Source organism: Rousettus aegyptiacus, unplaced genomic scaffold (assembly GCF_014176215.1).
Source record: "Rousettus aegyptiacus isolate mRouAeg1 unplaced genomic scaffold, mRouAeg1.p scaffold_m13_p_3, whole genome shotgun sequence".
Classification (NCBI taxonomy): Eukaryota; Metazoa; Chordata; class Mammalia; order Chiroptera; family Pteropodidae; genus Rousettus; species Rousettus aegyptiacus.
The window spans coordinates 40,938,224-41,064,550 of NW_023416306.1; the positions used below are offsets into that span (position 1 = coordinate 40,938,224).

The 126,327-nt window shown below is 36.5% G+C and overlaps 2 protein-coding genes across 3 annotated transcripts; one reads left to right on the top strand and one right to left on the bottom strand.

The window, feature by feature from the left end:
- Positions 1-54,132: 54,132 nt before the first annotated feature.
- Positions 54,133-98,411, bottom strand: OSTF1 (osteoclast stimulating factor 1). Its single transcript, XM_016146207.2, has 10 exons — positions 98,133-98,411; positions 78,465-78,511; positions 71,764-71,814; positions 69,390-69,453; positions 67,684-67,737; positions 66,156-66,263; positions 64,959-65,008; positions 61,570-61,648; positions 58,615-58,713; positions 54,133-54,636 (listed from the first exon to the last, which is right to left on the bottom strand). The coding sequence occupies exons 1-10, from the start codon at positions 98,164-98,166 to the stop codon at positions 54,578-54,580; spliced, it is 645 nt and encodes a 214-aa protein (XP_016001693.1). The 5' UTR covers positions 98,167-98,411; the 3' UTR covers positions 54,133-54,577.
- Positions 98,412-98,572: 161 nt separating this feature from the next.
- On the top strand, positions 98,573-115,876 carry NMRK1 (nicotinamide riboside kinase 1). 2 transcript variants are annotated; one of them, XM_036238921.1, is made up of 8 exons: positions 98,573-98,850; positions 102,407-102,470; positions 103,442-103,532; positions 103,813-103,861; positions 108,743-108,890; positions 108,971-109,042; positions 109,670-109,776; positions 115,574-115,876. In XM_036238921.1, the coding sequence occupies exons 2-8, from the start codon at positions 102,442-102,444 to the stop codon at positions 115,591-115,593; spliced, it is 516 nt and encodes a 171-aa protein (XP_036094814.1). In that variant the 5' UTR covers positions 98,573-98,850; positions 102,407-102,441; the 3' UTR covers positions 115,594-115,876. The 2 variants fall into 2 exon arrangements, with proteins under 2 accessions (XP_036094814.1, XP_016001692.2); XM_016146206.2 differs by lacking the exon at positions 115,574-115,876 and adding an exon at positions 111,876-112,388 and having other exon boundaries at positions 98,577-98,850.
- Positions 115,877-126,327: the final 10,451 nt, after the last annotated feature.

Genomic DNA, 126,327 nt, shown 5'->3' on the forward strand with positions numbered 1-126,327 from the left:
TTTTAAATGCCATATCCCACTAAAAGGAATTATGGCTCCTTGGAGAAATGGTTTGTTTCATATCTGGGACACAGAAAGTACTAGATAATATAGGACATGTGTCGAAAAGTAAAAAAGTGCCCAAAGATCAATTGGATCATGAGAAAAGGACACAGAGAACTAGTTTGAATCACACATGCTACTGGTTAAATTCAGGACAATCTGACCTTTGAAAAGAAAAACAATTATAATTGATTATAACATCTTAAATAAAAATTCCTTGAGTACACGTGAAACCCATAATGAGAAAGGAAATTTTTTAAAAGTTCTTCTTTGTAAAAGAATGTCTACCAATAAATGTACAAGGAATTACAGAAGTAGAAAAATCATCATTTTGCAACTTTGAATAATTGACCTAGGTAAACACAATTAATAAATGCTAACATCAGATGAAAGACCTTTGGAAAACTTAATCACTCAGAGATAACTTACCGACTGCAAAGGGGGAAAATGTATCATTTCAATAGGGAGATCTGAAGGCTATGGCCTTAATAAAATCAGACTTAGTTAACACTATGGTAACCTGATATAATGTGTCTTCTTATATGACACAATATGAAGTATACAACTTAACCTAGAAATTTTGAATGGCAAAATACTTAACCTGAATATAATCAATTCTCTGGATCCAACTTAGAATAATACAGAGGATTGGGAAGCATGTAAAATGATACCATGAGGTTATAGTCAGACAAATCCAGAATATGGAACACTCCATAAGAAAAAAAAAAGTAACAGTGTGGGAGTGGAAAGGTCAGTGTACTGTTTGTAGGTTAAAAAAAGTTAATCATTAACAGCTAAATGCAATACATGAATCTAGATTTTTTTTAATGTGTAAAAGATTATTTAGACAATTGAGAAAATCGAACCCCATATGGGCTGAATATTATATGGTATTATTGAATAATTGTTAATTTTCTTAGCTGTGATAATGGTATTGTGATATTAGAAACAAATGCTTACTTTTATGAGATGCATCCTAAAATATTTAGGGGTAAATGATTCTTAATCTTCAGCTTACTTTCAAATGGTCCACAGCAAAGATATACATGTATATATAAAGAGATGGGGAAATGTGGAAAAAGTTAATATTTGTTGAAATTTGGCAGAGGTTACTTGAATATTAAATTATTCTTTCAACTAAGATGTTTAAAAATTTTAACAATAAAATGTTAAGGTGGGAAAATGTGTTATTATGGAAAAAAAATTGCAAATATTTAGAAATATTAAAGTGCAAGCAGAATCCAGAAAATTAGAGGGAGGGAAAGACAGTAAATATAAAGACCAAGAGACCAAGAGTGATAGTTTTAACATCTAACTAACACATACAGCAGAAATAGAGAAATGAAAATTATTGAGTAAGAAATTATCAAAAAAAAATAGGAAAATGTTCACAAGCTTGAAAAATATACCTTCAAATTGAATGTTTCCAATGATTGCTAAATGGAAGAAATGAAAAGAGATTAACATTAGATTTATCCTGGTGACATTTCAGATCTCCAAAGACCAACAGAAAAGCCTAAAAGCTCTGTATAAAGAAACAACAATCAGCTCAGCATCAGTCTTACCATGAGCAACAATGAATGGAATGTCTTCTAAGTCTAAAAAGAAAATAATATTAAATATAAAATTCTACAGCCATCCAAGCTATCAGTTCAAGTAATAAGCAAAGTAAAATCATTTCCAAATATGCAACCCAAACATTTACTGTCCATATACTCTTTCTTAAGAATTACTTGAAGATGTTCATCAGTAAAATAAAAATAATATCAAAACTACAGGAAGACGCAGGATATAAGAAATAGTAAAAAAGTAAATCTCAGGTTGATTGCTATGAATCAAACCTAGAAAGTAATCGAGAAATTAAAACAGGAAGTCACAGATCCCCAAGATGTATTGTGTTTAGACAAGTAGAATGATTTTAAGCAATAAATGAATTAGTAAAAGATGGGAAGAGACACACAAAGTAAAAGAGAAAGGAATATGATAAGGACAGCATATAACTTTTCTCCCATACAAAAGAACAATTAAAAATGAAACTTAGAATTCAATTTCTTTCACAATAGCAACAAAAAGAATAAAATATATAGAAATACTTTTAAAATATAATACCTATACAACAAAAACTATAAAACATTACTAAGAAAAATTTTAAAATATCAATATATAAATGGAAAGATATCTCATGTTCATGGATTATAACACTTAATATTGTTAAGATGGCAATTCTCCCCAGACTGATCTACAGATTCAAGGCAATTCTTATCAAAATCTCAGCAGGCTTCTTTGTAGAAACTGACAGGCTGATCCTAAAATGTATATAGTAATAAAAGGCCTGAAACAGTTTTGAGAAAGAACAATGTTGGAAGAATCATAATACTTAATTTCAAAACTTACTATAAAGCAATAGAAAACAAAACAGTGTGCTACTGGCATAAGGATAGACATATGGATCAATTGAACTGAATAGAGACTTAAGAAATAAATCCTTATATGTGTGGTCAATTGATATCTACAAAGATACCAATGTAATTCAATTGAGAAAAGATAGTCTATTTTTAACAATCTGTGCTGGTACAACTGGTATCTGGGCAGTAAAGTATTAACTCAGCAGGCTCAGTTTCCCAAACCCTAAACATTCCAAAGGCCCTAGACTGCTGGGAAATAAACTTTTAGGAAGGTCTTGGAATACCTTGCCTGAAAAGAGTGTCTTTGTATACCTGAAACCTTAAGCCATACTAGAAATTAAGGCTAATAGCATGATTTGTAGTAAACATCTGTTTTTGTATGCCTAAGGTTTTGGTTTATGCTCTATCACTTGACCTCTAGGGGACTGGAGACTGAGAACTAAGTATAATCAGTCACATTGATTTCCAATAAAAATTCTGCACCTGGGTAAGCTTCCCTGGTTGGCAACACTTCACATGTGTTGTCACACATTGTTGCAGGGAGAACTAAGCACTAACCATGCAAAACTAAGAGAGGACAACTAGAAGCTGGTACTTGGTGTTTCCTAAAATCTCTTCTAAGCATTCTTTTTCCTTTGCTGATTTTAATTTATAATAAACATTTCTGTAATAAACTGTAACCACAAATACAACAGCTTTTCTGAATCCTATCAGTCCTTGAGCAAATCATCAAACCTGAGAGTGAGGACCCTAGAAAGTTTAAAAAAAAAAAAATTAAACTTTCCCTTATACTCACAAAAAAAATTAACTCAAAATTGACCATAAACTTAAATGTAAAAGGTAAAAGTATAAAACTTCTAGATGAACATTGGAGAAAATCTTAGTGACCTTGGTTTAGGCAAAAATTTCTTAAATATAACACTAAAATAATGATCAAAAGGAGAAAAAATTGATAAGTTGAACTTCATCAAATTTAAATACTTTAGGTCTTCAAAAGCTACCACTAAGAAAATAGAAAACAATCTACAGACTGTTTTATATGAAGATATGAAAATATAAAGAAGATATGAAAATGTCTTCAAATCATGTATCTAATTTAAAAATTTGTATCTAGAATAAATAAAACTCTTAGGCTTAACAAAAAAAAAAATAAAACAAACAATCCAATTTTAAAATAAGCAAAAGATCTGAATAGACATTTCACCAAAGAAGGTATACAAATGGCTTAAGATGAAAAGATGCTCAACATCAGTAGGAATATTCAAATTAAAGCCATAACAGGATACTACTGTATAACCACTATAATGGCTTTAATCAAAAAGGATGATAATACCAAGTCTTGGTAAGGATAATGGGAAAATGCAACTCTCATGCATTGCTAGTGGGAATGTAAAATGATACTGCGACTTAGGAAAACAGTTTGGCTATTTCTTTCAAAAGTTAAATATATACTTACCATATGACCCAGTGATTCTACATTTTGTTTCTAACCTAAAGAATGTAAATATATATCCACACAAAGATTTGCATGCAAATATTATAGCGGTGTTACTCATAATAGTCAAAAATTGGAAATAATTTAAATGCCCCTTAACTTGTGGTAAATGGGTAAACAAAATACAGTATATCAACTCAGGCATTAAAAAAAAATGAAATATTACCATTTGCAATGACATGGATGGACCTAGAGGGTATTATGCTAAGTGAAATAAGTCAGATTAAGACAAATACCTTATGATTTCACTTATATGTGGAATCTAAAGAACAAAATAATGAATAAACAAAATGAAAAGAGACTCATAGATATAGAGAACTGGTGATTGCTAGATGGGAGGGGGTTGAGGGCTGAATGAAAAAGGTGAAGGGATTAAGAAGTCCAAATTGGTAGTCACGAAATAGTCATGGGGATGTGAAACACAGCACAGGGAATATAGTCGATAATATTTTAATAACCATTTATATTGCCAAGTGGGTACTAGACTAAGCAGGGAAATCACTTTGCAAATTATATAAATGATTAACCATTATGTTGTACACCTGAAACTGATATAAAATAATACTAAATGTCAACTCTAATTGAAAACAAAAATTTAAGAAAATATGTCATATATCTATACAATGGAATACTACTTAGCAATAAAAAAGTTAAAACAATATGGATGAACCTCAAAAACATACCAGAAACAAAAGACTACACATTATGTGATTCTATTTTTATGAAGTATACAGAAAAGGCAAATTTATAGAAACAGAAAACAGATTAGTCCTTGCCTGGAGCTGGGGGGGTGGGTGACAGCAGTAATTGACTGGGAAGAAACACAAGGGAACTTCTGGAGGCAATGGAAATATTCTAACCGTAAATAAGGTGATGAGCTCACAACTCTATAAAGTTGCTGAAAAATCATAGAATGTATACTTACAATGGATGAATTTTGTGATTGATGTTATATCCCAATACAGCTGTTAAAAAACAAAAACAAAAAAACAAAAAAAACTCCAGACTCCGCGACCGACAACCACTGAGCAGATCCAACTCACTCCTCACTGCCTCGCTCAGCTTCTTCTGCAACCATGTCTGACAAACTCGATATGGCTGAGATTGAGAAATTCGATAAGTCAAAATTGAAGAAGACAGAAACACGGGAAAAACCCACTGCCATAAAAAAAAAATGATTGAACAGGAAAAGCAAGCAGGCAAGTCGTACATTCCACAAGCATTGCCTTCTTATTTCACTTCTTTTAGCTGTTTAACTTTATAAGATGCAAAGAGGTTGGATCAAGTTTAAATGACTGTGCTGCCCCCTTTTCATATCCAAGAACTACTGACAACGAAGGCCGCACCTGCCTTTCCCACCTGCCTGTGGCTGGCAGAGAAGGAAAAGAACTTGCATGTTGGTGAAGGCAGAAAAGACGGATAGGACGAAAGTGAAATCTAGAGTGAAAACCAAGCTGGTCCAAGGTATCATGCAGGCTGTAAAATGAAGCTTAATCAGAGTGCTATTTATATATTATATATATATTATTTTTTGTGGTTGCTATCCAAATGGTTTAATTATTAGAATGCACAATTTTTAAATATGCAAATAAACTTTTAAAATCTGAAAGAAAAAAACAACTCCAGAAAAAAATAAAATTCTATATGAAGATGTCATGGACCATAGGTGAAGTAAGTAAAATGAGGCATGATTTTGATTCATTGGTGGAGTGTACAAAGGAGACTCTTCACCTGAGTGGGATTTATAATACTGAAATATAGAAAAGAAATTATAATCAGAGCACTTTTGTTTAGCAACTAACAAATTTTACATATCGTAAAAACACACATTTTTGTATACACAGCATGGAAGATTTTAATCATGGTTACAAATATATATTCAAGTTATCTCCCCTATGATGTTAAACTATGGAAGACCTCACCAGAGTTAAGAGAAGTTAAAGGAAAGGAAAGGATGTTAATGGGCTCATCTTTAATTAAAAGGATATTGGGAGTCTGGATATATAGTTGAAAGTTGATAGAGCCAAAGATAAAGGTTTAATACTAATACTGGAAATTACAGGGGTAAAATACAGAAACTAAAACAGTGACTTTACCATCAAAAATTAAGAGAAAATAGTACACGTAAACTCTACCTTCATATATCATTATGAAATACCAGAGAGTAACCAGTTCCTGGACTTGTGTCAATTCCTGCCTTTGTGAGCTAAAGTAGTTGGGGTTCTACTGGATTTCTGTGGACTCTCCTCTCTGTTGCTGTTCAGCTTACATTAATTTTTAAATTTTGTATTTCATTAAATCAAAGGAACACATAGTAAAGCACATATTTTAAGTGATCTAGTTAATTAAGCTGTCTGATAATAAGTCTCAGTATTAGGAAGTCCTCCTGAATGCAGCCATAAAATATCCTCCAACCTTAGAAATGTATCAGTAATTGATAAGATATTTTCACCACCATTTACTTTAAACCTTTGTTGCTAATTCTCAATTGATTCAAAACTGGTGGGGAGGAGTGCTGTTTATTTGGTTCTCATAAAGATCACATACTACCTACACTATGTTTGCACTTTTGAAAAATATGTGCATGTGAGAACATAAAAAAAAAAGATGGAACAGATATGCTAACATGCATTCAATAATTATCGCTGAGTGATAGCATAATGGGCAAGATTTATTTTCTTCTTTTACTCTTGTGGGTTTCTTGAATTATTTTCCAAAAAAAAAATCTGCATTAATGAGAAATGAGAAAAAATATGTTTATTTCCATTTTGTAAATTCAAAAAGCTTGGGCTTCATATCAGGGAAAGGCATGATGGCCAAAGGAAGGAAAAAAGGAGGTGCATTTGCTCATCAGCAGCCAACTTAATTACAACTGTAAAGCATTCTTGCAAGTATTAGGTAAGACCTCGTACAGGGCTGGCCAAAATCAGTTTATATGCTCAAAATCCTCATAGCCAACAACCCCTCTGCCTGGATTAGTTTCACATACTTCTCTAGCCACGGTTAGAAACTTTCTGATAACATTTTAGTACTAAAATCTTTAAAAACTTTAAGAGAGCATCGTTACACTTAGATTCATTATTTGGAGATCAATAAAGAGAACTAGGAATAGCATATAATGTAATCCTAATATAGTCTACCCTGCTGCTAAGTAAAGTTGCTTTCTTTTTTCTCTGACCAACGATACAGCTTGCACCCAAACAGTTACTACTTGGAGCTAGAGTTAGAAAATATTCTCTTCCTAATGATGTTCCATTGACTTTTTATAGTGGCAGGTATTGATCTTGCTTTGAGCCATCAGATCAGATATTATAACCCAATTTAGGGCCAAGGTCATGACTATAGGTGATCAACCTTTAATGTACAGAAGAAATGAGGTAGAAAAATAACTAATTTTGCTTTTGTATGGTCTTTTTTTACAGACACAGATGCTAGGGGATTTTTCCGGCCAGAATCAGCCATAGAGTGGGGCAGGTGAGCTGCCCTACTCTCCTGGAGTGCCACAGCCATAAAACAAACTGAACATTCCAGGAATGACTCATTGTATTAAAGGAGCCAAAAACAGCACTGAAAGCAAAAGAAGAAAAGAGCAAGAATCATTTTTCAATAGAGTTACTAATGAATTCTAAGCATGGAAAAAAAATGATGGAGGAATGACTATCTGATTACTATATTAAATTAGATAAATTCAAAAATTATTAATATCTTTGTTCCAGAGCTGATAGCAAAAGTAGCTTGACTTGGCTTGGCTTTTGGCAGTGTTTTTCTATTATATATATTCCTTTATTGTTTTCTCTGTTTTCTCTGAGTATTTTCTAAAGAGACTGACTTCATTGTTAGAGCAGAACCATATATGTCAAATCCCACACAATGCATTCCAAGACACTGATATTATTCTGTTGGGCTGGAATGCTGTTGCATCAGATATACTGGCTATAGGAAGTACATGGACCCCCTGAGCCCTGGAGATCTTATAGTTATAGATAAGTTCTTATTGTACTAAGATGTCTAGAAGAACTCTCCCTGTCTTGTTATACACATGTGGAAGTTAATAAAATGTGACATTTTAGAAATTGTGTATCTTTGAAGAACAAGAGTAGTAAGGGAAAAAATGATATCAATGTGCATCCAAAGCTGATAACCATGGCTCTAGGTCCATTCCTTCCCAAGTGTTCTGAATACAACAGAACAATGCTCACCAATGTGTCAACATTTAAATAGAAATATTTTGTTTTCCTACAGAGAAAATAAATTCTTGGAGAGCGAGTACTGTTTTATCTTTCCTTTGAATAATTTACTAACACCTGGATAAGTAAATAATAGGTCCTCCAGAAACATCTGTTGAAATAAATCACTAGTCTTCACCTGAGAATGGGGTCACTCTATGGCTTAAAATGCAAACGAAATTTTCTCAAATCACCAGTCCACATGCTATAGAAGGTCCACTGCCTTTAGAAATATTTGTATAAATGTCCAGGAGATTCACATTCCCAAAGTCACCTCTGCTGTTAATTTCATGCCCCTGCTGAATTTTTATTTCCCATCCCCAAAGCATCAAAGTACACAAGACCTTTAGCATGGACTCCATTCTACCTGTTCTAAAAGTCCTTTTTGTCATCCTGGCACCAGAGATTTCTCACTTGTTTTGCCACCCCAGGCAACCAGTCTTAGCATCTTGATGGCTGATAGCTGCCCACTCCTTTCAAGTTATCTCCTCAGCCTCCACCTACCCTCAACCCCTAGGTCTTTCCATTTATAGGACAGATCTGCTCTCCCAACAACTGCTAAACGGCTTCAAGCTCAACTTTGCACTTACGCATTTACGTCTCCTTGTAATATGATGGGTATCTGAAACCTTTTAGCAGCACAAAGTGACTGGGAGAGACTCTGAGATTATCATTTTTAACAGTTCTCAACTGGGGGTATGCTGTCCCCTTGCAGGAGGAGGCAGAAGGTTAGAGATGTACAATGGAACGTTGGTTCCCCTAATATTACTCTTTTGGATGTTAAATACTATATCTAAAAAAACACCCAGGATCCAAAATTTGGTTGGAAATTTCAGTATTATTCCACATTTAATACTGGACTTTACGTGGATTGCTAAGGTGCTTCTAAAACTTTGAGGCTAGCCCATAACATAAACAGGAAACATTGGTCATGTGCTAACATTGGCTATGTGGTAATTTACTTCAAAACAAACTATGTGACATCTATTTTAAAACAGACTGTGTGATGACTAAATAGACATCTGTTTAGTATTTGAAATACACTTATCAGGAATACCACCCTCCAGAGGATTTCAGTAAGAACTTCAAATAGGGTTATTAGAATCAACACCAGAAAGTTTATTTATTAGCATAAGGATTGTTAGAAATTATTTTTCTCTGACCAAAAAAAAAAAAAGAATGAAAATAAGTGTGACTCAATATATATCATAGGCTAGAAAGATTGTTAGGGCCTCATCAACCTTTCTTGAACCAAAGAATAAAATCAACAACCCCAGTATCCTAATTCTTGGGGCAATCTAGAGCTCTATTTGGTCCTCTGTCCTTCCCACTTCACAGAAGCCTTGCCAACTGACCTAAATAGAAAGTTAGCATCTAGTCACAACAATAGTGTTGCATCAGCCTCACAGAGAATCTCTCACTTAAGAGTCTTACAAAAATGCCAAAAATCAGAGAAATAAGGACTTCACTGTTTACAAGAATAGGTAGTGTAACTATTTTGGTATCCCCTTGCTAATAAAAATGGGAAGGTTTGGCAAAATTTGATCTAAGTCTGTTTTCAATATAAAATACCACCTAGTATAAACATTGGGGGTGTAGAGAAGAACATACAAGGAATTTTGTGGAATTTTAACAAATGGACCTGAATATTGCTGAATGGTCAAATTAGCTAAGATCAGTTCACATTACAGAGCTGTCCTGTCTCTAAACAGAAAAATTTGAGATGCATTTTATAGGACCAAAGTGGCTCTCAATTTAAGAATCGCTAACTGTGCCAACCCTCCAGTCTTACGTGAGTCCATATACTAGGCCACGCCCATACAATAAATTAGGGACTGAGCTATGCTGAAAGCCTGTGACATTCTAAACCTCAGATTCCCAAAATTTCTAAGATCTTAGGCATCTCTTTCTCACCACACCTCAGGGGTTTTGTTTTGTGTTTTGTTGGTTGAGTTGGGTTGGGTTGGGTTGGGTTGGGTTGGGTTGGGTTGGGTTGGGTCTGGTGTTATATTTCAGAGAAGTACTGAGTATTATAGCAGCATTTTTAAGCTGTGATCTTCAGGCATAACAATCAGTTCAAGAGCTTTATAAAACTGCAGGTTCCATTCACAAACTTTACGCTCTGTATTTCACTGTATTTAAGGTAGAATCCAGAAATCTACATTTTTTTTACTCAACTTTTCAGGTGACTTAGATATAAATGACCTGGAACTATGGTTGAATAAATAAATACCCTCCAGAATGTTCACTTGTGCTTCATTAGGGGAAAGAGTGTCATTCCAGTAGAGATGTCTAATGAGTAAGTGTCTAATGAGAATTCTTTCAAGCACCTTCCCCTAAAAGATTAGGTATTAATTTTCAGAAAATGAAGTGACCATTCAATGCATGAAGTCCTTAGAAGCATTTATTAAATCTAAGATATATTATTTGCTGAATAATATACATATCTTCTTTCCTCCCAGTATCTTATCTATTTATTCTTATATAATAGTTGTGCTTAGGATGTTGCTTTTCTAAATTCAAACACTAAAATCCATATATTCCTTCCTTACAAGCATTTGGCTAGGAGATTTAATAAAGGGGTAAATCTGAGTGTGTTGTTCCTTTCAAGAAGTGATTCTAAAGTTAGCCTACATAGAAGTCATCTAGGAAAAAAAGGGACGCTTCCAGAAGTGATACCTCCTCTATGACGGCTATAAAAAGAACTGGTCTAAGAGAACTGTTGAGTGCAATCCATGCCCCAGGACAGAGAAAAGGAGCCAACTTAGCCCTGTGGGGATCATAGGGTACTGGGCCCTGGCCACAAAGCACCGTAGAGCACCCAAAAAGCCATTAGAGTGACACCCTACAGCAGGAATGTTCTCTTGCATCAGAATTCCTTTGTATTGCTGACAGATACCTGAGACACACCCCCCAGACCTACTGAATGAAAATCTCAGGCATCTAGGGACCAAATTAGTATTTCAACAAGCAAAACATATTTGGTGATTTTTATTGGCACTAAAAGTTGACTACAATCTCTGAAGGAGATTCATGCCATTCACAAAAATCTCTCAACTGAGTGCCTACGATAGTATCTACATGCCTTTTTAAAAAGAGTTTTGGTTACAGAGCAGTGACACTTAAGCAGAAAGAAATGAAACGAGAGTAAACAGATATGATATTAGGGAGAAATACAAATATACGACAGAAGGTTCTGAGTCAGAAAGGTTTAAATATGAACAAGTGATGTATCAAAGACAAGGTACTGTGGAGAAAGCACTACATTCTAACCAACTATTTTAAAGGATAATATGATGTTAAAAAGTGCCAAATGTCATGATATTTATCATAATGTATATTTTTGAAATATAAATGATGCCATAAAAACATAGATCCATGACAAGCAAAAGCAGTCAATAAGGTGTCTGATGTGCAGAATCTAACCATGGGCTGTTTAACAGAAATGCAATTGCTATTCACCAAGTATAAAAAGCAGAAAGATAAATGTTCTGTTCTGCTGAGGGTCATAAACAAGAACGCAGAAACCATTGTTGAATCAGGCAAGATTTTCTATGAAAGAGTTTGCAAAGCACAGTTTGGGCTGGCATGACTGGAAAAAGAGTCTACTGATAAAAATAGGGAGGGCAGGTGCAAGAAACTCAGGTTGGTCTTTACAGTTGAGTTCACCCACATGTATTACATATAGATAGTAGCATATTCAAAAACACCATAGATCATGAATGCTTGTGGAATGCTCCAGTTGAAAGGACTTTAGTTCATTGAGCCAAACCTCCTTGTTTTATAGATAAGGAACCGAAGCCAATAATTTAGCCTCTCTGAGGTTTGATGCCATATCAACTCATCTGTGCCAAGTCAAGACTGCAGCCCAAATGATAAGACTTCTCATTCGGTGCCCTTTCCTCTATTCAATTTTCCAAAATGTGACTGCTCTGCTAATGGTAAACAATACAATTTTATACACTGTGTGTCTCAAAATCTTAAAATCAAAATATTATATAAATTATTTTTATTTTAAGCCTCAATTATTTATTGAATAACTCTTATGTGTGAAATACTTGTTAGGTGGTGGAATTAATTATTTCCTCTAAAAAACTTAGATGTTTAATGAAAGCATGCTTATTATGTTGTTTGTATCTTCTATGTCATATCTCTATGTTGTATCTTCTATTTTGTATCTTCTATTTTGTATCTTCTAACTACTATTGTGTATTAGGGTGACAACAGATTCTTATATCATTACAGTTACACTTTGTACTTTCTGTCTACTGTGATTGTCACAAAAGCAGAAAACATTTCTTGAGGATCTCCCTTAGCAATAACACTAAAGATTAAACAAATGAAATGTTTTAAAATTGGGCTGATCTATCAGCTATTACCACTGCTATTGAACAGAATAAAGAAGGTTCAAGGACAGAATAGGTGACTGAAAGTTTATCTAGATGTCTTTTTAGGGAAGAAACAAAGTCCATTTCCACTTCCAAGAATTTTTTTTTATAAACTCTTCTCAACAAGACAACAGTTTTCAAACTATTTAGAGCCTAAGGATTCCAGAAAGGTACTTCTGAATGGATGATGTGTGGGGGCAAAGACCTATGAAGTGGGAATATGGAAAAAGCAAACTCTTGATCAACTGAAACAGTTCTTTTACGTATCTTATATATTGGGATCCCATATAGCCTTTTATTCCTCCCCTCCCCCAAAAAATGTTGCTGCTGCTGAAACTTAAAAAAAAATCAAACTAAGTCATCATGTACACCAAAAATTCTAATTTCTTAGAATGGCATATGTAACACTTTGCAACAACCAAAAGCCTTGGTTTACATCTATATTTATTTCATAGGTATTTGCCTTCCTTCTCTATATATGAATGTATCTTAGATTAAGAGTACTTATAGAACTCTTTCAAGAAGCTCAAAACAAAAAGAACACTGTTTAAATAATTGGTTTCTGTGGGGCATACATGTAAACATGAAAGTCCTAGATACCTATCAGTCATCTTTTACTTCTCTCCTAAAAAATCTCAATAATTTCCTGGATGCTGGTCCCTTGAAACCTATTTTAATTATATACTCACTAGTAAGTTTCCTACACAATGGTAATCACAGATGTCTATAATACTAGCCTAATGAAAATGTCAAAAGAAACTGTGTGATGTCTATTAGCACCACATAATTAAAGGTCCTGATATATTCTGGGAGGGTCTCTGTGGGGATTTTAACCAGGGGCTCATTGGACATGCAGCTAGCTGAATAGATTGGCCCTTACTAAAACTGAATACAACTCCGTCACTGTTGAATGGATTAGTGGAACAATAATCAGCAATAAAATGCTATGGGGATCTGAGAAGTTAAATACATGGTAATAGTCATCCCAATAAAACTGTTCTGGCAATGACTAATGAATCACCTCAACTTAATAGGGTCTCCGTCAAGCTAGGGAAAACAACAGAAATGTAGCCAAGCTGCACATTAGAAGTTACTTGAAGCTTTTGTGAACTGGTGCCTTCTCAGATTATATTAGACAAGTTATCCAACAAATATTTACTGCATGTCTGCCAAGTGCTAGGCATTGAGGTAGGTGAGGCCCTCTCTCTGACTCTGCTCATGAAATGGTTAGGGGTTTTATTTCTTTCCCTTGCTTCATTCAGTTCCCCCTCCTTAGAGCCCATATTTGAGATCTTTCAAGGGTCACTGAGGTCAGGCAAGGAATAGAATTTCGCTCCAAAGTTCTTCTCTCAACTTCCCAGCTCTGCTGACCACTTAAGACTTAAAAATCTTTGAAGAAAGCATCAGGTTAAACCTCTTCCCCTGCTACAACCGCCATCCACAAAGATATTCTCATTAACTTTAAGAACCCAGAAATAAAATGCTTTCAGCATCCAAATCCAAAAAGGTAAGAGAAGGATCTTTTCAATCATCTACTTATATGTATATAAAATCTGTGGGCATCAACTCCGTGGAGGTGCCATGTAAGGTACAAAATCAAAGAAATGAGTGAACAGGGCTCTTACTTGAGAGAACTTGGTCTAATGGGAAAGAGCGAAGTGCTATAAATATGACATTGCCTAAAAGAGAACTTGGGAAAGAAAAGGAGGGAAAAAGGTTTAACTCAGAAAAGGAAAAAGCAGGGATTTACAAATGAGGAGTAGACTGCATAGAGGAAATGAGGTACTGAAAGGATAACTGGAAAAGTAGACCAAGGCTTGCCAGCTCTCAATCTCTCTCTCTCTCTCTCTCTCTCTCTCTCTCTCTCTCTCTCTCTCTTTTTTTGTATACTAAGCAGATAGAAAGCCAAAGGAAATTCCATGGAATTCCCCCACATCCCCCTGCCTTCATATTTTCTGCAATATCTTCCAAATGGGAATCTTAAGCACCACAGAACCATTTTTTCCAGATCCAGAGAGACTGGGACTCACCTGAACATTTGGTCATTTTCAGTCACCTTAATAAAAAGCAGAAAAGCCTCTTTAAGAAAGCCGAGCTCTGGAGGCCAAAAGAATGATGTCAGATTCCCACCAAATAATCAAAATCAAAACATAGAGCTTCTTATCTCCTAAAACCATTCCTGATCTACTGCCTCTTATTCCCTCCAGCTTCCCTCTACTAAGAGGGTTTTGGTTTATTACTTGACTGCAACATGATCATTTTTTATTGAAACCCAAAGTGTGTGATGGTAAAAGGCCCAAGAAGCTAGTGTGGACAGATGTTGATCTCCTATAGTCATCCTCACAAATCCTGTCCAAACACCAACAGGCTTCTCAGCACAAGACTTTCTGTCATCCCTGACCCTGAATTCCTGCAATGGAGGGCAAGGAGCACAGAGACACTTTATTTCCAAACTGAACTGAAGGAGCCCAACAACAATGAGGAGAATGACAATATGGCCACCTGCTGATGGAACACTGAATAACTTCTCTCTGACCACAGGCTGGAGCACAGCAAAGTCACCTTTCCGTGCTGGGTGAGTAGACCAGGATGTAATCGCTCAAACTCTGAGTGTACAGGTGAGGTGCCTAGCACCCAGTAGCCCTCAATGCTTTAACAACTCCTGAATGCACCTGGGGGCTTTTTTTTTAAAAAATACCTAAGCCCAAGGCGCCAAGGTGTCAATGTTGAAAATCTTCCCAGGTTATTCTAATTGAACCATCATATAAGTGGTGATCCAATGGGAATAGACACATCAGCATCAGAGAGGGTACTCAGGCTTGCTATGCTCTGCTCCCTTTCTGATTAGTTTCTAAGAACCCCACACAAGTAACAGCATCATGGAAATGAAAGCTAGAAAGAGATTGTTTGCAACTGAATTCAAGAAGTCTCACCCCTTTTTTGAGAGCCTACAATACCTAACCATAACAGTGGTAATGTAGCAGAGCAGGCATAATTTTGGAAGTCAAGACTTATAATCAAAAGAGAGAATAAAAGTAGATGGATCCCATCAAAAGATACTCCCTCTTCTATTCTCTTTTAATTTTCCTTCCAGAGATTCTGATTTGACTGTGTTGGGGTGGGTCTTCATGAATATATACTTTTTCAAAATTCCCACGGTGATTTTAATGTTTGCCAGGTTTGAGAACCACCAGTCCAAGGTTCTCAAATTTTGCTGTATATTATAATCACTTGGGGAGCTTTTAAATATCCAAATGCTCAGCCTACACTCCACACAACTCAGAACCTCTGGGGTGGGACCCAGGCATTAGCATTTTTAAGCTCCTAGAGTGTTTCCAATGTGCAAGTCCAGGTTGAAACCAAAAGTTCCAAGAAAAGGAAAGAACACCAAAGAAGAAAAAAAAAATTGTAGGCTCTACTTTGCTACTAAGTTGCATGTGACCTTAGGAATGTCACTTTGCTTTTTGGGGCCTCAGTCTTCTCATTTGTAAAATAATATCCAAGATTTACTCCAGCCTTAATGCACAATCCTCTATGCATGTTAAAATGCTTTACTAAAAAAATTCCCTCTACCATATGTGTTGCCCAACTATAGCTCTGACTATATCTACAGCTTTCTCGTTAGAAAGAGGTGGTCATCTACCTAAATGATTAACAATCCTGAGCATTGTCTCCAGAGCTGGAGGACTTGAGTCTTCCCAATTCTTCCCTACCTCTTTGATTAGACTGAGGATGTAATGCACCATAGTTCTGCGTAGAATAACTGTCACTAATAAGATTGACCAAGAGTCATAGTCAAAATGCATTCTGGATGGTTTGGTTGTCACACATGTAGATAGAACTGTACCTGATTGATTTGTAGTTTTAGTTCTTTCCCTGGAGACCAAAGCATCAGACACATACTCCCTGTAAATCTAGACATACATCATTAGCTGTGAATCACTGGAAATAACATGCATAAGATCAGAGTCCTCTGGACCTGAAACACTCTCCCATGTTGCTTAGTTCTAAAACCAGTACACAGGCAAAATCACCAAAATGAAAGCCAGATAGATCATTAGGAACCAATAAACCTAGCTCCCTCTTGATAACTCACAACGTGCAGCGTCACGGCGCAGACATTACTGAGATTGTCAAAAGAGCAGGGTAAAAGCTCTAGCTCTCCCATATGCTAGCTATGTGACTCTGGGTAACTAAATGCCTGCTAATGAGACCCTCAGTCTCATCTCTAGAATAGATATCAGACCTGCTACTTCTCAGAAGAGCAAGGACTGGATGATACAACATAAGGGAAAGCATTTTGTAAAACATTTTTCTAATATTTTTCCCTTGGGCTCTCTTCTCTCACAGAACATAAAAATTCAGATTTAAATTATTCCCTGATGTGGTATAATTCCCCCACAGATGGGTCCCATTTGATAGCCCAGATACTAAGTTGCTGTTATCTAATACATAAGAAGGAAGTGGGCTGCATGAAATGCTACCAATTGACACAGGACTTAGAAGACAATAATGCAACTAATAAGGAAACAACCATGATTCTCATTTCTAATCCTATGTTAGTGTTAGACTTTATCACAAGGGAAACTGGAATCATGCAACTAAGAGAGGGAAGTAGGTTACTGGGGAAAAAAGTGAAACTATTCTGTGAAGCAAAGGCATGATAGAACAATGTTGTCTGGTGAGAAATAAAAATGTATCAATGTAACAAGGAGAGGCATGGTTCTTCCTTCTTTATTCTAGTTTAAGATCAGGGAGAAAAAATGCATTCAGCTGTTGAAAAAATTCAACTGCTGATCTATAAACCAAATTTCAGGGAAGGAATCTTCTCCATATTACAATAGAAGTCTACTTCTAGGTAGGTAATTGAAAAATGATGCAGAAGATAAGAATGATAAAAATAGTGATAGGGAGGAAGACTTCTCTCAAATTGCAAATGAAAGAACTGAGATATAGAGGTTAATCCTACACAAATCCAGAATTTCTCACTGCAGACTCAGCTCTCCTCTCCAAACCACAAAAATGCTACGGATGAGGTATCTGCAAACAAATAACACTTGCAAGATTTATCCGAAAGTCAGACAACTATCAACCTCAACATAGTCCAAACACAGAATAATACTAAAAATGATTAATTTACTCCAATTTTTAGGTACTAATATAATTGTTCATTTAAGTTATGTTTCTATATTAAGAACTGTTTCAGGAATAGATTTTCTGTGTTCATATAACCATAGCTACTTTGGCCAGACTTGGTTTTGGCATCCCATATTTCTCATTGACAACTGAAAAAATATATCTCACAATTAAAGTACCAACTAACATCCCCAGTAAAGATAAATAACTAGCAAATGTATGAATTAAGTTTCTCTTCATGTTTTATTGTAAAGCATAATGATTTGGGAGGTGAAGATATACATTAAGAATGGCAAACATTTCCATTCTGTGCTCTAAAATTAACCCCCAAAATATCAACATGAATAAGAATCAGAAGTACAATCTCCATTCTATAAAACCATAAGGCAAATATAAACCCAGAGCCACAATATATTAAGATAAAAAAATCATGGAAAAATGGGAACAATTATTCAGCCAAGAAGCAAGCCACCCTAATACCAAAAAAGAACACACATGCGCATGCACACGCACACACACATCCCTCAAGAGTTGGACACGCTGGTAAAAACAGAAGACACCAGTGAGGCAGCTGACTAAAAAGAGATTTGGAAGTCTGTATGAAAAGCAATTTGACCCCAAGTCCCTATCCCAGACTAACAGGTGAACATCCTGCCAATCCCTAAAGGAAATGAACAGGACGTGCTGGGGGAAAATGAACAAGACTGACTACAGAAGTGAGGACACCAGACACAAAAGAGACATTGAACTAAAACCAGGAACTAATATGAAAGTTTATATGCTGAACAGAGAGACCTCCCCCAATTCCTCTTTCTTGGAACAGTTCCTGAATTCTAGCAGTCCAGTCATTACTCCCCAAATAGTAACCTGGGTAATATTTTCCTAGTAAAATTGAACCACCCCAGCATAAAGATATACAGAGACTGACCTGTGACTATTTCCAAAGAAAAAGGTAGATAATCATCTGATTGTCCCAGGAGGCCTATCAGTCAACAATACCACTGCACAGTGACTTTTAATCAAATTTTAGTCATCAATATAATTGAACAACCATGGGTCATTTAATGCAAATGAACAATGCCTCCAATATGAAAGGCAGAGAGAAAACAAATAGACTTAAAATGAGAATTTGTAGAAAACAATTTTCTCCAAAATTTCAATGTAGGAAACAAGAAAATTAAAATAAAAATAGCTATGTTATTATTGGAGGAAAAGTTAAAGTTTGCATTCATGAAAAAAGAACAAGATGTGAGCTATTTTTATAAATGATCAATCAAGGAAAGAAAATAAATTTTACTAATTAAAAATATGATAACCAAAATAGAAAATTCAATGAAATGGTAGGAAGGTAAAGTCAAGGAACTCTTCTAGAAAGTAAAAACAATAAGAGGTAGAAAAAAGAATGAAAATTAGAACCTCGATACACAACATTCCTCAAATACATAATAAAATTTGCAAAAACAAAAGAATACTGAAATAAAATTTCCCACTGAAATTTGATGTAAAGTGTCCAATAAGTGCCAAGACCAATAAAAGGGAAAGATCCACACCAGGGCATATATTCTGAAATTACATAATACTAAGAATGGGAGTGGGGGACTAAAAATTTCCTAATGGAGGGGGGGGAAGTTCACAAAGGATCAGGAATCTTCATTGCATTGCCTATCCTAGCAACAGGTTTGGAAGCTAGAAAACTATGAAGCAATTCTGCAGAGGATATTAGTTTCTACCTAAAATTCTATACCCAGGCAAGCTATCAATTAAGTGTGAGAATGGGAATTAAAAAATTATCAGGTACTCAAAATTTCAAGACTATTCTTTCCCTTTAACCTTTCTAAGGAAACTATAGAAGGATATGTTCCAAGAAAATAAGGGCATTACCAAGAAAAAAGAAAAGCAAGTGACTCAGAAAAATGAGCCAGACAACACAATAAAACAAAAAGAGCTTCTTGGAAAATGGTAAAGTAAAACGCTAAAATAATAGTTGTGAATTAGACCAAGCAAGCAATCAGTCCAAAAAGACAGAATAGAGCAGAAGTACAAGGGATTCAAAGAAAGATATTTACATAATAATATAAAACTGAAATTTTACCTGACAAGTTTGTGTGGAAATTGAATTAAAAGGCATTTCACAAAAGTATAGGAAGGTAAAAGAAGCTAATCCATGGTTTCAAAAATATATAAATAAATGGAGAGAGAGAGAGAGAGAGAGAGAGAATGAATCATTATCTACAGGAAAAACAAAATGTTATAGTAAAAAGAAAATGTAATCACTTGGATCATTTGCTTATAGACAACCAAATGGTGGATAAAAAGAGGAAATTGATAAAGAGCTAAAACTCTCATTTTCCATAATATGAAGTAAATAAATGTCTAAGACTGAAGACTATAGAGACAGATGTAAATAATATTATTTGGAAATATGAAGATAAATACAGAAAATATAGCTTAAAAAATTAAAGATGGATTGACTATGGAAGTAGATCAGCAATGCTCAGAAAAGACAGATGGGAGTGGAAAGATCTAAAAATAAAATTAAATAAAATAAAAGTCTTTTTGGATTTCATAAGCTTTATAGCATTATTTGATATTTGAAGTATATACATGCATTCCTTTCAAGAAAATACAAATTAAATGTTCAAAGATAGCTAATTCCAGGCCTTTAGCCTAGGCCCTTCATAAGAAATGTAATAATGTGAATAAAATCCAACTAATAGTACTTACAAAACTTAAAAATGTTTTCCTTTAATTATGAGGACTACTGACTTGCTTTTACTTGAAAGAAAACAAATGATTCCTCTTGAATGAAGTCATAAAATTGCAGCTTCTTTATTGCTACAGTAAACATCTTCTAGCTTGATGATCAGCAAAGTACTTCCTTAATGTTTTTATTATTTTAAAAATAGAACTATCCTTTAGGTACCTTTTGAATATTCTGAAACATTTTGAACACTTTGAAAGAGCTATCTTATGTTTAGAAAAACTACCAGGATATATCTTTTAGTTACATCAATGTAAGATAAATATTCAGTCATTGCTTATGGAGAAAAAGGGGAGGCCACCTTTTATCTAAATGTAAAAAGTACTCATTGAGATGTTAACTGTTGAGTTTAATCAAATAAACTAAGGGTTTGTTTAACTGGACTACGCCCTTGAGCTGGGAAAAGAAAAAAATGTCCCAGAGGAGACATTAGACATACAATTGCACTCAGTTATTTAAGGTTGAATGATCCACACATTGAAAATTGTGCTGCAGACTATTGCAATGCTCAGGCTGGACCAGAGTGTCTACACTAGACCATAATCTGAGGCAGTTAAGGAAGACAACTGTGTTTGCATATGGAACAGATTGGAAGAAAAGGGATAATCTTGGACACACAAAAGTTGATACTAGAACAGTTCTTGATCTAGAATCCTGAGTCATGGCTGCAGGACCAGAGTTATGGCGGATGGGACATCAACCACCATGATGATTCCTGCCACTGACAGTCTTCCTCAGTACCCTGGATTATCTTATCTCAGAGGTTATGGTGTATCCTAGCAGAATCAGAAATAGCAACAAAGAAACTGAACTCTTGAGCAACCTGAACATTTTATTGATGGTATCCTAAAACTGACCTATCATCTACAATAATTGAATTATTTTCCATTGAATGTATCATAACTTTCTAATTATTTCCATATTAATGAATAATTTGAACATCTTTAATTTTAAAATATAACAAATAGCACTGTATAGAACATCAATTATGTCTATTCCTTCTACCACTATCCTCATTATCTCTTCTAGAAGTGCTGCGATGGCTTCATAAACAGTATCATTTTGTCTGATCTTGACTCTTTCAAAATGATTCTCTACTAAACAGCAGCCTCTCTAAACAACTTTCTCTACAAAATAATGTCCGAGTTACAAACAAAGGATAGAATTCCTCATGACGTAGGCTCTGCTGACATTATTTATAATTTGATTTAAAGTGCAGTATTCTTTTTACAACCTAATATGAAGATCACTCTCTGTTTGGAGAGAACTATCTTTTCCACTATTTGAGAAACTGTAGTCTTCAGTAATAGAAAGTATCCATTAGTTATACAAGCCCACATTATTGTTCGCTAGGGCCACCTCTATAGTGCAAAGGGTGCTGGATAATAACTGATTTTGAAATGTATTGCAAAATGCATGAGTCAATGTGAGGTGTAGTGATTACCAATTACAAATAATGGGTAGAGAGAGATACTCACAATTAACTTATTGTCCAATCAGTGCATGTGAAAATTTTTCAGAGTGTCCAGGCACCATTTCTTCCTGTTCAGGTCCATCATTTCTTCTTTTTCTGTCAAATGTGTCATGATGGAAAAATGTCCTATCTCCCATCAAGAAAAAATAGCCACACTTGTTCACAATGCCCTAGCTCTTCAGAAGCTCTTTGTTTTGAAACACATATATCTCCTTGCCTTTGCATTCCCTAACACTATTTATTTAGTGCTAGTTATTTCATTACTCATAACACTGTATCAATCTATCACACTGCTTGTGAAGTGGCTTCCGAATGACTCTCTCAAAGGTTGTTATTGTGCTTCATTACAAAGACCATAAACACAAGATTTACACAGAATTATTTTTAAAATGTGGACACTAATTTGCCTTCTAGCCATGCTAAATTTGTCTTTCAAAATTTGATAGCATAAACACGGAACAACATATCTTCCAACTATGTCTTCCCTATAAACAATGCATTCTTAGAACGTGAACTCTTGACATGTTAACCACACCTGCCTTCCACGAATTGCTACTACCTATAAGGAGGACAGGCATGGGTTCTGTAAGAGGAGCAGATTTATTCACGAAAGGAATATACATCCCCTGTGACCAACCTGAGAGCGCACAGTGTCACCATATTGTTTGGAGGCAAAAAAGAACATGGATTGGAAAGTCCAGTAGTGTCACAAAACAAAGGTCTACTAATCTCATGTAGGACATAAACACATGCCTGAAAGTCTGATAAGTGGTGTAGAACCTGCACAAATATGGGTAACCACCCAGGTGCTAATGGAGGGAGACACCTAGATTAAAGGACACTTGGCCCACCGCTGCCAAGACTAGACTAGAAGCGGCACATGGGTGAGCAAGAAAAGACACACAAGCTCACATACATGGCTCAAGCCCAAAATGGACCACTGGAAGCCCAGACCTCAGAACTCATTCTGAATCTGATGTGATAAGTCACCCAACGTCAGCACGTCAGCATCATTCTGGTGGCCTAATCTCATGTGATCTCATATACACACAAAAAATACTGTAGCTGAAGCGACCTGTTCCCCTCCTTAAACCAGCCCAGTCATAGGGCCCCAGTACGACCCCACAGACATGAGTTCCCTGGGGCATCTGATCAATCCCAGATGTACTACAATGCTGACCAATCCCAGGCCCGTTAGGGGAGGCGACAGGTAGCTTACAAATTTTTGATGAAGGCATTCTAAAACATGGGGCCCTCTGAGGCCTGAGGCCCAGATAGGTACCCTACTTGCCCTGGTCTAAAGTGAGTACTGTTGTTCACATTCTATCACATATTTCATTCATTCACTGTCTTTACTAAAAGTGAACTATTCTTTTTACAACCTAATATGAATATAAGTTTGCCTACTAAGTCATCAGATGAATCAAGTATAACTAGTTTTCTAACATTATTGATATAAATATTTTCCCAAAATTTGGAATAAAAAATTCTATTCTTCAAAATCAAACATAGAATTACCCGCAATTCACTCCAAGGAATATACCCAAAATAAATGAAAAGAGCTACTCAAACAAGTACATTTACATGCATATTCATAACAGCATTATTCATATTCACAATAGCCACAGGGTGGAAACATTCTAAATATGCATCAGTAGATGAATGGATAAACAAATTGTGGTATATACATACAAAGAAATATTATTAAGCCATAAAAAGGAATGAAGTACTAATTCATGCTACAATCATGCTAAATGAATGAAGCAAGATGCAAATGGATAAATATTATAATTCCATTTATATGAAATACCCAGAATAGGTAAACCAATAGAGACACAACTCAGATTGGCGGTGGCCAGAAGCAGGGAGGAGAAGGAAATGAAATGTAATTGTATATTTTCAGCATCCTAAAAGGATGCTGAAAATATTTTGAAAATAGATAGAAGTGGTGGTTGCACAACATCGCAAATGGACTAAATACCATTTAATTGCTTGCTTTAAAATGGCTAATTTTATGTTATGTGAATTTTACCTCAATTCTACCTTGAAATATTTATATACAACATATTTGATATTAAATAGATCTACTCAAAGATAAAATAAAGCCAATTGTGATAATCTATGGTCACGTTTATGAGTATTATTTCTCATAGATCGAAATATCACTGAGAATACATCCAAACTATATATCCAGTTGGGATAGTTTTCGGAGAAAGTAAAGAATGTTGAACGGGAGAGTTGCTGAAAAGAAAAAAATCAACAAAGAAAAATATCCGAAAAGAAAGGAATTATATTTGTTTCTTATGAAAGTAATCTTTTTATCAAGAGTTTTTAACACACCAAGGAAAAGAAACACAGTCCAGGGGTTGGCTTTGGAAACTATAGGACAATCAAAGATCCATTTTATAACCAAAATCTCAGAATATTACCTTAGCATGGTGGTCCTTAATAAAGACAATTGATATCTGTTTAAACCAACAAATATATTACAACCAAATATATAAAAGTAAACACAACCTACAAATTTTCTGTGTTCTTTTGTACGTTGTTCAAGAGAATTTTGCTGGAAAGATGAAGCAGCAAGGTGATTAATTCACAAATGAGTTTAATCTTATTACAGCCATTACCTTCTAAGTGGAGATATAATGCAAACAAGGCTGTATTTCTTTTCAGACTTCTCTTATCAATTCTAGATATTAAAATAATTATTTTAAGCTGTTATAGCCCACAGCAAAATGGAATGGCATAAGAACTATTAAGCTTTATAAAACAAAACATATAAGTAGTCAAACTGGGCTTATCATACTCCTACCAGATAAAAGAGGCTGATCATCAGTCAAGAAATAAGCACATTAATCCTGAAGGAACATTTGCATTTCTATAATGCAAAATTACTCCTGCACTAAAAGATTGTGTTGTTGAAGAAATTTAATGTATTTCTCCCCAAAACAATTCTTTAAAGTACTTCAATCCTGGGGTTTCTTTTGCACCAAAATGAAACAAAAATCATCTACTTTCTGACATAATAAAATTTTAGGAGTAATTGTTCTTCAACAGAGATAAAAGCTCAACTATTAATGTGCATGATTTTTTAGATATTATTAAAAGCAGTGCAATTACAGTTATGGTAATTGATATGGTTCTTACCTGATAATGATCAAGGGTCAAGAGTTTAAAACATAAAGCAGAACGTGCTTTGTACTTTTTAAAGTCAAGTAAGCAATTTGAAGGTTGGCTTTGCTATTGCAGACCCTGGACTCTCTCTGCTATAATGGAAGGAGGAAGGAGAGAAAGTATTGCTAAGAAATTCCATGACCTTCTTCTTTCATTAACACTCTTATCTCCTCCAAACCAGAACTGTTCTTTCCTTAGGAAAAGAGTGTTATCTGGGCAAATAAGAGTCATACTTATCAAGGATAAATTAATTTCACAGTTAATCTCAAACCCGGTTTCATCACCATTTTATTAGTGTCCTAGACTGACTAAACAGAATCCATAAATTAAGATAAATAAACAAATAATTTTTAATACATTCAGAGTGATGGAACAATGTAAAATTGTGGAGCCCTCTCAAAAAAATAGTGTAGCTTTGGTCTTTCATTTTGTCCATGCTGCTAATGGACCCCCTGATTTGGAGGCCCATGCTACACTTTCTGACAGGGGGAGCTGAATAAAATACAATTTAATTAAACTATTTGGGTTTTCATTTGCTTGGGTATTTATGAACTAAATTCGGTGGAGCCAGAGAATTTACCCAGGTATAAAAAAATGAGGGAAAAGATCATTATTTTTGATATGACAGATAACAGGAAACTAAGGGGAAAAAAGCTCCAGGGAAAGTCAATTTTTCAATAACCTAGAGGTCATATTTTAATGTGCTTAAAACAATATATCAGATTGCTTTTAATAATAATGTACTTCTATGAACCAGAAACAAAAATCTGTGGCATTACCATACTAAAAACACTGGCATATTTAAAAATTAGTGAGTGTATAGAAAAAATGTTAATAGTGTTGTTAATGAAAGTTATCTTGGGATGCTGAGGTTATGGTATTTTCTGTACTTATCTGTACTTTTAATTTTTCCCCAAATAAACATATATTGCTTTCATAATAAAAGAAAACTCAATAATAATTTGTTACTTAATTTTAAAATTTCGCATGTACTCCCACTGGTTTTCAAACTGTCATTGCCAGGAGAAAGATAGAATATGCAGATATCCAGGCTCTTTGCCCAAACTTCAGTTTTGTTTTGTTTAATAAAGTTTCCCTTGAGATTTTTAATGGTTCCAATTATTTTTAAAAATAATCTATTTCAGAGAGTTTTTCAGAATTTACTATATACAAAGATCTGTTTTGAGAGAACTGAGTCACATAGAGGTTATTTTCCTATTACCCTTCACCCCCTATAAACCCCTATACACTCACTTACCTTTAATCATTATTCTTTTTTCTTCCATGAACCTCAGTCCTTTCTGGTTTTTCCATTGCTTACTCACCTTGATTCAGCATCACAGAGACAAAGAAGCTGAGCAGGCAAAGGCAGAACTTTCATTAGAGGATAGGAGAGGAGGGAATACTACATATACATATTAATTTATTTATTAATATGCACTAATTAACTAGTCTCCATTGTGTCCTTGGACATTTGGAGATGGAGGGAAAGAATACTTGAAGTCAACTGAAAGGATTCTGGTTATTAAAAAATTGGTTGGGAAAATAGACAAGGTCTAAGAAGTGTGCCTGTGGGTTATATAAAAGGATTCTTCTTGATATTTTTGAGAAACTTTAAGATTTAAGTGTATAGATAATACTTTTTGTTAGTCTGTTATTTATTTGAACTTATACTTAGTAAAAACTAGTGCTTAGTAAAGACATGGTGCTGCTGTTATATACAGATTCCAACCATACGGGTGGTGAGAGCAAGACACAGAGCACATTAACTACATACGGACTCCAAAAGTGAAAGAAAACCTTGATGGATCTAGACATAAAACTATCTTGGTCCTCAGCATGAATCTTAACAACAATAACAAATGGTTAGGTCTCCATCTAAAAAGTCTGTGCGCCTCTAAATCTATGACAGTTATACCAATACATAATACTCAGTACAGGACTTTTCTGTTATAAACTTGAGGTGTGCTACTCAGATTCGGTTAACTGCCTTTTAGGACACATACACATACACACACACACACACACAAACAAACATTTTCTCCCATGTGGACTAGGAAATGTTTATCTCTGTGTCTAACTAGCTTTAAGGGGACAAACATTTGAACCAATCATTCATGAAACAAAGCACAGATAGCTGAAAAGTCTGAATCCAACACACTCAGCAGGTTCAGGCAAAAAATAAAGGTCTGTGTTTGACCTTGTCGCAGGTAAACAAAAAAGTCATCTATGAGTCTTACAGAAAGAGTGAAGAGGAGACAGCAAGTCTTATCTAAGTCTTATGGAGAAGTGTGGTTCTCTGTTGCAAGCTGTTTTCCAGAAGACAAAAGAGTGAGGGGAAATCTTAACTGTGATGTTTTCGGGGCTCATGTGAAGTTCAACATTGTCAGGCTCAATAAACTTCTGAGGGAAAAAAAATTTTGAGTGCCTGAGACTCACATGAAAAACATAACTTCACTTATCACTGGTTACAGAGGCTGGCGTGACTAGTTAATCTCTAAAAGTAAAACTCATCCAAGTTACACTTAAGCATTTAACCACTTATGGAAGTTGAAAAAAAAACTTGGATAAATTCCTTTTCACTGCTCAGAGACAGAATGAATGTGATGAAATCTGAGGGTATCTAACAGGCAAAAAGGCATGTTGGTAAGCAAACTGCATTATAAATGTTATATAGTAAAAAAAAAAAAAAAAAAAAAAAAAAGAGAGAAAGAGAAAGAAAGAAAAAGAAAGAGTCCCATGATTAGAGATCATGTATGTGAAGCCCCAGGTAAAGTCTGCCTGGAATGTGGTAGATGCCCAGTGATGCAATCCCACTCCCTGGCCAAGGCTGAGGGAGTCCCACGCTAAATCAATGAATGCCTTCACTCATTTTGGAGAAAGCTGTGTGTATAATGTTTCATAACTAGCTGAGTCTATGCATGCTAAATCAAACTCTCTCCAGTGAATAAAATTAAAGATGTAAATCTTGGGAATTATCAATGGTCATATCTCCTGCAATGTCGAAAAAGTCTGTGTTAAGAAAAAAATGAAGCTGACACCCAGAGAGTAGAATGAAGAGACTAAGAGAATCTTCACATTGTTCAAGCCCCTGGCTCTGCTCATCCCTCTGTCCAGCTTCACCCTTCCTATAGGTTGGCTATAATGAAGGCTAGGTTTCCGTCACTTATATCCCACAGAATTTTAATTAATACAGGTAGTTTCTGGTATTCTAATAGGCAAGATGTCATAAGTAAAAGGGGAGAGCTGAGAATAAACATCCTCTTCCCAATTTCATCTCCTACTTATTAATTTTTATTCCATTGCTAATTCTCTGCTTTAGGTTGTCTAACAAAAATCCAAGAATATTAAACATAGTAGACAAATTTTTCCAAAAGATGATTTTTCCCACATATTTGCCTTTACCTTGTTGGAATTCTTCAAGAGTAAATTTCATCTTGACTCTAGTTCTCATCTTCCCAGTGGAGCTTTTATAGTAAGCTAATGGTTTTAATGTACATCCAACTCAAGCTACATAATATAGTATTATATAGGCTGCTCCATCTGGAAAACACTTAAGAGATAAAGGAAATAATCTGATTACTTGCTTCATACAAATTGCTGCTCTGAAAATTAGTTTAATGTAGAAAATAAGATCATATTTAAAACTTCTTATCTGGCTTAGCCTTTTTAGATTTCAAGACACTCTAACTGAATATTGACATGTAGCAAAACACTGCAGTACATGTAATAGAGAAATTTCAGACTATGCACACAAGAGTATAACTGCCATCCTACATCCAGACTTATTGTTAAGAGTTGTTTTCGGGAACTTAAGAACCGAAAGCATCATAAGAATGAGGTACCTTAACACTCACTGAGAAACATTCAATTCATTCGGATTTTATATACTCTGGGTAGCACTAAACAGGTAAGGGCCAGATACCTCTTCAATAGTAATGCATTTCATGGAGAAAATGTACTGTGAGATAAACCACCATAAAAAAAGAAAAAAGAAAGAAAAAACTGTAATCTACATACAGGATACCAAAAAGGATAACAAGAACAAAATCACAGATATATGCCATTATATACCCCTGTCATACATAAGATGTTCCTGAAATAAGACTCCTGCTATCAATAACTGTACTTCATTTTAAGAACTTAAAGGTCTCTGAGTTTGTACTTTTGATTACCATTAGAATATATTTAAGCAAAATATTTTACAACATTCAGAAAACTTATTAGAATGTCCATCTGTTCCATAATTAAAATATTTAAAGCCAACAACATTTTGACCCTAGCCAGAAGAAATCAAGCATATCTATATATACATCATCTCAAAGCCCTGTCAGTATCCCCATTACCTACCCAGAGGTCACTTGCAGACACTTCCCATTTACTACCATGGCTTCCTGCAGCATCTCCTTATTTGAGGGCATCCTCTGACCACACAAGGGAAGAAAAACACAGACTGGAAGTACAAAAAAGTGAGTGCTCCTGGAGATCCTTAACTACAAAGGTAGGCTGATGGATAACTTCGTCATGATTCAGAATGACATTCAGAGTCCGGTTCCTCCTCATCTCAAAGGGTAGGACAGATCTTTCCTCCCTTCTCTGCCTCATTTCCTCACTCTCTCACAGTGCATCCTGAGGGCATCTCCCAAAGAAGCTACTTGTAGTCAAATCTTTATCTCAGCATGTGTTGAGGGAATAAATCATGCATAAAGTGCTCCCGAAATGAGAACCCTAAACAAACCATCTCCAAGCAGGCTATTTTTACTCCACATAACTCCCTTTCCTTCTTACTACCTCCTTCTTAGTTTCAACCCCCAATTCATATAAGGAAGAGTTCATATAACTCATTAAAAAATAGTTGATCTCTATTACACTGAAAAGAGAAAACCAGGAATAATGAACCATCCCTTTTGCTATCCAAAGATTTCACTTTTAGCAATGCACCCACACGAATATACTCACACAAACCTGGAAGTCACATTATAAGAGAAAGTAGAGACTTCTCATAAATATATGAAGACTACCCAATTATATCTTAAAACTGAATTAATGATAAAGGCATTCCTAGACAGAGATGCTCAATCAATATTTATTCATGGATGAACAAATAAGAGAATGAATGAAAGACTTCCTTCCTGTTGCGTAACTGAGCACATGGGTCATGGAAGCAAGATAAAAATTGGAAAGGCCATTAAATAGAATGTAAGGGTTCAAGTAGAAGAGTCTAGCTCCAGCTCCCTCACTTACAAGGCAACATACACATGTCACATTACCTCTATGCTTCAACTTGAATCAAGAGTGTCAGGCACACCAGCATTAAGAGTGTTGGCCTACAAGTCAGGACAGCTGGACTGGAAATTAAGCTCGCCAGTAACTGACACAATCTCTACTGAAATAATTGCTGAAGTGATACTTGTGCCCTACAGATTATTATTAGAATGGCATGGAAACCTGACCTTGAAAATGCAGTCAATTAGATTCTGTACTCAATATAATTACCTGAGGGCCTTCAGCTATATGTGCTTTCCTTAAAGAAATAAAATAATACAAACTCATTACCTGGGAACTTTTATTAACAGGGGAAAGTTTTATTCCAAATGAACTTCTAAGTTGAAACCCAATTTATATATCTTCATTTATTCAATCAACAAATATTGTGTATCAAGCACTGTTCAAAGTACTAGGGATGTAGCAGTGAACACAACAGACATTAAACCTCAGATATCACAGAACTTACAATTTAGAAGAAATGCTGTGGCTCATGGGTATATATGAGCTGCAAGAGGCAAGGGGAATGGTCCTTGGGACTCTTTACTATGTATAAGAATCATCTGAAACACTTAATATAACTGCAGGTTCCCCCATCCCTCCATTCCTTCAGCATCTGATTCAGTAAGTCTCAAGAAAGAAAATCAGAAATTTCTTTTTCTTCTTTTTTAAACACCTACAGTACCTGGTATTCCTAGGTGGTCTCCCATCCAGAATTTTCAACAAGTAGTCCAAAGTATTTAATGCAGGTGATACAGAGCACACTGTGAGAAACAACACTCTAGAGTTTCCTAGGCACAGTTTATAATCTATGTACCTAGATGATTTCTCTAGGAGCCAGACTTTCTGTCTTGATTCTCAGATGGTCACCAATAAACATATTTGATGAATGTCCCTGTTGGACTAGAACCTGAGGAATTTATGGAGTTTAGAGCTATTCTTTGTGCCCAAGTCATAGTTATATAAAACAAAGTACTAAAATTCATACCATAGGCTCTAAAAATATTCATGACAATAAACTGAAGAAATGAATACTCATAAGTTGCTCCCCAACTGAGTTCCGAGAATGCTTGGCACACATACCCTAGGTATCATTAAGTATCTTTTTCTACCAGTGTCTTCTCTCGAGTAGTTCATCAAAGATGAGAACTGTAATTTATATTAGTCTTTGTGTCCATAGTGTCACTACAGTACTTGTCATATGGCAGACACTAAATTTTTGTGAAATTCTTGAATAAATGAGACAATAAATTAATAAACAAGTGAACTAACAAGTAAAAAAAAAAAAACAGACTTTCTTGCATTAGCTTTCTCATCTGGCAAATGATCTTTCTACGTGATGTCCAACTTCTCTTCCAAATCTCTAATCCTAACATTGAAAGAAGAAAAAGAGAAATAAAGAGAAAACCAGCCAAATAGTAACCACTGCTTCCAAAAACCTGCCCTCGAAATTACAGAATGCTCGTTATCACATGGCTTTTAAGTCCTAAATTTGGCTATATTTCAAATCAAATCTGCAAAAATATATCTGTCAAAAAGAAAGCTTAATGTAATGCAGTTTATAAAAGTTTACTTGTCCTCCAACACCAGAGTTACACAGTTTCCACAGCACATCTTCTTTTCACTGAAGAAACTTTTAACCTTTAAAGCTATTCCAAGAATTTGTAATGACTACGATGGAAAGATGAGACAGCAAAAGCCTCCCACTGTTTACTTAGGCATCACTGCCCTCTGCTGGATAGAATTAGAAGTTTCCTCATGAATGTACACAATTTTCCGGACTTCTTAAAATATTCTTATCTAATCAAACCCAAGGCTAAGACTAAGTATGAGTATTTGATTTTTTTCTTTTGCCTAAGGCTCTACAATGGCTTACCACAGCTCTGTTACTAATCCTATCTTCATTCGAAATTGTATTTTATTCACCGTGGATTATTATGTATTGATTTCCATTTTTTAAATAATGCATTAAAACATTGCTTATCTTTATTATTAAGTCCTTTTGTGTCCCCTTAAACTTTGCACCTGAGAAAAGTGCCTCTCTTGCCTTACTGCATTCCTAGCCCTGATCAAATCATTCCCTAAAGAATTTCTTCAGGTGGTTGGCAAGTTATGTTTAAACGCTTCAGGGACACTTTCCATCACAAGGTTAAGGTTCTCTAACCAGATTCCCATAGGGCTACAGACCTCTTCTTGCATAATTGCTGGAGAAACATCCATCTCCCACTCTAGAACTGAGCTTTATGAAGATGGGAACTATATCTGGTATTTGTTCTAAGCATGGATTTCCAGCCTCTAGCACAGGCTTGATACTTCATAAGCTTCCATAAATATAAGTTGAATGAAAAAATAAACAAATACTCATAGGAAAAGATAGAACTGTGTAGCAGACTTTTCAATCTTTGGACAGTTCTATTAGGAAGATCTTACTATGGAGCAAAGTAAAAATAATAATAACAACAACTGCCATTTACTGATAATTTACTGCATGTCAGACTTTGTGCTAAGTAATATCCTATTTAATCCACACAAGAACCTTATGAGACATGTAACTTTATCAGCCACATTTCAATATAAGAGGAATCTAAGGCTTAGAGAAATGCAGAAACCTGAAACATTTCTTCCTGTAGTTTCTACATTGGCTCTAGAACTTTTCCTCAGTAGCACTTTTATATATCATAAAAATAATTCCAACTCCCACCAAAAAAAAGGGTACATATCTGTTATGTGAAATGCACTATCAAAAGTTCTCAAAGGGATAGAAAGGAAAAGAACACTAGGATCTTCAGTCCCAGAATACAGAGAAGATTTTTTTAAGTATGCACATGATAATTTAAAAACATAAGGCTCAGCAAAAGTCAAAAGAGAAGGACTAAATGCAAGTTCAAATGAGAAAACAATCATAATCTGGTTGGAGAGATCAAGAATCCCTTTATGGAGGTGGTAGCATGTCATAAATGCCTTGAAGGAGGGATAAATATTAAAAGGCAGCATTAAAGATGGAGAGAGAGGGAGAACAATTCAAAAAGAACAATTATCCAAGTACAATAAGAGATGCAGACGTGTGTGTGTGTGTGTGTGTGTAAGAGTCCTCCAGTTTGCCTGCAACACAGATCACATGTGAAAAACAAAGACATAGGGCAGTGAGGCAGACTGGAACATACTAATGAGGGCTCCACATGACACCCTGAGGGATCTATACTTATATCCTACTGGAAAAAGCCATAGATTCAGGAATATCTTATTCATCTAAGCCATTACTACTTCTAGTCTTTGATACCTGCTGGGACCACAAAAGCAGGTGAAAGGGTCTGGAAGCATCAGTAGAGTGGGTGAGGACAGCTCAAATAACCAAGTCAATGGTGGAGGCAGCAGTGGCCTCCTCTCCCCCTACTGCTCTATATGGGACTAGGTTGTAACAAGAGAGTAAGTAGTAGGTGGGCACCTTGATGGTGGCAATGTTGGTGGAGCTAGGACATAGGCTCTCCAGGTCCTACCATGTGGGAGGTACTAGCATCTGGATGCACACCCAACCCAGGCACTTGAGGCTATAACAAAGCTAATGAGAAAGTCCTTGGAAGACCTTGATGTAGTTCCCTGTATAGAATCATGGCTCAGAAAGGAACGTAATTTAGTCAATGACTGCCAAAAAATTAAAAAATAATTTTTTTCTAAAAATCAACAAAGATTTTAGAAATTATTAGAATACCTGGATAATTGATTTAGACCAGAATTTACAGCACTTGTTTTATGACATATAAAGTTCAATTTCGTTAGAGAATAAGAAAGAAAGTTCCCATTTTCTTCTGCTATTTATGTATATAAGCATAGTGGTTGTTGACTGTTTTCACTATCACTCAGGTTTATAGGCATTCATTTACATGGTGATAGGTGTGGGCAATAAATGAGGGTATGCAAAAATAAATCTCTCTCCTACACAGTAGCATGACCATCACCTCCTAACACACTGTACTCTGTGCTACAATATCTCTAGCCAACTCCCCTAAGACAGCACATTGATATAATATAGATCTAGTTTGTTTTTTCCTTCAGAGATGGACAGACTGTAATCAAAACAAAACAACTTTATTGACTAAGTTGCCTAAAAGTGAGGTAAGATATATTCATTTATTTTTAAAAGTATAATTTTTAAAGGCTTGCTTTGTGCCACACACTATGCTAGTCTCTGAGGGACACAGTAATAAGTGACAGGTAAGTAAAGGAATCTATAAGGAAGGACTCCAACCCAGCCTTAGAGGGTAGGAAAAGCTTTCCAGGGAAAGTAGTGTCAACACTAAGACCTGAGAGATGAGTAAGAGTAAACATTAGCCAGACTCCAGTATTGTTGGGGAGGAAAGAAGGAAAAAAATAAAGGAGAGGAGGAAGGGAAGAGGAGGAAAGCACAACTACTAATCCTGCAGAAAGAACTGTAAGTGAAAAGATCTGGAGGAGAGAGAGAGGAAGTGTGGTCCTTCAGAGAACTGTGTTTGTTTTTAAAGTGGGAGCAATGAGCACAAGGTGAAGAGTAGTGAGAGGTAAGACCAAGGTGGTAAGTAAAGTCCAGTTCACAAAAGACCTTGTGAGCCAATTAAAAGATGTTCATTTTATCATTAGAATAATAAAGGGGCATGAAGAGATTTAAGAAAAGAGTGATGTGTGATCAGATCTGCATCAGAGAACGGCACCTCAGCTGCATCATAGGGGCTAGATGGGACAGGGATAAAATGGAAGCAGGGAGACAAATAAGAATGCTTGCTGTTGTAAATAAGTGTCCAAAACTAAATGACTGCAGTGGTTGAGAGGGGTGAGTGCTCCAAACACTATTTATTGTAAAGAATTGAAAGACTTTAGTGATTGATGGGTGGTGTTATAGACTGAATGTCTGTGCTCCCTCAAAATTCATATGTTGAAGCCCTAATCCCAGTGTGGCTGGATTTGAAGATGGAGCCTCTAGGAAAGTAATTCAGGTTAAATGAGGTCATAAGGATAGGGCCCTGATCTGATGGAATTAGTACCCTTATAAGAGACATCAGAGCTCTCTCCTTCTCCTTCTCCCTCTCTTCATGATGTGAGGACGCAGTAAGAAGGTTTTAATAGAAACAAAGCCTCATGAATCTCCAAACTTTCAATACTGTTACTTTTGTTTATTTATAAAGTGGCTTGAGAGCAATTATAAACGTTCTGAAACCAGGTAAATTCCAGGTAAGTTATCTCTGTGCATTGTTATATTGGTTGTCATTCTTGATATTCAGAGATAATGATAGTCTGTACATTATTATAATCAAATGATCTGTATGGACCCAGAGCCTTACTAATCGATTGTTGAGACAGAAATCTCTGGATTATAGTTGAAAGTCTAGGAAGAAACTACCCCTGTCCATGTCTCTCTCCTTCTCCTTCTTTCTATACTTCAATAATCATCCAAATATGAAGCAGCTGACAAGTTCATAGCTAGTGCTATTTTGAGATGCCTCTGTTTAGCTGAGTTTTAAATCCTCTGCAAGAAGTCCTTTCCTGCCCTCAAATCCCCGAATGTACTAGAGGATTCTGTTACTCTCTTCCTCCCTCCAAATCCTAGAACTTGTCCCATCTATAACCTATTAACTTCTCACTTTCCCTCTGATTTTCTTCTGCTTTCCTCAAGTATGGGCAGACCTTATCTGGCTCTGCTTATGTAGTCTTCCAAAGTAATGGTCTTGACTTCAAAAATACTAAAGTTAAAAATCTTTCTTTTGTCTGCAGTTGGTTCTGTATCAGAGCATTCCCATGGCATGAAGGTGAATCTCATAATGCATGAGATTGACACATAGGTACAAAATCTAACAGAAGAGAAAGCAGAAGAGAAGTTTACTTATATCTCAAAATTTTATCTTGCCACTTAAACAAATAAAAGAAGAAAGAAGAATGGAGGAAAAAAAGCAGTTGGGTATAATAAAAATTAAAGCACCCAACATCGTAATCACTGGGGACAATTTTGGTTTATATCTTTTCAATTAATTATCTCTTTATATGTATATACTTTCTACTATGCTTATTTTTTGCCACCTAAAGGTGAAAACTGGCTTTAATTCAATAATTCACCTATACCTTGCATAACACCATTATTTAATTCTAGAAAACCTTGCTAAGTGAAAAAAAAAACAGTAATTTTTAAATTTCCATTAATCTTAATGGGAAAAAATATGATACATTTCATTCCAACCTATAATACTCAATTTTCACATTGCTAACTGAAAAATGAAAAAAAAAAACATAAGCAATAGACAAGAATATTTGAAAGAATATGAATACGGTTTGTACACTGAAATATAACAAAAATTTATTATCCTCACAAAATGAAGAACAGTCTTCATAGTAGATGCTGATTGTGGACAGCTGTAAGGAAGTCATTCTTTTGGATGATGAATTTTCTAGCACTATGTTCTTTACCAACTTTTCAAACTTTAGGGGATTCATGGTTATTATTTGTACTGGATTTGGACTTAAAAATAAGTGATAACATTAAAAATCACTTTTAGGGCAAAATAAGAGCAAAATCTATCAACTCATATAGTCACATATAGAAAGAGAACACAGAGATGTTATATCTTTATCTTATTTGATTAGTGAACATACACAAAGAAATCATTTTTGAATCAACAAATATGATGCCCAATTCACTGTTTCATATTGTAGTATTTAATTAGAAACTATTGATTGAGAAAATTGGTGAGTGGTCATTAGCTTATAAGAGATAAATATTTCTTATAGATATTTATTTAGTATTTCTTAGGTGAAAAAATAATTACCTTTTTAAAGAGTTGTCTGAAAAGTGCTACAGCTGTTAAATTAGCCATTATTGCAAAAGAAGTCATTAAATGAACAGTCATTATACAAAATAAATCAATACATGAAAACATCATTTCATGTCAGTAAATGATTCTACGACAATATTTTAATGATGCAAAAATTCCATTATTTAAATGTACCATAATTTATTTTAACAATCCCAATTGTTGGAAATTTAGTGGTTTTTCTTTTTCAGAGTTCACTGTTATAAACAATACTGTGAATGAACACTCTTGTTGTTAAGTCTTGTAGGAGGTTCCTCATGTACGGGTATTAGCTTTAACATGGAGCTAGATCCCAATTCTTCTGATTCTTGTTAATATTTTTCTTTATGACAAATTATATTAGATTTCTACACATAGATCCTGCACAAACACAGAAACAAACACAAAGATTCCCATGATTGTACACACTGAAGATCATGTTGACTGCCCAATTCAAATGAATGCAATTCTCACTCCAAAGTAACTGCCTAACAGTTTATTAAATAATATGCCTTTTGAGATATACAGTCAAGAAAGAAATGTAATTCTTGTCTAACTTACATTGTCCTTATAGCTTGGATTGGGAATCTCTTTTCAATGACTTTATGACTCAATGCCAGTGGGCTGGAGTCTTTTTAAGAGTTTCCAACTTTCCTTGCTTAACAAAGTAGGAAGGGAATTGTGTTGTGCTCAAATTTAAAAAAAAAAGAAAAGAAAAAGAAAAAAAAAGCCTGGCTCTAACTCTTCTGCCTTGCTCTGGTCTCTTCATTGACTCATAAAGGTAATTAGTATAGAAAAACTCTGGTGAACTGTATGGCCACAGTCCTTAACATTAATCATGTTACATAGTCAGCCTATGCACACGTGTGTGCACACACACACTCACAATTATCTTGGTAACTTTGCATAGAAAAGCAGAAATGAACCTGGTGACAAATGTGACTGACACAAGACTCCATGGCCTTTGAAAGATATAATCTAGTATGGACAGAAAAATAAAAATGAATGTGTTTTCATATACAAATAAATAAATGGCCTCTAATGTATATTTTTAATTCCGATGTGACATTTTCTTGATGAAGCATAGGGCCTGGCCAAGCAGGATGCTGGTCATAAAGTGTTCTGCAGATGCTACCAATCTGTTTCAAATCCAACAAGTTCCCTTAGCTTTTCTCTCCAGTAGTCCATGTGAAATATCCAACATTTTAATATAATTTATCCATCTTATTCAAAAGAATAGACCAAAGTTTACATAAATTCTATCCACAGAGTACAGAATTGGTGAAGTGAATTGATTTCCAATTTGTTCTCTTTGGAGTTGATTCCCTTGAGAAAGAGATGTGCCTGAATGTAACTTTGCACACAGCATTCAATGACCACTTCACTTCCATTCATTATCTTTGCAAGATGGCAGTCAGGGGCAGCAAAATGCTCCCCAGACATAGAAGTGGAAATGCCAAAGAGATGCTACTGCTGCTTGATGGACCTCTGGAGTATGTAGTTTCCACAACCTACAATCTCCATAACAATCACCAGCAACTTTCAGCAACTATCTGCTATGGAAGCCAGAAGCAGAAAGTTTATCTTTTCATCCCACTTCTGAACTGTTCACAAATGCCTCTTAACGATAGAACCTAAGAGAAAAACAGCTGACAAAGGAGCCTGGGAAATGTCATTTGTAGATTCGCGGATGCACTAGTAGAGAACCAAGTATGAAAGAGCAAGTGTTCAGCTTGGAAGCAATAGATAAATAACTGGCATATTTCTAAAATGAAAAACAGAAGCAGAAACACAAAATAAAATTAAGGAATTCAGAGGAAACACTGACAATACAGGGGACATTAGCCAAAATGAGTTTTTAGGGAATATTAACAACTTCAAAAATAAGAAAAGGTATAACATTTATACTGCAGGACAAGACAATTTTAAAATAAGGGAACTTTAAATAAAAGAGTTCTTGAAAAGTAAAATTGTCATAACCAAAATTAAAAGTTCAAAGTAAGTAAAGGAGATCAAATATATGATATTTAAAGGAAACTAGACTCTGGGTGGTAATCACAAAATAGAATAGATAGATGTCAAATTATAAAGTACACCTGAAAATTATGTTATTATATTAATCAATGTTACCCTCAAAAAACTTAAAATAAAATAAAATAAAATTTCAAAAGAAGGCTGAGAAGATGAGGTTAAAAATCTCCCATTAAGTTCTCTTAAATACTGATAGAAAATAGAAAAAAGACAGGAAAATCAGAGCATCTTTTGAGAACCAAAAAAAAAAAAAAAAAAGTGTAGTAGAAACCACAAAAGATATAATAGAAGAAAATTTCTCATAACCGAAGAAAATAAATCTATATTTTAAAAAGGCCCATAAAGTACCGCAAAATATCACACGGCATTTCATCATAAAATATTAGCACAAGAATGAAAAGAAAACCCTAGAAATTTAAATAGAAAAAAAAAAAAGGACACATCAAAGATTCAAGAATAACAATGTCATCGGATTTCCAAAAATAAGCAAAAATAAGGGGGAAGCATAAGAAAATGTCATAAAATTCTGAGGAAAAAAACTTATTTCCAATTTAGAATTCTTTCCCAACCCACGTTATTAAGCAAAAGATAAAGACATTTTTAGAAGAGAAGGTACTCCTCAGACAATATATCTCCTGAGCATCATTTCCCATAAAGCTACTATAGTATAAACTCCAGCAAAAGTAGAAAGCAAACCAAGAAGTCACAAGATCCAAAACATAAGGATTTAAACAAGGAGAGAGATCAGGAGATTTGAAAAAGTAGTTTCTGGTTGGCAGCTCTGCAACAGCCTAGGAAGCAACCGACCCAGAGTGGAGCAGTGGGATGAAACAACTCCAAAATAGTTGTTTCCATGGTTGAAGAAAAGCTAATAGATTATCTGATGAGTGTGGCTATACAGAAAGGACTTTTACCATTCTGTCAGAATGTCTGGGAAAGAAGTAATGATAGGCACGTAGAAGACAAAATACATAAGAGAGAAAAAGGGCAATTATAAACTACAGGAAAAAAAATTTTAAAAGAAAGGACTATAATCATATTATCCCTTATGACAATGCTGTGAACAATATCTACATAATCAAAATAGTATAAACCATGAATATTAATTTCACCAAAAAGGTATAATATGATTATATTAAAAGAATGTGAACAGAATCTAGGATGATGTTGGTGGGGGCATTGGTGTTAAAAGTAGTAAAAAGACATAAAACCCCTACTTTTCTAGTGAAAATTAATAGAATAGATTTAAAACTGAAAAACTAAGAAACACCATTTATGCATAAGGATCCACTTTACAGATAATAAAACAAATACTTTTAAATTGTAACAGGTTATATAGATAGTGCTGACAGTATGGTAGGATTCCAATCCAAGACCACTATGCAAAATCTGTGCTTTTAACCTTCCTAACATGCTGATTCCGCCCTGCTGGCAATGTCATCTTTTATATCTCAGGTGTTTAAACTCTAAATCTTACTCCACAAGATGTGCATTTCTAATACCACAGAGTCCTACATAATATGTTAGGAATATTACTCAGAACTGTGAATGTAAAAGTAAGGGGTGTCTTTGCAGTAATATTCTTCTCTTGCGGAGAAGAATTGTACCAAACCATCTGTCAGCATTGTCACCATGATACGCTACTGCAAATAGTACTACATCCTTTAACCTGCATCTTCTGAGAATGAATTATAAAACCAAGATCTTACAATTTTTTGAAAATCATTTTAAAACAGATTATTCTCACTCCTGACTTCTTAAAAATAAAGTAATAACCATTGTTAATGGTTTATTAATGATTTAATACCACTGCTTTTTAGCCTCAAAGAAATGTCTTTTTTTTTTTTTTTTTTTCACATCACAGGATACTTTGGAGGAATTTTAAAGTAATGGTAGGCCTAACATAGCAGTTCTTTACCATCTATAAATTGCAACCACCTGGGTGGAGAGTTTTAAAAATACTGATCCCTAAGTCCCATGGCAGAGAGAGTAAAAATCAGAATTTTTAGGTGTTTTTAAAGAACCCCTGCTGAGTTTATAATGTAAAGCCAGTTTTGAAAGCCATGGGTCTAGGGAAGGAATTCTCAAAGTGTGGTTCCCAGATCAACAGCACCAGCATTCCCTGGGAAATTGTCAGAAATGCAAATTCTCATCCCCTACTCAGAACTCCTGAATCAGGTAATCTGGGAATGACGGTCAGCAATCTGTGCTTTTACAATCTCTCCAGGTGAGTCTAATACATAGTATTAGCTTCCTAGGGCTGTCATAACAAATTACTAGGTGGCTTAAAACAACCAAAATGAATTTTCTCATAGTTCTAAAGGTGTTGGCAGAACTGTACTCTTTCTGAAATCTCCTTCTGTTTCTTGCCTCTTCCAGCTTCTGGTGGCTGTCAGCATTCCTTGTGGCTGCATCACTACAATCTCTGCCTCTATCTTCACATGGCCTTCTCCTCTGTGTGTCTGTACCTTCTGTCTCTTATAAGGACACTTGTCATTGGATTTGAGGGCCCAACTAGAGATCCTTAACTTAATTACACCTGCAAAGACACCCCTTACCTTCACATTCACAGTTCTGGGGACTTATCTTTTGGAGGGGCCCATTCAACCTATTGCCACACTCAAGTTTTAGAAGCACTGGTAGATGAAAAACGAATGAGGAAATTCCACCTGAAAAGATACTCTTTCATTTTCTCCATAGTCTTGTCCACTCCCTTCTATTATTTTATCTATTTCACTTTTATGTTCTATTTCTTTTCCACTATTTAAACTTTTTCTCTTTCCCCACATTCCCTAAGAAATTATTCTTATAATTTCCATTATTCCTTGACTCTTCTCCTTGTAGTCTTATTCATTCTGGAATCTTTACATTTCTATTTTAGCAGAAAATTTAGGGTTTCCCATAAATAAATCTGCCTTTCTCAAATATCAGAAATAATATTTCACATAAATTGTAATCAAAACTGATTTTACAATTACTTCTATAGATAACTAAATTCTTTATATAATTTTCAAAATTATAATTTTTTATCATTTAAACTAGTGTCCTCTTGTGGCCAACATAGGAACTGATAATAAAAAATCCTTTACTTGCTCACTGATTAAACATATTGAGCATCCAATATGTCATACACTATAGATGTCTGTATGAGATATCTAGGCAAACTACATCCCCAGCCATTCAACTTTTTCCCATATTATTTTAGAAATGCTAAAATAATATTTGATTGAAATATTTAATTCGCTAGAAAATCTCTGAAAACTATTTCAAATTCATTAAGGTAAATATGCAGACTTTCTACAGAGCAAGATTTTTGCCCAAAAGGATAAATCTAGAAGCTTCATAATATGTGAAAATAAATTAAATTTACAACTATAACTCAAATCAGAAACCAGGGCATGAATGAATCATGTATGTTTATATAGAAATTTTAACTTTGAAATTCTTCTACCTACAATGTGTTTATTATATATCTTTTTTTCCTTTGAAAATTAGCAGTTAATCCAAGATAGCCAACCAAGAATACACATTTCTCTCTCCTTCCCCCCAATTCTCCCATCGAAATAATACAAGAAATATAAACATGAAAATAAATCTGTAGAGAATTGATAAGTGATATTTTGACAAATGTATATACAGAGTAAGTATACAGAGGAACAAGCTTTTAGTTATATAGAGTCTTCCAAGGGTTATGTTGACAGTCATAAGAGATTCTTAGGGAAGAAGAGGTCATAGCGGGAAAAGAACTAGGGGGATTCAGAAGAAACAGGAAATTAGAGCAGACTATGACTTGAAGATCTGTAAATCTTTGGAGATCTCTGAAGATACTGGGAGAACACTGGATTTCCAACAGCATATGAGACTACTGTTGGAGCAATTCTACTAATTATTAAAGGATCAGGCACTCTTCTAAATCTGAAAGATGTGAGGACACCCAGAAAACAAATTGCTGGGTTTTAAATAGTTTGAGTTTGAAAATTATTTTTTTTTAATGAATAAGAACAGTCTTGCTTTACCTATAATATCACCTTCATTCACTTGCACTTAATATACTTCACTTACAGAAAAGAAAGGAGCAGTTAGAGCTAGCCTGAGGGTGATAAGAACTGACCATGGAATGTGTTGTACTTAGAATATGATCCATCATATGTATCATAGTGGGAAAAATAAATCTGGGATGATATATTTCATGGAATTTGCTCTAGGAGCCTGTCCAGATGATTCACCTGATATGTTGCATGTATTCACAGTCCTCCAGCTGAGGGAGGCTCAACCAAGATTTGGCTCACATTTACCTAAATGATGAGAGTAGAACATCAAGGAAGAGATCATTCCTTCAGTACCCTGAAACCCAACACAGTTTGCTTCCCAAAATAGCCCCAAACATCTACATTCTTTGTTATAGGCTGAACTGTGTCACCCTGCCCCCAAATACAATTGTTGAAGCCCCAAGAGCCGCAGGATGTGACTGTATTTGGAGATGAGGCTTTTGAAGATGTACTTAAGTTAAAATGAGGCCATTGCGTTGGGTCCTAATCCAATCATACTGGTGTTCTTATAGGAAGGGGATATCTCAACAGACACCAGGGATGCACACACAGCATGTGAGGACACAATAAGATGCCTATCTACAATTTCATACAAAACTTTGCACTAAATGCCAAGAAGAAGCTAATTATAAAGATTAACCTAATCTGAAAACAAAACAAAACTTTAACTCAGCGAAAAATAGATCAGATTTGTGATTACCAGAAGCAGCAGGGTGGGAGGTAGGAAAATTGGATGAAGGTAGCCAAAAGGTACAAACTTCCAGTTATAAGATAAATTAATACTGGGGATATAATGTACAACAAATGACTAGTTAACATTGTGGTATAGCATATATGAAAGTTGTTAAGTGAGTAAATCTTGAGTTCTCATTGCAAGGAAAAAAACAATTTTGTCTTTTTAATTATTAAGAAATTAAACATTTTTTAAAAGGCCAAAATAGTCACTTTTGCTAAGCCGCATCACCAAACTACTCATTATATATGTGCATATATAAATGTATACACATACAATTTGTATACATAACCCTTATGTATATATAACATATTAATAGTATACATATAGTACATCATAGGAAACATGCATTTGGTCTCCCTCCCTCTTTCCTGACATACTGTTCCTAAAACCCTTGGAATCTTTTAATTGAAGTATCTTTTTGTATACTAATGAATGACTAATTGCTGGAACCAAACAGTGAAATTAGAGGGTTAAAACTTTCAACCCCATCCTTTACCTCCAGGGAGTGAAGAGGGACTGCAGGTTGAGTTAATCCATTGAGCCAATAATTTAATCAAACCTATGAAATGAAGCCTCCATAAAAAAATATAAATAAAAAAAAAATCACCTACCTGAAGAGATTGAGAGAACTTCTGGGTTGATGAATACATGGAGGTGCTTGGAGAACAGGGCACTCGGAGAGTATTCGAAAGCACTTTACCCCTTTCCCCATACCTTGCCCTATGCAGCTCTTCCATCTGGCTGTTAAACATAAGTAAACTGTTCTCCTAAATTCTGTGAGCCATTCTAGCAAATTATCAATCTCAAGGAAGTGGTTATAAGCATATCTGATTTATAAACCAACCTATCAGAAGCACAGGTGACAGCTAGACTTATGATTGGCATCTGAAGCGGGTCCAGAGGCAGTCTTCTAGGACTGAGCCCATAACATGAGGTCCCAGTAGAGAGTGTCAGAATTGAATTGAACTGAATTATAGGACACCTAGTTGGTGTCCAAAGAGTTGGAAACTCCATACAACAGGTGTCTGAACTGTGTATAATAGAAGAAAACAGAGTTTTTCTTTCCAGCCTCCAATGAGGCCTATGACAAATTTTGCTTACATATGGCAGTCCATAAGATCAAGTGGTCCAAACTATACTGACCCCTTATTTATCTGTTCTTTGAAAAAGCACTTACTAGGTAGCTGGCCCCATCGTGGGCTCTGAGTCTGAAATCCTCAGCTCCAGTATAGGAGGGCGAGGGACATGAAGGAAAGGGAAGTCTGCAGCCTGGTGACGCCGTGTAAAATATTGCAGCAGCAGGCAAGCCCACCGCTCCTGCGGCAAAAGGTGGGGAGCCTGTGACGCAGGTGCTGGGGCGGCCTTGCATCCTGGGTGCTGAAGTAACAGCTGCCCCGCCACACAGCCATTGCACTGTGCGTGGTAGAGCGGAACCTCAACCAGATCACGCGAGGTTACCGGCTTACACCGGAAGGGGCGGGCCAACACAGCTAGTGCTGGCACGTGGGGCTTGCTGCAGACCCATATCCTCTTTCCGCCTGACAGGTTGGTGGCCTGTGCAGAGCCCACGCTAATCCGTAGTGTGGGCCCTACTTGGGACCCCGGGAACGGGCTGCGCTGCCAAATGCTGTGAAATATCGCGAACTTACAGTTTTAGCTCAATTATCCACAGGCTGTAGCAGAGATCCGTGCACCTGGGTTTTGGCTGTGTTGTAGAGGGAATGAAGGTGTCCAAAGTGAATGCCCAGGGCAGGAAAAAGGATTTGAAAGACAGGCAGGGAAGTCATGGGCACAGGAGAAAGTCTAAGCAGATGTGGGAGGTTAGAATCCAGGCACCTGGACCATGCCTGCTTCCCCATCCCCTGCGAAGATGAAAATAAAGGGAAATCTGATTTTCTGATATGCTTTCAGTTAAAAAAAGGAGGGAGAAAGAAAAAAGTGCTTACTAAGCCTATTCATAAATGTTCATAGCCTTACATAATTGCCAAAACCTGTAAATAACCCAAATGTTCAGCAATGAACTTATATTCATGAAATGGAATATTACTAAGTAATAAAAAAGGAACTGTTGATACATGCAACAAACTTAGATAATCTCAAAAGCATTTTGCTGAGTGAAAGAAGTCAGTCTCAAAAGATAACATACTGTGTGATTCTGTTTATGTGACACTGTGGACAAGATAAAATTACTGGTTTGGAGAACAAATCAGGATAGATTGACAGGATGGAGTAGAGGGAGGGTGTGACTATTTGAGGATAGCACAGAGTTATTTGTGGCAACTGGTACTGCTCTGCGTTCTCATTTTGGTGGTGGTTATACGAATATATACGTGTGTTAAAATTCATAGAATTTTACATTAGAAGGGTGGGGGTAGTCAATTTTCCACATAACTTTATTTTAAAAAATAAGCACTTACTCTATGCAAGGCACTATGCTGAGTGAGGCAAAAGCAATGATGAGTTCAATGAGATAAGGCATGACTATAAACAAAGTAACTGGCACAAAAATATTTGACATTTTTATAAATATAGGATAACTGAAAAGAATAGCAAACATTATAGGAAATTTAAAAAGAGCTAATTTCCAGCTTAAGTGAATAGAAAATGCTTCAGAGCAGAGGTTGAACTAGATCTCAGTTTCAAGAGCAAGGAAGGCAAATGACAATTCCATGTGGAAAATGGCCATTTAGGTTATTAAGTCAGTAATATACAAGAAGGAATGGAACAAAGTGCATGAGAGCAGAGAATGTGCCTGGTTAGAAGGAATTTGGGGAGAGCCTGAGTTGCAGTGTTGGCCACCTAGCACAGCAAGTCTTTCCAGGCCAATAGGCCTACACCTGCAGGGTACCCCAGAGACCAGTAGGAAAGGTTGGCACGACCCTCATTTCTTTCCCACCAATGAATGTTTTGCCTCATTTACCCAGGTGGGTCACACCTTCATCTTCCTTGCTACAAGTTTGGCTGTTTCTAATTCTAATTTTGCTCTTTTATCTGTAGCTTATCCTCAAATCTCCAAGAACAACCCCTCCCAACTTATTTTATTTTCCAGCAACCTCTACTCAGATGGTACCCCAAGAAAGAGGACACAAACTCCCCCTTTAGAATCCAGGCAGTAGTGGAAATTGAATAGAAAGTCCAGATTTGAGAGACATCATTTTGGAGTTAGGATTGACAAAACTGGTTTGTAAATTGGATGTAAGGGATAAAGAAACAGGTTAGAAAAAAACAAACAGGTTTAGAGGCAAAGTTCTAAAAGGATGAAATGTAGCTAGTGCCTATTTTATTCTTATCTAACAATTTCATTTAAATATTAGTTTGCTTTAATCAATATTTATAAATGAAATCAATTTTTCTTTATTAAAAAAACACATGCAAGGCAATAAAATAATGTTTGAGAATAGGTGGTTCCAACTTTAAAATAACTTTAAAATAGCATGTTGTAATCCAATTTTTAAAGATAAAATATAGGCAATCACTCAAATCACAATTTAAAACTTTATTGGTGTGGAGATGAGGAAAGGATTTTCATGAGTTTTATAGAGAACAAGAATATGTGATCAAAGAATTCTTTTTAAACAAGTATAGGCATACCTTATTTTGTGCTTCACTTTACTCCACTTCACAGGTGTTGCATTTTTTACAAATTGAAGGCAAGACCCACACCGCCATCAGCAAAAAAGTTATGATTTGCTTTATTGTGACACTCATTTATTACGGTCTGGAATTGAACCCATAATACCTACGATGTATGCCTGTATTGGTGGCTTTTCTCACAATAAAGAAGTCATGTTGAAAAAATAAAAATGACTTACACAGAAAATAAAGTTTGTTATACACCTTGCAGTAAAAATAAAATTTGATAGTACTGGATTTATATTGTTAAAGTTTTCGTATTAAACCACAATTGTATGCAGCAAAAGAGACTAATTTGAACACAATGAAATCTTTCCTATTGGTATATATGCAAAATCATTATTAACATTGCAATAAAAAATATAAGCAAATATAAATAAAATAAGCAAGACATATCAATAAAGACTGAGGAAATAAAACCAGACTTGCACTCTTATTCATTTTTAGTCATTACAAGTTTACAGAACTCTTGGTTCAAAGGAAAACATAATAGCCACAAGTATCTACTGAAATATTACCTATTTACCATGGTTTCATTTTTAGGATTCCTTAGTGTATTTAAATGATGATGTTGCTAAACAAGTAAAAAATAAAACCATTCAAAATGGTTTTAAAAAAATACCTTGAACATTAAAATGTTCATGAATATATGCTGAAAGTTCAGCATGATTCATTGCTGATACGATTTTAAAAAGTACTGTGAACACTGATATCCTGTCATTGGACATACTCTGTGGAATTGAGTCACCTTAGTAATTCAGACACCATAAAAATGAAGACAAATGAGTGTCAACTCCTTTTCATATGGAATAGGTACAGTAGCCTAGTTGATTCCATCAGGCCTTTCCCATTCCACTTGTTTGTGACTAAAATGTGGTGAAGGAAAAAGAACAGGAAGGGTTAGAGAGGCTGAATATAGAGGACCCGGAAAATTGACTAAAGTAAAGAATGCCTGCAGTGGGAAAATGATCTCTTACACAAAGCAACATGATCTGGAAAGAAATATCCATGGTAACTATCTCAAATCCCTTGCATGTGATTCCTCATTGGTGATCAGCTATGTCATTAATTTACTGTTTCTAATAGGAAGTCACTTCTGGGCCTCAGGCTCCATCTATTAAAAAAAGAGTGAGAGGGGCCAGATACTGAACTAAATAAATAACAACTTAAAGACAATCCAAAAATAAAATCTAAAAACAGTTCTCATCTTAGCAGTTATATTTTTCTTGCTGAAATTTCCTAGTGGGGAATAAACGTTCAGTGGTTAGAGGTAGTAGTAGTAGTATTAATTAATTCACAGAACAGTACAGAAGAAACCACTGCTAATAATAAAAACTGAAGAGATGAGATGCAATTTCCAATTTTAAGAGAGAAGACATTTACAAATTTCATATAGTATCTGTAAGTGGTGACCAATAGATTAAAAATATGTGAAAAGCATATGCTTCATAAAAGAGCAATACCCCTGTGGTGACAGAAAGAAATATAATTATGAGAGGCGAACACACAGTATAAATATATATGTACCTTACCGTTAAAATGTACAGCTGAAACTTATTGGATTTCGTTAACCAATGTCACTATAAAGTAATTAAAAAAAAAAAAAAGGAGCAATACCCCCAGTACTGATTAATACAGATCTAAAGAAAACAGTAAAAACCACCCACCATGCCACATTCACATACTCACCTTGTTCTAAGTGGGATTTCTCCAAGCACCCTTTCATCCCGAGACCCACCGTCTGAACCCTAGTTCTGAGATTAAAAGCAGCAGTTCTTCATGTGTCCTGCTGCAGATGAGGGCTATAACATGCTGAAAAGTTGACACAGCAATCGCAGTAGGTTATGCTGTAACGTGAGGTTCTCAAAAATCAGATCCTTGATTGAGGTCCTTTAAAAATTTTGATAAATAACTCTTGGAATTCACGTGAGGAACCAACATCACCTGATCCTCATTACAGGTGAATCGAGGGAACTAAGTTCTGGCCAATGTCACAGGGCTCAGAAATGACAGGGTCAGGGCTGCAGGTCAGATTTCCCCTGAAGCCTGGTTGTCATGATGATGCCCTCTTTACCTGAAATCTTTTCAGAGTTGTGGATTTCTGATTTCAGTAAATGACTGTTCTTGAGCTAATTCTTTACACCAATCTGTGTCCAAACAGGCCTAACTTCCACATCTTAGACTTACTCTTGGTATAAAAAGGCATTTTCTTGTGGCCCCAGGAATTCCCTTTCTGGAATGGGGAATGATGAAATATCCAATTTAGTTCTTACTCTACTGCATTCCTGTTCAAAGTTAGTAAGGACTATATGATACTTAACTTCTAAGTATCTCATTCTCTATCTCATCGACACTAGTTAACTAAATTCTTTAAGCTTAGACCTCATAGGCAAAAGGTATAAAGTTGCAAAGCTTATCTATTTGAATAGATGGATTGTTTCTGTTTTGAAGAAATGTGAGAGTACCATGGTAATATTAAATAAACTTCCAGTTAGAAATCGTCGGTACCAAATATTGGACCCACAGACTTCCAAGCCCATCAAACCACTCCAAAGCAACAATATAAAACAAAGTGGCAGAGACATTCTCCACATCTGCCCTTTGAATTATTCTAAAAATAATAGCAACAACCACATCTCTTCGTGTTATATATCTCTTCTCTGTAATTCCCAATAAGTAAATTTACATTGAAAAATGGTAGTACCACATATAAACACACCTAAAAGATTGGAAGGAAACATTATCATCCTCCACTCATTCTTCAAGTATTTTAGAAAATCCCACTCTATACAATAGCAGTGACTTTGAAAAACATTTGTTGACACATCCTTCATACACGCACATTTGCTTTTAATGAAAACATCCTTGTTCAGGCATGTGAGTATAAACAATATTTATTGAGCAATGACTCTGCCAAGCACTCCTTTTATATCATTTACATAGCTCATTTTATTTAATCCTCTTAACTTTAGGCAGTAGGTAGGTACCAATCCCCATTTTATAGCTAGGAAACCTAAGTGTTTTAGGTAATCTGTCCAAGGTCACTCAGCAATAAGCAGCAGAGCCAGACTTGAATCCAGAGTTTCACTCCAAAGCCCATACTCTTAGCCACTTCTTGAAGCATTCTTATGACTTCATATCAAAACTATGGGTAATTTAAAAAGAGTCACCATTTCTCCTCTGTTGTTCAGCCTCTTTCCTCCTTGTCTCTACCTCCACTTTCCTTCCTACTTCCTCTCAGGCTCTCTAACTCCTACCTTTGAACTTCCTCAGTTGTCTTTTCCAGCCACAGCCAAGAACCTGGCCTCATTCCAGGCCCCAGTAGGCAATGGTGCAAGTTAGAGGAGGAGAGTGTTAGGAACTCCAAGCAGATGGCCATTGGCAGGAAACAACAACAGAACTACACAGGAGGTGTGAGGTTTACCTACATGTCCCTGATGAGCTCCCAGACTTGAGTAAGACAATATTCCCTGACTCTTCCCATGACACATTTATTTTCATGGCTATGTGGAAATATGTGAGGAATGCTCAGGTTGTCTGAGGGAAATGCTGAATTTAGCAATGCAGACTCAGAGCAAGGTGGACAACTGCTAATCTAAGCTTAATATTTATTGAGTTTCATTTGTATAGAATTGGAAATTTTGGACACTTCTGGGTGCAGTCTGCTTTATTAAATCATATCTCTGCGGAGTTACCAGGAACCAGAAAGTGTTGTCGAAATTTCTCTCGGGGAAGAAATAGGAGATCCTTTATAAGAACAAGCTCTTAGTATTGGTTTAAGTAACACATTTAATTAAATTAGTAGATATGCTGAGTTTATAAGATGCTACTTTTAGAGATTGAGATGGAAAAGGAGCTAGTCTATTTCTGCATATGTTTCTGGAAAGATGTGAATGGCATCATCTGCCAGTAGTATCAGGCAGCAGGTGCTGGAATCAGCCAGACTGCACTTCTATCTTCAATCATTGTGACCTTGAGCCAGTTACTTATTTCTTCAAATCTCAGCTTCTCTATAAAGAGACAAAGACATTAATGTTCATTGCCCAGGGTTACTGTAAAGATCAAATGACATCACATCATCGAAAGTGCCTAGCACAGGCACTGGCAGAGTAGGCATTTAATGAATGGTAGTTTTATTTAATTTTATGTCATTTTAAGGGAGAGGCAAATGTAAAGACTTGTTATTAAGAAATAAGGAGACAGAAACCATAAATATGTGGCTGCAATTTTTCCTTCACTTAAGAAAATTGTTCACCAAAGCTGTATTTTCAGTTAAAATAAGGAGACTGCTCTTTTGCAATACTTCTTCCACCAAAACCTCAACTTCAGTAATCAGACGCTTTGAAGTTTGGCTGCTCAACTTATGGCTGCTCTGTATATTATTGATACATCCATATTTACAACATAAAATTTAAGAAAATGAAGAAAATCAAAGTCAATAGGGAAATGCTGATGATCAGATGTAAATGTTAGACTCTACAGCCTATCAAAAAAGAAAACATCATCTCTAAAGATGAGAAATAAAGGTCTTACAATAAGAAATACCAGTAAACCAGACATTCTATACAATAAAGAACATTTATGAAGAAAGCATATATGAAAAAATTATATTTTCCTCTTCCCAAAATTATCTGAGACTTCATTTTCAGCATTATTTCCAACTTGTTTTGTAAGATTAAAAAAAAAAAAAAAAAGGATCACCACTGCTTTGCTCAACATTTCCTTTTGGGTAGCATGGTCAATCTATTGAAAAAAGAAGCGATTTGAGGGGCTCACTAAGGAAATACATAAACTGACAGCTGTAATGTATGACAGTCCACCGATAAGTAATTTGCAACAAAACAGTCCCAGAACACTCCCAGAAAGTTAATTCGAATGGGAAACTCTGATAAAAATGTTCTTTGCATGAGGCTGGTAGCTGTATAAGCATCTCACTGCCCAAGGGGTAGAAAGGCATTTTCCATCTAAAGGATGCAATGGCTGGGAAGGAGTTCAGGCCACAGTGACTGTCAGAAAGCTCAGGTTACAGCAAAACCTCTAAAGTCATTTCAAGAACATAATCAGAGCTCTCTTCTCCAGTCAGAGCAGCAGTAAGTTCCTAGAACCAATTTTTGTTGCTGAGTTCAGCATTAAACAATCCCTAAAAAAGCTCAGGTCAGCCTGGCTGAGTAAACAAGCAATTTTTACCACAGAGATTCAACTACAGCTAAATGTGTTGTTTTGTTTCAACAAAAATTCATGCATATACCTGTCTTCCCTCCACTTTCAAAAACACTATAGTTGGCCAACTTTCTAGAATTCTCATGGGTTTGATAATGTTCAAGCAATACAGTGAAGTCCCCACTATCCTTTTCCTCAAAAACATAAAGACATCAAGCACAGAGTAGTTTCATAAAAATTATATGTATTAATACAAATCATATTATCTCTATTGATGTTAAAAAATTAAGTGTTTAGTTGAGATCTATCCTGATTATCCCACGCTCACAATATACTGAAACAAAAAGTTAGAGATTCCCAAAACCTTTCATTATGGCACAAATCCCATTTTAAAGAACAGATGTTTTGAGAAAAATATTTGTTTTGAGAATAAAATACCATTTTTCGTTAATTTCAGATTTTGTGTTCATCCTTTGCTGTCGCTACTTATGTAGATTTCTTTCTACTAAAATTTAGTTGGGGTATTTTTGAAAGACCTCAAACTGGCTTCTTAGGGTATCCTTTCTCAAGGCACCCACAGAGAGAAAAACCAAACGGTCACAGACAGAGGAAACTATTATAGAGGCAGTTATTTGTTTCCTGAGCAAACCCACTTCCTTCTTCAAACATTTCCTTCTTTCCACCAATGTGTTTTTGAAATTAGTATAGAAGTCTTCTTGCAACATAGGTGGGCCTAGTGCCTGTAATCTGGACAAATGCCAATGGTCATGTCATTTTTAATATCATCACTGTAGTGATGTATAATTAGAATCTCAAATGAAGTGTCACTTCAGTAGTACAGAAAGTTCCTTGTAATGTCAATTGATGTTTTAGCAAAAGAATCCAAATCATTATGCGCTAGAGCTATGCACTGAGAAAACAAATGTGATTGAAGTAAAAAACTTATTGTAAAAAAAAATTTCATGGCTCCTAACTACTCCATTATGAAAAATGATGGCATCTTTCATAAGAAGGAAATCATTTTTTTAATCTTTCAAACCGTAATCAAACTGTAATGAGTTGTTGGGTTTCTTTATACTAAGTATAACCTTGGAGATAAAACTGAAAGTCTCATAATTATTAAAGTTATATATTTTATTAGAAATGTATCTTATCAATGATTATTGTCTTGACTTTACTTGAATCAGATAAAGTTGAACAGAAAACTGGTTATGATGATTCTTCTGTGCTAATAAATACAAAATATAATAAAAAAATAAAATCAGCCTTTACCTAAATATAAATAAAAAGTTTTATTTATTTATTTACCAGCAAAGAATGATACCAGAAAAACAGACAAAAGAAATAAAGTCTCTTAAAATGTTTATTTTTGTCAGAATAACTGACAATTTTCTGTTAAGTCTTTTGGTTTATTATAAGCATTTCCCCCCTTGAAAAATCCATTCAAAACATCTCAATCTTTGAGGTAAAGAACTTTAACTAAAAAAACTATCCTGATTTTTTTAAAGAAATAAATTCTTAAAATTCTTTTAGCTTGATAAATAGAAATAATCTCTTCTTATTCTACCCTCATGAACAAAAATGTACTTTATACAGCAAAGTATCCAGCCACTTACTGGCAAAGGTGAGAACTATTCATTTACATGTTCTACTCAAACACTGTGCAATACTGACGTGTTTATATAGACTTTTTTTTTTTTTAAACAGTTACCAACACTCTTCTGGAAAAGACAGGGTTTTGGAATGGCAAAAGCAACAAAAGTTTTCTCTCTTAAAGCTCTGGAAGGGAATTAATCTGAGTCATCTTCATCGAGATATTCCTCAGCATTGCTTAATGTTCGAACGGCATCTAAAAAAAAGAAAAGTAAAGAAATTAAGAGAAAGTAAAAGAGAGAAATTACAAATTGCTTGGATTTCATTTTCACTTTTAAAACTCCTGACGATTCAACAAATTACCATCTTCCCTCAGACCTAGAGATTGTACTCTCCCCAAGGATCTTTTTGAACTTTTGCTTTTCAGCCTAACTGTCGAGTTTCTGCTTCCATGGGGGCTGACAAATACATTTGTCTGCACATTCCTTAGATACACAGAAAAGTAAAGCATATGGTATTAAGGTACCATTATTCTATCTCACACAAAATGCACCATGACCAATGTAGAACACACCAGATGCCCCTCCACTCTGACAACTGTGCTTCCAATCTCCTCTTCCAATGACAAGTACACACATGGTAGTCAGTCAACAGCCTGTGGTCTGACCTGAAGCCAAGGTCACTGGGTAGAAAGATAACTAATGAGGGGGGAAAAAAGGAAGAGAACAAAAGCACCAAAGCTTCAGTTTCATTTTAGAAAACGCAAAAAATAAGGTATAACCAGAAGCAAAAGATTGAAACGAAAAATAAATAAGTTTTGAAATAGAAAGAGCCGAACCCCATCAAATGTAAAATCAACCTTGAATACAGTCCAAAGGAAAGACATCTGATATTTAACTGTTCACCTATTCAACTCTCTAGTCAAATATCTATAGCAAATTACAATGTTGTGTTTTGCGATATTTGAGGTATTCTTTGTCCTTCAATGGTTACTTCTGCACTTTGTTTTAATCTCATTTCTTGTGTCAGTAAGAGAAAGATGGCTTGCCATGGTGCAAATTCTGACCAAATAAAATCCAGAGGCAGAAAAGATCCAAGCGAATAAATTCCTTCTGCTTCCTTCCTTTCATGGACTGCTCTGAGGCAGTTTCTCTGAAAACTTCTCATATGGACAAATGCAGAATGATGAGCTGTATCTCTTCACAATCTATCTTGCGGCATGACCAGCATGGTAACGTATCTCACGTAGCACTTCCCATCCTCCCCTACTTCACTTTCATTTCTCCTCAACCTCGCTGCCCTGGACTTACACATCCCACAAATGTTATCAAAGTGAAAAACTGAATGCAAAAAAAAAAAAAAATGTTCATGGCTCCTAACTACTCCATTATGAAAAAACTATGACAAACCAAGCACCAGCACTTAAGATAGAGACAGAGAGACAAATAAACAATAAATAAATGGTGGAGGGGAAAACACAGTAACATGGATAAATCTCATAGAAATAATGTTAAGTGAAAGAAGTTAGACACAAAAAAAGTACATACTGTTTGATTACATTTACATCAAGTCTGAGAACAGGAAAAACTAATCTACGGTGAGAGAAACAAGGATGCTGAGGGAGGCTTCTGGAGTATGGGAAATATTCTCTATCTTAATCTGGGTTGTGACAAATAAGTGTAAGCACAATAAAAAAAAATGATCAGCTGTATACTTAGGAATTATGTACTTTACCTAATATAAATTATACCCCAATTTTTAAAAGTTAGAAAAAGAATTTAAGGGTTCGACCCTCAAACATGGCCCTGAACCCACCCCTATATCCCAAAGTTACACTTCATGGTAATTACAAGTGAATTGTTTTGTCCCTATAAGAAATCCAAGCTGTGCTTTTAAAAATGGACATAATATCAGAACATACCTTTTCCAGCTTAGAGTTCATGCTGGCAATTAACTATATGGCCCAATATTCAAACTCTTATTCTAACTAGGATCAAAAGACAAATTAAAATTTTTTAAACTGGATGATTAGGAAAATGAAGCAAGGAAAAATAATAAAAAATAAAAAATAAAACAGAGAAAAAAATAACATGAAAATTGAAATATAAAAATTCATTTCCTAGCCCTATGTGCCAGTCCCCAAGATTACCTCCTTAATGAATACATTATCTAATCTGCACAAATTTAGAAGGGTAGGCTCAGGACACTTGGAGTAAACAGAGAAATAGAGCACTGAATCTCCCAGCCCTATTTTAAAAGACCACAGAAAGGTGAGGGATAAAGAGAAGAGTTTGCCATCTGCCTCTCCCAGCTCCAGTTGCTCATGTCAAGGTTTCTGGTTGCAGCTCTCTGGGGTCTGAACGAATTTAGTATTTTTCTTGCCTATCACAATCGAGTTCATACCATGCATGAGATTCTGATAACCTTCAGCTCATAAACCTAATTCCTCAGTCAGGACATTCTAAAGGTACCCATATAGCAACAGGAAGTCTGTGGCAGAGAAAGGAAGTTAGGCCACAGTCCTGACACAACCAAGACAGCAAGGAGTAGGAGGTCCACCTCAAGTAAAAGTGTCTCTCCCACATGGCTACAGTCAAAATGTAGCTGGGAACACCACTCAGCTGGTAAATACTTTCTCACTCAGTAGAACCTATTCCACTCATGCCCGAGGATTCATGGCTTAAATAATTAAGGAATCTCAAACTTCTTAATGGTTTATTCGATATCTGAACTGAAGTTAAAAGAAATAAGAATCTGAAACAAACATATATCTGGAATAAAGTACAAAAAGGATCAATAGATTGGTGAGGAGGGCCATGATGGGATTTGATGATAGGTGAGGAGGATAATTCTGAGACGCTTCCTTGATGACCATGATGAGAAGGGGACTGTGTGATGTGTTTGACTGACTGAAATAGGAAACCTGGGGACTGACTTTATTTTGTTGCTTCTGTTAGGAATAGAATATGGGACAGCATAACATTGCCTCATCTCATAAATCAAGGATACCTGAGGGAGAAATAAGTTTTTTCAGAGTTCAAAACTTAATGGAAAATTGACTCAAATGATAAGAAATCAGTATCTCATTACACAATTTCAAGAACTCTGAAAATGATAATACCCTCAAGTTGAAATAAAAACAAACGCACTTAGTCTCTATAATGGAAATTTCTCAAAAGTTGTTTTGGTGATTCTCCACCAACATGAATCAGTCTAAAGTTTAGACTATAAAGCAATACTAAGAAGGATTAGAATGATTAATAGTAATGCTAAAGATGTGTAGAAAATGAGTCCTCTATTATACTAGTTCTTTTCTAAAAAATAGTAAAAAAATATATCAATTATTGGTTTATTCTTCAAAGTGGTATTACAGTGCCAAATCATCTTCTACCTTTCCTTTTTCTACATCTCTGGGTTTCTCACGGACCATGAGGTTGATGGTGAATGACAAAGGAAAAGAAAGGAGGATGGGAAAAAGAGTTCAAAGCATATCCTTCCAGCATTTCTTTCAGGAATCACTACATTAGAATGACTCTGGGGAGACACATTCAATAGGCTAAAAAACATCCGCTCTCTGAATAGTAATCATGAATGCTTCAAGTGTGTTTAACACTTTTTCTTTCATACCTTTTCAAAACAACCACACGAACTTTTCATTTTTTTTCAAATCTATTCTCCCACATCAATAGCTATTTTTATCTTTAAAAATGTGCACCTAAACTTTATCTTTAAAACACCCATAGTACTATGAACAAATGCTAAAATATTTACAAAAACTAGAATAATTTTGATTATAGTTTAGTGATTCCTTCTTCTAAAACAGAAACAAAAAAAAATAAAATAAATAATAAAATAGAAACAAAATATAATCATAGAGATGTTACATGCTTAATTTAAAAAATATTTAGAGAAAACCCCTCATCAAAACATGTCTGAAGAAGAGATGGAGACCAGGGTTCTCTGATAAGGATTGTAATGAAAAGTGAGGTGATTACAATTTGATTCTAAGAAACAAAGGAAATACACAAATATTAAGAAAAAAATCAATGTCTCTTCAAATGTGTTTGCATAAGGGTATTCTTCTGTGTCAGAGGTTCTGATTTAGACCAAGAATATAAAATCTAACTTCGAAATCATCTGAAGAGTTAATCAAGAAAATTTCTTCCCCAATGCTAACGTGATAAGTCTTAGTCATGGTGGTATCATAGGAGAGAGAAGAGTTAAAACCAAATACCTGTTCCCTGTTTCTTTTTCAGGAGAGTTGCACAGGCAGCATTAGTAGCCATGTCCAGGGCCAGCTTCTTCTCGTTGTTTCTTAAGTCTGTTCTAGCACCTTCCCCAACAACAAGAAAAGTAAATTAGATGTTTTTGAAGACTTTATAGTAGCAGCCAATCCTCTCCACCAAAACTAATCACTTTCGGCAAAACTAGAGAACCTTTCTGGCCCAGAGTAAGCTTTTTCAAAGCAGAGAATCTTTCTGAAAATAGTAATAGTGTATTTGGCATCTTTAATCGGGGAGGTTGCTGCTGCACTTGTGATAATTATGCAGAATCAAAATATTGCCTTTCACTTTGAGTCTCTATAGAATTTCATGTGAACTTTTCAATGAGTTTACCATCCCTACGGTAAATCCCAAGTCAGTTCGATCCCAATAGCTACACGTGCCTCAGCACGAGTGTTTGGAGATTAAATTCAATATGTCCTCTGCTGCTTCTTCTGTTCAAGAAGGTCTTTAGAAAAGACTGTGTGGGTTGAGCTAGAGGGATTAATATTTTATCTGTAAGTATACTCTCACGCAAATTAGCAGAATAGTAACATAAAACCCAGAGGCAAATTCATAGTTCCCGTGGCCCATTTTCTACTCACTTTTTTCCTTGTCTTCATTGTGTTTAAAAGTTTATCAAAATTCATGAATACATTCTCATCATTAAAGATTTAAAAATATAGAAGTATGCTGAACAAAAGTACGTGTCCCATTATAGCCCCCACTTTCCCTGTCCTTTCCCATTTTCAACCTTCTCCAGAGGTAACCTTTCCCAAAAAGTGGACATCAGTTTTGTCTCCCTTATGAGAATTAATGTATTAACAGATACATATGTCTGTTAATCATATGACATGTATTGGTCTGTAATTTTATTTTTTTAATTAATGTACAACTGACATATAAAATTATATTAGTTTCAAGTGTACAACATAATGATTCCATATATGTATATATTGTGAAATGATCGCCACAATAAGTCTAGTTAAAATCCTTCACCATATATAGTTACGAAAATTTGTTAATGCAATGAGAACTTTTAAGATCTATTCTCTTAGCAATTTTCAAATATGCAATACAGTATTAACTATAGTTACCATGCTGTAGGTTAGATCCCTATGACTTATTTTATAACTGGAAGTCTGTACCTTTTGACCTCAAGATTTTTTTTTAACTCAACAATATATAATGATACTCTTTGGTAGTATGCATACTTATAACTCAATCTATTTAAATGTTTATAAGTATTCCATTTTGTAGCTGTTCCAAAATTTATTTAATCACTCCTATACTGAGAGGCACTTAAGCTGTTCCTAATTCTCATTATCACAAACAATACTGCCATGAACCTCTTGAACAACATCTTTGTTTATATGTATTTCTGAAGGACGGTTTTCTAGAAGTGGTACTGAAATATAAGAATATGTACATTTTTAATTCTGTTAGCTACTGCCAGACTGCTTTCCAAGAAGGCTTTACTAGTTTATACTTTCTGCCACAATATATGAGAGTACTATTTTCTTTGCAACCACATCCTCTTCAACAAACAAAAAAATAAATGTCCTAACACTTAAAGGCACAAAAACATTGAGTCAAAAAGAATAGTATATTTAATTAGGAATATAGCAATCTCGTGTGAAAATTTTTGTCCTAGACAGAATAAGATCTATCCACACTTAGGGTTATATGGAAAACCTCATTTTTTCATTGTGCTACAGTTCAAAAATCCTAAGGGTTAAGAGTTCTGTGACTAATCATATCTTACACTAAATTACACTTTAGTACTCATAGACATGATTTGTTAGCACAGGAAAAGTTCAAAGACAGCGATGCTAGAGAAGAAACACAACCATTTCCTGTGTCCCCCTCAACCAGGGCTGCTCAATAGAAATACAATGTGAGTCATACGTGAATTTTCAATTCTCTAGTGGCCACATTTTCCAAAAGTTAAATTCATTTTAATAACATATTTTATTTTACTCAGCATACTTGAAATGTTATCATTTCATCATATAACCATTATAAAAATTATTGTGATATTTTACATGTTTTTCACTAAGTCTTTGAAATCTGGAGTTCATTTTACACTTACAGCACATCACAATTTAGACTAGCCTAATTTCAAGTGCTCAGGAGCACACATGGCCAGTGGTTGCCTTAGCAGATAGCACACCTCTTGGCATAACCTGGTGGGGTGTGGAAGTACAATGGTCCCCAGGGTGTCTGATCTTTTAGACCTAGAGTTCACATCATTAACATATTTTAAATCGAAAACATTTCCTCTCATATATCCCACAGCATTGCATATCCCACAACATTGCTCCAAGGAGCCCTAATGACAATTGTGTCCACGTAATGTGTGGCTTGGGGAGTCAAGCATCTTATATTACAGACTAGAGGGTAATATGCTTGGTCCTCTATAAGGGTTAATTAATATTTGTGGGACAAATGGATGGATGAATGGACAGATGGTCCATAATTTCACTGTTCCCACTGACCTGTGTAAAAACAGGGAATCAAGGGATCTTATTCCCTTCTCTATACATCTAGCACCTGTTCAGCTCAAAGCAGGACACTGCAGCCGCAGCTGCCTTTCTTACTTATCAAGACTTTCTTGTGAGAGCGGGGGCCTCTTTACTCATACAACTTTCTCAGAGAAGATCTCCTCTGCACAAACACAAACACACACACACACCACTTCCTTCTAAAGTCCTTTAGTCCTGCAGAAATGTACACGTTCTTACTAAAATCACAATAATTTCATCTCATAACAACTCCAATACAGGCAAAGTAGAGGTTAAAATTCCACTTTTAACATAAGAAGCCTAAGGAGCCTATTATTCTTCCTACTCTTTCAAACAGTGTAATTAGATGTAGCCTATTTTTCAGGGTAAGCAAAAACCAGATAAACTCAGAACACACTTTACCTTTTTCCAGAAGCAACTGGACAATATCTGCATAACCCTTCCAGGCAGCAGCATGCAAAGCTGTGTCTCCCAACTTGTTCTATGGTGGTAAAAAAAGAAAGTAGCATTTTTAAGAGTATGGATTGAAAAACATATATGAATTTAAGCTTACTCTAAGTAAATTTGAAATAAAAATAAGGTTATAAAATCATATAAAATTCCAAAGAGGGAAAGGAGACTCAAGGGATGAGAGATGAGTCATTTTGGGAGATGGAATAGGATGGAGGAATAGAAACTGCTGTGGCAGAGCACAAGTGGAAGTGCAGATGCCTGCAAAGACACCAGGAGGAAACAAGCAGATTGGCCCCCACAGAAACCTAACATGAATTAGGAACTGAAGATGCCCAGATGACCCAGTACAGATGGTAGAATTACCCTGTCAAGAAATTAAACAGATAGTTTCCAAGCTCATGGACACTTGGTATAAGATAAGGTGGCAATAAGGCCAGAAACTAAAAGCAAGGAGTAAGTGGGAAACCTACAAACTGAGCAGTAAGACTGCTCTCCCAGCTGCCTTTACATCCCCTGCCGCAGGGTATATAATCTAGCATGGATCCCCAGGCAACCGGCTGGAGGTTACTTCTCTGGTGAAGCTCAGCAGTGCCACACGCAGGGGAGGGAATAAGTATACATACTGGTATATGGGTTCAACTCAGCAAAATAGCCAGGGCCTCAACACTTCACCCTATAAAGAAAACCAACAGCCAACAAGCTCCACAAGCACACAGAGATTCCAAAAACATTTAAACATGAATAGATAAATTAAGACACTAGGTATTCAGAGAAAGCGTCCTATATTTGAGGAAAGACAAAAACAAAATAAATGCATCTCCAAGGAAAAAGACACGGTACTGCAAATAGCAGAAAATGTTTTCAAAAGCTATAATTAACATATCAGAGATATAAGATGATATTACATAATAAAACAAGAAAAAGATGCTATTTAAAAGTAATAATCAGAGTAAAAGAGCAAACTTGGGGTACACAGAATTCTAAGATGGCCCCCAAGACTCCTGCCTCCTGGTACACACCACCTGTATAATTCCCTCCCCTTGAGTGTAGATGAGACTAGTGAATATAACAGAATATCATTCCCATAATTACATTTCTAATCGGTTGATGTTAAGTTTCATCAAAAGGAGATTATACATTATTTATAATAGCCAAGATATGGAGGCAACCTGGGTGTACATCAATGTATGAATGAATAAAGAGGTGATACATACATATAATGGAATATTACTCAGCCATAAAAAAAATTTTTTTAAATAATGAAATCTTATCATCTGTAACAACATCGATGGACCCAGAGAGTATCATGCTGAGTGGAATAAATCAGATTTAGAAAGACAATTGCCATATAATTTCACTTACATGTGAAATCTACAGGAGAAAATCAAAAAACAAAACAGAAACAAACTCATAGATACAGAGAACATTTTGAGGGTTGCCAGATGGGAGGTGGGGGATGGGGACAGTGGGTGAAAAAGGAGAAGGGATTAAGAAATACAAATTGGTAGTTACAAAAGTCATGAAGATGTAAGGTATAACATAAGGAAATATATATATATATATATATAGTCAATAATATTGTAATAACTACGCACACTGTCAGATGGATACTAGATTGATTGGGGTGATCACTTCCCAAGTTATATAAATGTCTAATCGCTATGTTGTACACCTGAAACTAATATAATATTGTATGCCAACAATAACTGAAACAAGTATTTTAAAAAATAATTTTTAAAAAATACTGGGTGGGCCTGACCTAATCAGCTGTGCCTTTTCCAAAAAAAAAAAAAAAAAGGAATAGTTAAAGACACACTGTTATGCTGGCCTTGAGGAAGAAAGCAAATAGCCATGTTGTAAACTGTCAATAGAGAAGGGTAGTCTCTCAAAGCTGACGGCCACATTACTGCAGGTACAAAACTTAATTTTCCTGGCCACCTGAATGGGCTTGGAATAGGATATGAGCTTTGGATGAGAACCCTGCTCTAGCTAGTACTTTGATTCCAGCCGGTGAGACCTGAGCAGAGAACCCCATCTATGCCACGCCCAGAATTCTGGCCTACATAAAGTATAAGGTGAATGGGTATTGTTTTAGGCTGCTATGTTTGTGGTACCTTGTTACGTAGCAATAGAAAACTAATGCCAACATCTGGGGAATTAAAAAAGTAAACAAAATAAAACATAAAGGCAAGAAAAATCTCAGAAAGCTAAAAAAATTAGAGATTCAACCTAAGAGGTCCAACATAACTACTAATAGGAATTCAGAAGCAAAGAATAAAGAAAATGGTCAAACAACTGGCTATAAAGACTATAAAAGAAATAATACAAGATATTTTCCATGCTGAAAAAGTTCACCATCATTATTGGGAAAAGACTAACACAAAAGCCCATCATCATAAAATTTTAGGATACCAGAGCTAGAGTAAAGACTCCAACTGAGAGAAAAAGTAGATCACACAGAAAAGAATGGGAACCAAAATGGCATCAGGCCTCTCAAGAGCAAGCCTAGAAACTAGATACCATGGAGCCATGCCTGCAAAAATTCTGAGGGAAATCACTTCAACCTAGAATTCAACCTAACCAAATAATCTATCCCAACCTCCCCTTTCTTGGGAATCTACTTGAGGATGGAAGACACAGGATGCAGAAAAGTGAAGTCACAACACAGGAGAGAGGTGAAAGGTGCTGTTTCTCCCAGGGAAACAGCAAAGAGCAGCAGAGACAAAATTGTTTAGATTAGAGAATGAGGATGGAGGGCTTCAAGAAGTATGATTCCAGGGCGAAAAAGGAAAGCAATTGATTATATTATACATTTTGGAAAAGTATATGAAGGGAATATGAACCAATATAGGAGTCCTTGTGAGACACACACACACACACCAGCTAAATAAAAGTCAGTAAGTACAAAAACAAAAAAAGTTCTACACATAACCAAAAACTATGATGTGATACATGGAGAAGACCAGAGGAGGAAAGGCTGGGTACTAGGGTGCTGGAAGATGAAAGCTGGGCAAATGACAAACTTAAACCTTCACCTACCAGACAGGATGCCAAAATACATATGAAGATGATAAATTATGAGAATGCTCTCTGAACATTTTCCTTAGTAAGAAAGAGCTAAAAGCCAAAAGTAATGCATGAGGAGGAATGCAGTAGGCATTTTGGGCTTTACACAATTTGAACTTTAGTACAATAATAATTTAACTACGTGTTTCTGATCTTTTGATTAAAGATTTTATGAAAGATAATAAATAAGAAAAGGTCAGTCAAGATAACAAGATATGACTTCACACCCATAAGTCACACAAAGAGAATGACTTTCCCATAAGCAATCTCACCTGTTGGTTCAGTTCAATGTTTGGTTGAGTAAATAGCATTTCTACTACATCTGAAATTCAAATAAAAAAGATAATTTTTTAGAATGAAAAGTAAAAATCTGATAAGACTACACAGAATAAGTTTTCTTTTTCTAGAGTAAGTTTTTAAAAGAGGATTTTTTAGAAAAATCTTCAAGAAAATTCTTAAAACAAATTTTTCAAAGTGTATGTAAATAAATAGATTTAAGGAATTTTTTCTCAAATAATTTGACTTTTGCATTTTCACATGACATCTCTTACAGGAATATTTTTAATGATACTATGATACTTAATATTTATATCACTGACTTGTGTTTATTAGCTAAAATAAGATGAGCTTCTTTTTGGAGACAACCATAAATTTCCCTTTGGCTATGCTATTTAATTTGTTGAGTTCTTTTGTTTCTGATTGTTGTGTGTGTGTGTGTGTGTGTGTGTGTGTGTGTGTGTGTGTGTTATAGAGAGAAGTAGAGAGTGAGTGTGGTAGATTTTTGGCCAGGCTGAAGTATGAAATACATCTAGAAATCCCATTTATCATTTTTACTACTGATTATAACAGATAGTTATCAACTAAATCATTACTCAAGCAAATACTGTCTTCTCCTGATTCTAACAGTTGTTTGCATTAAAATTCAAATGTAAAATCATGAAAGCATGTCAAGGGAAAAACTAAGCTAAAGGAGTAAATTCTGTCCCTTTCTTTGTAAGATTAGACAGCAGGGTTTGTTTTTATATTGCTGTTCTTTTCCCGTAACCTTTCTAGGCCTGAGATCACATTCTCTCTACTATTTTGCAAAGCTTCCAGGAACAAAGCTTTTGGCTGATATTCTAAAGCAGGGATCCTCAACCCCTGGACTACGGACCGATACTGGCCCATGGCATGTTAGGAACTGGGCCCCATAGCAGGAGGTGACCAATAGGTGAACAAGCAAAGCCTCTCCCTAGTGCCAGCATCACCACCTCAGCTCCACTTCAGATCATCAGGCATTAGATTCTCATAGGAGCACCAGTCCCTGGTGCCAAAAAGGTTGGGAATCATTGTTCTAAAGGATTTGAAAAAAAAAAAAAGGATTCGAAAAGAATAACCAGGTTTTTTTCATTTCTATGAATCTGACTCCCCTAGATGAAGCACATTTTCCAGTAGCTTAGACATTAATGGTAACAAACAAAATATAATACCTTTGTGACCCCCGTGACAAGCCCAGTATAAGGCAGTGCTTCCAGCTTTGTCTAAGCCATTAACACCAACTCGGTTGTCCAAACACTCTCTTAACCAGCTCAAGTTTCCTGAAAAAAAATTTTACATTTATAGAAACACAATAGGGTTTTGTTTTTGTTTTGCTTTAAGATCAATTTCATCCTGTATAAAGTTCCATTTGCAATGGATTAATCAGCAAGTCTGAAATTAAGACTTGCCCAGTAATGCATTTATTATGGTACATTGTGACTTCCAGTTTATTAATGGAAAGCATTAACATCAATTTTTAATGGTAGGTTAATGGGAAGAGTTACCTAAAGGTCTACATAAGTTATTTTTACTCTGTAAAAAACCCAAATATACATATACACACACATGCATATATATTCCTTTGTGAATTCCTGGAACTTGGGGGAAAAAACAGTCATGCCTAAGAACAAGCAGACACTACTCATATTCATATTTAAAAATGTACTTTCAGCTCTTAGAAGAAAAGAAATACTGAATAATTGATTCAAAGTTGCTGCTCTTATATGTTAAAGTATAACTACTCATTCAAAATCTTGACTAATGGGCTAAATATCTAATTTACAAAAAATGTCTTAAATGTGAGTTTCATAGTTCTACTTAAGCACAATCCTAAACCAATCATTTGCTTTTGCATATGTGATTCAAAAAGACCTAAAATAAATAGAATGAAAGAGAGTTTGCTGAGGCCTTGCAAAAAGTCCCCATTACCTACTGCAGAGCTTCTTAACAGTGGCCCTTTTGACATCTGGGGTTGGAGAAATCTGTTTTGGGGGCTATCCTGTGCGCACTGTAGGATATTTAGCACGTCCCCAGCCACTACTCAAAAGGTACCAGTGGCATCCCCCTAGTCATGACAGTCAAAATGTCTCCAGATATTGCCAAATGTCCCAGGGTATGAAGGGAGGAGTTACCCTCAGTGAGAACCACTGATCTACAAGATAAAGCCACAGGTATGAGGCCCATCCTATTGCTCCCTCCTTCTCCAACTCCACCCACACCCATACACTTGCACTACATCAACACTCTCTCAGACACTGTGCCCCCAAGAGGGCCCCACTCTCCTGCCACACCGTTATTCATTCAGGCCTCTATCTTAAACACACTTCAACTGCTATGCTTATCACACCACCTTATTCTGTGAAACACATCTCTCCCCCTCCAGACTTTGAGCTCTGGGAGTCAGAGACCATGCCTTTCCACTGGCCACTAAACACAGGGGTACGTAAAGTACCCAAAATTATTTGTTGATCGATTTTTTAAAATTAGAAGTACACTTATCTCTCTAGAATGACAGAAAGCAGAACAGAGATTGATTGCCTCTAGGGGAAGCAGGGACTTAACTGGAAAGAAAACTTTCTGGGATGATACAATGTTCTAGACCTTGATCTGGGTGTTAGTTATGCGGATGTACACATTTATCAAGTCATTAAACTATATAATTAAAACCTGTGTCTTTCAATCAAAAAGAATCACACCTACCTCTTTTTGCAGCTTCATGCAATGGATTGTCAATGGATTCTGCCTGCTCAGCCACTAGATTGTAAAGAAAAAGTGCAAACCCAATGTTGAGTGTCACCAAAATGATTCACTAAAGCCTTCATTGTCCCCCAGCTTCCCGAGAGCCAGGGCCTTCTACAATTCAGCTTCCCTTACTAAATGTGGGGGAAAAAATAGCATAAAAGTCAAACTGATATTTCCTGCTTCAAAAGAAGCTAATTATGTGTTAAATGAAACCAAGCTAAGCAATAAGACAATAACATAGCAATTAAGTGGAAGCATAAACAAAACAAAGAGATCTTTGGCCTGCACACCAGTTTATTCAAGTATTTACAAATTTAGTCACAAAAATAAAAAAGAAAGCATATGATGTTCATTTTTACATTCTGTAAAAACACCCAACATGAAGACAGCTAAAATTGTTCCCTTGTGTGTATACATGTGAGAGGCAGCGTCAGGGGAAAACATTTTGCTTCCTGTATTCAGAGAGGGCAATCAGTACACCTATCTGCCTCCGAGGAAGCTGTGTTCATTGTTGTCCTAGAATCAGCCAGGAGTGACTACATGTACACTGTTGTTCAAATGAGACTTCAGACCCACCCCCTCTGTCCATAAAGGACTATAACTGGACACTCCCTTGGCTACCAGGGATTCAAAGCCACAAAGGAACATTTTACACTCTCAGAAATGGAGTGTGTGGTAGAAGTGTATTTGGGATTTCCAAGGTTAGGGGAGTGTAGAAATGTTTAAAGTCTTTTTTTAATCCATACTGGTATCACCCTAAAACCAGGGTAAGGGGAGCTCCTGTGTTGGGCCCCGAGCCTCAGCTCTCGATCCCCTCTCTTTCCCTCCTCCCCTCCCCTAAGAGCTTTAAAGTGCCTTCCTTAAAATTTTCTAGGTTCCCTCTAGTGCTTGGAACTGGCACCTGATGCCAGCCCTATTGGTTTAAGGATATAGCTAATGTTAATGTCAAAAGAATCCTTAGAAGTGATTTAATTTAAACCTTCTCATTATACAGATGGGGAAACAGTGCCAGAAGTAGCAGTTCAGTGCCTTTGCTAAGGTCCCTTGTTATTAGGAAGTGGAAGCAAAAGGATTAGAACCCAGGACCTGCGTTTGCCAATCCTGCGCTCTTTCTACTTTACTCTGCTGATTTCTGCGAAAGTCTGTTTTGCCCCTTCCAGCTAGAAGCGGTTCATGGTAGGGGCCGCATCTCATCTCTCCGCAGCTCCCTAAACTGCCTTGATATGCATTTAAAGAACATCGCTGCTCCAAACATGAATAACAAGGCAGGGTTACTTCATCAGAAAAGAAAGGGCTAGTCTAAGAAATCATTCATGAGATTGGTTCAACAGCAAAAAAAAAAAAAAAAAAAAAGAACAAAAAGGAAAAAAAGAAAGAAAACCACTCTAAGAGTTTAACGAAATAAAACCATAAGTGTTTTCTTAGAAACCTAGGTTTCTTTCAGGAATGCTACAGTGCATTTTCTTATGCCAAGTTGTCAAGTCTCAAGCCCCTCAGGTGTCCATGACCATTTTCTTAACAGGAGGCTCATGGAGAAAGTGTCCTAGACTGGCAACAACTCCATCGATTTCTCAACCACAGCAGCAAGCAGAAGGGCCTCAGGAACCAGGTAACTGAAAGCACACTGAGTAGAGCCAAAGTACAGCCACAGGGTCCATGCTTACCATAGTTGCTTGGGATTAGTCCAGTTCTGCCTTTGGAGGTGCCTTTCCACCAATTGGTATCACTCTGGTGAAAGAAGAATTAAATTAAGTGGTACCAAATCCTGTTTACATCCAATTACTTTTAAAAGCATTTGGCTGCACCTACTCTACAAAATGTCCATTGATCCTGGTCACAATGATCAACCTTCCTTATTCCCTAGTTACGAATGTCCATTCCCCATATCACTAAATTACAAATATACACATATCCACCTGTAACAATTCAAATACACTTTATCAAAGAGCCTCAGCAATCAAACAAAGTAAATGAATAATTCAGGTAAGAAGAGAAAAATTACATTTATAGACTATGTACAGGATATTTTTTGTCTAGTCTAACTTCTCTTAGCTTCAAGATTTTTTTGTTTGTTTCCTAAAAATTCTCTATTTCACCTTTATACTCAAATTTCCCAGTTGTTCCATAATTTGAAATCCAAATAAGGGTCATACAATTTGATTGATAGATATGCTTTTAAGTTACTTTTAGTCTATAAGGTTCCTGTCTATTATTTTTTCACTCCTTCACAATATACTTAAAAAAACCAGTCCTTTTGTTCTGTAGTTTCAAACAGTCTAGAGTTTACCTATTGGATCCCTGTTTATCAAAAATTGTTCCTCAGTTCCTCATATTACTTATAAATTGGTCGTTAGTTCTAGAGGCTTAATTAGGTTCAGATTCTTTTTTTTTTTTTTTTCTTTTTTAGCAAGACTATTTCATAGGTAGTCTAGATTTCTCCCAGCAAAAGACATATACTATCTGGTGGTCTCTCTTTTTCTGATGTTAGTAACCATGATGAGCATTATCTGGATCCATTATTTCACAGAGCTTGCAAAATGGTTTACTTCTATCATTCCTTCTTCTTTTAAATAACTAGAATATCTCTTTAAGAGAAATTTTCCCTCATCCCATCTCAGTTTATCCAAAGATAAAGTTCATAGAGAAAAGGCAGAATAAATGCCAATTATTTTCAGAACAAAAAGTTGGTTCCCTTACATTCTCTCAAAGTGATAGATGATGTTTGTTTTAAAGTATCATTAGGAATTCATGAATTTAACCATATTAAATGTGTTTCAATCCTTGAGAATTGCTGCCCTAATTGATTGCTCAAATTGTCCTGTCCTTGGTTAGTGACAGCCTCTTCAACTTAGTTCCTGTGTCTTTACAATGTGACCCTAAGTAGTCTTTGGTAGCTTTCTCGCTTTCTAAAAACAAGATGTTCAGTATGACCTTGTACTTTAACTGTCCCCAACCTGGTACCAGACATTTCTTAATGGAAGATAACGTTATTATTGGGTTGGCCACTTTTCTAGGGTTTTTCAAAGAATGGAGTAAGAAATATTTTTAGTTTTATTTTAGATAAAATATATCATCCAATTCAAATGCAGAACTAAGGGTTTTTACTTATCCTCATTGATCTTACACTTATATATCCTTTCTTGTAGGTTGAAAATCCTAGTTTTCAACATTACTGACCTAATGACTCATCTGCTCTAAACCACAATATACATACAACTATCTCAGAATAGTGCTACCAACACTTCCCCAACAAGATCACGATTAAAAAGTTTACAATTTTATTTTTGGCAGTTCATTTTGTCTTTCATCCACATTCTACTAGAGATGTTCAGTCAAACTACTAAGGTTTAAAGTCACTTGGAATAGTTCCTCTCTGTGTGGTTACGCCAATTAACTAGAGTACAATTAAGTTTGTTTGATTCATTCTGCTTATATTTTTCAGGGGTTGCTTTTTACCAATTTAATTTAATTGTATCACTATGCAAAAGTTTACATGATTCCAAAGTCAGATCTCCAAAACAAGGTATAATTTTTCAAAAGTCTATCTTCTAACTATGTTCCCTCTACTCCATTTCCTTTCCCTACATAAAAAAAAAAAAAAAAAAAAAAAAAAAAACTATTTTTTAAATTTTACTTTATCACTCCTCTTTGGACTTTTTACTTTAAATTGAAGAAAATAGATTTATGTACTTCTCACCCTTTCTTAGATAAGTGAAGGCACATTATCCACATTTTTTTCCTCTTGCTTTTTTTTTACTTAAATTACTCCACAATAGTATGCAGAGACATTTTTCATTTTTTTGTAGCTGAATACTCTAATATACCAAAGTTTATTTGACTATCTTCCTGTTGATAGACATAAGTTCTATTTCTAATATTACACTATTACAAATAATGCTAAAATCAATAGATTTGGGCATATGTTTTTCTATATAGGTACACATTTAAATAATATACAATATTACAGCTATACAAAATAGTCTTACATTATACATCTTTAGTTAATATATTGTATTACAAAATTTTAGCTGGGCTTACCATGTCAGTAATGTAGATAATATCACCTTCCTCAAAGTATAATTCATCTGGCTAAAAGAAAAAAAATTAAAATTTGACTCTATGTGGTATTTTCATGAATTAGAATACGATTATGATAATTATATAGATTCCAAATAGTAACGCATCCTTATAGAAAACGTGGTTTTAAACCAGCACATAAACCATCTAACAAAACATTATGGACAAATTAACACATATATAGAAGGCTAAATTTTTCCCAGAATGAATTTCAAGGAATTACTTATATAACAAATAAGGATCCCCCCAACCCCCACCCTACCACCACATGCACACCTTATATTCTTCCACAATGAAAGCTGGGAATTTTTATATCAAAATAGAATACTAATAAAACTTCTTTCTGGCAGGAATTCCAAAGGTGCTATATATATTTGTTCATAAAAGGGTAAATGTCTAGAATTAAAACCATGAAAAATAACTAGAAGCTTGGCTCTCTCCTAAATGATTGTCAATTCTTAAACACTTTCATATCAATATCTGCTATCTGCTTATTTTGAGAAAACCATTACGTTCAGAGAGAATGAGCATTTTATAAGTGAAAATAGTTAATGCATAATTCAACATTTAATAGGGTTACAGAGCTGAAAGATATAAAGCAGTAACTCAGACAGTCCAGACCAAAAGCAGCTATAAGGGTTTACATTCTTACAGTCAATATGTGCACTGGCCTGTACCACCCAAATGTCCAACAAACTCCCTGAATAAAGCCAAGCACTCTCATTAAACAGCTTCTTTTTCACAGCAGCAGATAACACTTATCAGCATGACCTTATAAGTAAATAGAATGATGTCTATTTAGAGTGAGTTTCAGGTATTGAGAAATGTTTCTGTTGTCATGATGAGTGAAAAACATATAGCACAAAATTTCCCACGGGACAAAAGTACAATAATGCATGAAATATATATAGAAAATTTTCAAAATTTTATTATTACATAGATAATTTTAGTTGGAAAAATGCTTTTTTTAATAGGAGGCTTTGATAATTCTGATTATAGTTATTGTTCCATACAAATAAATATTATGCTAGTGAAACAAATTATTTCATCCATTTATTTTTCCATTTGTTTATCTCCTTTCTCAGTCACAGACTAGGGTAGTAAATATTACTCTGTACTAGTAATTTATTTAGTTGCAAAGCTGATCTATATTATAACTATTTCCCCCGGAATATAAATGAAGGCTGCATCAGCTATATTATGCTTTAAACAACCACAATACATGAATATTTAGATGCATTATAAATGCACAAATAAAAAAATAGCAAATGATAATTAATGATAACAAAAAAAATGGCTGAGCTCCTTTAAAAGGCAACTTTCTGAAGCATTTTTTGCATTTACATTTTGTTTGATTTACATTTTGATTACATTAGAGACCAGACTTACACATAGCTCAAGCTACGCAAAGTTATTTGAACCAATGAAGACTCAATGACATACTTTTTAATATTATTTGAAATAGGCATTTAGGAGAAAAAAAGTTAAGCCCTCTAAGATTTTCTCTAATCAGTCTCTAAAATGTACTGATGATCTATAAGAAATATGACTACAAGTATGTGATGGCTACAGAAAATGATTAGAGAAACTATTTCCTTTCCTATTTCCCTGTTGCGAACTGGATCATTCTCAGAGGCCAGAAAGGGGACTCACTTACCATGTTAGATTAGCATCCCAGCTAGACACAGTAGCCATCTCCATAACAGTAAGGTTAGCTTTCACTGGCAATTTTAACACCCTTTGACTATCTCTCCTTTAGCTAACAGTAGGGATAGGAGGGGAGAATGAAGTGAGATGTAAGGAAGTACGGAAAATAGAATATACGTTAAAACTAAGCATTATGCTAAAATGACTCTCAGTTTCCTGGAGTTTTAAAAGAGCTCAATGCCTTGAAGAGACCTTTCTGGTCTTATAGTCATCCTGGGCCATTCTTATTCTGTACTTTATAAGAGCTAACCCTGCCCACTCATGTCTAATAATGAATCCATTTATGTCTGACAATAAATCCTCCTCGATCAGTGCTTTCGTTGAAGTCATCTCTGCCTACAGTTTTGGTCTACTTTTAAAATCACAGAAATCAAGTCTACCTAAAATTTCTCATTTAATAATATCATTCACCCTTGAAATCAAAAGGCATATTTTGAAAAAGTATTGAACAAATAACTCAGGAAAACAAAGCACCCCCACACAAAAACCTATGATGAGTCTTTCTTATAAAGAAAAAAAAAAGAAGAAGAAGAAGAAAGCCCAGAAGAATAGGAAGTTAGTGCTTAATGGATATGGGGTTTTCTTCTGGAGTGACAAAAACATTTTGCAGCTAGATAGAGGTGGTGGCTGACAACATTGTGAATGTACTAAATGCCACTGAATTGTTCACTTAAAAGTCGTTAATTGTATGTTACGTGACTTTTACTTCAATTTTTTAAAGGGCAATAAAAGCCAAGAACAGTTAAAACTCTTAATATAAGTAATTCTTATCATGCACGGTTTGATAAAGGCCATCATTTGGAAAATGTCACTAAGTATGGCCATTTTGGTACTTCTCACTGCAGTTTCAGTTTTTTAATTAATGTCTGCTGTTCAATAGTGGTGTCTGCCACAAGCCACTATTAGGTCAGACTTGTTTTTCAACTGAGGCAACAAAAAGTGGTGGTTGATCTCAATAAGGTAAAAAAAGTCTCACTATTTTTTCATCCTGAGAGGAGAGAATGGACTGCTTATTCTCTTTTTATTCAATAGCTCCCAAATACACTATGCCACTTTCTACCCATAAAATATTTTCTTCCAAAGAAACTAAGGGCAGTTTTTCCTAACCTAGCTCAGGAGGGGGTCTATAAAGTTCTTCCATCTGTTGCTAACAGTATAGGCGGCAAGGTCATTTCATGATTTTAAAGCATAGATTTTTGTCTACAATATTCACTTTTTCCATTAAGAAACCACTTGCAGGGCACTTAATGTAAATTGTTCGATGAGGATCTACTTTTAAATTCCTGGCATCATATTCATGGAACAGAAATGAGAAGATAGTGACACAATCAAGTAAGCATTTCTCTATTTCCAGCTTGTTCTTTGGTTTTTAACCACATTCCTCCTTTCCTCTCTCCTTGAAGAACCACAAGCTATCAGGACAAGTAAATTGTTAGGCACTGGGATGTTATAGTGGTGAGTACAAACTTGGTAATGTACATTCTCATTCTTGTTCTATATATTCCTGGTAACATGTAATTCCCAAGGCATTAATTCCATTGGTTTATAAAAAAATTACAAAGACTATGAGATACTTCTGAAATTTTTCAGATTCATCAACCTGGAGCCCCAAAAATTAATTTTAAAAAATCAAATTCTCCATAGACGTTTTTATTTAACGTTTTACAGTATCATTATTTCCCAGGCATTGGTCTGAATACTTACAAATATTAAAGAATTTAAGCCTCACCAGCAACATTATGAGGTGGGTGCTACCCTTAATCACCACATTTATAGATGAGAAACTTATCTAAGGCCATCGACCTGGTGTGTGGTACCACGGCAGTCGGATTCTGGAGCCCCTGTTCTTCACCATACAGAGAGTCATGTTCTTCTCTCATACAGAAGGTCATGCATAGCCGTTATTAGTCAATATGGTATCATGACCTGGTTAAAAGGCGATGGCCATGGAAAATATGTTGTTTCTCCCCCACCCCATCCCTACATAATGCATTACAACAAAATCAACAGCAGCACCTTATACTTGCAAAGTATATCTAACATCATTTGATCTTCACAACAATCAAGAGCTGGATCATGAATATAATCTCCATTTCACAACCAGGCTTACAGAGGGTGAAGAACTTGTCACAAAATCACAGTTGGTATGTGGCAAGGCAGGGCTCCTACTTCAGCTGGAATGCCATTCTAGGGTTCCTCCCTCCATACTTAGTGCTACAAACCTAGTGAAGCCCTGCACACATTACATGGTAGAGCAGGGTCCTGCTGGTTTCTCCTTAGAAATCAGTGCTACACCTCTAGCACACAGCAAACGCCATTCTTTCCCTATAGGCATGTCTTTATACTGGTCTATCCAGTTCAGCCAGGTCTCTCGCTGACACCTTATTGGATTGGGGGTTGGGTGAGAAATAAAAACCAAACAGGGCTGGGTGGTGCCAAGACTACTTTGCCTTCAAATAAGACAGAGGAGAAATGGGCTAGCAGGAAGAACCAGGAGCCACAAGCTACCCAGTGTTCTACCTGTTCAGTGGATCACCAAACGTGGAATTGGGCACTGTTGTTCCTATCTCCTGAGGGTGGAATAGTAGCTGAAAACTGGACCCAGGCCTCCCTGGAGTGCTGCACATGTCACCAATGGTCCCACAGGGTCCAGCTCAGCTGTTCCATTGTACCTGGTCCCAATGACTTTAAGGAGGCTAGGTCACTTTAGGATGTACCCTGATACATTTATCCTACCAGGAGAGAAAGACCAAACCGAGCTTCCATTATTTTCCAAAAGAAATTCTCATTTAGAAAAAGAATGTAAAAACTAACCTAGTTCTGAAATGATATTCAAAATATTGAACAGCTGGTACCAGCATGGGCAATTAACCAGTCAGGAAGGCCCATGGGAGGTAGAGGTTACCTTTAATGTCTGTATTGAGGGGAGGCAGAAAGGGGCAGAGTATGGGTGGGGGCAGTGAGTGTGGGGTAGACATTACTAAACATTAAGCACATACATGATAATAACAGCATCGCTCTGCATCCTAGGATCCTTGGAGCCAGGGATATTTAAAAATACAATAACATTTTAAATACAGGATATTCAAAAAAATCTAATAAATAAATGTCTATTTTCTCCCATACATTCAATAATAACTAAGATAAAAAGCAGTGGAGAGACTCCACCTGGAGCAGAACTGATGGCGAATTAAAGTAATTAATGCATTAACCAATCAAAAATATTTGTTAAAGGTCCTAGAGAACCAAAGGAGGAAGAGGAGGTCAGTAAGAAAGGACAAAGGTGATGATAAACAGGACACTAGGGAAGGCGGTGGGGTGGGAAAAGTGTCAAAAGTCACCTCAGGTCTCAACTGAGTAAATGCAGGTCCCTTCCTAGAGATAGGGAGGCAGCAGAAAATGGTCTATTTATAAACCAGCCCAGGAGAGGAGCTGCCAATCACACCTCCCTTTTCCCACTCCTATCAGCCTCAGGGGTTATACAACCTGAGAAACAAATGATTTGGACAACCAGAGTCATAAATACTCCTCCCATGATCAGGAGACAAAGACAACAGTGCCTGGGTCTCAACTTCCTTACCTTTTGTGTCCCCCTAAAATTCATATGTTGAAGTCCCAACCCTCAAGTACCTCAGAATGTGACAGTATTTGGAAACAGAGTCTTTAAAGAATAAAATTAAAAGGAGGTCATTAGAGTAGGCCCTCATCCAATTTGTCTGGTGTCCTTTTAAGGAGACATTAGAGCACAGATGAGTACAGAGGAAACACCATGATGAAGACAAGGGAGGAAGACAGTCATCAATGAGCTAAGGAGAAAAGCCTCAAAAGAATCCAACACTGCTGACATCTTAATCTCATACTCCTAGCCACCAGAACTCTGAGAAAATAAATTTCTGTTGATTAAGCTACACAGTCTGCAGTACTCTGTTACAGCAGCCATAGCAGACTAACACACAACCCATTCCCCACACTCACCAACACAAGAGTGAGATGTCACTGGAATCTCTTGGTGAGAAGAATAAAAAGTTGAGACTTACCTCTTATCACCAAATCCCTTTCTTGTCCCAGAAATATTGTATTTACAAAGTCTCGGGAGAGCTCATCAGAACATGCTCTTTCTCCATACTAGCTGTTGCCTGCTGCCATTTAGTGGCACCATCTCGCTTCATGCTCACAAAAATGTTCTGCTGTAGGATGGCTAACATTACTCCTGTTTTCAAATATAGGGAAATGATGGCCACGAGGCTAAGTAAATGCGCAGAGTGAGTAAATGACAGATTTAAGGTTTGAATGCTGGCCCTGGCCTATAGCAGTGAATCAATGCTCAGTGCCACTTGTTCTAGGGACCCCAGGGCCCAAGGCAAACCCAGACGAAGTCAGCAGCAGGCCAGCTGCCCACACCTCTAGTGTGTAATAGAGAAAAGTCCATCAGAACAGGTTTCTTCCTTGGTTTCTTTCTCCTCTGCCTTCTGTTTGGACTCCCTGCTTCCATTCTTATTTCTGGATGGACACCAGAAACTATAACAGCGGAAAATGAATACAGCAGAGACAAAAAAAAAAAAAAAAAAAAAACCTGCTCTGGGTGGTTGGTAGAAGGTGCCATCATAATGTAGTTTGAGGTAGCGGGTCAAGGAGAAGATCAGGGAAGGCTACCGTGAGAATCAGTGGAAGGATGACTAAGACAACGTTATATGCAAGTCACTTGGTGACTTTAAAGCAGGTGGTGTCACCGCATGGAGGGAAGCAGCACAGGATAGACAACAGAACCACCAGATGCAAAGACATGCAGATCAACCAAAGTGCTTAGCTTTTACACCTCTGGACTACAGTGGGAAGTGACTGAACATCCCTGTCTGTAAATTACTTGGGCCTATTAAAGAAAAGGCAAACATTGAGGCCAGAGGAAAAATCTTAAGTTTTTATCACAATTTTAAAGTTAAAAACTGAATACTTACAGTTCTGGGTTCAAACGTATAAAGAGCTCTGAACACTTTAACTTGCCCTAAAAGAGAGGAAAAAAGAATACATAATCAATTCTTTCATTTCTAAATTTGCTCTAAATATTATCATCCATTATATTCTTCAGAATTCCCCAAGTTAAAGCCTATGTGAGAAATTTATTTAAAGATTAAATGCTTTTTCTGCATCAGAGGTATTTTTAAAATATCTGTTTAATGAAAGCATGAATACACACACACCTTGGTGGTAATTTTGCTTCCCTCTCTCAAACAATAGTAGCTACATAAATTTTGTGCCTACCTTCTGTCCTAAATAGAGCCCTTCCAACCCTAAGATCTAAGTCTAAAAATGGAAAGGTGAGCATTTAACATAGATACTTAATATGACAACTGACAGTGGCTTAATGTTCTTAAATCAATGGTTTAAGATTTTATATTTTTCCCCACGAAAAAGAAAATACCACTGAGAAAAACAGTACTGTTGGAATAATCTGTGATTCTGTTAAGTCCTAAAACAGAATGCAATAGAATAGCTAAGCAAAGAGGAGGTCATATTTATGAGAGCTGTCTTCCATTCTGCCAAACAATATCTTTTTTTATGCCTCTCTGCTGTGTTTTCATAACACTCCATAGCAGAATAACTGACTTACTGGCCTGTCTCATTCGAAGGCAGGAACCATGACTTTTTCTATTTTCCAGCACCTACCTGGCATATATGTAGTATGAACTTAATAAATGCTTGCTAAATGAATATGTAAGTAAAAGAGCAAATGCAGACAGTGCAGGAAAAAGCCTATAAATAGCAAAAAAAAAAAAAGAGGTATTTTTATGAAACAGATTTAGAAGGGATAACAAAAGAGGACAACCTACTTAAAATGCAGTAACAGTTCAGATCTGCCTAGTGCAAGAGCCTCATGCAGAACAGTGGCTTCCAAGGTGCAACACGGGAAAACTACTGCAGAAATTATGTACATTTTTATCTTATTTTCCATTCCTATTTTAACATGTTTTATAATAACATAATAGAATAACGCACAAGCTATAAATACATATACATTTTTGGGAGTACTCAAAACCTTTTGCTGATAGAATGCAGGTGTTTTTGTTTTATGAATGAGATATCCAAGTACCTGCTAGCACAGTGCCTAGAACATGGGAGCATTCAATAATTATTTGTTGAATGAATAAGGAATGGATGAATAAAGAAATAGAAACATATTCCAAAAGAGTCTGAAAGCCAGTCGAGTAAAACAAGTGTCCAATATGACTTTACGTAATGATGAAAACAGTCTATATTTGTGGTAGTTGCATACAGCTACTGAGCACCCGAAGTGTGATGGGAGGGGGACTGAGGACTGACCTGTAAACAGTACTTAATTCAAAGTGAAATTGCCACATGTGGCTGGTGGCTAGCATATTGAACATTGGAAAACGGGAAATGATGTAATGTCCCTCGGAAATCAAGTGACTCATCCATGAGATAGAGTCATTAAAAAAGAACATTGCAGCTCTTCCCAAAGCTGCCCCAGTTGACTTCTCAAAATGGTCTGCCATTCACTTGACCCAGAAAACCCCACAAACTCATGCAAATCAAGAGATTCAAATCTTCGCATCCATTTCATGAAACTGCCCAGGCCATCAAGAGGTACACACAACTTGAAAGCCACCAAGTATCTGAAGGATGTCACTTTAAAGAAGCAATGTGTGCCATTCCGTCATTACAATGGTGGAGTTGGGAGGTGTGACCCAAACAATGGGCTGAACACAGGGTCGGTGACCCAAAAAAGAGTGCTAAATTTTTGCTGCACATGCTTAAAAATGTGGAGAGTAAGGCTGAACATAATGGTTTCGATGTAGATTCTCTAGCCAATGGGCACACCAAGGTGAACAAAGCCCCCAAGATGTGGCACAGAACTTACAAAGCTCATGGGCAGAGAGACCCACGCGTGAGCTCCCTCTGCCACACTGAGACGACTCCCTGATGAATAAACCAGAAGAGAGGGTTCCACAGGAGGAGAAGATACCCCAGAAGAAACTGAAGAAACAAAAACTTATGGCCTGGGAGTAAATGCAGCATTAAATAAATGCTAATAAAGTTTAAAGAGAGAGAGAAGGATACTGACATAGCCAAGAGCCTACAAAACAAAAACATTCAGTGAAAAAAAGCAGGTTATAGAACAGTATGCCAAGTACCATGCCATTTATGTTGACAACACACACACACATACACACGCACACAATCTTAAATGATGGCACCAGTTGTGGGGAAACTTCACATTCTACTTTACATGTATTCTTTATATTCATTACACTGAGGATGTATTACTTTTATGACAATGAAAACCATAAAAGTACTTTCATGGGGGGAGGGTGGGCCTTATTTCTTCTAAAATGTCCTAATACAGAAGAGCAGCTCAGATCCCATCCCTGTTGTTAGTGTGTCTGCAAGAAAACACGATTTTTGCAATATGAATTTTAGCGCCATTTCTTTTCTGTTCTACCTAGGGGAAGTTAACAAACAGAAGAAAAGGTGAAATTTTTTTGTTTGTAGTTTATTTTTTACCCTCACCCACAGGCTTGAGAAAGGAAACATCAAGCGGAAGGAGGAGTTGCCAGGAGAGTATTTTCTGCTGACTAGATTGGCTCTCTGAGAGGGGAGACTAGTCATCTTGATTACTTACAAACCTTCCAACAAGAATTTATACAGGAAGCAGTCAACTCATGACCAACATCAATACTGACAGAACTTTCTTGTTCCTTTTAGGGAATTTTGGAAACAAGATCCAATGTCATTAATAAGTGTAAATAAAATTCAGTATAAAGAACTTGAAAAAAATACTTGGAGTGACTAAGCTGCTGGTTTTTGTAAATATACCTTCTGTGATTGTCTTTTTTAAAATGTTCACAACTAAAAGGAAGTGGGAATTTACTTGCATTTTGATAAACACTTGAATGTCAGGCAACTCTTTAGGCTATTATACAAAGGAACATTCTCTTTGTTTAACACTGTAGAAATGCTTCCACACACACAATCCTATTTATCGTTTAATGGTGGAACATTACCTTCTTATGGATCCCTTTTACTCTATATATTATAAAAGTCTGGGCTTTAATTTATTCCATTCTCAAAACTAAGTCAAGTAGAAATGAAAGAATACAAAAGGAACAACCAGAGGATATGAAAGAACTGCATTTAAAAAAAAATACACACACAAAAAAAACAGATGACTTTCATGTTTACAGTTTACCAACCATGGATAGTCTCTCAAAAGAATAATGTTTAATAACACTTAATACACTGATCATTTTTAACTCTATTGTGAGTGATGTTCTAAAAGTATACAAGAAATCAGGATACTGTTTCTACAGTACAGTCCTTGCAGACATCTAAAAAATAATAATAAACATATGAATAAATCATCAAGGGCAGACACTGATCAATTCCAAATTTATTTAAAGAAGGCAGATTCACAAATTTAAACTAGTCATGTTCTTTCATATGCAGAGGAGGCTGATTTAGATGCCTTTTTCAGGCACCATCCATCTTGATCATTTTCTCATGGAAGTCTGGTTATACATAACAAAGAGAGAAAAGTGGATCTAAGAAGATAAGTGAATTACCTGAAATCCCCCTGGAATTCACCCTGAATTAAGTTTGGAAAGAGGTCCAATTTTTTGTCTGATGCTTTATGTGGAACTCGCATGAACTAGCATGTGAATGGTATTAAGGATTTCAGTAGATGTAAACAAGATAAGTAAATTCCCATGACACCCCCAAGCAGCTGGTCCCTGCTGCCTTTTCACTGTGCTGGCTCCTCACCTTGCCACTCACACCCTTTCCATTTCTCTGCAACCTTGCCCTGTCCCTGTAGAGAAGGCCTCTGCAGTCATCAGCCAAACACTATTTGCCTTTGGAGCTGGGCTGACTCCAGACATCAATAAACTATTTGTCCACAGTGGTTGAGGCAGCTAGAAGGAAGGGCTTCTTGGACTGGGCCTGGTTATAGGCAAAGGGTAAAAGAATTTGGTTTCTGAGGTTTGCAAACAGAGTATGGATTGCTATACCTCTAAGGCACTGAAATAGCACCCAGATGAACTTGCAGCTTACAGGCTCAAACATAAAAGTTCTAAGCTACTTAATTCTCTGTTGAGGAAAGAGTGGAGGAGAAGCTTCTAGAGTCAGCCACTAAGACAGCATTAAAAAGCACTTCTCACTATAATGAACAGACGTAGAATAAACAGAAAGGGAAATGACTTTTCGAATATCAGACCTTAGCTATCTATAACAAATCAATTATTTCATTTACGTTCTGCTTAAGAACTCAGGAAGCATGAGACATTTAGGACTTCATTTAAAATGACTATATCTATTATATACATACTATGATGGCTGCAACTAAAAATACTGACAATGCCAAGTGTTAAGAAACATATAGAACAACCAACCAGAACTCTCAGACATCACCAGTGGGCATGTAAACTGGTACAACTATTATAAAAAATCATTTAGCAGTAGCATTAGTTCATTTTTTATCAATCTTAACATGCCATTGAGATCTTAAATTTCATCTTTGAGGAAGGAACATAACCAGAAAACCTTCCTTGTATCTTTTGTAGGACTAAGATGTTACGTATAAAGATACCGGCTCCAGGACAGTGCTACTGCTCCCAGAGTACATTGAGTCTCAACCTTTTTATCATAATTCTCTGGCACTATCAACGGCAGCCTGATGAGACTTGTGTGTAACTAAGTAAACATTCTAAAATGCGGTCTGTGCAAAAGAAAAATATTTTGGTGCTAGTTCTGCCAGCTTAGCTGTTGCCTGCGGTAATATTGCCACCGAGTTAGTAAGCTTTCCTTCTTCCCTAACAGAAAATGGCTGAGGTCAAGACCTACCTCCTCTTCATCTGGGCTTGAAGATTTGCTTAATGCTAATGATGCAATTAAACTAACGGCAATCACACAAAGGACACAATGGTTTCCCCAAAATTATTAGCAATTGCTCTTTCTCAACAGTAACTCTCCACCTATATCTATAATTTTTACTATTTACATAATAATTTTTGGACATATAAAATTTGCAGCCTCACAATCATCAATTATACAATATTTTACTCTCCAATAATAAATATACATTTAACTTTCAATTGAGTGAGAGAATTTTCATATATAAAGCATAAAACAGGACATTCGGAATAAGTTACATTTAGAGTACTTACCTGTTTTTCAAAGTGAATATTAAGATAACAATAAATTCAAATGGCATGTCTTGTTTGCATTACTGGTGCCAGTACACTGGGTTAGACAAGACGGTTTCCTATGCAATCTGCAATCCTTTTTCTAGTACAAGTCTAGGTGTGCCAGAAATGACACTGAAGTAGGCATTCCTCCATTTGGCCAGTTTTTCAAAGCTGAATGGCAGATTTAGGAAGAAATTTGAGGCTACAGTAACCTACTATGTACCCCTATATTTAGTGTGTGTTTGTATATACCAGGTCATTAAGTAAAACATGTATCTTACCGAAGATCAAGGTCAAAAAACGTTTGAAAGCCACTCTTTCAGCCTATCTGATCAAATCAGGAATTTTGTTATAAGACACTCTAAAAGAATGAGCACTATTTCCTCTGGTGAATTTCAAAACTCAGCTAGCATATAAAAAATAGTATTCTCCTATCTCTCCCAAAAACATACAGTTTATAACCAATATTAGAGCTTTCAAAAAGAAAGATGAGGAAGAGAATTATTTGAACAAGGGAAAAACATGGAAAAATAAGAATTTATCATATCCATATAGTTCTCACATTTGTCTAAGAGAACATGGGAACTAATTTACATGCTGTGTGTATTTTAAAAAGTGTCGCCCCCTTTGAATATTCTCAAAGTATAAGTATTCGTGTTATTTCTACTAGGTATATTTAAATTATTCCATTAAACATGCAACAGGATGTTTTCCGCTTAAAACCAAAACAGAAAGTCTATGAGATAGTATCCCCGAGTCAAGGCCATCATTTGATTGCTGGGGTGAAAGGAAACAGCTGTGTTCTGTTCGGCCTACACAGAGCTCCCCTGGGCTTTATGGATTCCAAAGCTCATAAAAGAGGTGATTAGTTCAGAACAGCCTTCTTGGTGAAGCTCTCTCTATTCATGTCATTCCACAAAAGCCCACTGCTCTTGAAAATAAAACACAGAGGCTATAACACTTGCAAAGAAAATCATTATGTGATTGTAGCAATGTCCAAGAGTTTCTGATGTAAAGAATAAGTTTCTTCTCTCAAATCCGATGAATTCTATTTTCGTATATACCTTTAAAGGCTATAACTAATAAAAATGACTATGAACAAAATATTTTTATCTCTCCTTACTCTGACACCACCTCTTCCCTGAGGCTTCCCCTTACCCAATTCGAAAAGAAACCTAAAGAATTTGAAACATGTCTTGATTTCAGCTGCAGGAATGGCAGACCCATTAAAAACAGTAGCCAGTGTATTTTCTGACAAGAGGGTTCTGTTTATTAACAGTGTGCCTTTCTTATCCATTTTTTCTTTTGCTTACACTTTTCAGTGCCTTTCAGCAAACTTGGTTACTTTTACATCTTGAGGAGCCATAATTGCTGGTTATTTTGATTTCTTCTCTATGGTGTAATAGAAAAGTCCCAAAGATCAGGGTCTGCCCTACCCTGCCTCCTGAAATTTTAAAATTTCAAATGATATATATGTTCATTACCAGCTATGTCACAACTGGCTAAAAATTAGAGAGGGGTCAATGGCCCCTAAAGACCCTTCACCCCAAGACAAACTGCTTCCAAAGTCAGTCTGAGGAGACCGCGGGGATGAGGGAAGAAAATTAGTTCAGGACGTGGTTCCATAGTGTAGCGGTTAGCACATCTGCTTCACACACAGAAGGTCCTGGGTTTGTGCCCCGGTGGAGCCATGGTCCATGGTCTACGGCCATGCCACCCTAAATAAGCCTGATGTCTGATCTCGGAAGCTAAGCAGGGTCGGGCCTGGTTAGTACTTAGATGGGGGACCACGTAGGAAGACCAGGTGTGAAGGCATAAATAGTAATCAATAATAAATATATATATATATATTTCAGTACTTGGAATTTCACTGAAAAAAGGTTACAGTGGTCACACCACCTTCTGCAAAAGACAAAATGAGTCCAAGGGCGGGCCCACGTCAGCAACACCTGTTTCTGTACAACCTGTGAGCTAAGAATGGCTTTACATTTTTAAACGGTTAGGGTGGTAGAGGGGGTGAGAAATCAAAAAAATAGTATTTCAAGACAAATGAAAACAATCTGAAATTCAAATTGCAGCATCTGTTAATAAAGTTTTATTGGAAACAGACAATATTTGTGTACTGTTTATGGTTGCCATCACGCTACAACAGCAGGATTGAGTTGTGGCAACTGAGACCATCTGTGACCCACAAAGCCTAAGATATTTACTCTCTGGCCTTTTATAGAAAAAAATTTCTGATTTCTGGTCTATGGTCCTTTTTTCTATAAGTAACAAGTCAGACCACAGGAGCATTATGGTATATTGTGAAGAGCTGTGGGTCCAAGTCTGCCTCTCACTGACCCAAAAGCAATCTCGGTCTCAGCCTCTTCCTATGTGAAATGACTAATTGAGCAAATAAATCTATAAATCCAAGATTGAGACAGAAAATACCCTAACACCAAAATCCCTAATCCAAAATGAAATCACCCATCTATACACTCACATTTATGGGACAGTTACCACATGCCAGACACCATCAGAATGCGGGCAAGCGGCAACTCATTTAATCCTCAGTACATTATTAACCCTATTTTACAGCTGAAGAAACTGAGGTGAGAGAGGATACAGAACTAGTCCAGGTCTACACAGCTAGAAAGGGACAGAAATGGAGTGTAAACCCAAGCTATCTGACTCCAGGGCCCACACTCTGAACACCCTAGATGCAGCTCAGAAAGCTGAGCTTTTAATGCTGGCATGCTGAGGCTAAATGAGACTAAACAATTAACATATATTACTGAGTAAAGTTCCTGAGGTATTTTATGTACCCATAAGTATTAGCTATTATTAAATACTACAAATTTTTAACTTATTTGGGGGTTTATTCCTTATGTCTTTATCCATACTGGCAAAATAGCCTTATCAAAATTCAGCTGCTATATATGAGAGAATCTATCATTTATAATATCCCACCAAAGAAATCTTAATGCTTTTGTTATGCAAACAAAGGATAGCATCTAGTATCATATGTCCCTCAGTGGCTATTAAAGAATTAAATGTGAGTTTTAAGTTATTGTTTTTCAAACTGTAGCTATTGTCTTTAGTCTGTTCAGGCTACCTTAACAAAATACCACAGACTGAGTAGCTTAAACCACAGACATTTCTTTCTCACAGTTCTAGAGGCTGGGAAGATCAAGGTGCTACCCAACTTTATTTCTGGTGAGAACTCTTTCTGGCTTGCAGATGGCTCCCTTCTCACTGTGTGCTCACATGGACTTTTTTGGACACACAGAGAGATCTCTCTACCTTTTCTTATAAAACCACTAATCCCATTATGTGGGACCCTTGGGAAATTAATTAGGGTTAGATTAGGTCTTCAGGGAGTTAGGGCTTCACTATATGAATTGGGGTAGGGGGCATAAACATTCAGTCCATAACAGCTATGAATACATAATTACAGAAAAACCAGAAATGTATGAACATGTAAATGTATATATATATGCTAGAATACAGGTTACCATAATAATAATAAAAATTAGCTTTTTGGAGATACATTTATGTTTCACTGTTATGTAAAAAAGGCTAGTGGTAATATATATACAATCAGCTATATAAAACAAAAATACGCATAGAAGAAAAACTGGAAGGAAACAACATCAAAATGTTAATAGTCATTTCTGGGTGGTAGAACTATGAGTCATGTTTAGTTTATTTTCTAAATTGTCTACAAGGAATAGGAATTCCATATATAACCAGGAAAATGTATTCTTTTGTAATGCCCTACTAAAGGACAACTTAAAAGTTATTTGTACTTCATCCACAGAGTATTTCAATGAGTCATTTTTTGTCTTCTTCATCTCCCTTATCTCACCACTAAGAAGAAAAAAAAAAAAATCAGTGGAGAGATAAAGCAACTGCAATAGGAAGTATGCTTGCAAAAGTGAGACTATAGAGGACATGTAAGTGACACAGTGGACATGTAGGCTGGATAGGAGGTGGCATCTACTTTGATTTTGGAAAGACGACAGGAGTTGCTGATGCAAAGAGGCGCAGGAGGCAGGGTAGGGCAGACCCAGAATGCAGAACAATATATAGACAGAAGAACTGGAGGTGGTGTAGTGCAGGCACGGGGATGCCCCAGCTTGCCTGGTTCTGAAAGTAGAGATTGTTTATAGACAGGGGAGTTAGAGGTCTGGAGGGTCTGGGAAGACCCAAGGAGTCCAAGTGATTCCCAGAAAAGGTCAAAGAAATATTCAGGTATTTTCCCAAACCAGGTCAGATTCTGAGAGAAGGAAGAGGGTCTCAAGAGAATAAAGTCCCTAAAGAATGACAGAGAAGTCCCTAGAGTTTCCCAGAGAATAACAAAGGTCAACGAATGAAAAGCTGTGGTTTTCTGGAGTTGTAATTAAAATAGGGTAATTACAGGATCATTCTTATGAAAAGGAGCTGAGGATCACAAATTTAGATTCAGTGACAAATTTCCACTAACTCCAAGGCCCAAGGCACCTTTCACAACCACTGCTGAGGAGGCAAGTTGCTCAAGAACTTTAACTCTTTCATTAATGGGTGCCCAGAAGCTCATTTACCTTTCTGGGGTTGTGCAGGGACCTAAGGGAAAGCAGGGGATTAAGACATTGGAATTTGCCCTTAAACATCTCGGAATACCTTTAGTCCCCTCCCAAATCCTTGAGCCTGAAGAATTATTTGCTGTTTGCCATGTGGATGAGTTGACAGTAAAAATAACCTCCACCTGCAGAAACAGAAGAGGGAAAACTCGGGTGTTCTCTAGGCCAGCTGGCTTTCCACCAATACACAGTGGTCATCTAAACTGTAGACTTTCATAATAATTACTAGGAATTTACCCTCCTTTCGTACCCACTGTCCAGCTGTAGAAGTAACCCATCTTCTCTTGTCACCTATCCTAACAAATTACAGTTCTTTAACTATGATCTTAAAGGTATTTAGTGGAAAATTAATACTCAAGAGCACTATAATAGTTTTATGAACAGAATTTGTTTTTGAGTTCTATAGATTTAGCAATAAAATTTATACCTATCTGTACAATTCTGTGTTCTTAAAATTGTCGCTTTATCAGAATCCCTATAAGTATATTAATGCTATTTTCTTATTTAAAAAAAAAAAAAAAAAGGAGGCATTTGGTTTCTTGTGCGAGAACTACATTAATTGACAGAAGAATGCATAGGCTGAGAACTACTTTCTTAGAGGAAGAATCGTCCCTTTTCCAGAGAGGAGCATTGAAAATCCTCCTTTCTGGAATAAAATTAAAAGAATTTCTATAAAGCAAGGTCTGAACTTGAATCCATGGCTTAAAACCGTTACCTCCAAAAAAGAAAGGAAAAAAATGTTGGAGAAAGAAGGATTCTGAATATTTTGCAAGAAGTTAATTTTTAAAACTAGATAAAGATATATTCTTCAACCTCAACCTATGGAGTTGATATTATCAAGCTATAATTAGCTTTTTTGCAAACATAAAAGCCCTAATAGTCTCAAAGGCCTATGAAGAACCACATTTTGAATAACCACATTCATGAATAACCACATTTTGCAAGGGTCTCTTTGGCCATGAAAGTAGGATCTAGACACATTTCTGCATGGCTACCCTAATGTTCTCTTTCTCAAAGCAGCTGCAAAAACAAAAGAAAACAAAAAACAACAACAAAAACACAACTCCACTGCCTTGTGTAGCCAGAGACTAAGTGAAATCAGTTCATAATTATGAACATATTATGTCTCCACCCTAAAGCTCTTCCCATCCTTTCCTCTCTCTCCATATTTGCCATGAAAATCTGGACTTATGAAAAGTCCTTAAAGTATTTGATTCCTGCATATGTTTGCATTCACATGGCACTGAGCATAGGGATTAGCAGGAAGATGGGTATCATCGAAAATCTCCCAGGGTTCTATAAGAAGCACAGGATGAAATTATGTAGAAATTTGGGGAATTATTTGAAAAGTCATTCTAAGGCAATGAAAATTTAAAAATAAATTTAGAATCAAGTGAAGAAATAGTACCAGAGTGATCTAGGTACTGTCTTAGCAAGGTGACCTAGCAAGTTAACAAGAAAATTGGGGCCAGAACTTCACCCGAAAGCTAATGTTTAGTTTCCATTTACTATAGTATGCCTCTTCCTCCTCCAAATCACAGTTTAGTCCTAGAATATCCACTGTATTAGCCATCTTTATGCCTAAAGTCCTATCATTAAAGAGTATAGTAACGGGGATATAGAGTACAGCATAGGAAATATAGTCAATAGTATTTTAATGGCTATGTGTAGAGCCAGATGAGTGATACAGTAATCAGGGGAGTCACTTCATAAACTATAAATGTCTAACCAATGTGCTGTATACTTGAAACTAAGAAAAAAAAAACTTAAAAAAAAGAAGTACAGAAGTACAGAAGCCCCCCTTATCCTCAGGGAATATGTTCAAAAACCCTCAGTGAATGCCTGAAATCACGGATAGTACCAAAACCCTATATACACTGTGTTTTTTCCCTACAAATACATACCTTTTCACATAAAGGAAGCGCTTTTCTTTGTCATATCCGAATTGCCAGCATCACTACTCTAGTGCTTTGGGGCCATTATTAAGTAAAATTAGGGTTATTTGAACATGAGCCCTGTGATACGGGTATGTGCCTTGAAAAAGGAAGTGGGAAGTCACCATAAGCAGTGACTCCTACTTCACATTTCACCTTAACACAGGTCCAGGTTCTCATTGGTGACTTAGATTTAGAACTTAAGAACAGAAAAATAAAAGAGCATAATTTATTCCCCAAAAGAAAAATAAGGTTGAAAACAATCTCAAGTTTGGCACGCTATTCAAAAAAAAGAAATTTGGAGGGTACAGTTTCTGTTGCACCATTTCATAGCCAGTTTCCTTGCCTGAAAAACCAGTGAGAATACTTTCAGTTTAGGTCCTCCCTGGGCTATTGCTGATTTGCACTGACTCATCAAAACAATAGCCCCTGGAGCAGCCAGGAAACCCCTTAAACCTGAGTAAGCAACATTTTAAGTAGAGTCTTAAGAATCTGGTTTTTAAGCAAGGAAATATGAGATTGTAGCATCTTCCAAATTTAGAGTCTGAGATACCTGCCAACTGTGCCAACTAGCAGGGGGGAGAGGGGTGCTTCTCTCAGTCTAGCTGCCCTCACCATGCTCAGAGAGCTTGAATTTGGAGGTGTCTTCCCCTCGAGCACGGGTTGGGTCAAGAGGTTCCTAAAAGACACAGCCACTGCAGAATACTCTCCAGTGGAAGCCCTTTCTTTGTCTCATGCAAGTAAGTTTTATTCAAATCTTTACTCCTAGATGAGGGAGGGAATCCTGGCATATAACCCACGCATTTCTCAGAACCAAGCAAAATGCCTGGTATAGGGTTGCCAGAAAGACTCCCGGGGACAGCCTACAGATCCTCCTGAGGCAAGCCCCTCTGGCAGGAATATAAACTGAGTTGGTCCCCAAGGTCTTAATATGAATTCAAATTACCTTCAGGCTCCCTGGAAATGAAGAGCTCTAAACTGGGAAAGAACTACATTTAAATGTATTCTTTGGTTCCGCAAATATAAAATGAAAGTGACTTATCAAATTCTATGGGATGCTAACCAGTTGGAAAATCCCATACTAAACAAAATGCACAAATACGAAACTCTCCTGCAACTCTTACTCCAAGAGTAAGTTGAGAGATTTGCTTTGTGGCTTTCTAAAAATTCTACAGATGCCCAAACATCAAGTGTGAAATGACTGGCAAGAATGAATGAAAAAAAGGTGACCACACAGTCCCACCAATCACTTTAAGAGATTTGAAGCCATGACCCTCTTTAATCCATGGCTGCAAACTAAACACCCACAGCTACTGTTAACACTGACAGATATGTAAAGGGCTGATATATAGGCATTTGAATTATCGATTTCTGAGTGGAGCAGTACTGTTTTCCAGACTGCTACACTAGATAAATGGCTTTCTCTTTCATTTGGAGCAAATTTCTCTGATCCACAGTTCTATGTGTGCACATCAAGTCCCCCTGACTTCTCTGACAGAACTCAGTCTCTGTGCAGTCAAGTGAATGTGGACAGGACATATCAAATTATTTCTGCCCAAGTCAAATGACTTCCCTCTTTTCCTGCCTACCAAGCTCTTACTCAGCATTCAAGACCCTGCTTACATTTCCCCTCTTCTGTGACACCTCCGCAACTTCTTCAAACTCCTTTCTTGCACTTCCTAGCTCTCTGATCACACTTTGACAGTATCTATCACATGCTTTGTCATTTTTCTGTTTAAGGCAAGGTCACATTTTTGGCAGGAAGGTAAATTGGTAGAACCTCTTTGGAGAGCATTTTGGAACTGTCTTTGAAAATGGCAAGGTACATTCCCTCTGACAATATAACAATCCCACCAGGACTTTCTTCTGTGGACTTAGACAGGTAAGCAACAGGTTAGTATAACCCTATTTGTTATAACAAGAGTGTAAATGATCTAAATGCATATTAACATGAGTCTGGTTAAATAAAGACAACAGAGTACCATGCAGTTGTTCAAAACGTTCTATACTGATATCTAAAAAATTTTCCCCAAACTCCTTTGATTTGTATGATAGAGAATCTTTGTTTTTCCTAGCTTTATTGAAGTATGAATTACAAATTGACAAGAGGATATTGACTTCATAGCTCACATCAGCCCACTGAAAGGGGGAGTGCCTGCCTCTCTCTCTCTCTCTCTTCCTTCCTCCCTTTCCTTCCCTCCCACCTTCTTTCCCTTCCTCCCCTTCTCACTTTCCCTCCCTCCCTTTCTGATACATTGTTTTCCCCTGGGCATTAAGTAAGAAAGGACAACTTTGGTGACGGTTTTCATTAAATATGAGGTATAAGGTAAACGAAATCAAAATCTGCCACCCCAAAATATGCCCCTCTGGCATAAGGATTATTTTGAGCTGAAGGCAATTGAGAAAAAGCAGACACAGGAAGAACTCTGTGCCCTCTCCTTATCTGCCTAAAAGCAGGGCATAAATTCCCCTTATGATGGTATGCTCCCCTAACATGCCCCCATATAAGAAAGAGAGCAACTCTTATCACTGGAGACGGAAATGATACGGGGACAAGTCTGTGTAAACAAACCTTACTATAATAACCCTTATCTTCCATTAGTCTCCCCATATATTTACCTTCCCACAATTTACTTCCCCTAGAAGCCCAACACCCCTTTTCCTTTGGTCACTTCTCTACAAAGTATCACCCTTTGTTAAAATGGTATACAAACTTCCAAGTCAAATCACTTCTTTGCATTTTCACTTCTTTACTACATATTCCCTGTAGACGTAAAATTTTAAATATCAATTAAATTTGTATTAAATTTTTCTGCTAGTTATCTGGGGCTTGTTTTTTTTTTTTTTTGTAAATTTAATTCACAGGACTCAGACACAGAACCTAAGAGGGTAGATGAAAAATCTTTTCTTTCCTCACAGAGGCATGTCAGAAAAGCCAGTCACTAGCTATAATGAAATCAAGCAGTGGGAATGTAGAAAACCCAAAAAGGAGAGGACCCCACTATTTCCAGTAGTGATGATGTATATACTGCCTCCAGCCTTTGCTACTTTATAGTAAACCTACAAGATGTGCCCAGTTAGTCTCATCTACCTTCTTCCAGAAAGATTTTATGTATCAAGACTTTTTATGTATCTGTCATGCATAAAAAGTTTAGTTGTTATGCAGTTATAAAGAAATAAAAGATTATTCTACTCTCAAAAAGTGTCTAATAGTCAATACAGATCAAACAAAAAAGGGGAATTATACAAAACACATGCAAAAAATACAACTACATAAGTTAATATATAACAAAAGCTCAAAAAAAGCTTATCCAACCTAACAAAATCTTCCCAGGTTTCTCTGCCATCGATGTAGAGACTCTAGTTAAGACTTGTGTTCCATTTCCAGATCAAACCCACCACTTCCTAACTTTGAGACCTCAAGTAGTTTTCTTAACCTCACTAAGTCCTACTTCATCCATAAAATGGAGATATTAGAATCCACCTTTTAGGGAAGTTAAAATAATCAAATAAGAGAGCAGTTAAAGTTCTTGGCACAATGCCTGACATTTAATTAGGGTCAAATAAATATTAATTATTACTATCATCATCATTCTGTAATTTTCAAAATGTTTTTCTAACTTTATAAATGGAGCACCTCTGACTAATTTATTTATTCAGAGGGGAAAAAAAAAACTATACAAAAGTTCAGATCATTTTAGATGAAGACCTTTTTCCTCTCAAGGGTATTACATAAGCAGCATATGTGTGACATCTTTGAAGCTTATGATGTTTCTACTGTGTATACACGAGAACCCAAAATAATGACATTTGCTTCTTTAAAGTCCCATGAATTTATTTTCACAAGACATGTGAAATATTTATGCTGCTTTACTTCCACCATCAAAATCAATAAGCCATTTAAAAGAATTGGTCAAGGTCAGACATCAGACTTCCAACTACAGTGGAGGGTCATCAAACCTGCTTGCAACGCAATGATTCGGGTCCAAATCTCATTCAATATCATTTGGCCCACTTTTACATCATCTGAGAATAAACCACTTTTTAAAAAATATTTGTGAGAACATAAGTTGTTTTCTATACTCCAACAGGCTAGGCAGTTTCATCCTAATTGAACTGTAAGGCTTCGGAGGGTGGCTGAAAAGAACAGAAGTGCTATATATGTAGAACTGAGAGGCTGGCTGGTTCAATAGAAAGTATGGAGAGTCACATAAAGAATGAGCTGAAAACCACAAAACTGTTGCACAGTTTAGCAGACAAAGTATCATGGCAACATATCTAACAATTAGAGGAAAGGGTTTCGGTGACAGACCTGGAGTGGCCAAAAGCAACCCTATAGAGAAAAAAAATCAGTAACCAAGGAAAGGTTAAAATGTGATAGAACTGATTTTTCAAGCAGAGTATAGATGATACTATACAGACTGTAGGAAATATATGCCAACCATCAGCAAGGCATTTAAAACTGAAACTGAGACACGATTCTGAAGATCATTGTTTGTATTTTCTTTTTTGAATGAAATGGATTTGAAGAAGAAAAAAGAAAACTTGAGAGAAAAAAAGTGGTTATCACTAGATGATAAGTAGGGATGATTTTTGTGTTTTGATTTATATATTTATTATTTTTCTCTAGTGTATTTTCTATAATAAAATATTATTTTTATTTTTAATTATAAGATTTTTTTCAACAAAATGGATAAGATCGGCCATGCAATTATAGATATGAGACAATCTAAGACATTATCTGTAGATACATAAATGTCCCCCATTAGACTGAAGACCCTCATTGGGTCTTTCACTGTTCTTGGAACCACAGGGTCTAGCACAGAGCCTAAAATATAAGCTGCACGTATTAAGAAGTGGTTAGCAAAAGAATTTTGATTGTGGCCAGAATCCCAAACGAGGTGACCCCTCGTATAACCTCAGGAAGAAACTTAAGGAAATGCAAAAGAAAATTAAGTGGCAGAGCTTTCCCGCAAGCATCTGACCAGGGCTTGCCTGGACATCCTCCAAAGTTCCCCTTATGAGGTACATGCCAGTCATACCGATAGACACATTATCCCACATTATAGCTCAATGTTCCTTGCTACTAAGATCTTCCAGTAAGCCTTTTATCCTCTCTCACCTAGCTCCCCTCCTTTTAGCACTGCCTATGAAGTAAGCCATGCTGTTCCACCAGATCTTGCTTTGCAGGAAAGTATATGGCCCACTACTATGATACCCCACTTGTGTTTCTTGTAGAGTTGTCCAGTCCATGCCAACATTTCAAGAAAACAATGGGAGAAGCTCACTTCAGATTCCAGTACCATTAAATAACTTTTCCTAACCAAGTAATACATTTTAATTTTATGAACACTAGTAATCTTATGATTGATCTTTTATCTTCCTACTTGAAGCTGAGAGCCAAATCTACGGCCATTTTTCAAAAATTGTGCAGGACCTTACAATGTGTGTCTGAAAGATAACTTTTCTTTTGGTTTCCTTTTATTACTCTTCCCTCCCTCTACATGACCCTGCTTTCTTTATCTCTTTTTACGCTCACTTGGGATGAGGCAGTGTATTAACAAATCAAGAAAACAAAAATTAAATACACTTCCCCACCCCGGTTCCAAGCTTGCTTCAGACATCTTCACCCATGTAGCTTGCCTGCAGGACAAGAGAGCAAAACTCATCATCACTCTCCTTGCTGCTACCAACCAAGCAGTGACTTTTATGTGTATTTGTGACAAGAAAGTCTGACTAAAGACCAGAGGCACTTTCCTTTCCATTTTCTGCCCACCAACTCTAAAATACTCATGTGGATGGTGCACTGTGATGTAAGTCATTATAGCTAAGAACCCAGACTCTGAAGCCAGGCTCTAATCCTCCTGGGTTCTAATCCTCCCCACTCCTCCTTATCCAGCTGCTGACCATGGGCAAATTAATCTTTCTGTGTCTTGCCTTCATTCCCCCACCTGTGCAATGGGAACTCACCTCACAGGGTTGCTGTAAGAAGTAAACAAGTTAATATATTTAAAGTGATTAGATCAGTGCTTGGCACATAGGAAATGTGCTATAATAGGGCAGTTCTGTTTTCAGTTATCAGGCCACACGAAGTTGCCAGTGGGACTGACAGTATTTCTCATTAATTTGTAAATTAGTAAACTGAAGAAATGATTTCTATGGTGACCTTATTTGAGTTTCGATGTCACTTATAAATGAGTGCGGAGTCTAAGCTCTCTCTAAACAACAGTCATTTTCAACCATTTACTTTCTGATTTACTGAACAGAAGGAGAATCTGACAACAAAAATGGTTCCTGGGAGTTTATCCCCAACTGGTAACACCATGATCCCTACACCACACTCCTGTGTATATGAGTATTAATCTACACACTCGTGTACACACACACATACACATCACTGTCGATGTCCCTCCATCTGCAGCACAGACATCACTTAGTGTCTAGAGAGATTTTAAAAATCTCATGAATAGCTTCTCAGGAATTTCTTAAAATACAGTACTTCGGCTATCAAAGAACAACTCTGCTTTGTTGGACACTCGAGGTCTTGATTTACATCTGAGAGTAAAAAGCTGCCACCTCCTACATATTCACTTAAAATACAAATTTCTCATCAGATCCCCCAACTAAAGAAGTACAGAGCCCAATTCTAGCTAGCCACGCCCACGGTTGCTCACAACCGAGCCAAAGTCCCAGCAACTTCCTCCACACCCTGCCTACAGAAATTTAAGCCCTCAGTGAATCACTATTCTATATATGTGAGTATGTACATAATTTCCAAATAAAATGGCTTGAAACTGACGCTGTATCAGGGCAAAGAAAGAAAACTAAGTAATCATGAAAGTTGTAATGCTTGATTAAAGTTTAGGAAAATTAGAAAAAAATTGATCACTGAAACTCTACGCCTCACCACCAAGGTTACTTGGAAATTTGAGGTAAACGGATAAATTCGGCCTGTGCTATACTAAAGTTACGTGAGATTGTACAAAAAAAGATCCAAGAGTATGTTGGAGCTATTTATTTTCCATTTCCTACGTTTCCCCTAATTACCTACAAATGAATGCACTACGATATTGAATTGAAACTCACCAGTCCCTTTTAAATTCTTGTTTCTTCCTATCATAGAAAATATTCTAAGAATAGAATCAAAAATGAACCAGGACTATCGGCCAAAGCAATGCCTTGAGAATTTAGTAATCGCACCCTCTCCAGTTTAGCAGGCCAAATTCTCTAGGGGAGTGGAGGCACAGGACTTGCATAGTATGATAAAGAGACACTTCCGAATAACCGAGATTACGCTGCCGCAGCCTAGATTCTCGCCACGAAGTCTAGTTTAGTTTTCTAAATGCTTTTCCCAAGATCCTGAGGTCAATTTCAAACGCTGTTCCTCTCAAAAGTTCCAAAGGAGATTCGGTCACCCACCCCACCCTGCAAGTAGCGCACTTCCCGTTCGTTCTGGCGGGTCAAGAACTCTAACTTGACAGTGACAGACACTGGAAAAAAAAAAAAAGAGGAAGTGGCTAAAAGACCATTTTTCAGGACATTTATTTAAATTTTGTTAAGGGATCTCAATGGCCCTGTCATCCAGGAAAGCTTCAATGGGAAATATCCATCACATCGGCTTGAAAGTTGCAGCGAATGTCAATGTTGCAAAACCGAGGCGACTCCCCTTTAAAAATAAAGTTTTTAAAAATCCTCGAAATCCTCTTGCTATCCAACACGATCCCTCCCCCTTAGTGAACGCAACAAAGCGAACAACTCCCATTCCGGTGGGTTGTACCTCGAGAGAGGGTCTCGGGGCCGGCGACGTGCCTGGTCTGCCCTGCCAAGTGGCAGAAGGAGCGCAAGGCACTGAGGCGGTCGGAGGACCCGGCAAGCACCTCCCTTACCTGGTTTGACCGGTTTGGGTGGCGGCTTCGACATCTCGCTTCCTGGAGCAGCTAATCCTAACCACCACGCACGAAAAGCCAACCGAACGCCCCGCCAGCCAGCACTCCCTGCGCCCCAGCGATTCTTTTTTGTCTGGTTTACAGCGGTGCGCCTTCAAGGACCTGCGCCCACCCTTGGCAGCGGAACCAGCGGACGCAGGCAGAGCAGCTCCGCGCAGTCCCCGCCCCGCCCGCGGCCGCTCGAGTTGTCCCGAGCGCGCGGCGGGGCAGACGAGGAAGTGGCCGCCGCCTCGCCGAGCGCCAATTGGTTCCCGGTCTGGCAGCCGCGGCGCGGCGGGAGCGCGGGCGGGAGCGCGGGCGGGAGCGCGGGCGGCGCGCACGGCGACGGAACCAGGAGCCGGAACGCCACCGGGTCGCGCCAGGGCCGGCCCAGGCGGGCGCGCCCCCGACGAGAAAGGGGGAGACCCTTGCAGGGGCGCGCGCGGGCACGCTCTCTGGAGCTCCACCCCGCCCAACGAGGACTGGAGCCCAGCACCGCCCACCGCCTGGGTAGACCCGATTTGGCGACTTCTACCTGGGCCTCCTGCGGTCAGGAAGGGGCGCGGGGAAGGGGCTATGGGCTTCTAGGTTAGAGAGCTGAGGGGTTGCGGCGAGCTAGTGACAGGCACACGCTTGTCGTTCGCCTCTAGGTGCTTGGGAGGACTCGAATTGGCTCCGGGTGAGTACCTGCCTGCCCCGCAGTGCCGCCTAGCTAAGGGCCTGGAGGTGTTTCCAGAGCGTTCCTGCCTGAACGTGGTCGCGTCTCGCAAGCTGGGTTGGGACTCCTGCCGCCCGAAATAGACTGATACATAGCCCGCCAAGGAGTGCTCGTGCTCGTGCTAGCTTAGTGCTTTAAGGTCCCGCAAGAATCCTTAAAATTAGAGTCTGCCTCCAAGAGATTGTACAGGGTATGGAGAGAAGTCGCCAAGTCGTCAGGTCTCGGTCCCCACAAAAGGACAAGGTCTTTCATTCCTCTACTATTGGGGTTGACGGACTACGGCCCGCCCACCCCCTGTTGTTTATTATACAGCCTTCTACCCAGGAATGTTTTTAACATTTTTATATGGCTGAAAATAAATCAAAAGAATATGTTGTGGCATGTGCAAATTGTATTATATAAAGTTCAAATTTCAGTGTCCATAAAATCTTATTGGAACACAGCCACGCTCATTTGTTTATATTGTCTATGGCCGCTTTCACTTCGCTACAGCAATGTCAAAAGCTGCTCGCAAAGTGGAAAACATTCCGCCTCTTTACAGAAAAGAAATCTGCCGACCTCTGACATAGCAGACTGACTCTCCAGTGGGCGGCAAGGGCTGGAGCATACCGTAAATTCAGCGTTCATAAATTCAAAATAGCACAGTCAACATAAATCAATTGTATGTTTGAGGAAGAAAAAATGAAAAAACTTTAATGAGAATCTACGTAAAATGAAGTTGGAAGTTCCTACTAGATGTCAGTGAAAGATCGAGTGATTCCAAGGGAAAGGGGCGTGGTTTGCATATTCAGAAACTTTAGCCTTGGGAGAGTTCTGTTTGGGAGCAAAATTTAAACAATAATAGGAAAAGACTTCCCTTTCACGTGGGGGGAGGTAATCAAAATATCTATTGAGTAAAATAAATGAGTGAGAAGTCCTGAAAACATTTCATTCCGAAAACTATCAGACTCCTTTTTCAATGTGTTTGAAAAGCAGGTTCTTCCAGTTACCCACCCCTCCCACCACATTGTCACCTGTTCATTGCTTATGGACTGTGCCTAACATTTACCCAAACATTGTCTTGGACAGGCTAAGATTACTAACTAATATAGAAGTGTTTCTTTAAAAAATTGCGTTTGACCGTGGGAGTACCTTCCTGCACCCAAGGGTTTTATAATTAGGTTCTTGACTCTCCTCACTCCCGTTTTCTGAATTGCTAGACTTTCCACCCAAATAATCCCCTCAAGCTTATTTCCAGTGCCACACTCACTTGTTATTGCCATGCTATATCACTGATACAGTACCCTCAGGTGTTTGCACAGATGTGGCAAAAAGCCCAGAGGTCCAGTAGTACCTGCCATTTGGTGCACACAGCAGATACACACATCAGTAATACATCAGTGGAAAGGACGTCAATTATACATGAGAACCTCACCTTTGCTCTTAGTAATAAAGTGCTTTTAGCAGCTTGGAAAGAGGAAAGAGATTAACTTGCCTGGTCTAGTTTCATTTCTGGCTTTTCCGAAACTTACTAGCTATGTGAACTTGGGTAATTTTCTGGGCCATTTTCAACTACAAAATGAAGGTGTGAACTAAGTAACCTCTAAGGCTGTACTTCTCTGGATTTGAGAGTTTAATACTCTGATTTAATTATCCAAAAATAAGCAAAGTGGGAGAGAGGAATAACAAAGTTCTATGTTTTTTCGTTTGTTTGTTTTTTGCCAAGTGAGGACGGCAACCTACTACTGTGTACTACCAACATAATTTCATAAGCTAGAGGACATTTATCACAAAAAAAATAAGAAAGATGCCATCTCTTGATAAAGAGGAGCAGTCTTTCTCATCACCCAAAAAAGATAGTTGGCACCCTTGCACTGACTTACTGAAAATAAGAATAGGGTAAAATAAAACTTGAAAGCAGAAAAATTATGACATAAAAACATATTTTACAATATTTATTTTATGTGATTGTACCTGTGATACACTTTGGCAATTTGGGTGAAAAATATATATTCAAAAATGCAACTCTGAGTGAAACTCAGATATCCAACTTGTTCTGTTACTTTATTTCTATTACAGTGATTATTGAAATCTTGTCTTTCTTAGACTTGTTGGTGAAAGTGGAACTGAACTCTAAGTAGTTGCACTTAATTTGGAATATTCTGGATAAACTGAGAAGCCAAAGAACAAAAGCCCTCTCTCCGCCAGCCTCCCTTCCTCACCACTTACCCCAGGGGAGGAGCCTGGAAACTGGTCAAAGATAGGAATTGGGAGGACTGCTGGCAGCCTCCAGCTCAGGGGCCATGCACCCCAGGCAGGCACACAACTTAGGTCCCTAATCACCCAACAAGAGCAGCTTAGTCCAAGGCAGCTCTCAGGAACCACTATTCTAAAGTTCCCTCCTGCTGAGCTTCACCTTTTCACTTAAAGCGGTGAAAATGGTCCATCGGACTATACACAAGACTGGTTTGGTAAACATTAAAGGGCCAAGTGTGAAACAGCCTTCCACCCCCTAGACCAGGGGTCATCAGACAGTCACCTGTGGCCAAAGCCTGGCCCTCTGCAGTAACACCAGGCCTTCAATTTCCTGATAGGGAACACTAACTTTGAAATCCAGTTAGTGAAATGTTATCCCAATAAAAAAGGAATTCCATTCTTTTCATTAGTAAATATGTATTACCAAAAGACAAAAAAGTACCCAATTATTATGATTTAACTTTCATCAAAACAAAATGGTGGAAATTGATTTATTTCTTGTTATATAAATGCCTGCATAATAACCTTGATTTTGCCTTTTGGCCCACAAAGCCTCCAATATTTACTGCCTGTCCCATTTCTGAAAAAGTTCGTCTATGCTGGTCCTAGACCTAGGCTTTCAGGCGGGAAATAGCACCCTAAAAGGGTATTAACTTCCTTTTGCCTGTGCACAGCAGTAATTTTCTCCCCATTTCAGCAGGAAAGAGAGAGAGGAGCTCTGCAGGTTTCCTCCTTCAGGGTAATGGATTTTCTTCTTGCATCTTGCTGGTGAAAGGCCAGCTGGCTGAGAGGAGCATGAACGTCTGTAGTGTGCTCTGTGGCCCAGCGACTCTTCCACAGCCTTGAAAACAGACCTTCATGGGTATACGTTCTGCCATGCGTGCCATTTCTCTTTACTTGATTTGGGCTTCCAGGCCCTGAGCACACACCATCTGTTGGCACTTAGCAGAAGAGTATGGCAGAGAGAAGCCAGTACAGTCAAACCTCATTTCATTGCACTTCACAGATGCTGTGTTTTTTAGGAATTGTAGGCAAGACTCAACCAGCAAAAGGATTACCACTCCCTTTATTGCATGGTGGTCTGGAACCAAACCCACAATATCTCTGAGGTATGCCTGTATAACGTGAAACTCTTCCACGGAATGTGGAAATTCCAGGGATAGGTAACCCAGAGATCACAGCTAGCTTTTACCTTCAGCTGGCCCTCTTCATTCAGGGTTCTTTCTTTTATCTCTTTCGACATCTGAATGGTAAGCATTCAATTTTTCTTTTTTAATTTTAGGAAATTTTAGGAAGACACAATTTTCAAAGCTAACTATGAAAATATTTGTTATTGGAATCAGTGGGTGAGTAATTTTGCTACAAACAGCTGGTTAGGACACTCAGGATGTCAAAGGGTGTTTTCATGTCAACATGGTGGTGTGAGGAGAAGCAGTGAGAAGGATTCCTGAGTCCTGGAAAAGAAAGCAGGCCATTATTAAATCTAAAACAGTGGAACGCTGGCTACATAAATGCCAAAGTAGATGGGAGAGCTTCCTTATAAACAGAAACAGGAGAATCAGTAAACAAAGTTTGCCTACTTTATCATTTATTTTCTGGAGCTGACACCAGAGCCAAGTCCTGATCATGTACTACTTTCAGTTCAAGATTGTTCCATTCTCCACGTGGCTACTCTCCCAGTGTGACATAGGAGAAAATCTATTATGTCATTCCTGTTATGCCCATCTTTGGACATATGGAATATGGAACCATCTTACCTGACTGGTGCAATAAGCTCAAAAGGACCTCCCATTTAGCCGCAAAGTGGAGAGAGATTAGGGGAAAAGGAGACATCACAGAGGAGATATAAATTCATGATAGGTGGGCTTGTAATAAGCCATTCCTCCATTTTTCTCCACTGTGCATTGAAACAAAAATCACAATGACCATATGCAGATTTATATATTTGCACTAAAATGTCCTACAGGTATTCTGTGTTGCATATGAACCCTATGAAGGTTTCACCATAGACAAAACATTCCTTTGTTTCTAACACAATAGCTGTATTACCCAGTTCACTTGCCCAGTAGTTATTTACCTTTCTCCTCAATCCCTCCCAGTTTATTTCTTATTATTTATTACATTAGATCTACTTACGCCTGTGGTTTTGCCAACAGAAAAAGCATTATCTATGAAAGAAATTTTTTCTTAGATAATCCAAATTGTTTTAAATGTCCTTTTTTCTAAGATTACTTTTAAATGTTTTATGATTTTTAGTCCATCTTTCTGTATTTTAAATTTCATGTCAATTTTGTTTAATTTCTCTTTTTTGGTTCAGTGTGACAAATGGTGGGAAGACAACACTGGCTAAGAATTTGCAGAAACACCTCCCAAACTGCTATGTCATATCTCAGGATGATTTCTTTAAGGTATCTATAAACTTCTTCGATCATTTATTTAATACAAAAAGTTTTGGTAGTAAAGTTAATTCAATTACATCCAAAAAGCCTTTGCTGAGAGATAAAGCTTTTGTAGTGAAGGTAAACTCAATGTAGTAGTGTGAGTTATCCACTGGGTGGCACCACTTATTGGTTCACTCTGTTTTTGTTATAATCAAAAGCGCTTATTAAAGGTTTATCGCCACTTTGTTCTATAATTGTATTATTTCTGCACTGCACCATTTTGATGGGTACTTTATTATTTTTTCAGCCGCAGTCTGAGATAGAGATAGATGAAAATGGGTTTCTGCAGTATGATGGTAAGTAAATGAGCTTGTAAAACATTACGCACTAATGTTCTTTTTCTTTCCCAAACCCAATAACTTTGCTATCTATGAAGACAGTCTCAAAGTGTGCTTGAATACATTACTATGCTTTAAATCTGCTTTTGTAAAGGTTGCTGATTTATGTTCAGCTGTTTTTTTCAAAAAATGAAATCTTTTCCTCAGTTTTATGTTTAAAACTGAAACTGAAAATATTGGAATGATACAGATATTTCTTCTGAAGCTAGGGCAAGGTGGGTTCACTGGTACTCTAGTCATCCCTGCCTGGGGAATACATAACTAACTATACTTCCCTGCCCACCTATCCCCCACCCTCACCCCCACCCCCCAGTCTTACCTGGAGCAAACCTGAAGTACTCACCTCTGCTTTCCTTCTCAGTGACCAAGGTGGTCTTGGGCAGATGTTTGTTTTTGGTTTTGTTTTTTGTTTTTTCACTGCTCAAAAAGAGTAGTAAATATTTTTTAGATGGATTCACCTCACTCCCTTACCCTATCTGACACTGCTTTGAAGCCAAAGGATTAAAGTCCATCAGAAAAAGTTTATTTTCTTTTAAAGACTATCATGCTAATAAACTATGTTTAATGGTCTTGTGAACTTTTCCAATTAATAAGATGATCATTGAGAGCTTATGCAAACTAGCAACAGAGTTCTCTTGAAGAGTCATAAAATATGTTCTTTATTTTTAACTCTGATAACCTCGGAGGAAAAATGTTGTATAGTCAGTTCTTACAGACACATGATATTTTTAAGGGAGGCAGAGTTTTTGACTCGCTGTCTGTTCTTGTGTCTTGAGCTGCTCCAGGATATTCTTTTCTTCTCTTAACTTCCTTTAAAGATTAGTAAAGAAGATTATTCTATGCAAAGCACATACTCTACCACTGAGCTACATCCCCTAGCCAGGAAGATTATTACAAAGTAAAAGTTAAACAAGGAAAAACTGTTTTCAGAATCAACAATGCGTTATTCCTAATTTAAGAGTTCTTACAAACTGATAAAAAAAAAAAATCAATATCCCAACTGAAACATGTGTAAGGATGTGAATCAGCTATTTACTGAAGCAAAAGGTTATTCAATAATGTGCAATAAAAAGTCATCCTCAAAAACAATCAAAGATTTGTAACTTACTTTTTCTCTCACTTACCTAGTAAACAGACTTTTAAAGCAATGATAATTACCTAGTGATGCCACTAGCTCAACGAAACAAAAACTTCCCAGGTAGGAGTATAATAAATTGGTACAACCTTTCTAGAAAGGAGATTGAGCATATATCCCAAAGACCTTAAATTATTCATGCCATATGTTCAAGTGTCCGCTTCTAGGATTCTAAAGGAAAACTCTGAACTTTTTAGGTAAATGTACAGATTTAAGGTAAATGAAGGTAATGTTAAAATCTTTATGATAACCACCAAAAGAATAGTTTTAAAATGTATAGCAATGAAGTTTCTAAGTAGATAAATCATTAAAACATAGTTGATAAATATAAAATAAGTCAAAAGAAGTAAAAAAGAGAACTTCAAAAATCAAAGGATGATGGAAAAATAAAAAAGATAGTAAGCCAATAGATTTAAATCAAATATATCAGTAGCTACCTTAAGTTAACTGAACTAAAAATACTCCATTATCATACCGAATTTTTTTTTAAGTCAACTATAGGCTTCTTATAGGAGGTATATTTAAATATTAGGACATAAAAAAGTAGACAATATAAGGCTAGGAAAAGATAGTATGTTATACAAACACCTACTGAAAGAACACTGGTATGACAATACTAATATCAAACAAAGAAAACTTTAAGGTAAAAAGTATTACTAGAAATAGATAAGTGGATCAATTCAACAGGAAGATAAATAATCTACAATTTGTATGCACCTAATAATGTAACTTCAAAATACATTAAGCAAAAACTGATAACACTAAGAAGAGAAATAGACAAATCTATAATTATAACTTCCTCAATAATTAGTGGAATGAACGGACGAAAATTATAAGGGTATAATAGATTTGAACAACACAGCTAACAAAGTTGACTAAAGTAACACATATAGAACATGCTCCCAACAACAGCACAGTACACATTTTTTTTTTCTTAAGAACACATGGAACATTAACCAAAATGGGAGGTATATACAAGAGCATAGAACAAGTCCTAATATATTTCAGTGGGTTCAAGTAATACAGAGACATCCTCCAATCACAGAGAACTGAATTAGAAATCAACAACTAAAAAGGAAGTAGAAAAGTCTCAAGTGTTTGGAAAATAATCAGTACCTTTTATTCCGATTTTTAAAAACTTTTTCCTGTGGAAGGTTTTAAACATACAAAGTAGGCAGAAAAGTGTAATAAATTTTCATGAGTTCACCATCCATCTTTAAAAATTGATGAACTCTTATATTTTATCTATGCCCTCACTCACTTTCTCCTTCTAAATTACTTTGAAGCAAATCCCAGACATCATCATATTTTATCTGCAGCAAACACTTCTATATATCCCATCGGTCAAAATAAATCACAATGAAAATTAGGAAATATTTTTAAATGAATGATAATGAAAATATATTAAAACTAGTGGTATTTCTGGTTCCAGCCAAATGGATTAGCCCCATTCCTTGCTATTCTTCCCTCTCACAACTGAAAACCCTGTTGGACTACAGCAAACAAAGGAAGACTCTGAAAGATGAGAAGAGCAGATCGACTAGGGGCATCAGGACTTGCAGAATAACATGGTCATGAGTTCACTGAGTTTTCTTTTTGCCTCATATATTCTGCAAGGGTGCTGGTGAAGTGTGCAACATGGAACGATTGATAGGTACAGACAAAAAGAAAAGAGAAGGGAAGAGAAAATAAAAGAAACCTGTTCTCTCGTCAAAGGATCAGAAAAAGGGTGGCCTCGCAGAACAGAAAATCATTTTGATAATATCCACTGTACTCAAGCCAAACACAAAAGAAAAAGCCATCTTTCATTCATGGTGTTAGCAGAGCCAAGTGGGGAGCAACACATCTGGACCCACCAACACTAGCAACATCGGATGAGTTGGCCCTCCATGTCATCCAAAGGGGTCATATCAGTGGAGCCAAATAGTGAACTGAGCGTCTACCCCTACCTAGCAACAAAGAGGCAGAATGAGGCAGTGTGAGATGGTGCTAGTTGGCACTCCACACTTTCCTCACCGAGGTAGTGTCAGCTCCTACCAGAAGGACTCAGTGGAGAGCGAAATTTCTCCCATCACTGAGCAGCAATGAAGCCACACCAGCACTAAGCTCTCCCCATTTTCCTCCAATAACAAACCCCACTCAGTATCTGAACCTGGACCTGCACACTCTACCTAAACAGGGTGACTGCCTACAAGAAAGATTAAATAGAACCTAGAGCCTCACAACATAATGCTCAAAATTTCCAGGACAAGACTGAAAATCACTTGTCATATCAAGAACCAGAAACTCTAAACTTGAGTGAGAAAGACAATCAGTAGACATTATCTCTGGGATTACACATAGGTTGGAACGACCTGACGAGAATTTTCAAGCAGTGTTCATTAAAAGGCTTCAGTGAGCATTTGTGAATATTTTTGAGTCAAGTGAAAAATTAGAAAGCTTCAGTAAAGAAATAAAAACTTTATAACTGAAAACATACAATAATATAAATTTTAAAACTCACTGCATGAGCTCAACAGAGTAAATATGACAGGAAAGAATCAGTGAACTTCAAGACAGAACAATAGAAATTACTCAATCTGAACCACAGAGAGAAAATAGACTGAAAAGAAATTAACAGAAATGAAGGACAATAACAAAAGATCTAACATATCTTTGGAGTCTCAGAAGGAGAAGAGAAAGAGTGTGGTGCTGAAAAAGTATTTAAAGTAGTAATGCTGTAAAACTTCTCAAATTTGGCGTAGGACATAAACCTACAGATGCAAGAATCTGAATAGTCCCCAAACGAGTTAAACAAGACTGATCAAGAAAAAAATAGAAAAGGTTCATATTACAAATATCAAAAACAAATATCTAAAAAAGAAGTTATTATAAACAATTTATGCAAATAAATTAGAAAACAAATGAAATTGACAGTTTCCCAGAAAAATGCAATTTACCAAGACTAACACTAGAACAAAGAGAAAATCCTGATAGCCCTTTATCTATGAAATAAATTAATCCATAATTTTAAAAACTTTCACTTAAAAACCTCTAAGTCCAGATGACTCAATTCAGTAGTTCTAGAGTGGGGCTCATAATTTGCATTTCTGGTATGTTCCCAGGTGATGCTGGTGCTGCCGGTCTAGGTACCACACTTTGAGAATCACTGTTATAGGTTACTTTTCTAGAGTTGTATGCTCAAGAAGTACGTACATTTTAGAGTTTGAAAATGACATATCTGTGTCCTTTGTAAAAATTTTTAATGACTTTTTTATTTATATGTAAGAGATCTTTATATAATAGCTCTTTGCCAGATACATTGCAGATATTTTCCTCAGTGTGTTATATATCTTTCAAACTAATTTATAAGTATTTTGTCATCCAAAAATGTTAAACTTTCATGCAGTCAGGAGGAGTAGAAGTTATAAATAAAGCAAGATTAACTATGAGTTTATGTTTGTCAAAGCTGGTAATGGGGACATAGGAGTTCATTGTACTCTACTCTCTACTTTCGTAGATGTTTGAAATTTTGAAATTTCCCATACTAAAAATATTTCAAACATAGCAATTGATCAATGTTAAAGTTTAAATTTATCTATAAGATTTGTTATTAGGTATTTTGAAAAGTAAAACATGTTACACACTTATAGAGCCCATCATAAAAAGTTACACCATAAAACTTTTGTTTTATTGATTTCATATTTTTGTATGTTTGTTTGCAGTGCTTGAAGCTCTTAACATGGAAAAAATGATGTCGACTATTTCTTCCTGGATAGAAAGCCCAAGTCACTCTCTAGTATCAAAAGACCAGGGAAATGCTGAGGAAATTCCCATATTAATCATTGAAGGTTTTCTTCTTTTTAACTATAAGTGAGCATCCCCACTCTAATATTGACTCTGAATTATTGGAGAGAAAAGCATATTGTGAACTAAATATGCTATTATTTTAGGCCCCTTGACACTATATGGAATAGAAGCTACTTTCTGACCATTCCATATGAAGAATGTAAGAGGAGGAGGAGGTGAGTTTTGGAATTGCCTTTGTGGATTGTAATTCAAAAGACAAAATTTATGAAAAACAAGGAAAACAACATTATTAATCAATATGTATATGTCATTTTTCAAACAAGAGAAGCCTCAACTCTTCTACACAATGAGCAGAATCTTTTTCCATAAACAATCATCTGCATGTAATAATGCAAATTACTTTTCTAAGAAAAGGCCCTTATACCAGCTGTTTGGCTCATTTCTTCTAAATCTTCAAATGAAGCAATTCTGTGTTGATTGTGATTTTAAATTAGTTGGTCTATATTATTCTACAGCCACAAAGAACACCAATTAGTTTAAAGCTTAATCCAACATATCAGTTCTATCATTATTTATATTGATATTTGTCTCCTAATTCTTTTATAAAGCACCACAGAAGGAAAGATAATTATGAATAATAGTCAGTGAGTTACAAAGTTAATTCTTGTGTCAGCGAACTAATTTTATTTTATTGTTTTCGTAACTAGCATTGAGTCTAAAAGGTATAGTCTTAATCCTATTTAGATTCAATCTGAGAGATTTTCGTATTATCTTGATCATTATTATTTTACTTAATCAACATGCGTTTCTATCTACATAAAGTTTTCTACATGTTTTGATAGTACAAGAGTCTACAAGCCTCCAGACCCCCCAGGGTACTTTGATGGCCATGTGTGGCCCATGTACCTAAAGCACAGACGAGAAATGGAGGACATCACATGGGAAATTGGTAAGTGCATTTTCTCCCTCCACAGAAAGCCCTGTACTTGTCATTGCCTCAAAGGACACAAAAGAGAGGACTTTAGGAGGCATTTTCCTCATGTATCACATTATAAAGGGACATTTTAAGCCAGGACACTCTAGGTTCTCTCTCTTCCACAACTGCTCTCCTGGTTTCCGTTTCTTTCCTTATGGCTTTTGTCAAAAGCTCATCAACTTCTAGGTAGTCATTTATTCAATAAATATTGATTGAATGCTTTTCATGTACAAGGTACTGCCCCGGTGATATCAAGAGAAATAAGGCAGACCCAGCATCTATTCTTATGAGCCAACATTCTATTAGGGAAACAGAATTAAACACACTAGCTACATGAGCATGACCTTCCTAGATGTGCTTAGTACAGTGACACTGAGTACCTGGGGGGACTGCCTGAGCCACATTTAAACCACAATCTGACAGGCCGAACTGGAAAAAGGGCAGAGGATGGAAGGAATAGAAGATCACCCCAGACAGCGGGTATGGTACATGAAAATACCAGGAGATGGGTAGGAATGATCATTACCTGAAAGAAGGTTGGTATATTTGTGGTAGAGAAAACCAAGGACGAGAGGTCATGCTGGTGATACAGGAAAGGTCCAAAGTCTGCAACGCCATAGGCCAGAGTAAAAACTGGGTCATTATCCCAAGAGAAGTGGGAAGCCTTCTACAGAGAGCCTTTGGACAAGGACATGATAGATGTCAAATTCTTGTTTTAGTAAAATTTCTCTGGCTATGTGGAGGGTGGATGTAGAGGGTGTGACATTGGATATACTCAAGGAACTGGGTGATGGCATAAATATGGAGGAGGCAGGAAACTGAGGTATCAAAAACAAGGTCTTGGGAACCAGCAGATGCTATTTCAGAGAACAGGAAAAAAGCAAAGGAGTTGCAGTTTCATAAGGGAGGAATGCAAGTTTATTTTGTACATAATGAGGTCAAGATGCCTGAGAGACATAAAGCAGCTATTTAACCATGTGGATATATGGACCCAGGCTGAGAACAGACCGCTGTTATACAAAGCTCAACACAGAGAAGATATAGGAAGCTGGAGAGAGAAGGCCGTTCGATGGAGCAGAGGAATCAGAACTGAAGTGTACTTTTCAAAGTAAAGGGTCATGAAGCTCATGACCTCCAGGGTGGCTATGTCAGGGCTGTGCAGAAGGCACATAGGGCTTCCTCACTGTCTAGAGGCCATTATCATCTCTTCTTCAGTCAAATTCAACTCCCTTCCCCATCCCCAAAGCTGCTGCTCAGGTTCTGGCCGCAACACTTCCAGTTTGGACCCTGGTTGCAGGGATGTCTTCATCTTACTGCCTGCCCCTCTCTTATCTAAAATGCAAATCTAACCATGCCTCTGCCTTACTATATACCTTTAAAGAATCGGGACAAAACCCACACAGCCAGACATTAAGGTCTCTAAAACAAAGGCATGTCTTGCTCTATAACTTCATCTCTACACTGTTCCTGCCTCCCCACATTCTAGCCTTTCCAAACTGTACATCCTTTTCTTAACAGGCAAAATTCTCTCCTACCTCCCTACTTCTGCAGTTTTCTGACTAGAAGACCATTTCCTTCCTTTAACATTTTTCTCCAAATCCAACTATGCCAGTTTTATTAAAAATCTTTTGGGCCTGGAGAATTTTGATTCAGTACATATGTAGCAGTTTCCAGACCCCTGAATGGTTTAAGAAGCTTCACAGATAATCTTGATGCATAAGTAAGTTGGAGAACTACTCCCTCAAATGATTCTTTTGGAAAGACGCCTCTTCAGTCTTCCTAAAGTGCCATATTTACAATGCTACTTAATTCTCTTTTTCTTTCTTTTTTTTTAAAAAATAATTATCATATCAGCTAGTGTTCATTTCTCTGTAATAAACCAAATTTTTTCACCTGTTGTTTCTGGCTATAATCTATTTCTGTCTTTAATGGATATTAATTTCTTTTTACATTATGATCATGAGTTCTTTGGTTAAACTTATTGGTGTTTTCAAGAGATACCAGCTGCAAAAGTAGGCATCTTGTTAAGCTTGTTAGCATTCGAATTGTTTTTTTTTTTTTTTCCTTTTCAGTTTACTTAGATGGAACAAAATCTGAAGAGGAACTCTTTTCACAAGTGTATGAAGATCTAAGACAAGAACTAGCAAAGCGAAAATATTAAGTATTGTACTATCAAAATGGATGGTGAAGGAACAGCTAGAAATATAGTTCATTACACACCCAAGATTAGCATACCCGAATGCTAATGTAGGAGTGATTGTATCCATTCATTCCTTGCTTTGAAGATAATTCAGAATCAGAAACTCGGAATGGGTTTGGAGACTTGATTATTTTTTTAAGGGCGAAAATATTCACCCTTTGTTATATTTCTTAATGATAATTATGTTATTTAGTTTAAATATTTTAATATATGGCTGTTACTTCAATGAGGCTGAAATTATCCTTTGGGTCTAATGAAGTTAAAATGTTGATGGCCTTGTTTTAATATGTCTAGAGCTCCTCCTCCTTTATTCCTCTTAAAGATTTTCAATGAATTTCTTATTTCCCAAATTCTTCAAAAGTAAACAGAAGATTTTAAAACATTATTTACTGAGTATTTCTTTAAGGTTTTCATATTAGATGACACATTTTTAAAGTGATGGAAATCCCCCTAAATCCGGCTTAAGCAGAAAAAAGTATAGGGCAACAGTCACTGACAGAAATCATGTCTATTGGAAGCACTATCCTTCTGTGTCCTGCAGCCCCAGTGGAAAAAAATAGTTTATCCTTTTTCAAGATTCTCCATGAGTTGATAAACGTTGAAGCTGGGTATTGTGTACAAGAGGTTTATATATTATTATTACTATTTTTGCATATGTTTAAATTTTTTTATTTTAAACAGTTTTTTAAAAAGTGGTTTTTCATTTTAGTCCAACTGAAAAGTCCCAAGGAAGACTCTGATTGGTCCATCTTGGGTCACATGACATTTGCTAAACCAATCACTAGGGCCCGGGAGATGATATACTCTGACTGGATAGGACTGGATCATATATTGATCTTGTAATTGAAAACATCTCCTAATCCCTCCTGACTTAAGGGGAGAAATTCCCCAAAGGGAAAGTAGGGAATGAGGTGGAAACCAGGACAAGAAGGATGACCGGAAGAATAAACCTATAGATCTAACTGCTGTCATATTTGAATTAAAAGGGTTTTCATGGCTAACACATGCAAAATGCAATAATCAACTGATTCAAGAGAAGACAGTATGAGTCACTCCAGCACTGAAGAATATTACATGTATTTTTGGTGTGACACAACTGCCCTCATCCCAACGTCATCATCTCTCAATAAAAATTAGATTACCTATGTCCTCAGTATATTTCTATCTGACTAGGGAACTGAGCGCAGCCGGGCAGCCCATTGATGCTACATACTACTAATTTCAGGATCAGCCCTTCATGTGGACAAGAACCCATTCGGAGAAATTTCAGGACCATTTTTAAACTTCTTCTTAGAAGAAATTATTATCCTTTCCAGATATGCTGCCCACTCCTGCCATCTGTTACTCCAATGAAAAAGAGACCCACAGTGAAGCTCAGGGCACCAGAATGAGTGAATGTAGAGAGTGAAGGCGGAAGGGAGAGGCTCAGCTTTCATATATGATAGCACTTGAGCCAGATCTGCTTTTATAGGAGTTATAGGTTCCCTTCTGGCCCAATGAGATACTTCCAGGGGTGTTTCAGCTATCGGACACCTAGACTTTTCCATTTTCTCGATAATGGCCAGTGCTCATGTCCAATTCTCCTTTAGTGATTAAGTCATATACTGGAAGTTGACATTATAATCTCCCTGCTGATATGAAAGAAGCCTTGATCATGTAGCTCAGGCAAATTGCTCCTAGTTCTGTACCAAGTTCCAGCCTTGGCCATCTGGTCCAAGCCCAAGAATAGCTAGCATGTTTTGACAGGTGAGAAAAACTCACAAAAAGGTACATGTCTATGTGTGTGACACCCTCCTCTTTCCTTGCCTATATCCGGGCTCATAAGGAAATATTCAACTGTACCTTTTAAGGCTACCTTGCTTGTGTTCTAGATATTGGATAAAATCCAAAACAGATCAGCTTTTGCTACCTCCAAGATCTATGTTACTTTTTATTTCCAGTTGCATAAATAAGTCACTGGGTTATATCACTCCACCATTTTTCCCAATTCTTCCAACCACAATGCCCTGGCAAAGCCATTCTGGAGGGATCCTCAGCATGGCCTGGTTTAATCCTCAGTTTGGGAATGAGATAGTATGGAAGACTTTGAGAGGTTTCAGTTGACTATCTTCAGGCTTCTCATAACATCTCATAAAACTGCTTGACTAATTTTTCGCTCTAAGCACATAAAATCATGATTATGATAAAGTAAAAATAAAAGGGAAACAGCAAACATTGCATTTAATTATTAATGAGAAAATAAATGACCTAGGAGAGTAAGGATATGAAGTTATATGTTTAATTCAATCCTTATTTAAATCCAGATTTTGAGGCAAAATTGAATCATTCCCTATTCTCACTATAACAAGGCAGTCTAGCCACTAGGAAGATTCAAACTTTCTTTAAAAATGTTTATTTTCATTTCATTATAAAAGTACCTTAATTACAAAAAGTTTTAATGAAGAAGAAAAAATCACCTATATTTTCAGCAATCAGCAACGTTAACATTTTAATGAGTACACATTCAATGTTTTGACCATTCACATCAGTCTCTTTTTATATGGTTACATACTTTACATGGTTAACTGCCATACTTATTTCTTTTTTAAAATATACTATCTAAGAAGTTTAACTATTCATTGTGTAATGAAACTGGATAAAACTAAATAGCTCTCCCAGTTAAAGAACTGAAGGCTGAGTTCTATTTTGCTCATTGAAAGCAATTTGTAAGACTTGACAGAGACATCTTAGTGCAGGAAATGCCGCATATCTAGTTTCAAGTCATAGGAATAAGAAATTACAAAATAAAACTTCAATCAAATGTTTATATTTTTCTTTTTGGCACTTTTCTATATTGAATTTGTGAAAATGTGATTTCTAATTATAAAGAAATAGTATAATTACCTAGTATAATAGTCCAAATTGACATAAGATTATTGAGTCATTCCCCATTTGTTGGATATTTAGTATGGGTACAGTTTTTCACATTAGCAAATAACACGCTATAAAAATATCTGCACATATTTTTGGATTTCTGCTTGAATTAAAAGTTTTCAAAAGTAGCACTTGCTTGGTCCAAGAGTGTAATCATTTTTACATTTTACATACTTAAAGATTAAATATTGTACTAGAAAATGTGTTTCTCCAACATGAGCTATGTAATAAGAATATAGTAGGTTTATCATCGGATTTCTAAGCCAAAGTCACTCAGCAGTCAGCTAGGCTTCCTTGATTTAAGAAAAAAAAATTAACACTTCTTTTCCCAAATCAAGGATAACACTCTAAAACAAGAATTCTACTACAGCCTTTGTAATATTCTAATTCTCAAACTATTTCATTCCTTGAAATCAAGGATTATTATAGCAATTATAAACTCTATTAGATATCTGATATCTTAAGATAGGCTTAAATTTAATGCAAGGATTAAGAAAATGAGACTTGGACTCTAGTTCTTTATAGAAAACCAGCATTTCTGGCTACAGACTCTCTGTAATCTTAACATTTTTAGGATACTATTGTTAATGTGAAGGTTTAATAAAATGAGAACTGGAATTCTCCATTAATTTATTTTCTATCATATTTATTCTCAAGGTCTGCAAGGAACAGCATAAAGATGGAATCCACTAAATCCTTCCTGGGGTGAATTAGGAAACTTGAAGGAATGTATTCAAGAACCTTAACCAAGATATAATATGTACTTTTGTACAATGACAGCTGTTTGTTCTATCACACTTGATTTTCCCAAGTAAATAGTTATCCATCACAGTGTGCAGGTATTTACCTTAATGAGTTGTTTTCACTCCCAGAAGTGTACAGATATAACACTTTAAGTCAGTTCTTCTAGACTAATGATTGTCAAATTTTCCTGAATGAAAAAGTTTTACATAACATTCCAGTGTGCATGTAGTCTGTTATGTGTGTGTTTGTGTATATGTACCTATGTGTGTATGTGTATGTGACTGTGTGTGTATGTGTCTGTATGTGTGTACATGTATATATGTGTGTGCATACACAGACATGTTAAGCATCATAAAACATTTACCTTATATACAATGTACTCTGGTATTTTTCCATTTTTAATATTTTTTAAATATTGGTTTACCATCCCATACCCATGCCCATTTTCTGCAAATAATGGCATTACCAGGAGTAGCAGTCATAAAATAAATCAACAGTTCCTTATAGTGTCCTTTGTGGGAGTATTATGTCATTGTTGCTTCTGTTACTGTTTTTTGCACGTATCTAAAAACCACTAAATCATTGTATCGCTTACATTGAGACGTTACAAACAGGGCTTTTTCCTGTGTTTTATTTTGTTTTTGTCAAACCAATAGTCTAAAATCACAGAAATAAGTTACAGTTACTTCAATTACATGCTACACAGGAAACCTTCATTGAAAAGTACAAACAGAAAATCTGAATTGTGTGATTTTTTGAGGTCTCTGTCCATGCTATAACTTATATTATCTACAGTACTGATCAACTTTTTGTTTATAAATAGTGAATAGAGTTCTCACAACCCTCTTCATTCTTACGAATATAAAATATATTCTAACATTAACTTTAAACGTTCTCTGCAGACTCATTTGATCAGCACTCATTATTTCTATGTTTCTAACTAGCTTGCATTCAGTGATGGTTAGGGGTTATTTGGTCACATATTCTACAAAAAAAACACACTCTACAAAAAACAAACAAAACAACCTGGGCTTCAATTACAATTCATTATTTAATAGCTATATGACTTTGATCAAGCTAATTAGAGTCTTATTTTGTCATTTTAAGATGGGGATATCAACATTACTTATTAAGGTATAGAATAAAGTTTAAGGATCAAGTTCAAAATCCTTAATAGGGTCTCCAAGGCATCCCCTGATCTAGCCTCTGCATAGCTCTATACCCTCATTTCCCATCATTCAGGAGGACCTCCTCACCTCAAACTTACCAGAACCCTTCCTGCCTCACAGCTGGCCAACATGCTGCTCCCAATGCTTAGAGCAAACTCCTGCAACCCTTATCTTCAACCAGCTTGCTGACTCCTATTCCTTCGGATTGCCCCAAAAATCCCACTTCAGGGGGCCTTCCTGACTCACACACACACACACACACACACACACACACACACACACACAACATAGGTGTTCTTAAAGCCTTCCTACTTATTCCTCAAAGTACTAATTATAATTGTAATTATACAGCCACTTACAGAATCATTTAGTGGTTGTCCCTCCATCTAGACTTCAAGCTCAATAAAGGCAGGACCTACCTCTGTGACTTAGTTATAAACACATTTCTACTAACTAGCACAATGTCTGCCACATGTACTTTTTATAAATTACTATAATATCAGGACTGAGTTCACGAGCAACCAATATATTACTTAACTGACAGTACCTTAAACTTATTGGGGTTTATTTCCTTTACATAACAGAAAAATACAAGGCAGCGTCTAGGGTTCGCACATGGAGTTGCCAGATTTACTTAAAAACCTGGAGGACACACAGTTAAATTTGAAATTCAGGTAAACTATAAATCAGTATAAGTAAGTCCCAAATATTATGTATCTAAGACCTGCTGTTTTTCTGAAATTCAAATTCAATTGAGTGTATTGTATTTTATCTGGGACCTTTAACCACAACTCAGAAGTGTCATGAAAAAGTGAGAGTCTTTCATGCTTGGCATGTGGACCTATTACCAGGAGGTCACAAGAAGGCAGTGGTAGCTCCCTGAATAGCTATCAGCTATCGGGGTGGGAAGATGGGTGTAGGGAAGCACAGACAGCCACATGACTTCCAAAATCACCCAATAGTGTCTCCAACAGACTTCCCTACTATATGTTTCTGGGCCAAGAGCTGACTCGCATAACCACTTTTCACTGCAAGGGAGGCTGAGAAGAGGTTGTCATGATAGATTTGGACTAATTATAATTCATTGCCTGAGATGTTGCCACGGGAACAAAATCAAGCCTTTTCTAGCAAGGAGGAGGAGGAAATAGGTAAGAAGCAGGAAGTTTTGGACGTGATTTTATCAACCTTAGCATGCTGCAAATTCAAATTACTGTTATCAAAACAGTCGGATTTTTGTTTTTAGAATAAATGTTTAGATATGATTTTTCAAACTTGATTTCCAAGAATTCCTGAAATACCTTCTCCCTCATATAGAGGGATGTCCCTGCTGATTGAAAATTATTACACTTGACTTCTCCCCATTTTAGCATGTGAAAATAGGTCAGAGAAAGACTATCTTGAAGAGAAACAAACAAAACCTTAAAAGACATTAAAAATGGAAATATTCAAACCATTTATTTCTTTTAGGAAGAAAGAAATATCTTTTTGCTTACTACAATCAGTGAAAAATAAATCAAGAATTTGAAATAAAGAATGCCAATGCCTTATTTCTAGATGTGCGGTTTCAAGCGAATTACTCTTATCAATGTAGGTAATGAGATATTATATCTTTCAAAAGGCACATATTCTATTGATAGAGCAAATCTGCTGAAGTCTTTACTTTCTGCGCACAAATAACTTTAGATTAAATTCTCTCTTGGGAAGCTTCATTCTGCTTAGTATTAAACAGGAGGGAGTTTATAAGAGGACCTCATGCAGAGAGACTGTTACACTAAAGGGTGAGATGCAAGACTGGATTACCATTTAAGGATATGCTTGTGGTAGAACATAGAATCATAAACAGTTGGAGCAGCCTCAACTGGTCTAATGCTGTATATATTTCAGTATAGAAATTAAAACCAGAGCTGGTGACCTGTTCAACCCTATGGAGCTAGTCAGTGACAGGGCCAGGCCACAATCCCACCACTTAAACACACACTACACTATACTATGCTACACTGCACTACACACACACACACACACACACACACACACACACACACACACACTTTTAATTTTAAAGCTAACAATAGGAGAAAAATCACCTGCTAGAATGCATCATCTCTCCCTCTCTCCTTTGAAGAGAACACTTTGAGGAGCCTGGAAAGACAAAGGCTATATCTAGGGGAAAAAAATGAAGCTTTCTGTGTTGAGCTGTTGGAGCCTATTCAAGGAGGCAAGCTGATGCATGAGGTCGTCCATGGGGTAAGAAGCATGTGAGCTCCATGCTGTGCCGACCTTAGGTTTGTGGCTCCAGCTGTTCTTTCAAGACTCCATCCACGGTGGAGAGTTAGAGAAAAACAAGTGTATGATTTTATTAATTCTCAGCTCCAAATTCTTCATTTTGCCTCACCTGTAAAAACGAAATCTGAGCCCTTTAAATATTTTTCCGTTGGCAAGTAGAACGATGTTAAGCTTTGTCAACAGAGGACGCTAGAGAGACACTGAAGCGGGAAAGAATTCTGCTGCTTGGCTCCTGTGGGTCCACAATTGTAGCAGAGTTCCACTGGTGAGACACCTCCCCATGAGTGGCTTTCCTATAGCACCTTGGGGTAGGGGCGGGTTCCAAAAATTCCAGAGGATGAATTTCCAGCTAGTTTGTGGCGTGGCACCACAGCTACTTCCCAACCATTCAGTGAGACATGGCAGTGCCTTCTCGAACAAGCTCATTACTCGTTCATCTCTTCCTTGGGTGTCTCATCTCAGTCATTGGAGATATGGCTATTCCTTAAGAGTTCTCTTTATTTCTGAGCCAATCCCTGTGTGTATTCTATTTATATAATTAAAAAATAATTATAATTATTAAATTATTTATATCTTTATTATTTATGAATAATATATAACATTATAACATATTTTATATTTTTACATGTCAATATAGTCATATAAATAAATATATTTAAAATATAGTTTATATATTTATATAACTATTATATACCTATTTATCATTTCCTAAATTTATATAATAAAATTATTTATTAAATTTTAAGAATAATTATATTTATTTTATGTACAGAATTTATAAAATTCTTTATATTAAGCTTTTCGTGTTAACATCACTTTGTGGTTTCTCTCTCCCGCTTGGACTCAGATTGATATAACTATTGGATATACTATTCAACTGATTTATAGAAGATGAATTTGAGCAACTGCATGGCTCCTTTTTTTTTTTTTTTTTTTTTTTTGACTTTTGCCATCTCTTACCTCTAGGATACCATGCTCAAAAACATTTTTACCCCTCAGAAAGGCCAGCACCTACAATTCTCTTATCTTATTATGCCATACCTCTTTTTATAGCAGACATTAAATGAATTTCCTACGGGTATCTTGGATATTCTCAATTTGACAGTAAAGTTTCTCAGGTAGGAAGAGAGGCTTGTTTTTTTTGAGTGAAGATTTCAGGAAAAATTGTTAACATGACTTATTTTTTTATTGTAGGATTTCCTTAAAATCTCAAACCACTATGATGAAATAATTCAACAGGAAAATAATTTCTAACAGTAATAATACTTCTGTAATGTTCTCCAAAGACTTAAATTCTGGTACTGTGTTCATTTTACTGTATGAGCATTTGGACTTCTATCTAGTGGCCTATAAATTTATAACTAACCTTTACTGAGCACTTAGCATGTGCTAGATATGGTATCAAATGCTGTTAAGAAAATTTTCCAAAGCTTGGAAGTAAGCAAAAGATGTTACTGCATGTCCTTTTCAGGTTACCTAAGCATTGTCTAGCCAATACACCCAAGGATTAGCCAGTTTTCTAGGAGTATGTATATTTGTTTGAGTTGCTATTTTCTCTTTTTTTAATTTTTTAATTTAGTTTCAAGTATACAGTACATTGGTTAGACATCTATACAGTTCATAAAATGATCCCCCCGATTGCACCCTCCCTCCCCAACCCTCTACCAATGTATTAATGCTAACTGCATTCCCTATGCCGTGCTCTCCATCCCTATGACCATGCATCAGCTACTAATTTGTACTTTTTTAGCCTTTCACCCCATTCTCCCAGTCCCCCAAATCCTCCTCTCCTCTGTCTGACACCAAATTGTCCACTATATTTGTGAGTCTGTTTTTGATTAGTTTGTTCTTTTTGTTCCTTAGATTCTACATATAAGTGAAGTCATATAGTATTTATCTTTCTCTGTCTGACTTAAATACCTACTAGGCCCATCAAAGCAATATCTTTTTCCTTCCCCTTTTCATATGCATGGGTCTTGTTTTCTTATCCTTTCAGCCACTCTATCTTTTGGTTGGAGCACTTAATTCTCTTCCATTTAAATTGGAGCACTTATTGATAAGAATGTAGTTGTTACCATTCTTTATTCCTGTTTTTGATACACATTTTTTCTTCTTAAAGAAGTCCCTCCAACATTTCCTGTATTACTAGTTTGGTAGTTATAAATTCCTTTAGCTTATTTTTGTCTGGGAAGCTCTTTATCTGTCCTTCAGCTCTAAATGAAAGCTTTGCTGGATAAATTATTCTTGGTTATATATCCTGGGTCTTCATCCTGTCGAATATTTTGTGCTAAGCCCTTCTGTCCTGCATAGTTTCTTTTGAGAAATCAGCTGCCAGTCTTATGGGTATTCCCTTACATTTAATTATTTGTTTTTCTCTTGCTGCTTTTAATATTATTTTTTTTGTATTTAACCTTTGGCATTTTAATTATGATGTGTCTTGGTGTGGGCCTCTTTGAATCCCTGATTTTTGGAATTCTCTGAGCTTCCTGGAGTTTTATGTCCATTTACTTTACCAGGTTAGGGAAGTTTTCCTTCATTATTTCTTCAAACAGCTGTTCAACATCCTAATTTTCTTCAGTTATGCCCATCAGACAAATATTTGGAGCCTTAATAGTGTCCCATATTCTCCTTAAATTATTTTTATAGTCTTGGCATCTTTTTTCTTGACATTCTGATTAAGTGTCCTGATTGGCTTTCCTGTCCTCTAGATAGGGCATTTGATCCTCATTTTTATTCACTTTGTTTATTCCATTTAATATAGTTCTCATCTCAGATAATGTGTTCTTCATTTCAGACTGATTATCTTTTATAATTTCCATTTCCATTTTATGTTTTTTATCTCTTTGTTGAAATTCTCACTGAATTTATCTACACTTCCCAAAAGTTCATTGAGCATCTTTATAACCAGTGTTTTGAACTCCACATCTGTTAGATTACTTGACTCCGTTATATCTGGATCTCTGTTCTGTTCTCTCATATGGTTTCTACTTCTTTGTCTTCCCATTTTGGCTGCCTTTCCACGTCTGTTTCTATGTACTAAGCAAAGCTCCTAAGTCTCCCGATCTTATTAGTGTGAATTTGTGAAGTAGGTGTCCAATGGCATAGTCCTGAGAGGGGTTCAGATGCAGGCCAAACTTAACCCAAGCCTCTACCCCTTTGTGGTCACCTGTTAAGATTCAGCAAACAATCCACAGATGCTGTACTTATAGTTGCTTCAAAAGGCCACAGCAGAAACCGAGGCTGCCTCCAGTGTCTCAGCAAGGAGCACCTGACTCACTGAGGATACACCTGAATGTGGCTTGGGTGGGGCCAAGAGTTGGGGGAGGCGAGATTCCAGGGAATCCTCTGGGCCAAACGACCTCTGGTATCCAGTTTGATGACATCTTGGCTTTGGCAGTACTGTCTTTGGCACACTGGTAGAGAGGAGGGCTCAACAGGGAACAATGGATACAACTGGCACTTCTGTACCTAGGGAATCTTGCCTAGACCCTCATTCCAACAATGTCTCCCTGTAAGTCCCTGGTGCCCCCTGCGCACAGCCGAATAGGCACTGGTGCTCAGAGTGAGTTGGACCATCATTGTGAAAATTTGCTCCTAGACACGGCCCCTTTAAGAGGCTTCTTCCACTGCTGCAGCCTCCATCTCAGCCACTCGGGACCGGGCAGCCCCGCGTCCTCACCCTGTCCTACTTTCTGTTGTGAAAGGGTGTTTTCTTGGATTTCTCCCTAGTAGTATGGCTTGTTCCTCTAGATCCCAGGCAATTTTTCCTTGCCGCTGCTCCTTGTTTCTATCACAACTTTGATTTGGTCACCAAAGGGGATGAATAGAGCCTCTATCATCTATGTCATTTTTTTTCTCCCTTGCTATTTTCTCTTAATGGGATATTTTAATTCTTGTAAGGGTAGATATTATCTTGTAGAATATCACACAGTTTCTCAACCTCGGCACTATTGGCCTTTGGCCTATACAATTCTTTTTTGTGGGGGACTGCCCTGTGCATTGAAGGATGTTTAGCACTATTCCTGGTCTCTACCCACCAGTAGTGCTCCCCTCTTCCAGACTGTAAAAGCCAAAAATGTCTCCAGACATTGCCAAATGTTCTCTGCAGGACAAAATTATCTCCACTTGAGAACAACTTGACAGTTGAAATGAAAATTAAATTTGTCCACTAAAGATGTAAATGATTTATGTGATAAAAAAAAAAAAGAGAGAGAGAGAGAGAAACCTGAAAAGTTACAATTTATTGCCTGTACATTAACCAGTTTTGTATCTAAAATAGCCATCTTACTTAAGCCTTTTTCCTTCAGCCATCACAAATGCATTGCTCTCTCCAATTTTCTTTGAACTAGCCATATCATCTTGCCAGTTCCCTTATTAACATGTTAAATGACTCTTTAACACATGGTCACTTTATATTTGTGTGAGTCATGTTTTTAACTTTTTAGAAAGTATTTTTAACTACATATATTACTTTATTTAATCCTGTAACGACTATATAAAAAGGAGACTTCGTGATGTAAAATAAATACCCAAAGTCACACTGCAAACACTTGTTGCAACCAGGTTTGGAACCCAAGTCTTCATGACCCCAAATAGTGAACTCTTAATCACCATGCTATACTGTATTATGAGTCTAGTCCTAAAACTCTATGACCCAGCTTGCTGTTGTCACTGCATTTAGCTTGCAGTTATACTCCTACAGCTCTTAGCCACCTAATTTATTTACTCTGAAAGAGCTTTATAGTTCAAAATCCAAGAACCAGAGTAGCCTTCTAACTTTGGAACATTCTATGCTCACTTTATTATACTGTCATAGGAGCCAACACAATAGGAGCTAATGGAGGAGTACAAGGAATCTGTATCTACTCAGTTCAGGATGCCATGCTCATTCAACACGTTTCTTAAACTTATCACCAGTGAGTGAGAGGTTATTCTCTCTCTCTCTCTCTCTCTCTCTCTCTCTCTCTCTCTCTCTCTCTCTCTCTCTCTCTCTCTCCCACACATACACCCTTCCTCCTCCCCTTCCTCCCCCTTCCTTCTCTCTCAGACTCCAAGCAAAAGATATACCCAGCAGACCCTGTTGGTCTTGCTTATCCTGGTATTCACTTTTTGTCCCTGTTCCTGTCTTACAAGTCTTACAAATGAGGGATGTGGTAGAATAAGGCACAAAATCATCAGAGAATGGTCTATGCTAATCTCCATGTCTTCTCTATCTAGTCTAACAATACTACTCACAGCAGGCCGCAAATAAATCCTTATTGGATTCTGTGATTAAAGATTAATTTCCCTAAGTGTTGAAGTTCTTAGGCGATAACTTACATTTATGAAAAATAAATGCAAGAAACTGGCGTGTTCACAGTGACTGGGCTCATCCTGCACCCTGATGTTCCCTCTGCTCCCACCTACCCTTGCATTCTGCTCTGCCATGCCCTGCTCTGAAGAAACACCTGCCATCTCCCTTAGCAAGCAGGTGGCCTGCAGAGGAGCATGGATGGCATGAAGCCCCACTTCAGGCCCTACTTTGCCCTGCTCTCTGAACATGCCATGGCTCTAAGCAAGAGGTCTGTGTGGCCCATGGGCTATGTGTGACCTATATAGAACCTATGATTATACAGTATCACCTATGGAGAAAGCCATTGTGAAACGCATTAGGATAGCTTTCTTCTTGGTGTTATGGAAGAAGAGCTCCACCTTCTAGCTTGGCCACAAAACACTTCATTAATGAAGGAGTTGGTATCCTAGATGAAACATTGGTTTTGTGGTGTTTACTTTTAGCCAAGAAAGTTTAAAGTTGAAAAGGGTGCTGAAATTACACAGCTTATTTGTGAAGGGATTTTTTTTTTTTAATGCAAACATAGAGGAAGCTCAAGTTTTGGATGACACTGAAAAGGATTCAGGAGGTTTATGTTCAACTGGAAAGAATTAAAATTTATGTCAAGAATAGAAAATGGGAAAACGTACTTTTTACTTAAAAAGAGTTTGGCTTAAAAAAAAAAGAAAAATATATGCAGTAATAAAAATAGCTATCACTTGTAGAGTACTTACCACATATCAGTCACCACTCTAAGCTCCCTACATATATTATCTCATTTAATATTCATTAAACCCTGTTAGAAGATACTATTATTTTCCAGATGAATTAACTGGGGCACAAATAGATTAAGTAATTTTCCCAAGACCACAAAAGTAGTGATGGAACCAAATTCACGCTTGATTTCTGAGTTTATGCTCAGCCACTGCTACACACTACTATAACAATTGGTGTGATTGACTTTCCAATTGATGGGAATGGAAGGAGGGTGTTAAAAGATAAAGCCTCACTGAGAATCTGACTGGCCGAGTATTCTGGAGACCAGAATATGTGGAGCATATTTTGATGTGGTCCTTACTGAAGTAGAGGTATTACAGGGCTCAGAAAAGGAGTTCCCTCTCATGATCACTCTGACAATACCGGATTGAGGATCTATTGCCTAACTGGTTTACAGCTGCTGGAAATCGATTTATTTGGTGGGAGAGTTGACATCTATATTCAATAATTACAGATATTATTTGTATTGCCCTTAGTAAAACATAAACAACATAGAGAAGTGATGTTTACTTCTTACAATCAAAAACTGTGACTCAATTCCTATTTAGGTATATTTTTAAGTTATAACAGCAATTATGAAGTTTGAAGTCATTAATAATAGAGATAATATTTGTCACTTAAAAATCATTTATTTCAAACACATATAGGAACACAAAGTGCTTCCCATCTTTCATGCTACCCATCCTTCCACATTTGTGAAAATTAAGCAAATACGTAAGTAGTATTACCCCACTTGACGACAAAGGAAAATGAAGTGCCAAGAGATTGTTTGTGGTCACTCAAATAGTCTGCATTGGAGCCAGTATTTTAATAAAATCAAACAAAAGCAGATGTTTCTAGAGAATTAGATTTATTCCAGTATAGATTGTAGACTAGGTCCCTTTTCCAATCCAATATACTTTTCTTTTTCTTTTTTTAAAAGTTTTCCCAATAGACTTATAATGAGGCTTGTAATAAGGTGCTCACAAAACAAAAAAAACAAAAACAAAATTCTTAGGATACAATAAGTCTGGGCCTGCAATTATAGGATCTTTTGTTCTGAGGAGTGTCCCAGACTGCCAGAGGTGAAATTGAATCAAGGTGGCAGCAATGGCCGGGCATGCTGAAAAGTGCAGTAGCCAAGTGGA

Excerpts from the sequence above, each read along its gene's own strand:
- OSTF1 (XM_016146207.2), bottom strand. The coding sequence starts at position 98,166 with ATGTCGAAGCCGCCACCCAAACCGGTCAAACCAG. Across the intron at positions 65,009-66,155 it reads TTGTCACGGGGGTCACAAAG|ATGTAGTAGAAATGCTATTT; the intron begins GTATTATATTTT and ends TTTGAATTTCAG. Across the intron at positions 54,637-58,614 it reads GAAAAAGAAACAGGGAACAG|ATGCCGTTCGAACATTAAGC; the intron begins GTATTTGGTTTT and ends TCTTTTTTTTAG.
- NMRK1 (XM_016146206.2), top strand. The coding sequence starts at position 102,442 with ATGAAAATATTTGTTATTGGAATCAGTGG. Across the intron at positions 103,533-103,812 it reads CTCAGGATGATTTCTTTAAG|CCGCAGTCTGAGATAGAGAT; the intron begins GTATCTATAAAC and ends TTATTTTTTCAG. Across the intron at positions 108,891-108,970 it reads TTTCTTCTTTTTAACTATAA|GCCCCTTGACACTATATGGA; the intron begins GTGAGCATCCCC and ends CTATTATTTTAG.